Source organism: Lithobates pipiens, unplaced genomic scaffold (genome assembly GCF_037356315.1).
Source record: "Lithobates pipiens isolate NorthernLeopardFrog02 unplaced genomic scaffold, aLitPip1_a1.2 Scaffold_18, whole genome shotgun sequence".
In the NCBI taxonomy this organism is placed as follows: domain Eukaryota; kingdom Metazoa; phylum Chordata; class Amphibia; order Anura; family Ranidae; genus Lithobates; species Lithobates pipiens.
The window spans coordinates 86,641,833-86,766,983 of record NW_027507758.1 but is presented as its reverse complement, the minus strand read 5'-3'; the positions used below and the strand labels follow the sequence as shown (position 1 = coordinate 86,766,983).

The 125,151-nt window shown below is 46.5% G+C and overlaps 1 protein-coding gene across 2 annotated transcripts; it reads right to left on the bottom strand.

Moving 5' to 3' along the window:
- Positions 1–16,958: 16,958 nt before the first annotated feature.
- On the bottom strand, positions 16,959–104,434 carry LOC143987273 (17-beta-hydroxysteroid dehydrogenase type 6-like). Of its 2 annotated transcripts, XM_077485889.1 has the most exons (4): positions 103,976–104,431; positions 69,142–69,294; positions 31,665–31,795; positions 16,959–17,338 (listed from the first exon to the last, which is right to left on the bottom strand). In XM_077485889.1, exons 1-4 carry the CDS (start codon positions 104,295–104,297, stop codon positions 17,006–17,008), a joined length of 939 nt encoding a protein of 312 aa, XP_077342015.1. In that variant the 5' UTR covers positions 104,298–104,431; the 3' UTR covers positions 16,959–17,005. The 2 variants fall into 2 exon arrangements, with proteins under 2 accessions (XP_077342015.1, XP_077342016.1); XM_077485890.1 differs by lacking the exon at positions 69,142–69,294 and having other exon boundaries at positions 103,976–104,434.
- Between the last annotated feature and the right edge of the window lie 20,717 nt (positions 104,435–125,151).

The window sequence follows — 125,151 nt, the reverse complement described above, 5'->3', positions numbered from 1 at the left end:
CCCCCTACAATACAGAACTCCCCCTACATTACAGGCCCCCCCTACACTACAGAACCCCCTACAATACAGACCGGATCCACTCATGGGGACTCACAGGAGGGGACCCATACTCTGGGATATGCTGCATTGCATTATATAACGATTTGGCCCATCTGCTCCGCCTCAACTTCAAATTCAACTTCCACTTCATCCTCAACTTCCACCTCAATTTCAACTTCCACCTCAACTTCCACTTTCATTTCTACTTCCATGTTCACCTCAACTTCAAGTTCAACTTCCACTTCTTCCTCAACAGAACCCCCCTACAATACAGAACCCCTCTACATTACAGACCCCCCTACACTACAGAACCCCCTTACATTACAGACCCCCTACAATACAGAACCCCCCTACATTACAAACCCCCCTACATTACAGACCCCCTACACTACAGAACCCCCTTACATTACAGACCCCCCTACACTACAGAACCCCCCTACACTACAGACCCCCCTACACTACAGACCCCCCTACACTACAGAACCCCCCTACATTACAGACCCCCTACACTACAGAACCCCCCTACACTACAGACCCCCCTACACTACAGAACCCCCCCTACATTACAGACCCCCCTACACTACAGAACCCCCCTACATTACAAACCCCCCTACATTACAGACCCCCCTACACTACAGAACCCCCTTACATTACAGACCCCCCTACACTACAGAACCCATCTACACTACAGACCCCCTACACTACAGAACCCCCCTACATTACAGACCCCCCTACACTACAGAACCCCCCTACATTACAGAACCCCCCTACACTACAGACCCCCCTACACTACAGAACCCCCCCTACATTACAGACCCCCCTACACTACAGAACCCCCCTACATTACAGACCTCCCTATACTACAGAACACCCCCTACATTACAGAACCCCCCTACATTTCAGAACCCCCCTACATTTCAGAACCCCCTACACTACAGAACCCCCCCTACGTTACAGACCTCCCCTTCAGACCCATAATGTACCTGAGTCTCATGTCCTGAGATCAGCACAGGACTGCATGTCGAGTCCCCTCCCCCTGTGTAGACATAAAGGAGGAGGGGTAGGGGGAGGCGGCTTCACTCTGCTCGGCTGTGGGAGACAGCTGAACCGAGACTGATCAGAGCTGCTTCCACCGTGCTAGAGAGAAGGTGAATAGTTGCGGGTTCCGCCCCCTCAAACCCCTGTGCCTACGTGTGTCACTCGAGTGCGGCTCCGAGGCTAGAATGCACCCACCCCCACTGCAAACAGCAACTACAGCTCTCAAAGAGCCTGTCACTGGCGGCCCGCCCCCACTTATTACACCGCTGGCGGAACATCAGCGGCCGGCGTTAGAACCCGCGGCCGACTGCATGTCCCAGACATGATGCAGCCCAGCGGCCCGGCGGCCCCCTGGCCCACCGGGCAAATGCCCGGTCTGCCCTATGGCCAGTCCGGGCCTGTCCTCAGACTTCATTTTTTATTAGTTAAAAAAGTTTCAAAAATCCAATAGATTTCGTTCCACTTCACAATTGTGTCCCACTTGTTGGTGATTCTTCACGAAGAGTAAAAATTATGTTTTTAGCACTCCTCAGCCACTCCCCTTTGGCTGCAAGGGCATCGGCCCTGGGTGTATATAAGCCATGGCTAGTTGCTTTGATTTGCAGCCACGTCAGGAATTGTATCTTTTGTTCTGGACGGATGATACTGAAAACAAGCAGGACCCATTCAAGTGACGTGCTGTGTTTGCCTGCATGGGGATGTACATATGTACAGTGCCAGTGCAGGCAGTCCCATTGCTGTCGATTGGGACGTGGTAGTGGCTGTATAGGCACAGATGCTGCTCCCAATGTGACATCTGTGTGGGTGCATGGCCCCAAATTGACATCAATGGAACTGCCTGCACAGAGATTCAAGGAACACCTGTGCATCACCTGTAAACACGGATTCATATGTGTGGGAATGAGGCCTATGAAACAATTTGACAGGCATACACAGACTACATTTGGGGCCGCTCACCCACACACTGGTTAAAAGGCTGTCTCCGCACATCTGCTGAATCCCTATACATTTACATGGTCTGTCTACACCTGGTAGCTAAAGCTGCAAAAATAAACATCCCACTCACATAGAAAAAAAATATTCTTGAAAACTAATGCAATGCAATTTTCGTTAACAGTGCTCTGCAACACCCAATATTTTTTTGGGGGAGTTTTGTGTTTTTGTTCTGCATCACCTGAGCATTCATGACTTTATTCTTTATGACATCCATCTGAATTTCAACTTTATTTTGATAAGAAATAAAGCATCCAAAGGAGGTAACATTAGACACATCAGTTGTATGCTTTAATGCCTTTTATGGGTAATAAATCATAATAATCATAAAAGACATAAAAGATAAATTGTTATGTTGCAATGCCACCTAGTGTTCAGTACTGTGTGCTGCATATACTTAATGTGTCATTAAAGTGGTTGTAAACCCTAGCAAAAAAATAAAAATAAAAACCTGCAAGACATAGACATAATGAGCAAGTATGCTTTTTTTTTTTTTTGAAAGCCCATGGCGTGTGAAACACACTCAAAAACTTCACCCGGTGCCAAAAAAATGTGCACACACATAAAGAGTGAAACACAAAAAAGTGCAACAGGTACACAAGCCCTCTAAAATCAGAGGGTCTTGCCCTGAATCCCCCAGGGTGTTAGGCTCCTGACGGGGACAAGGGTACTTACACTCAGTCCATCTGGCCGAAACCAGACAGACCCCTTTCTCTGGAGGGTCTGCCGAAATAGACCCAGCCAAGTACTTGGTGGGGCTCCCCCAAAGGGAGACCCCATGAGAGAGGGTGAACTAAGCCAAAAGGCCATGTCCAACCCCTCCCAAGACTTTCAGGGCAGGCCCGAGGACCCGCAACCCTACTCATCACACTGTGCAAAAACGTGTACAACACAAAAATACAAAAAGTGACAAACAAAGGGAATAAATAAAAAGAAAGTGGGGGAGAAGGAAGAAGAGGAAAGTGAAAAGGTGGCCATTGTGCAATACAATGGCCAGGCCCTCCGGCCAGGAATAAAAAATTCCTCCGGTCCCAGCCAAAAGGCCCAGCCCAGGAGGCAGGTGCTAAAAAAGCATGTATATGGTACAGTGACCATGATGCCTCAAATCAAAGTTATCCTCACGCACAGTGATTTTTCGGCACCCCTGGACTGCCACTCCAGGGGGCACATACATTATAGGCTTTCAGGACCAACCCTAACCAACAGCCCAGACTACAGCAGCCCCCGCTCCAGACAGGAAGGCATGACGTTCTGAGAGCTTGGTGAGAGCCCTTTACAATCAGGCACCACCTTCACTCCCATCACTCCTTACTAATTATATTCGGGGATACTAAGCGCTCCTCCCCCCGAGTAAGAGAGGAGCAGGTGTTCTCTCTTGAAAAACTGTGCGGAGTTAGAGCTACCCCAGTCTAGGCCAGAAGGCCAGGGACCCGCTGTGATTGGCCTGAGCCGTGATGCGGTCACTCCCGCGCATGCGCACAGGAGCCACCGGTAACATCACAGTCTAACTGAAGCAGCAGCACGTACGTACCATTACTTCAGTTAGCGTCAGTGCGCATGTGCCAATGACGTCACATGACGGCACATGCAAATACAGGGGATATCGCCTAAACTGTGCAGGTTTAAGAAATATCCAGTGTAGCTACAGGGAAGCCTAATTATAGGCTAATTATAGGCTTACCTTTAAAAAAAGTGGTTGTAAAGGGTTTACAACCACTTTAACCACTTAAGGACCGCCGCATGGCAATGTACGTCAGCGCAATGGCACCGACAGGCACAAGCACGTACATGTACGTGCTCGCCTTCCAGCGGGTGGGGGGTCCGATCGGACCCCCTCCTGCTGGATGCGGCGGTCCGTTTCGCTTCAGGAGCGATCCGGGATGAGGGGATGGCCGTTGGTTTCTGGCCATCCCCTCTCGATCGCTCCTGGCGAATGAGAAGCTTCCCCCGCTGTGTAGAGTAAACACAGGCAGGGAGGAAGTGATGTCATTCTCCTCGGGCGGTCTTTTTGACCGGACTGCGAGGAGAACAGAGAAAGTAAGTGTGCACCAACACCACACTGACATGTAGGTACACATAGGCACACAAATCCCCCCCCCCCCAGTCACAGTGTCACTGATTGCAGTGATCATTTATTTACTGATCACTGCATTTAGTGTCAGTTGTGACAGTAAAAACTGTCAGGGCAGTTAGTGTTAGGTCCAGGGTAGCCCCCTACCCCCCCAATAAAGGTTTAACCCCCTGATTGCCCCTAGCGTTAACCCTTTCACCCCCTTTTGCCAGTGTCACTAAGCGATCGTTTTTCTGATCGCTGCATTAGTGTCACTGGTGCCCCTAAGTAGCTAGTTATTTTTTTAGGTTCACCTCCAGGTTTTTATAGCGCTAGGTACCCCGATATACTACCCAATAATGGTTTTAACCCCCTGATTGCCCCTAGCGTTAACCCTTTCACCCCCTTTTGCCAGTGTCACTAAGCGATCGTTTTTCTGATCGCTGCATTAGTGTCACTGGTGCCCCTAAGTAGCTAGTTATTTTTTTAGGTTCACCGCCAAGTTTTTATAGTGCTAGGTACCATGATATACTACCCAATAATGGTTTTAACCCCCTGATTGCCCCTAGTTAACCCTTTCACCCCCTTTTGCCAGTGTCACTAAGCGATCATTTTTCTGATCGCTGCATTAGTGTCACTAGTGTCGCTAGGTAGCTAGTTATTTTTTTAGGTTCACCGCCAGGTTTTTATAGCGCTAGGTACCCCCATATACTACCCAATAATGGTTTTAACCCCCTGATTGCCCCTAGTTAACCCTTTCACCAGCGATCACCGTATAAGTGCCACTGGTGACGCTGGTTAGTTAGTTTGCTTTTTATAGCATCAGGGCACCCACCATTTATTACCCAATAAAGGTTTAACCCCCTGATCACCCGGCGGGTGATATCAATTAGGTTTTAGGGTCAGGGTCTGTGTCGCCCCAGGCAGCGCTAAGTTAGTGCCAGTACCGCTAACACCCACGCGCAAAGCATAAACTTCCCGGAGTGGTATAGAATCTGAACAGATCAATATCTGATCTGATCAGATCTATACTAGCGTCCCCAGCAGTTTAGGGTTCCAAAAAAACGCATTGTTAGCAGGATCAGCCCAGATACCTGCTGGCACCTGCGTTTTGCCCCTCCGCCCAGCCCACCCAAGTGCAGTATCGATCGATCACTGTCACTTACAAAACACTAAACACATAACTGCAGCGTTCGCAGAGTCAGGCCTGATCCCTGCGATCGCTAACAGTTTTTTTTTGGTAGCGTTTTATATTTAAATCTGGAAGGCAGTACTTGGTTTTCGGGGTCCCGTACGTGGCTAGGCTCCCAAAAAGTCCCCCACATGTGGTATCCCCGTACTCGGGAGAAGCAGCAAAATTTATTTTGGGGTGTAATTTCACTTATGCCCATAGCATGTGTGAGCAATATATCATTTAGTGACAACTTTGTGCAAAAAAAAAAAATTGGAATATTCCTGCAACTTGTGGCAAAATATAAAATATTTCATGGACTCAACATGCCTCTCAGTAAATAGCTTGGGGTGTCTACTTTCCAAAATGGGGTCATGGGGGGGGGGTAGCTTTTATGGCCTTCGAAACTGTGATAGGAAGTGAGGAGTGAAATCAAAAATTTGCACCCTTAGAAATCCTGAAGGCAGTGATTGGTTTTCGAGGTCTCATACGCGGCTAGACTCCCAAAAAGTCCCACATATGTGGTATCCTCGTACTCAGGAGAAGCAGCAGAATATATTTTGGGGTGCAATTCCACATATAACTATGGCATGTGTGAGCAATATATCATTTAGTGACAACTTTTTGTAAACTTTTTTTTTTTTGTGTCATTATTCAATCACTTGGTACAAATAAAACATTCAACATGCCCCTCAGCAATTTCCTTGGGGTGTCTACTTTCCAAAATGGTGTCATTTGGGGGGGGTTTTGTGTTATTTTGGCATTTTATGGCCTTCGAAACTGTGATAGGTAGTGTGGAGTGAAATCAAAAATTTGCACCCTTATGCCCCGTACACACGAGCGGACTTTTCGACATCCAAACTCCGACGGACTGAGTCCGGCGGACTATCCGATCGTGTGTGGGCTGCAACGGACTTTAGCGAAGCTAAAGTCTGACGGACTTTAGAAATGAAGCATGCTTTAAATTTTCCCGACGGAACTCCGCCGGACCCGGTCCCCTTTGAAAAATCCGCTCGTGTGTGTGCTACTCCGACGGACTAAAACCGACGCTAGGGCAGCTATTGGCTACTGTCTAGGAACTTCCTACGTCGAATCCAGTCGTACGTCATCACGTTCGACTCCGTCGGAGTTTGGTGTGATGGTGTGTGGTCAAGTCCGTTCGGTCGAAAAGTCCGCCAGAACTCCGTCGGAACTCCGGCGGAACTCCGGCGGAACTCCTTTGGAGGTCTGTCAGACTTAATCCCTCTCGTGTGTACGGGGCATTAGAAATCCTGAAGGCAGTGATTGGTTTTCGGGGTGCCGTACGCAGCTAGACTCCCAAAAAGTCCCACATATGTGGTATCCTCGTACTCAGGAGATGTGTGAGCAATATATCATTTAGTGACAACTTTTTGTAAACTTTTTTTTTTGTGTAATTATTCAATCACTTGGGACAAAAAAAAAAAAATATTCAATGGGCTCAATATGCCCCTCAGCAATTTCCTTGGGGTGTCTACTTTCCAAAATGGGGTCATTTGAGGGGGGGGGGGTTGTACTGCCCTGCCATTTTAGCACCTCAAGAAATGAGATAGGCAGTCATAAACTAAAAGCTTTGTAAATTCCAGAACATGTACTCTAGTTTGTAGACGCTATAACTTTTGCGCAAACCAATAAATATACGCTTATTGAAATTTTTTTTTTTTACTAAAGACATGTGGCTGAATAAATTTTGCCCTAAATGTATGACTAAAATTTAGTTTTTTCGATTTTTCTTATAACAGAAAGTAGAAAATATGTTTTTTTCTCGAAATTTTTGGTCTTTTTCCATTTATATCGCAAAAAATAAAAATCGCAGAGGCAATCAAATACCATCAAAAGAAAGCTCTATTTGTGGGAAGAAAAGGACCCAAATTTCGTTTGGGTACAACATTGCATGACCGCGCAATTACCAGTTAAAGCAGTGCAGTGCGAAATTGTAAAAAGACCTCTGGTCCTTAGGCTGACAATTGGTCCGGGGCTGAAGTGGTTAAACAGTGAGTAATATGCGATTTGGGCTGGATAACAGTGGCTATAGTCTGATAATGACTTATTATAAAGGACTAAATGAAAAGAAGCATCAGAGTGGGAGAGTTCACTTCCTCTTTAACAGAACTTTACTTAGACATTGTGACAGAAAGTTCACAAACGTTCAAATCCCTAACCGTCTATTCTTCAGCTGCCCAGGCATATCTTTATGGGTAGAAGTTTATGTTGGCCAAATCCTTGATAGGTAGGCTCCTGTGGGATGATGTTGGTTGTAGGTATTCCAGGTTACATCTTCAGCTGGCCTGGACCCCCCTTTCTATTTCTCACGTGGCCCGCACTCTGAGCCCAGCCCTCCCTCTGATTTATAGGCTGACAGGGTGGAGGCCAGAACACAAAAAGGACAGAAAACCATCAGACTGAGGCCGCGTACACACGCGCGGACTGTTGGCCCAACCTTGTCCGCTGAACAGTGTTTGGGCGGACAGTCCGCTCGTGTGTGGGCTTTCAGCGGACAGTTTCAGCGGACAGTTGGACGGACAAGGTTTTACGGAAATTCCGAAAAACTGTCCGCTGAAACCTTGTTTCAACGAACAGTCCGCCCGTGTGTAGGCTTGTTCGTCAAACTAAGTTCCGCGCATGCTCAGAAAGGATTTTCACGCCGAAAGCTATAATGCAGTGTATAGGACGTCGTATTTTTCGTCCCGTCGTACGTGCCGTTCACGTCATCGCGCACGGTTTCAGCAAACTGTTCGTCCGTCGTGTGTGGCCATGTCCGTCCATGCTAAGTTTGAGCGGACTGTTTGCCGAAACTGTTGGACGGACAAAGTTGGGCGAACAGTCCGCGCGTGTGTACGCGGCCTTAGGCTTCATGCACACGAGACGCAAATGCAAACTCTGCTGGACACGTTTTTAAAAGCTGAAACCGGCATTTAGAAACGCACGTTCTGCCACGATTTTTACCGCAATTTAGCGGCGTTTTACCGCCTTTGCGTCTAGAAGTGTTTAGTTAACCACTTGCCTACTGGGCACTTAAACACCCTTCCTGCCCAGACCAATTTTCAGCTTTCGGTGCTCTCACACTTCGACTGACAATTACTCAGTCATGCAACACTGTACCCAAATGAATTTTTTGTCCTTTTTTTCCCACAAATAGAGCTTTCTTTTGGTGGTATTTGATCGCCTCGGGGGTTTTTATTTTTTGCGCTATAAATGAAAAAAGATCGAAAATTTTGGAAAAAAAACGCATATTTCTTTGTTTCTGTGACAAAATTATGCAAATGATTAATTTTTCTTCATAAATTTTGGCCACAATTTATACTGCTACATATCTTTGGTAAAAATAATCCAAATTAGTGGATATTATTTGGTCTTTGTGAAAGTTAGAGAGTCTACAAGCTGTGGTGCGAATCGCACAAAATTGATCACATCTGATGTACTGGTGGCCTATCTCACTTCTTGCGACCCGAACAAGTCAGGAAAGTACAAATACCCCCCAAATGACCCCTTTTTGGAAAGTAAACATTCCAAGTTATTTAGTAAGAGACATGGTGAGCTTTTTGATGTTGTCATTTTTTCCCACAATTCTTTGCAAAATTAAGATTTTTTTTCCACAAAATTGTCATTGTAATAGGTTATTTCTCTCACATGGCATGTGTATACCTCAAATGACACCCCAAAAAAAAATCTGCTACTCCTCCTGAGTATTACAATACCACATGTGTGGGACTTTTTCACAGCCTGGCCACATAGAGAGGCCCAAAATGCAGGGAGCGCCATCACGTGTTCTAGGAGCATAAATTACACATCTAACTTGTTGACTACCTATTACACTTTTGAAGGCCCTGGAGCACCAGGACAATGACACGTGACACTAATGACAGATGGCACCGATACGTGGCACTGATGACACGTGGCACTGATGACAGATGGCACTAATATGTGGCACTGATGACAGATGGCACTTATACGTGGCACTGATGACACATGGCACTAATACGTGGCACTGATGATGCGTGACACTGATGACAGATGGCACCGATAACTGGCATTGATGACACGTGACACTGACAGCAGATGGCACGTGACACTGACAGCAGATGGCACTGATGACAAATGGCACTGATACGTGGCACTGATGACAGATGGCACTATGTGGCACTGATGACACGTGGCACTGGGGACAAATGGCACTGACAACAGGTGGCACTGGGGACAGATAGCACTAACAGGTGGCACTGGGGACAGATAGCACTAACAGGTGGCACTGGGGAGGATGGCACTGGGCGAGGATGGCACTGGGCGAGGATGGCACTTTTTTTACTTTTTTTTTTTAAATTACGCCCGCTGCAGCCGTTCATCTCTCCCTTCTCACACGCTGTCTGTGTGAGGAGGGAGAGCGGCGCTAAGAGATGAGCTCATATGTTTACATATGAGATCATCTCTCATTGGACATGCCGATCGCGCTGTAAACGGCCGCTGTGATTGGCCGTTTACAGCGATCTGTGACTGGCTGTGTCCGGGCGACACGGCCAGCACAGAACTTCCCCGATGCACGCCCGCGGGGGCACGCAGAGGGGAAGTAAACAGGAGGACATCCAGGGATGGCCTCCAGGCAGTTAGCGTCCGCTCTGTAGCCATCTTTTGGCTATACGGCGGGCGCAAAGCGGTTAAGCTAACATCATAGACCCTCTCCAGCTCAAAAAACTGTATTATTAACTATTTCAGCAATTTTGTGAGACCAGAGTGAGTAGCAGCAGCTGTGAGAGGAGCAGTGTACTTGTATTTAGCGTGTCACGGCACCTGCCACAAGTTGTGGATTGTCCACTTGCAACATGACTTGCCACATCACCTGCCACGTCACTTGCCACGTCACCTGCCACAAGTTGTGGATTGTCCACTTGCCACAAGTTGTGGCTTGTCCACTTGCCACATCACTTGCCACATCACCTGCCACAAGTTGTGGATTGTCCACTTGCCACGTCACTTGCCACGTCACCTGCCATAAGTTGTGGATTGTCCACTTGCCACATCACTTGCCACGTCACTTGTCAGGTCACTTGCCACATCACCTGCCGCAAGTTGTGGATTGTCCACTTGCCACATCACCTGCCAAGTCACTTGCCACGTCACCTGCCACAAGTTGTGGATTGTCCACTTGCCACGTCACCTGCCATGCCACAAGTTGTGGATTGTCCACTTGCCACGTCACGAGCCACGTCACTTGCCACGAGTTGTGGATTGTTCACTTGCCACGTCACTTGCCACGTCACCTGCCACAAGTTGTGGATTGTCCACTTGCCATGTCACCTGCCACATCACCAGCCACAAGTTGTGGATTGTCCACTTGCCACGTCACCTGCCAGGTCACTTGCCACAAGTTGAGGATTGTCCACTTGCCACGTCACCTGCCAGGTCACTTACCACAAGTTGTGGATTTTCCACTTGCCACGTCACTTGCCATGTCACCTGCCACAAGTTGCGGATTGTTCACTTGCCATGTCACTTGCCACTTCACCTGCCACATCACTTGCCACAAGTTGTGGATTGTCCACTTGCCACGTCACTTGCCACCTGCCATGTCACTTGCCACAAGTTGTGGATTGTCCACTTGCCACGTCACCTGCCACATCACCAGCCACAAGTTGTGGATTGTCCACTTATCACGTCACTTGCCACGTCACCTGCCAGGTCACTTGCCACAAGTTGTGGATTTTCCACTTGCCACGTCACTTGCCATGTCACCTGCCACAAGTTGCGGATTGTTCACTTGCCATGTCACTTGCCACTTCACCTGCCACATCACTTGCCACAAGTTGTGGATTGTCCACTTGCCACGTCACTTGCCACCTGCCATGTCACTTGCCACAAGTTGTGGATTTTCCACTTGCCACGTCACCTGCCACAAGTTGTGGATTGTCCACTTGCCACGTCACCTGCCAGGTCACTTGCCACAAGTTGTGGATTTTCCACTTGCCACGTCACTTGCCATGTCACCTGCCACAAGTTGCGGATTGTTCACTTGCCATGTCACTTGCCACTTCACCTGCCACATCACTTGCCACAAGTTGTGGATTGTCCACTTGCCACGTCACTTGCCACCTGCCATGTCACTTGCCACAAGTTGTGGATTTTCCACTTGCCACGTCACCTGCCACAAGTTGTGGATTGTCCACTTGCCACGTCACCTGCCAGGTCACTTGCCACAAGTTGTGGATTTTCCACTTGCCACGTCACTTGCCATGTCACCTGCCACAAGTTGCGGATTGTTCACTTGCCATGTCACTTGCCACTTCACCTGCCACATCACTTGCCACAAGTTGTGGATTGTCCACTTGCCACGTCACTTGCCACCTGCCATGTCACTTGCCACAAGTTGTGGATTGTCCACTTGCCACGTCACTTGCCACGTCACCTGCCACATCACCTGTCATAAGTTGTGGATTGTCCACTTGCAACGTCACTTGTCACGTCACCTGCCACAAGTTGTGGATTGTCCACTTGCCACGTCACTTGCCACCTGTCACGTCACCTGCCACAAGTTGTGGATTGTCCACTTGCCACGTCACCTGCCACATCACCAGCCACAAGTTGTGGATTGTCCACTTATCACGTCACTTGCCACGTCACCTGCCAGGTCACTTGCCACAAGTTGTGGATTTTCCACTTGCCACGTCACTTGCCATGTCACCTGCCACAAGTTGCGGATTGTTCACTTGCCATGTCACTTGCCACTTCACCTGCCACATCACTTGCCACAAGTTGTGGATTGTCCACTTGCCACGTCACTTGCCACCTGCCATGTCACTTGCCACAAGTTGTGGATTGTCCACTTGCCACATCACTTGTCACGTCACCTGCCAGGTCACTTGCTATGTCCCCTGCCAGGTCACTTGACACGTCACCTGCCACAAGTTGTGGATTGTCCACTTGCCATGTCACTTGCCACCTGCCATGCCACTTGCCACAAGTTGTGGATTGTCCACTTGCCACGTCACCTGCCATGTCACTTGCCACAAGTTGTGGATTGTCCACTTGCAATTGCAATTGTTTAAAATATTTTTTTATGGTTTTTCATCATTTGCAATCATTTTTGAGATTTTTAATGTAAAAAAAAAGGTCACCTTCAAAAACGCTTATAAACGAAAACGCGGTAAAACGTGTTTTGCCACATTTAGCATCTGAAACGTGGAAACTTTTGCGTCTGAGCCCATTTTTTTGCTTCTGGAAAAACGAGGTTAAACACAACTGCATAAAAACGGTAAAAAACGAGACTGTGTACATGGACACATAGGATAACATTGAATGAGTTCAGGGGCAGTTGAAAAAAGTGTCCAACTGCCTCTGAACACGCGTTTAACAGCTAGGGTTGCCACCTTTTCATCAAGCCAAACCCGAACACTTTAGCGGTGCATGGCAAATTTTTTGTAGTATACATCGTAAATGTGCATTATAAAGACCTGGGACACCTTTGGGTGCACTAAGGAGAGCAAAAATGTGGCACGCTTTATTGGACAGTGTTACCTCCTATAAACCAGGGGTCATTGTCACCCCCTTCATAAAATACGGGTCAGTGTTACCCCCTCGAAAATGTAGGGGTCCCCCATAGAGGACCCCCCCATTAGGGAGGGTAGCTGACAGAGGGGCAGGGTAACTGACAGAGGGGGAATAGCTGATGGGGGGAGAGTAGCTGACAGAGGGGGGAGAGTAGCTGACTGGGGAGGGGAGCTGACAGGGGAGGGTAGCTGACAGGGGAGGGTAGCTGACAGAGGGGGGGGAGTATCTGCCAGGGGGGGGGGGGTGAGTAGCTGACAGAGGGGTGGGAATAGCTGACAGAGGGGTGAGAATAGCTGACAGAGGGGTGAGAATAGCTGAATGGGGGGAGTAGCTGACAGAGGGGTGGGGGGAGCTGACAGAGGGGGGTAGCTGACAGAAGGAGGAATAGCTGACAGAGGGGGAAATAGCTGATGGGGTTAGCTGAAAGGGGAGGGGAGCTGACAGGGGAGAGTAGCTGACAGAGGGGGGAGAGTAACTGACAGAGGGGGGAGAGTAGCTGACAGAGGGGGGAGAGTAGCTGACAGAGGGGGGAGAGTAGCTGAATGAGGGGGGGTAGTTGACTGGGGAGGGGAGCTGACAGGGGAGAGTAGCTGACAGAGGGGGGAGAGTAGCTGACAGAGGGGGGAGAGTAGCTGACAGAGGGGGGAGAGTAGCTGACAGAGGGGGGAGAGTAGCTGACTGAGGGGGGAGAGTAGCTGAATGAGGGGGGGGTAGTTGACTGGGGAGGGGAGCTGACAGGGTAGGGTAGCTGACAGAGGGGGGGAGTAGCTGACAGAGGGGGGGAGTAGCTGAAAGAGGGGGGAATAGCTGATGGGGGTAGCTGACAGGGGAGGGGAGCTGACAGGGGAGAGTAGCTGACAGGGGGGGGAGAATAGCTGAATGAGGGGAGAGAATAGCTGAATGAAGGGGGGATAGCTGACAGAGGGGGGTAGTTGACTGGGGAGGGGAGCTGACAGAGGGGGGTAACTGACAGGGGGGGTAGCTGACAGAGGGGGGGGAGTATCTGACAGGGGGGGTAGCTGACAGAGGGGGGAGAGTAGCTGACAGAGGGGGAAGAGTAGCTGACAGAGGGGGGAGAGTAGCTGACAGAGGGGGGAGAGTAGCTGAATGAGGGGGGAGAGTAGTTGACTGGGGAGGGGAGCTGACAGGGTAGGGTAGCTGACAGAGGGGGGGGAGTAGCTGACAGAGGGGGGGGGAGTAGCTGACAGAAGGGGGAATAGCTGACAGAAGGGGGAATAGCTGACAGAAGGGGGAGTAGCTGAAAGAGGGGGGAATAGCTGATGGGGGTAGCTGACAGGGGAGGGGAGCTGACAGGGGAGAGTAGCTGACAGGGGGGGGAATAGCTGAATGAGGGGAGAGAATAGCTGAATGAAGGGGGGATAGCTGACAGAGGGGGGTAGTTGACTGGGGAGGGGAGCTGACAGAGGGGGGTAACTGACAGGGGGGGGTAGCTGACAGGGGGGGGTAGCTGACAGAGGGGGGGGGGGGTAGCTGACAGAGGGGGGGTAGCTGACAGAGGGGGGGGGTAGCTGACAGAGGGGGGGGTAGCTGACAGATGGGGGGGGGGTAGCTGACAGAGGGGGGGTAGGTAACTGGGGAGGGGGGTAGCTGACAGGGGGAGGGGGTAGCTGACAGGGGGTAGCTGACAGAGAGGGGAGGAGTAGCTGACAGAGGGGGCAGAGTAGCTGACAGAGGGGGCAGAGTAGCTGACAGAGGGGGCAGAGTAGCTGACAGAGGGGGCAGAGTAGCTGGCAGAGTAGCTGACAGAGGGGGCAGAGTAGCTGGCAGAGGGGGCAGAGTAGCTGGCAGAGGGGGCAGAGTAGCTGGCAGAGTAGCTGACAGAGAGGTGAGAATAGCTGAATGAGGGGGGAGTAGTTGACAGAGGGGAGGTGAGCTGACAGGGGGGGATAACTGACAGAGAGGGGTAGCTGACAGGGGAGGGGAGCTGACAGAGGGGTGGTAACTGACAGAGGGGGTAGCTGACAGGGGAGGGGAGTAGCTGAAAGAGGGGGGAATAGCTGATGGGGGGTAGCTGACAGGGGAGGGGAGCTGACAGAGGGGGGAGAATAGCTGAATGAGGGGAGAGAATAGCTGAATGAAGAGGGGTAGCTGACAGAGGGGGGGTAGTTGACTAGGGAGGGGAGCTGACAGAGGGGGGGAGTATCTGACAGGGGGGGGAGTAGCTAACAGAGGGGGGAGTAGCTGACAGGGGGAGGGGGTAACTGACAGAGAGGGGGGAGGAGTAGCTGACAGAGAGGGGGGAGGGTAGCTGACAGAAGGAGGTAACTGACAGAGAGGTGAGGAGTAGCTGACAGAGAGGGGAGGGTAGCTGAATGGGGGAGAATAGCTGAATGGGGGGAGAGTAGCTGACAGGGGAGGGGAGCTGACGGGGGGAGTAGCTGACAGGGGAGCTGATGGGGGGGGGGGTAACTGACAGAGTTGGGGAGCTGACAGAGGGGGGAATAGCTGATGGGGTAGCTGACAGGGGAGGGGAGCTGACAGAGGGGGAGTGGCTTACAGGGGGGGTAGCTGACTGGGGAGGGTAGCTAACAGAGGGGGGTAACTGACAGAGGGGGGAGCTGACAGAGGGGGAGTGGCTTACAGGGGGGGTAGCTGACTGGGGAGGGTAGCTAACAGAGGGGGGTAACTGACAGAGGGGGGCTGACAGAGGGGAGTACCTGACAGGGGAGGGGAGCTGACAGGGGGGAGTGGCTTACTGGGGGGTAGCTGACTGGGGAGGGGAGCTGACAGAGGGGGGTAACTGATGGGGGGTAGCTGACAGGGGGAGTAGCTGACTGGGGAGGGGAGCTGACAGAGGGGGGTAACCGATAGGGGGGTAAGTGACAGAGGGGGGTAACTGATAGGGGGGTAACTGACAGGGGAGGGGAGCTGACAGGGGAGGGTAGCTGACAGAGGGGGGGTAACCGATATGGGGGGGTAACTGGGAGGGGAGCTGACAGATGGGGAGTGTTTTACAGAGGGGGAGTGGCTGACAGAGGGGGGTGAGAGGGCACATGAGAAAGATACCTGAGGTCTTGATGAGACACAGCCGAGCACACGCCAGGCAAGGAGGCGGGACTCCGGGCGGCCGCGATCACCCACAGTCCAGCTCCTCCTCCACGTGTGAGCAGGTTCCCCGAGCTAATCGGAGATCCTCGTGTCCGCCGCCCGCACCTGACCTAGTCAGCCAATCACAGGCTGAATAGGTACGCATGTCGCCTGCTGTTCATCGCTGAGCTTGGCTCGTTGTCGGAGCGCACAGGCAGTAATAAATGTGTAAAACTGATCGCGTGTGCGGGAATCGGGATGCGCCGCTCAAGTTTGAATTGCAGCTATATGTGCCCGGGTTTGAGGTGGCTTGAAAACCGGGCACATGAGTCCAAACCCGGACTGTCCGGGTCAAAACCGGACAGGTGGCAACCCTATTAACAGCGTCTCGTGTGCATGAAGCCTTAGTTTAACCTTTTAACACTAGAGAGGCAACCTGCTTTCTAACTCTAACAATCCTATATTGCAGAGGGGGGTGAGGTTTGAGGTTGGGCATGATCAGGGCCGGTGCTACCACTAGGCAAACTAGGCAGCCGCCTGGGGCACACTGCTGCTTAGGGGCGCCTGGCCACTGGTTTCCCTCCGCGTCTGCATGCTCTGCAGGCTGCAGCATGTAACTAACTCAGTCCCAGGCAGCTGTTCCATCCGACCAGTACTGTAATTAGAGGCGCATCGCAGCACTGGAGCCAGTGCTAGAGGAAGCAGAGCCGATGCTTCCTGAATATCACCGTCTCCTGTCACATGGGTAGGGCAAAGGGGGTGGAGTCAGGGGTGGAGCCAATGTGGGTGGCAAAATTAGGTTTTGGTTAGGGTGTCAAAAATCCTTGCACCAGCCCTGGGTATGATGCCTATGAAGCCATACCATCAGTGAACAACAGTAAGGGTGTGTGATATAGCATTTTCATGACTAAATAACAGTTTTGACCACCCAGAAGCAGAATACACTTATATAATATACATATGTTTAAGAATAAGTATATTTTTGCTGTAACATTTATTTACAAATCTTGCTTAGAACCATTGAGGTAATTTACAAATAATGACACCTACATTAGGACAGAATACTTTAAAAAGTATATTGGCCATGACACATTGCCTTTATTATTTCATCAAACAAAAGCTCGAGATAAGATTTTATCAAACAGAGAAGTTGGAAGCCAAAGGTAAAGATAAACTGATATTTTCTCTGCAATAGAGGCCACTAAATATCGAGGCTTTGGTGTAGGCGAGGTGAGAGCATCTACAATAGCATCCAGCACCTCATGGCTCTTACTGCTACCTTTGGACAGAGATAAATTAACCAAATGGTTGACTTTCTCCACATATTCCTTGCTATAGCTTTCCTTTGCATCTGCAGAAAGTGAATTCCAGATGTCATCAGTAGATTTTCGGGGCTGGATATTTGTAGCGTTCGCATAATTACCAGGCTCTATCAGACACACCTAAAATGAGAGAATATAAGCAAATTATTAGATTTTCAGCACTGGAGTTTATGTTCACTTTAAACCACAAACTCTATCTCCATGGAATTTTATTATTCAAAGTGTGCATGGAAAAAAGAAGAAGAAAAAAAAAACTATACTTATAATGTAAGAATGTATGAGGCCAGTAGAATACTGTATAAGCTCCTCTAAGCCCTTGTACACACGGTCGGAGAATCCGTCTGAATGTGTCCTATCGGACCGTGTTGTCGGTTAATCTGAGTGTGTGGTATGCATCGGACTGATTCCGTTGGAATATCCGTCGGACCCAATTTTCCAACTTGTTGGAAATATTTTCCGACCAACTGGTTTGATCGGACATACTCCGATCATGTGTAGATAATTTTGATTGGACCAAGTGCCACGCATGCTCAGATCAAATTCCTACATCAAAGCTATTGGCTACTAGCCTGAACGTAGTCCCATCGTAACAAAATTACGTCATCACGTTCTGAATGATCGGATTTTTCGACAACTTAGTCCGACCGCGTGTATGCAACAGTTTCGGACAAAATCTGACGGATTTGGTTGTCGAAATCTCCGACCGTGTGTACAGGGGCTTAGAGCGTATATGGATATGAATTGTTATCTGTAAAATATTACTGTCTCAAGAAATGTGAGCTATCAAAATATGAGGGCTGCACTTTCTGACCTCCTTCTAAAAATTCAAGTTTCCTGGCTGCCTTTGGTTTTATACTTTACCTGTATCAAGCAAGCAGATCAGAAAGTCAGACATTAGAAGTCCTTATCTTTATACTTGTTCCAGGTCAGTAACAGAAAATACTAAAGCCAGCAGGTCAGCATGATAGTTATCCATCATTTTCAAGCTATTGTTTAATTCAATTATGCAGTATATTCCTTAAAAGGATCATTAAGCCCGGGTTCACACTATAACACGCTGCGGAACACACAGGAGTGCTGTGCGTCCCTGTTCCCCATTTCAGGGACGAATCAAGGCCGATTCTATGCCTGAATTCGGTCCTGAAATTGAGCCAAAGACGCACACGTTTTTTCTGCAGTGCGCTCCGCAGCTGCCCCGGAGATATGTGAACTGGCTCTATAAGGAGCCAGTCACATTTTCCTACTATGCGAATTAGATGCGGGGAAACGCACATCTAATTCGCATAGTTGGGAATGGGGGCTAAATGTACAATCACATACAGCTAGATTAATGTCATTACAAAAGAACCAGACTGGGAAACTAGGAAAATGATTTGAAGCCAGTTAGTAGGGATCACATGGATTACCCCATTAGTGGGATTCTGATCCTTTATTACCCTAGGTTCACACTTTGGCGTTCTGTGTGGGCTGTATTTGTTTGGGCACGGCAGCTCATTCAAATGAATGGGCTGCTGTGCCTGCCTTTCTGCAAAAAAAAGTTTAGAAAAAGTTTTCAGAAACACGGCCGCAGGGAAATAGCATGATCTTTTTTACCCTGCAATTTCCCTGCGATTCCCGCACCTGCAAATGAGTTGCGTGCTGAAATGCATGAGGGTGCCATTCAGAATGAATGACAGCCCTGTGCGACTCCAAAGAGCAGCGCAATTTGGTTGGCAGGTGACTGTGGGTGCGGGAACAGATGTATTTCCCGCACCCGCAGCCACATGCATAGGTGCGAACCAAGCCAGATCATGTAACAAGCATGACTAGGGGATGTTCTTACTCGTGAGGCTCTTTCTATGACCACCTATACCCTCTATGACTTATCTAACAAATGACCAGGCGACACATTCTCTTTCTGGAGTCGAATGGCCATAGCAGTCCTTTTTTATTACAAACATATGAAATACAAAAATACTCTGAAACATAACTTAATGCATATAAATACATTTTCAACAAAGATTATAAACCAATATATACATCCAGCTTTGAAGGTAAATTCGAATTTTAACCAACCAGTTGTATCGGTAAACCATAAACAGGCCCCCCAGCGTGTATTACTCAAGCTCAGGGACAAACCAGCAACTTCCTTCCAGATACAACCTTCTCCATTCCATTATTAACATTTTAAGGGAAAGGACACCCATACCTCCATATGTGCCGAACCCCCTTAAACCTCCATTATTTTTCAGCACCACCTTCAAAGACCCCATAGACCTAACGCTGCTACGACAACAAATTCTTTGTAATCCACCCTGAATACCCAAAAATGATCAAAGAGCGGCCCAAAAACAAGAAATACCACTTCTCTCTGACCAAATGAAAAACTTCAATTAGGGAGGGAGGGTGGGAAAAACTCTCCTCCTGCTTTCCGATCACGGCCCGAACTGGGCTTCCGCACGACGACTCCGCCCCCTTTGCCGCGTCACGCTCACCGCCCTACAGCCCGCCTCCTCGCTTCCCCAGTGACGAAACAGCCAACCCTCACTGCCCCCCACCCTCGTCATGCCGGCCCTCCCCCTAGTGCCTTGTATATGGGCCGTTCCTGGACTGGGTCCTTGTATTGCTTAGCTCCAGTGAAATCTTCAAGAAGGACACAGACCAGGCTTTACTGTGACAGGTCACAAGACTGAACAAAATTACATATCTTCATATAGGTCACACCGTACATAAATGTGTATTTGTGTAAGCCAATGTAGCCGTTTGCTTGAAGTTCTTTTTTTTAAGTAGGGATGAGCTCAGTGTTCGACTCGAACGCATGTTGCTGGTTGCTCTCCTGCCCGCTATTCATAGCCGCAAAGAATTGCTGTGAGCCCTGGGTGAAATTACCATAGCTAAGTCATTTTGAATAACTCAAGCTGCATTCCAATGCTGTTGCTACCAACTGCATAAAGCCTCCCGTTGTCAGCTTTTACAGGCAAGGAAAGAGAGAAAGGATAAGCTGGTACTTTATATTCAGTCTGAGGCCCCTTCTGGACATATTTCTCTAAGGCAGGTAAATTTACCATTAATAGAGGAGAAGCAGAATTGTCAGATAAGAAACCAGAGGAGGGTCTGAATTTCCTCAGTCAGAGGAAGTAGCCTGCATGGCCTTCCAGGGACAGCATCTCCTTGAGACATCCAAGGACAGCAGCAACATGATGCTGCTGAGGTTGAACACCTGTCATTAGGGATGAGCCGAACACCCCCGTTTGGTTCGCATCCAGAACATGCAAACCTGCGAACACTGTTAAAGTCTATGGAACACAAACATGAAAAATCAATGTTAAAGGCTAATATGCAAGTTATTGTCCTAAAAAGGGTTTGGGGACCTGGGTCCTGCCCCAGGAGACATGTATCAATGCAAAAAAAAACTTTTAAAAACGTCAATTTTTTGGGGAGCAGTGATTTTAATAAGGCTTAAAGTGAAACAATAAAAGTGTAATGTTCCTTTAACCACTTGCTTACTGGGCACTTAAACCCCCCTCAGTCCCAGACCAATTTTCAGCTTTCAGCGCTGATGCACTTTGAATGACAATTGCGCGGGCATACAACACTGTACCCAAATGAAATTTTTATCATTTTTTTCCCACAAATAGAGCTTTCTTTTGGTGGTATTTAGTTACAGCTCGGAGTTTTATTTTTTGCTAAACAAACAAAAAAAGATGCAAAAAAAAATAATAAAATAAATCATGTTTTAATAGTTTGTTATAAAATTTTGCAAACGGGTCATTTTTCTCCTTCATTGAAGTGCGCTGATTAGGCGGCACTGATGGCTGCATTGGTGGGCACTGATGGGCTGCATTGGTGGGCACTGATGGGCTGCACTGGTGGGCACTGATAGGCATAGTTAAGGCGGCACTAATAGGCACAGATAAGGCGGAACCGATGGGCACAGATAAGGCGGCACTGATGGGCAAAGATGGGCACAGATAAGATGGCATGGATGGGTGGCACGGATAAGTGGCACGGATGGGTGGCACGGATGGGCACTGATAGGTACCACTGATAGATGGGACTGATGGGCACTGATAGGTGGCACTGATAGGTGGTTCTGATAGATGGCACTGCTGGGCACTGATGGGCGGCACTGCAGGGCACTGATGGGCGGCACTGCTGGGCACTGATGGGCGGCACTGGGTCGCAGCACCTTTGAGGCAGATTGTGGGCACTGTGGGTGGCACTGTTGGTGGCACTGCTGGATGGCACTGTGGGTGGCATTGTGGGTGGCACTGTAGGTGGCACTGTGGGCACTATGAGCACTGATGGGGGCACTGATGGGGGGCACTGATGGGGGGCACTTACTTTTATTCAGGATGGCACGGCGGTGGGCAGGTGGGCACTGGCAGGGGGCAGGTGGTCAGCTGTATTGCTGGCCGTGATCGGGACTGATGTCCCGATCACGGGCGCCGGTGATCGGCTTTTTTTTTCTCTGCTGACAGCGCGAGGAGGAATAATAGCCGATTACCGGCTCCGTTCTATCACATGATCAGCTGTCATTGGCTGACAGCTGATCACGTGATAAGGGGTCGGGATCGACCCCTTGCACGGATCGGTGATCAGGCGAGTCTCACGGACTCGCCGATCACAGAGCGCGCCGCGCGCGCCCCTCAGGGGGCGCGCAGGCCGCTCGTATCCGGGACGACGTCAATAGACGTAGTCCCGGAAATGTAGGTCCGCGCTGATGCCGTCATTTGGCAATAGCGCGGATCTGTAGTGGTTAAAATATGTACCTGAGGGGTTTCTATAGTATGCCTGTTAAGGGACACATGTTTCCCATGTTTAGCACAGTCTGACAGCAAAATTAAATTTCTAAAGGAAAAAAAAAGTAATTTAAAGCTACTCACGGCTATAATGAATTGTCGGTCCGCAATACACATAAAAGTTCATTGATTAAAACGGCATGGGATTTCCCCACAGGGGTACCCCGAACCAAATAAAAAAAATGCATGGGGGTCCCCCTAAATTCCATACCAGGCCCTTCAGGTCTAGGTCTAGTATGGATTTTAAGGAGAACCCGCACCAAAATAAAAAAAAAAAGGTGTGTGGTCCCCCCAAAAATCCATACCAGACCCTTATCCAAGCACTCAACCTGGCAGGCTGCAGGAAAAGAGAGGGGGATGAGAAAGGGCCCCCCCTGAACTGTACCAGGCCACATGCCCTCAACATTGGGAGGGTGCTTTGGGGTAGCCCCCCAAAGCACCTTGTCCCCATGTTGATGGGAAGAAGGGTCTCATCCCCACAACCCTTGTCCGGTGGTTGTGGTGGTCTGCGGATAGAGGGCCTATTGGAATCTGGAAGCCCCCTTTAACAAGGGGACCCCCAGATCCCATCCCCCCATGAATTGGTAATGGGGTACAAATGTACCCTACCATTTCACAAAAAAGTGTCAAAAAGGTTAAAAAAGACAAGAGACAGTTTTTGCCAAGTCCTTTATTAATTTCTTCTTCTTTCTTCTGGTCTTCCTTCGGTGTTCTTCTTCTTCCTCCATCTTCTTCTTCCTCCATCTTCTTCTTCCTCCGGCATCTTCCTCCGGCTTCTTCTCCCCGTGATCTACCTCAGTGGGAGTCTTCCTCCGTGTGATGCTTCTGTTCTTCTGACACTTCTTATATAACGGAAGGCGGGGCCACCCGGTGAGCCACCCCCCACTCTGACGCACAGGGACTTCCCTATGGCTTTCCCCGTGTTGTCAGAGGGGGCGGGGTCACCCATTTACGTAAACAGGGAAACCCCACCCTCCCTCTGACATTACGGGGAAAGCCATAGGGAAGTCCCTGTTAAGTCCTCGTGCGCCAGAGGAGGGTGGGGTCACCGGGTGGCCCCGTCCTCCATTATATAAGAATTGTCAGAAGAACAGAAGCATCACACGGAGGAAGACTCCCACTGAGGCACATAATGCGGAGAAGAAGCCGGAGGAAGATGCCGGAGGAAGAAGAAGATGGAGAAGAAGAAGATGGAGGAAGAAGAAGAACACTGAAGGAAGACCAGAAGAAAGAAGAAGAAATTAATGGTGGGGTCACTGGGTGGCCTCCGTTATATAAGAAGTGTCAGAACAGAAGCGTCACACGACGGAAGACTCCCACTGAGACGGATCGTGCGGAGGAAGAATTGGAGAAGAAGCCAGAGGAAGATGCCAGATGAGAAGAGCAGAGGAAGAAGAAGATGGAGAAGAAGAAGACAGAGGAAGAAGAAGAACACCGAAGGAAGACCAGAAGAAGGAAGATGGAAGAAGAAGCGGGGAAAGAAGAAGAAATTAATAAAGGACTTGTCAAAAACCATCTCTTTTTTAACCTTTTTGACACTTTTTTGTGAAATGGTAGGGGTACATTTGTACCTCATTACCAATTCATATGGGAGGTGGGATCTGGGGGTCCCCTTGTTAAAGGGGGCTTCCAGATTCCGAAAAGCCCCCACCCGCAGACCTCCACAACCACCGGGCAAGGGTTGTGGGGATGAGGCCCTTCACTCCATCAACTAGGGGACAAAGTGCTTTGGGGGGCTACCCCAAAGCATCCTCCCAATGTTAAGGACATGTGGCTTGGTATGGTTCAGGGCGGGAGCGCTCTCTCGTCCCCCCTCTTTTTCTGTGACCTGCCAGGTTGCGTGCTCGGGTAAGGGTCTGGTATGGATTTTCGGGGGGAGCCCACACCATTTTTTTTATAATTTGGGAGCGGGGTTCCCCTTAAAATCCATACCAGACCTGGAGGGTCTCGTATGGATTTTGAGGGGGACCCCCACGCCTTTTTTTAAAAAAAAATTGGCGCGGGGTTCCATACCAGACCTGAAGGGCCTGGTATGCAATTTAGGGTACCCCCACGCATTATTTTTTTAAATTTTTGTTCAGGGTTCCCCTGTGGGGAAATTCCATGCCATTTTTATCAATGAACTTTTATGTGTATTGTCAGCCTGACAATTCATTATAGCCACGAGTAGTTTTAAATGATTTTTTTTTTCCTTTAGAAATGTAATTTTGCTGTCAGACTGTTCTAAACACGGGAAACATGCGCCCCTTTACAGGCATACTATAGACACCCCCCAGGTACGAAATTTAAAGGAATATTACACTTTTATTGTTTCACTTTAAGCATTATTAAAATCACTGCTCCCGAAAAAACTCCAGTTTTTAAAACTTTTTTTGTTGCATTGTTACATGTCCCCTGGAGCAGGACCCAGGTCCCCAATCACTTTTTATGACAATAACTTGCACATAAGCCTTTAAAATTAGCACTTTTGATTTCTCCCATAGACTTTTAAAGAGTGTTCCACAGCTTTCGAATTTGCCGCGGACACTCTAAATTGTTCGCTATTTGGCAAACGGGCGAACAGCCAATGTTCGAGTCAAACTCATGTTCGACCCGAACATAAAGCCCATCCCTACCTGTCATTGTCAGAGGAAGAAGCCTAGAGTACAGATTGCAAGGTTTTTTCAGCCCGCTGTTGTTGTTAGGAAGAGTCTTTTCTCCACATGTATCCTCCACATATCCTCTGAAGGTTTCTGGGTCAAAGCAATCTACTGAGCTGGCCAGAACCACCTCTGTCTGGAGGGAGTCTATTCCCCATTTTCACAGCTCTTACTGTGAAGAAACCTTTCTGTATTTGGAGATTAAATATTTTTTCCTCTAGACGTAAAGAGTGCCCTCTTGTCCTCTGTGATGACCTTAAAGTGAAAAACACCAAATTTGCTATATATGGACCACCTATGTATTTGTACATGTTGATCATATCCCCCCCCCCCCCCCCAATCTCTGCTTCTCAAGAGGGAATATATTCAGTTCCTCTAATCTTTCCTCATACCTGACCTCCTCCATGCCTCTTATCAGTTTGGTTGCCCTTCTCTGCACTTTCTCCAGTTCCCCAATATCCTTTTTGTGAACTGGTGCCCAAAATTGAACTGCATATTCCAGGTGAGGTCTTACTAATGATTTTTACAGGGGCTAAATTATATCTCTCTCTCTGGAGTCCATACCTCTCTTAATACAAAAAAGGACTTTGCTCACTTTGGAAGGCTTGGCATTGCATTTTATTAAGCTTGTGACCTACCGCAAAACCCCAGATCCTTCTCCACTATGGATTCCCTCAGTTTTACTCCCTCTACTATGTATGATGCATGGTTACTCTTTGCCCCCAAGTGCATAACTTTACATGTATCAACATTTAGTTGCCCAATTAGGCAGTGCATTGAGGTCAGCTTGTAAATTGAAGACACCCTGTAAGGATGCCATTTCACTAAATAGCTTAGTGTCATCTGCAAAGACAAAAATTTTACTTTTAATCTGAGACCCTACATCATTTATAAAGATATGGCAAAGAACTCTCTGAGGATCTGAAAAAAAAGAATAGTTGCTCTATATAAAGATGGCCTAGGCTATAAGAAGACATGGTGGCTAAGACCATACAGCGGTTTAACAGGACAGGTTCCACTCAGAACAAGCCTCGCCATGGTCGACCAAAGCACGTACTCAGCGTCATATCCAGAGGTTCTCTTTGGGAAATAGACGTATGAGTGCTGCCAGCATTGCTGCAGAGGTTGAAGGGGGGAGGGGGTCAGCCTGTCAGTGTTCAGACCATATGCCGCACACCGCATAAAATTGCTCTGCATAGCTGTCTTCCTAGAAGGAAGCCTCTTCTAAAGATGATGCACAAGAAAGCCCGCAGTTTGCTGAAGACAAGACTAAGGACATGGATTACTGGAACCATGTCCTGTGGTCTGATGAGGAGACCAAGATAAACTAATTTGGTTCAGATTGTCTCAAGCATGTGTGGCGGCAACCAGATAAGGAGTACAAAGACAAGTGTGTCTTGCCTATGCATTGCATACTAGCACATTATGAAATACCTTAAAACAAAGCCCTTCCAGTGGCTGACATCTTCCCCCAGCGGCTGACATCTTCCCCCGGTGTTACTTCTGGGTTCATGGGCTCCAGCGCTGTGAGTGGCTGGAGCCGCAATGACATCATTCCCATGCATGTGCGCAAGAGCCACTGTTTCTGGCATGGGCTCTGAAGGTCCTGCATTGTTAGGAGATATTCACAGTACCTACAGGTAAACATTATTTATAGGCTTGCCTATAGGTACAAGTGGTTTAACAGAGTTTATAACCACTTTAAACACAAGTACAGCACTTACTTCAAAACATATAAACATAAACGTCAAAGAAATAAATGGAGTACAAACAATGATGCAATAGTGAGATAAGTTGTAGTTGAAAAATATCCACCACGAGCAGAAATGTCAGCGTGTGCTTGAACTCCAGTCTTACTATGCATTCACCAGAATAAGATATTTCACATGTATATCAACAATGGTAATCTTGAAAAGAAAATTGTGTTCCATCAAGTTTGAAGGAATCCAGTGATACCGCCACCAATTATGCTCTCACAAGACATATATGGTATAAGCGTCTCTGTGAAATCTCCATTACAGACAATTCACTCAGCTTCCTCTGATCTGGTATCTTTCCAGGGTGTGCCCCCTTGAGGGAGGGGGTGCACCCTCAAGGTCAGTTCTGTGGATTTGGATGCTAGTGCGGATGGGGAAGGTATCATAGATGGTACTCAATTTTATTTTTTAACAGGTGAACATTCAGTCTCACCTGAAGCCAGCTTCTAGTATAAGAATGCTTGGGCAGGCACTGTGAGCTGCAAGCAGTTGACAGCTTTTCTGTGTTGTTACATCAAAAACCTGTAGGCATTTGTTTGTCTATCCCATCGTGGGATTGCTTTGACCAATTTTAGGTTAAACACTCCTTCAATACATCTAGATCAAATCAAAGATAGCGAATTTGCGAAGAATCGTTTAGCTAGCCATAACAGCTATGAATGAATGAATGAATAACTTGTATAGCGCTACATATGCAAAACTAAATTGCCTCAAGGTGCTTTTGCCGTCAGTGTCTGTCTGGGTTTTCAGAAGAGATGGGTCTTGAGTAGGGATGAGCTTCGTGTTCGAGTCGAACATACGTTCGACTAGAACTTCGGCTGTTCGTCTGTTCGGCGAAGTCCGAACATTTTGGTCTGTTCGCACCAAATTTGTGTGGTGCTCACGGCCCACAATGCACTGCGATGGCGCAGTGCATTGCTGGCTCATGATTGGCCAAGCATGCACTGTGACCTTGCATGCTTGGCCAATCGCAGCGCCAGCAGCGAGGAGAGCCATGATTGGCCACAGGCAGGATGCCTGTGGCCAATCATAGCTCAGGCTGTGTAGTGCACGCCCCACACTATATAAGGCCGCCAGCGCGGCGGCCTTGTGTAGTGTGTTGGCGTCTGAAGCAGTGGGTGTTCTGTGTACCTTCAACACAGTACACACCGTTTTCGGACGATTTTCGATCTTGCTGTTGTGTAGTGGTTGTTGTCTGCGTGCCCTGACCGCAGTATACACCGCTATATTCACCTCACCTATATAGCTAGTGATCTATCTTTTATAATAGAGCTTGCAGTCAGTAGTGTTAGGAGCTTGTGCGTGCTGTCTGCATGCTCTGTACCCAGTACATACCGCTATATCCACCTACATAGCTGTTCTCTATTTGAGCCCACTTGCCATCTGCAGGAGTTATTGGAAGTTGTGTGTGCCTCCAGCACAGCACAGTATACATCTGTATATACCCCTTTATCTCTGCTGTTCTATAATAAAGGCATCTGCAGGAGTTAGTGGGTGTTCTGTGTACCTTCAACACAGTACACACCGATCGTTTTCGGACGATTTTCGATCTTGCTGTTGTGTAGTGGTTGTTGTCTGCGTGCCCTGACCGCAGTATACACCGCTATATACACCTCACCTATATAGCTAGTGTATTGCTCCATCGGAATTTAGCTGTCCGAATTTCCGCCAGCCAAAAATTGATAGTAGGCTCTCAATTTTCCCAATGTAATAACTTTCTATCGGTTATTCCGATCGTGTGTATGCAATTCCGACATGCCAAAAATCACGCATGCTCAGATTCAACTACGAGACAGAAGCTGTTGGCTACTGGCTATTGAACTTCCTTTTTCTAGTCACGTTGTACATGTTGTACGTTGCAGGTTGCAGTGTCGTGGCACCAGCACCAGTGCCTAAAGCCCAATTTTTCTGCCCCTGTTTCACAGGGGCATTTAATTACAATTTTTGATGCAATGCTTTGCAGCAGGGCTAATTCCTGCAATAAAACTAGAGTATATGGGAGAGGTTGCAGTGTGGTGGCACCAGCACCAGTGCCTAAGGCCCAATTTTTCTGCCCCTGTTTAAAAGGGACATGTAATTACAATTCTTGATATAATATTTCACAGGAGGGCCCGTTCCTGTGCCCACCCAGAGTAACTATGAGGACTTATAGTGTTGTGGCACCAGCACCACAACCACCAAAGGTCAATTTTTCTACCACTGTTCAACAATGGCATGTAATTACAATTCTTGATATAATCGTTCACAGCAGGGCGCTCCAGCGCCCACCAAGAGTCACTTTCAGGGCTTACAATGTTGTGGCAAAACCAACACCTTGTTCCGCCATTTCTGCAGAGCATATAGGGCAGGCCCCTACTTTCAAACATCCAACTTACAAACATCTCCTACTTGCAAACGGAAGGAGACAACAGCAAGTGAGATGAAAAAAGATGGACGACAAAACAAATTATACAGGGGTGATAACCCTTCCCTATATTTTCCAAAAAGCTTAAAAATAGTTTTTTTGACTGGAGCTACACTTTAAAAATGTACCAGTTGAAAATTACAAACAGATTCAACTTAACACAACAAACCTACACAGTCCCTGTCTTGTTTGCACCGCCTGTATACTGCTGTTCTGAGTATATAGGGCCTGGGGGCCACACGTATTTCCTTTTTTAATATGGGTACGGGGTTCCCCTTAATATGCGTACAAGACCCAAAGGGGCTGGTAATGGGCAGGGAGGGCTACCCATGCCATTTTTCTCAATGATTTTCAACCATATTGCAGGAACCAGATAGAACATTAAAACCGCAAGCAGCTTTAAATGACGTTATTTCCGTTAAATGTCATTTTGTGCAGGGACTGTTCTAAACACGGGAAACACGTGGCACTTCACAGGCATACTACAGACAACCCCCAGGCACCATATTTAAAGGAATATTTCACTTTTTTTTCCCACTTTAATCGTCATTAAAATCAGTGCTCCCGCCAAAACGGACGTTTTTAAAACTTTTTTTTGCATTGACCCATGTCCCCTGGGGCAGGAGCCAGGTCCCCAAACCCTTTTTAGGACAGTATCTTGCATATTAGCCGTTAAAATTAGCACTTTTAATTTTGAACGTTCGAGTCCCATAGACTTCAATGGGGTTCTAACGTTCGTACGAATTTGGGGTCCGTTCGAAAGTTCTGGTGCGAACCGAACCGGGGGGTGTTCGGCTCATCCCTAGTCTTGAGCTTCTTCCTGAAGGCCAGATAGTTTTCTTCCAAGCGGATGCCTGCAAGTAGAGCATTCCATAGTGGTGGTCCTTAGTTCCTTAGAAACCAACAATAGTAGAATGCTTAAGTGCACAATCGCCTTGCAGATCCCAAGGTTAATGCTAAGGGCTCACTATATGGCTGGGCTCCAGCCTCCAGAAGGACTTGCTGCACATTTGAACAGCAGTATCTGGGCAGCGAGAACATTGTGGGCATTTTACAAGGAGAGGTCAACCAACACGATAGGGAGTCAGTCAATCAGGTCCTCTTATAGCGCGTTCTTTCAGCACTACTTTTGGACTTAGTAGTCCTCACTACAGCTGACTTTGATGGGAAGGTGGTAACATACTCTCCTATAAGATAGAATTTTCCTAACCTTCCCAACCCAGGAAAATGGAAAATGTATCAAATACTTACTGTAATTTTCCATTCCTGGAGCCAATCCATGGCAGCATACTGAATCCACCCAGTTCTTTCCTATCAATGTACAGGGATTGAGCTGTTGTGTGGGCGTTAACTCTTTATGTCTTGGCAATGGCCATGTGGGCAAAAGGTGCGGGACTACTACCACATTTATGCTGCCATGGATTAACGCCAGGAAAGAAAATTACAGTATTTTATACAATTTTTTTTATTTTTTTTTTTTAACCATCTGTATTACATTGGGGAGATTTCCCTTTACTACCTGTCCTGCATACATAAGCGGAAGCGAGAAAAAATCTCTCCATAGTGGAAAAAAATTAGCAATGATTGAATCTGCCTAGGTTTGATCCACATAGGGTTAAGCAAACCTTTTTTAAAATTCAAAAATTCAAAGAATCTGATCTTAGTAGCAAATCCCATTTAAATTGAAGGAATTTTCTTAAGATTAACAGGCAAACTATTTTCAAAAAAAGGCATGAGAAGCCAGGCAATGCTATGAGAAAAATGTACCAATGCCAAAATGTATCTTAAAAAAATTATGGTACAGTGGAGAGTCGGTTTCATGCATCTTTGTGGTGCAGAAATGGCTATCATCCAAGTCATCATTGGATAGTTTGGATAACAGATAGTGTTTAGAGCCGATCAAGTGGCTCTGTACCTTGTGATTCCCTCCGATGACCAAACAGAGTGATCACAAATGTCAAGAGTGCACAGTTTGCATCTGAGAGCCCTCCCTGTGTGGCTGCATTTGTTATCTTTTGTAGGCTTTTTTCCCCTCGGTTTTCACCTGGTGATCTGGCCAGTAACACATCTTCTTTATTAGAGTGCCCCCATTTTTGATGAAGGAGCACAGGGGGCAATTTTGGACAGCAGCATTGTAATTCTGAAGGGATGTTAGTGTTAGATGGCCTAGCAGATTTAGATATACTAACATACTGAAGCTAAACCCCAGCTCACACTGCAGTTACACAAGTAGTTAGAGCAACAGTTTTACATAAAGTTTTTACATAAATAAATAAATACAATCATTGTAAGCATCCCTGATCACTGTAATCACCTCTGTCAGTGGTAAATAGTTTGTCTCATTCCTATAACTTTTACATCTACAGGACAGTATGTTCTTTTGAAACACACCAGGTGAGAATAGAAAAACTAAAGCATAAAAAGGAAACCCGTACAGCCATCACATCTAAGAATTGGTAAGCTGCAATATATTAAATGTTTGCTTTTGGGTTTAATACTACTTTAAATGTGGGATCTTTTTAACCCCTTTACCAGCCTTACATCTCATCTCCAGTCTGTCTCTACATTATCTGTATATTAACTCCTTTATTTCACTTATCCTTCACATTAACCACACATCTCCATCCTCCTACTGTACGTTAACCTCCTCCTTACCCCAACCAACATGTTTTTTTTTTTTGTTTACAGAGACAGGGTGGATCTTAAACAGGAAGGGGTGTGGCCTTCCCAGGAAGGGGTAGGTCATATTTAAATTAGGGGGTGCATGCTTTTAATTATATATTAAAAAAAAAATACATGCACACATACATAGTATATACTCTTGAAGCTTGTTGGCAGGTCTGAATACAAAAAAAATGATCTTACCTTCACTCCATTCCGCATCATATCTAGTCGCAGAGAATCACCAAATTTCTCCAGAGCAGCTTTTGACATGGCATATATGCCATTCATCACACTCAAATAACTGCTTATACTCGACATAAACACCATGCGTCCTGTAAATACAGACAAGTAAAACAAAAGAAATACAGTGGTAGTCTTATATTTTCCTTCTTGGCTGTCAGTTTTTACTTATTTTTAAATTGTCTACTTACAGAGTTTTCATTTTGAAGACACAACTAACAAATGCAAATCAAATATTAAAAAAAAGACACTTGTTCACACTTGTACAAACTTGTACACTTTATTTTTCAGAGAAAAAAATGCCTCCTAGCATTTCTAGCTGTGGCCATTTTGAGAAAGGGCAGATGATTCATGTAGCATTTACTTTCTGCAATCCCTCTGCCCTTAGCTCAGGCATGGAGGCAGGAGGACGTGCCTAGCTGAGAAAACCCCTCCTACCCACCTTCAGATGAAAAACAAGAGAATATATACCTTCTTATCTACTTACTACTACTAGAAACTTAAGGATTAGAAATAGTTAAAGGGTTAGTTCACCTTTACAGAAAAAAAGTGCTTACTGGATGGACCAGATGGATTCTGATTGGTCAGTGCTGTCACATTGACTACCACTAACATTTTAATGTTGATGAGACAGTTTAGTTCTTAGTGCTTTAGTTATCAATATGAAACCCTCTACTAGCTCATTAATATGAAGATTTTAATTATAAAAATATTAGTTACAAAAAATATTTCACAACATGTTGGTGTGAGCCTATTGGAAACAATAGATTATGACTTGTTATAGGGAAGTATGGGAAAGGCAAATCAGTACACATCACCTTCATTCTTCCATTATTTTTTACCTCAGTCCTTTAATGTGTGAGATACATGCATTTGAAGTGTCAGTAAGGAGCTAATAATGGCTGATTCTCTCTTTGAAAGTTTGGAGGGGGTGGATACTACTCCAGCAAAAGCCCCCTCTCTCAGCCCCTCCTTCCCTTGAGTATGTGGCTGTGCTTGGTGAAGAGTGCACAGCTAAACTGATAGCGAGAGCGTGCGCACTTTTAATGTGCCTCCGTTTCCATGGCAATGTGTACTTCTAAAACCAGGAAGCGGAGGTAGTGTGATAAGCCATTGTTTCATCAGATTGGCCAACCTGTCAGATTTTGGAACAGAAGTGACGTTCCTTCGCTGCCCTCTTGCTACACCCCTCTTGTTACACCCACCAGAGTTTTACATTTTACACTTATTTTACACTTATGTTTAACAGTAAAGTGAGTTTATATAGTGAAATATAGTACTTATAACTCCTTCTCCCTGGTTAGATGTTGGATTTTAAAAGCAGCGGCAAGCCTGCTCATCTCAAAAATTTGCTAATCTGACAGAAGTTTGCTGTTTTTAAAATACAACATCTAAACAGTCATTCGGAATTGTAAGTGCAGTATTTCAATATATAAACTCACTTTACTGTTAAAAATAAGTATAAAATGCAAAACAAAAATGTAACAAGATGTCCACTTTCCCCCTTCTCAGTGTATCCTATCCTTACTATGGAGGAGTACAGGGTGTAGCAAGATGTACACATTCTTACGGGTCGCCTAATCTGACGAAACACCTGTGTCAGTGTCCCTTGTGTAGAGCATACCTGTGTTCAATACATTGAAGGGGAGAGGGAACCTGCAAACTCCCTGTCCTCTAAATCAAAACTGAAATATCTGGAGTCTGCTGTAATGTAAATAATAAAGAATACATAAGTAAAAAATATGCCTACATATGACGCTTTGAGACCCCTTTCACAGTACACCACCCATAGCGTGGGCGGTAAAACGCCGCTATTTTTAGCGGCGTTTTAACACCGGATTTGCGGCACATTTCGGCCACTAGCGGGGTGCTTTTACCCCCCACTGGCAGCCGAGAAAGGGTTAAAACCGCAGGCAATATGCCGCAATAGCAGCGTTTTGCCGGCGGTATTACAGCGCTGCCCCATTGATTTCAATGGGCAGGAGCGGTAAACACACCGCTCCTTCACCACTCCAAAGAGTCCTGCCAGCGCACCGCTGTAGTGTGAAAGCCCTCAGGCTTTCACACTACAAACAATGGCGCAGCTTTTTTAGGGCGGATTGCAGGCACTATTTCTAACTCTATAGTGCCTGCAAAATGCCCTGGTGTGAAAGGGGTCTAAAAACCATGCTTGACACTTGGCACATTGAGAAGTGTAAAGTGCATTTGATTGTCCAAGATAATGTGCGAAACAATGAAGGACAGTGAACTTAAAAGCATACCTTGTAAGACATGTACGTAGCTGTAGTGCAACGTAAGCGTAGGACATACATGACAGGGTGCAAGGCTTACGCAGGGGAATGGTACGAGGGGTTAAGAATGTTACAAGGCTTACCTGATTGGAGGATGGTGTAAGAGGGGGTGGAGTAGAGTTGATGTGAAGGCACGTGAGTCTAGGAGGGTCAGCAGTCTGGAGCAGCAGGTCAGGAGGAACGTTCAGGATCAGCTACCTGGAAAAGATGAGTGGGTTAGAGCAGCTTTGGGCCCAGCTTCGATCAGCCGCAGAACAGCATGGCGCAGACTGGTTACAAAGCCAAATTGCGGCCACCCTTCAGGGGGTAGGGCAGGGACCTTCCGCAGATGGGGTACCCTCGACACGGGCAAGGAGGTCTCGGCCCCCTGTGCGCCTTAGCCCTGACATTGCCCCCCGTACTCAGCGTCGGCTTGGGAGCCCCAGTTGGGCCCCTTCAGGCCCCCCTGCTAAGCAGACACCCCGGTCGTCTAGTGGGGGGCCTGGGAGGAATCCCCGTCCACGGCTGAGTCCCAGAGGGAGGGGGGTCACTCACCGGATCCTGCCTCAGGCCACCTCCAGGACCGCGCGATCGTTGGTGGTTCCAGTGGTTCCCCCTGGCGATGCTCCGGTCGGGGGGGCCGCTCGACGGGGGAGAGTGGGGTCCTCGGGCGCCGGCCTTGTCCCGGAGGCGGCCGTTGGCCTGCCACGTGTGGGCGCCATCTTAGCTTCGGGGGGGGGCCCATTAGAAGATGCAGAGCGGCAGTCGGGTGGCCACGCCTCCGGGCATGTTTCTGTGCCTAGGAGGGAGGGCCAGCGGAGGAACAGCGCGCGCGCGCTCGGCGCGGCGCACGCCGATGACGTCGGCGGAAGTGAGGTCGGCGCGACCGGAAGTGATGTCCTAGTAAACAAAAAACATGGCGGCCGCCATGTACAACGACAGGAAACCGGTCGGGAGCGGCCTGGGCCGTCTGGCATGCCAGCGCAGAGGCCCCCGAGGGTCAGGACACTGACGGAGGACAGCAGCATGGAAGAGGGAGAGCTGCAGGAGGACGAGTGCGATCCGGCGGCGGCAGTAGGGGCAGCGGCTGGAGAGCCTTCCAGGCAACAGCAGCCCGGTAAGTCCTTGGGGTCTGTGGGGGGGTTTCTTGCGGGGGTGAGTGGGGGGGATGCAGGGGTGGGGGGGGCAAAGGGGGGGGGGGGAGTTGTTGGTGGTGTTGAAAGAGCTGCTGCGCAGCCTGCAGGGCGACTCGGGGCCGGTGCACGCCCCGAGTAGAGCTGGGGACGGCTGTCCCCTCCGGGTTGGGGTTGTCGGTGGGTGGGGTGGCAGCGGAGACGCAGACAGAGAGGGAGGTGCTGGCGCGGAAGGACGGCGAGGGACCAAGTGGGGCTGCGGTGGACAAAGACAAGGATGCTGAAAAGATTCGCTTGGCAGATGCGGCGAGGAGCGAAGTTTATGTGTGCTTCGAGGGACCGTTAGGGGCGCATTTGAAGAAGGAGGTGAGGGAGAAGATTTGGAAGGACGAGTTTGTGGAGATCTTCTCGTTGTTGCCGTTGGAGAAATTTAATTTGGACAGGGTCAAGCCTGATGAGAGCAAGAAAGAAGAGGAGGAGAAGAGGAGATATAGGCTTATTCCGCGCACGTTTGCGAATTGGCTGCAAGCGTTTGCGATTTTAGCTAGCGTGATTGGGGAAAAGGCGCCGGAGAATTGTTCGGCGTTGTTCTGTTACCTGGAGGCCATTAGTGAGGCGCACAGGGTTTATGGGGGCTTGGCCTGGTTACGTTATGACGAACAGTTTCGTCAACGCAAAGCGGTACGGACGTCCATTAGGTGGGACCACAAGGACATCAGCCTGTGGATGAAGTTGATGACTTCGGCCCGGGCCCCGGGACAGTTTTTTCCAGGGGGGGCCGGCGCCGCCGCCTCAGCGGGATCGCTGGCCCCAAAAAAGAAGGGGGTCTGCTGGCAATTTAACGACGGGACGTGCAAGTTTGGTAACGCCTGTCGTTACAAGCACGAGTGTTCGGGATGCAGTGGAGGGCACCCCTTCGCACGTTGTTTCAGACAGGGCAAAGGTCGTACTGGAGATTTCGCTGGAAAAAGGGATGACGCCGGTGAGGCTGGAAAGGATGCTTCCTTTCCTAAGTAGGTATCCTGATCGTGCGGCGGCGGGGTTGTTGGAGGCTGGTTTTCGGGATGGGTTTAGGATTCCGAGTGCGTTGAGGGAGGTTCCCCCGCTGGCCAAGAATTTAAGGTCGGCTTTGCTGCATGAACACGTGGTGTCAGCAAAATTGGCTAAGGAGGTGGCGTTGGGCCGGATGGCCGGCCCATTTCTTGCCCCTCCGATGGCGGATCTGGTGGTCTCGCCTTTGGGGGTTGTTCCGAAGAAGGAACCGGGGCAATTCAGGATGATTCACCACCTGTCTTACCCCAGGGGCGGATCGGTAAATGATGGTATTGACCCGCAAGCTTGTGCGGTTACTTATACATCATTTGATGCAGCGATAGCGTGGGTGAGAAAGTATGGCAGGGGGGCTCTTTTGGCTAAAACGGATGTAGAGGCGGCATTTCGTTTGTTGCCGGTACATCCAGGGAGTATGCGCTTGTTGGGTTGTTGCTGGCAGGGGTCGTATTTTGTCGATCGCTGCTTGCCCATGGGATGTTCTATCTCGTGTGCACTTTTTGAGCTGTTCAGTTCGTTTTTTGAATGGGCTGTACGGGAGACGGCGGGAGTCAACTCGGTCATACATTACCTGGATGACTTCCTGTGTGTAGGGCCGCCAGGATCCCGCGGCTGCGGGATACTGCTGGGGACGTTGCAACATTTGGCCGAACGGTTTGGGGTTCCCTTGGCGAGGGAGAAGACGGAGGGTCCCAGGTCGGAGATAGTGTTTTTGGGAATCACGATTGATTCCATGGCCATGGAATGTAGGTTGCCTGAGGAGAAGGTGGTGGCGCTGCGGCAGGAGGTGGTCGCAGCGCGGGGAAAACGAAAACTCAGGTTGAAGGAATTGCAATCGCTCCTGGGCAAATTGAATTTTGCTTGCAGGATTATGCCTATGGGGAGAATTTTTTGCAGGAGACTGGCGGCAGCCACAGCAGGGGTGAAGGTGCCCACTCATTTTGTGCGGTTGTCCAGAGACTTACGGGATGATCTGGGTGTATGGGGGGTGTTCCTGGTGGAGTTTAATGGGAGAGCGATTGTGCAGGAGGGACCGGTCAGCAACGCTGATTTGGTTTTGTTTACTGACGCAGCGGGTTCGGCAGGTTATGGAGCTTATTGCCAGGGGCAATGGAGTGCCGAACCATGGCCGGACTCTTGGAGGGAGGCGGGGTTTTTAACTAACCTGGCGTTACTGGAGCTTTTTCCCATAGTTCTGGCAGTGGAATTGTGGGGGGACAAGCTCCGGGATAAAAAAGTGCGCTTCCATTGTGATAACATGGGAGTGGTGGTGGCCATAAATAATGTTTCGGCCTCCTCCCCCCCGGTGGTTAGGTTGTTAAGGAGGTTGGTACTCAGTTGTTTACGGATTAATGCGTTTGTTTATGCGGTGCATATCCCTGGGATTGAGAATAAGTTGGCGGATGCTCTGTCTCGTTTCCAGTGGGAGGACTTTCGCAGAATGGCTCCGGACGCGAACAGACGCGGGGACCCGTGCCCTCCAGAGATGTGGGGGATTGCGTTGGAATCATCGGAGGACTGATTCAGCAGTCGTTGAGTGCAGGTACTCGAGCGGCTTATAATGCAGTGTGGAGGGAATGGTCGAACTGGTTGGGTGAGGTTGGGGGGTCGGAGGGCCCGGCTGAGCTGCTGCGGTGGGTATTGGGTTTTATCTGTTACAATTATGTGTCTGGGGTGTCGGGCTCGGCAGTCAGCAAGAAAATGTCGGCTTTGGCCTTTTTGTTTCAATGTAAGGGGTTGGCGGATGTGACTAAGAATTTTTTAGTTAAAAAGGCGTTGAGGGGTTTTAGAAAAGGGGCGGCAAAACGGGATTTGCGGCGCCCGATTTCTTTTGAAGTTTTGGGTATTTTGTTGAGCCACGTCCGGGAAGTGTGTTCTCTGGTTTTTGAACAACTACTTTTCCGAGCTGCTTTCCTGGTGGCATTTTTTGGGGCGTTTCGGATAGGAGAATTGGTGTCGCCATCTAAAACAGCTCCGGGGGGTTTGGGGAGGGGTGACGTTTCATGGGCCCCTTCTTCGGTGGTGATTTTGGTCAGGAAGTCCAAAACGGACCAGTTGGGTAGAGGGGTGCGGGTAACATTGTTTCGGGGGACGGACCCTAGTTTTTGTCCGGTGGAGGCTTTAAGGGTTTATTTGGAGGTTCGCCCGGACCGGGACGGGGTGTTATTCATGCATGCGGATGGTTCGTGCCTTTCGCGGTTTCAATTTACGGCAGTGTTGAGGAAGTGTTTGCGGAGCGGGGGTTTGTCTCCGGGAGAGTATGCTGCTCATTCCTTCCGGATAGGGGCAGCCACGGAGGCAGCTAGATGGGGATTGCCGGAAGAGGTTATTAAGCAAATTGGGAGGTGGGAGTCTCGGAGGTATCGGCTTTATGTGCGACCGCACCTCGTGTAAAAGGGGTGGACGTATGGTCATTGGAGTGGTCGACTATATGTTTTTGGTTGTTTTGGGTTGGGTTGGTTAATTTTTGGTTATGTCATTTCAGAGCCGGGATGTCTCATTTGGATTTTGGGACATTCTTTTGTGTTCTGGGGGGCTAGACGGGCGGATGTACGGCCGGACGGCAGGCAACTCAGACTGTCCAGGGATGAAGGCCGGGTTCGATGGATTGGCATCCCGGGACTGATGTGGCACAGGGTGGTGTCAGAGGTTCATCGCTATGCGGGCCTGGATCGGGCACCGGACGTACTGGTCCTACATGTGGGAGGTAATGACTTGGTTGTCAGGCCGATGCGCAACATCATTAAAGACATACGGTGGGACTTCCTCAGGCTTCGTACTGCCTTCCCGGACATGATTATTGTGTGGTCCGATATTGTGGCCCGCATGTCTTGGAGGGGGGCCCGGTCTTGTGAGAAGATTAATAGGGCCCGGATTAAGGTGAACAAAGAGGTGGGGAGGTTTGTTGCCCGGAATGGTGGTATTGTGGTGAGGCATTGGGAGTTGGAAGTGGAGACGTGGAGGTATTTACGGGGGGATGGTGTCCACCTTAACCCAATCGGGATTGACCTGTGGGCTTTGGGTTTGGAAGATGGCATTGGCAGGGCTCTGCAGGTGTGGCGGCAGGCACAAGGGTGAGGTGTCACTCTTGTGCTGCTGTGGCGGTAGGGTCCTTGACGGCTGGTATGCAATCTATCTGTTCCAAATTAGGTTTTGGTAAAGTTAGGACCCATCATGGGTATGGAGTCCTCCCGGGTGGTCTGGCGGCTGGCCAGACTGACGGGCTAATAAGTTGGGGGTCTGTGGTCAATTGGTAAGTCCCCGAGGCAAGTTGGCGGCTGGGGACGAATGCCATAAAAAGTTGGGATTACAGGCTCAAGTTGAAATGGGGTCGTCAGGGATCAACAACTGTTTATCTGATGAGCTGGTTTTGGTTACAAGAAAATATATGGTAAAATAAAATGGTTACAGAAGTTTTAAAGAAAAAGTTTTAGTTTGGTTTATTGTTTAAATAAAGGCCTGGAAAGGCCATTTACATCCAGCAGGTGTCTGTGTCATTTTTTATAAGAAAAGGTATAAAAGGGGTGTACATGTATGGATTGGCGTAGTAAGGTATCTGGCTACCTGGTCATGGCACACACGTTACAATTGGCTGTGAATGAAGGATTGCTGAGTCAGCGCACCATATCTGATATCGTATCAAAAGGAAGAAAAATTGTGGGTCACTTTAAGCATTCTCAGCTTGCTTATTCCAGATTACAAGCTTTGCGGATACAGTTTGGAATGCCACTGAAACGACTACAGCAAGATGTAGCCACTTGTTGGAACAGTACCTACTATATGCTGCAAAGTCTTTTCGAACAAAAGCATGTTTTAGCTGCATACATTGCAGATTACGAGCTGCCAGCAACACTGAGTGCACATCAGTGGATGTTATTTGAAAATAGTTTGTCTCTTCTATCTCCATTTGAACAGTTAACAAAAGAAATAAGCTCAATTAATGCTTCCATTGCCAAAGTTATTCCCTTGATTGCTACACTGAAGCATCTGCTAGGAAAAGAGGTAGAAACAAACCATGGCGTAAAAACTGCTAAAACCACTCTACTAGAGGCCGTTAACAACCAGTTTCAAGACACTGAGTCCAACCCTCTGTACTGCATTGCAACAGTTCTAGATCCTCGATTTAAAAAGCATAATTTTAATGTGGAGAAAAAGCAGCATGCACAGGATATGATACAGGCACAAATAGAGGTAATGGAAGCATCTGGGGAAGGAGTTTAGAAGTGTAGCACAGAGGAAAGTATGTGGAAAAAATTATCCGCACTCCGGTTGTTGTTCTTAAAATTTCTTAAATTTTATTGAATAGCCACAGTGAACAAATGCAGATTAAGTCAGTTGGCGCATTTCAGACTATAAGGCCTTAGTCATAACCACATTACAGACATAAAACTTTGAAATAAATAGTAGCCCTAAAGATCACAAGCTCCACCCATTGATTGTCTTAACCACTTTCAGACCGGACCATTTTGCTGGTAAATGACCAGAGGTCTTTTTACACTTTGGCACTGCGCTGCTTTAACTGGTAATTGCGCGGTCATGCAATGTTGTACCCAAACAAAATTTGCGTCCTTTTCTTCCCACAAATAGAGCTTTCTTTTGATGGTATTTGATTGCCTCTGCGATTTTTATTTTTTGCGATATAAACGTAAAAAGACCGCAAATTTTGAAAAAAATGATATTTTCTACTTTTTGTTATTAGAAAAATCCAATAAACTCAATTTTAGTCATACATTTAGGCCAAAATGTATTCAGCCACATGTCTTTGGTAAAAAAAAGTCAATAATTGTATATTTATTGGTTTGCGCAAAAGTTGTCACATCTACAAACTAAGGTACGTTTTCTGGAATTTACGCAGCTTTTAGTTTACGACTGCCTATCTCATTTCTTGAGGTGCTAAATTGGCAGGGCAGTACAAAACCCCCCCAAATGACCCCATTTTGGAAAGTAGACCCCCTAAGGAAATTGATAAGAGGCATGTTGAGCCCATTGAATATTTTATTTTTTTGCCTCAAGCGATTGAATAATGACAAAAAAAATATATATTTTTTTTTTTTACACAAAGTTGTCACTAAATGATATATTGCTCACACATGCTATGGGCATATGTGAAATGACACCCCAAAATAAATTCTGCTGCTTCTCCTGAGTACGGGGATACCACATATGTGGGACTTTTTGGGAGCCTAGCCGCGTACGGGGCCCCGAAAACCAAGCACCGCCTTCAGGCTTTCTAAGGGCGTAAATTTTTGAGTTCACTTCTCACTACCTATTACAGTTTTGAAGGCCATAAAATGCCAAGATGGCACAAAACCCCCACAAATCACCCCATTTTAGAAAGTAGACACCCCAAGCTATTTGCTGAGAGGCATGTTGAGTTCATGGAATATTTTATATTTTGCCACAAGTTGCGGGAAAATTACAAACTTTTTTTTTTTTTTTTTTTTTTCACAAAGTTGTCACTAAATGATATATTGCTCATGCATGTCATGGGCATATGTGAAATGACACCCCAAAATAAATTCTGCTGCTTCTCCTGAGTACGGGGATACCACATATGTGGGACTTTTTGGGAGCCTAGCCGCGTACGGGGCCCCGAAAACCAAGCACCGCCTTCAGGCTTTCTAAGGGCGTAAATTTTTGAGTTCACTTCTCACTACCTATTACAGTTTTGAAGGCCATAAAATGCCAAGATGGCACAAAACCCCCACAAATCACCCCATTTTAGAAAGTAGACACCCCAAGCTATTTGCTGAGAGGCATGTTGAGTCCATGGAATATTTTATATTTTGCCACAAGTTGCGGGCAAATTACAAACTTTTTTTTTTTTTTTTTTTTCACAAAGTTGTCACTAAATGATATATTGCTCACGCATGCCATGGGCATATGTGAAATAACACCCCAAAATAAATTCTGCTGCTTCTCCTGAGTACGGGGATACCACATATGTGGGACTTTTTGGGAGCCTAGCCGCGTACGGGGCCCCGAAAACCAAGCACCGCCTTCAGGCTTTCTAAGGGCGTTACAGTTTTGAAGGCCATAAAATGCCAAGATGGCACAAACCCCCCCCAAATGACTCAATTTTGGAAAGTAGACACCCCTAAATTTAGGGGTACACTAGTGAGACTAGGTAATAAATGGCGGGTGCCCTGAAACTATAAAAAAATAACTAACCAACCAGCGTCACCTGTAACAGTTATATGGTGATCACTGGTGAAAGGGTTAACTAGGGGGCAATCAGGGGGCTTTATGCGGTAGTATATGGGGGTCCCTGGCGCTATAAAAAGCTGCGGCGAACCTAAATACCTACCTGCCTAACTAGCGTCACCTGTGACACTAATACAGCGATCAGAAAAACGATCGCTTATTAGGCTGGGTTCACACTGGAGCGATGCGGGAACGCCACGAATGCGCGGCGGGTTCCCGCATTGCATGCCTCCCGGCGGCAGTTCACACTGCCCTATGCGAACTGCTGGGAGTGTCAGTGAAATGTTAATGACACCCCCAGATCAGTTCGCATATCGCAGTGCGATCTGCAAACTTGGATCGCATGGTGTGAACACCCATGCGATCCAATTCTGCTGCGGACCAAAAAAAGGGTCCCGTGCGAGTTTGCGGCGGGGGCGGCGGGTGCGACACGAATTCAGCCATACTATCTGTATAGCTGAACTCGAATCGCACAGAGATCGGATGTGATTTGCACTGCAGTGCGGTGCGAATCACATCCGTTCTCATAAACCGCTGCAATGTGAACCCAGCCTTAGTGACACTGGCGACGGGGGGTGATCACGGGGTTAAACCTTTATTGGGGGGGTTAGGGGGTACCTTAGAACTAAAGGGGGCTAACCCTAACTGCCCTAACAGTTATTAGTCACAAATGACACCCGCCGGGTGATCAGGGGGTTAAACCTTTATTAGGTAATAAATGGCGGGTGCCCTGAAACTATAAAAAAATAACTAACCAACCAGCGTCACCTGTAACAGTTATATGGTGATCACTGGTGAAAGGGTTAACTAGGGGGCAATCAGGGGGCTTTATGCGGTAGTATATGGGGGTCCCTGGCGCTATAAAAAGCTGCGGCGAACCTAAATACCTACCTGCCTAACTAGCGTCACCTGTGACACTAATACAGCGATCAGAAAAACGATCGCTTATTAGGCTGGGTTCACACTGGAGCGATGCGGAAACGCCACGAATCCGCGGCGGGTTCCCGCATCGCATGCCTCCCGGCGGCAGTTCACACTGCCCTATGCGAACTGCTGGGAGTGTCAGTGAAATGTTACTGACACCCCCAGATCAGTTCGCATATCACAGTGCGATCTGCAAACTCGGATCGCATGGTGTGAACACCCATGCGATCCGATTCTGCTGCGGGCCAAAAAAAGGGTCCCGTGCGAATTTGCGGCGGGTGCGGCGGGTGTGGCGGGTGCGGCGAATGGCTGAACTCGAATCGCACAGAGATCGGATGTGATTTGCACTGCAGTGCGGTGCGAATCACATTCGTTCTCATAAACCGCTGCAATGTGAACCCAGCCTTAGTGACACTGGCGACGGGGGGTGATCACGGGGTTAAACCTTTATTGGGGGGGTTAGGGGGGTACATTAGAACTAAAGGGGGCTAACCCTAACTGCCCTAACAGTTATTACAGTCACAAATGACACCAATGCAAAAAAAAAAAAAAAAATGACATTGGTGTCACTGTGACTGGGGGGCAGGGGTAATTGGGGGGGTGATCGGGGGGGTGTGAGTGTGCCTGGCATGTTCTACTGTGTATGTAGAGTGTTGGTGCAACTCACCGATCCGCTCTCCTCCGTGTCGGAACGAAAAATACCGACACGGAGGAGAGAATACATCACTTCCTCTCCTGTGTTTACATTACAGGAGAGGAAGTGATGTCACGGGGGATTTCTATTCGTCGGGAGCGATCGCGAGGGGGTGGCCATGAATGAATGGCCGCCCCCTCGTCCCGGATCGCTCCCGGACGAAAACCGACCGCCGCAGGCACCGGGCAGGGGGCCCGATCGGGCCCCCGACCCGCGGGAAGGCAGGGACGTACAGGTACGCCCATATGCCTGCCCGTGCCATGCTGTCGACGTACATCGTCGTGCGGCGGTCGGCAACTGGTTAATTGACCGCAGGCAATTATCCAAAAAAAAGAGAATCAGCTGCAATGCATATAGGATGATCCATGTGTATGCCACTCATTTTCACACACCTTGTAGTGATAATATGCGCATGTACACACGCGTGCATACATTCATACACGTATAGACATATGCTAAGAAATCACACCATAAAATTAAAAAAAACATTAAATAAAAAAGATGAAAATAATAATTCATGTATGTGAAAAAAAAAAACAGAAGAGAGAAAGGAAAAAGGGAGAGAGGAGGCTCTGGGAGAGGCATTCTTAATCTAAGTGCAAGTCCAGATCCCACCTCAGGTTTAACCCCTTTTACCTGTTACCTTTAACTCCGTTTTTAATCTAAAAATCCACCATGCTTCTCTCCCCAGTAGCCTTCTCTCCCTGTCACCTCATCTGGGCGAGTGAGACAACCATTCTATTCCTCTGAAGGGAAATGAGGAAAGATCACCCTGATGACATTCCCTAAAGTGACATGTTGCATTCAAAATATTTCTAGCATTTGAGTTATTTGTGTCACAGTAATGTTCTGCTATACGGGCTCTCAAAGGACGTGTGGTACAACCTACATATTGGAGGCTGCATGAAATACAGGTGATCAGGTAAATTACTTAGTTTGTGTACTGCTGTACAATGAACTCTTCATCTGTGGTTGTGGCAACACACACTATACCCAAAAGACACAAATTACAGTACCTACAGGTTTTTGTGTTACAAGGGAAATTTCCAGGATAGGAGAGCCAGATGGGTTGGCATTGTTTAGATGACAAAAGACTAGGTAATAGTGCATTCCCTAGTGTGGGCTGACGTTGGCTAGAAAAATGGCAGTCTTATGGATGGGTCGAACACCCCCCCCCCCCCCCCCCCCCCATTCGGTTCACATCCAGAACATGCGAACAGGCAAAAGCTTTGTTCGAACACCGTTAAAATCTATGGGACACGAACTTTAAAAATCAAAAGTACTAATTTTAAAGTATGCATGGCATTGTCATAAAAAATGTTTGGGGGGGGCGGAGCCGGCAGCCGGCAGCCGAAGGAGATGGCCGCGTGAGAGGAGAGCTCCTGAGACTCACGGCGGTTCCCGGTCATAAGCAGCATCTACACTGGCACAATCGTATTCTCCGAACGCCAGAGCAACCAGGATACTCTACCGAACAACATGGGGAAGCGCAAACCCTCCTCTGGTCCACGGAAACTTACTACCTATTTCCGAAGTGCGGAGGCCTGCTCCTCTAAAGATGGCGCCGGGCGGGAGCAGACGCGCTCTCCGTCCAGACACAGCACACCGCTCAGTTTGCACAGCGGAGGGGAGAGCCGCGCTTCACCCAGGGAATCCCCGAGCGGTAGCCCCCTCAAGATGAACCCCAAGACATCTCCTCGTCATCACTATACAGGTGAGAAGGGCCAAGGGGACTTGTCAGAGGACTCCACCAGGGAGTTAATTGAATGCATAGATGATTACCCCACTGTGGGGCAGCCCCTGTCTGACAAAACAATGAAGGACATGTTGGTGTCCCTAAGAGGGTCTTTGCATAAAGACATGATGTCAGTGATCACTCATATCAAGAGAGATATAGATGGCTTGGGGGAAAGAGTGCAGCACGTGGAACAAAAAATGGGGGACTTTGCAGTGGCACATAATGAACTAGTAGACGCACATAACGAGGCTGAGGATGAAATGCTTACTATCAAATCCAAGCTCGTGGACTTGGAAGACCGTTTCAGGAGGAACAATATTAAGTTTAGAGGAGTGGATGAGAAGGCCCCTCTCGCTGAGCTACGTGGTTTCATTCAACAAATGATTGCCTCACTCCTACCTGAAGTGCCTAAAGCAGAAATAGTGGTGGACAGAGCACCTAGACTATCCAGGCCATCCTTTCTTCCAGAGAAAGTACCCAGGGATGTAATTGCCCGTATACATTTTTTCCATGTAAAGGAGGAACTTATGTTGAGAGTCAGAAAGGATCCCAATCTACCAGAACCCTACATGGGCATTAAACTGTTTGCTGACCTCTCAAAATACACCATGCACGCCCGTAGCAAGCTGGTCCCACTCACAAGCTGTACAGAAACAACGGGGTGGTCTACCGTTGGGGCTTCCCTGCTAAATTGCTGGTTACTTGGAAGGGCAAGACCCACACTGTATTTAAGGTGGAATCAGGTTTGCAAATGGCGGAAACATGGGGACTACTACCAGCAGACCAATCAACCCCAAAAAGCTCCTCACCACCAAAAATTGCCCCGCTCTGGAATACAAATCCTGACTGATCATGACACCCACTGTGAAGGGACAGTGCACTAGTATTGAATCCAGGAACCCCGTGGCTCAGTTGAGCAGTTACCCCCCAGTTGCATTAGCAGTTACCACTGCTACTACTGTTCTTTTTATACCTTTTGTCACATTTTGTTTTTTTTGCTGTTTTTTATTCTTTTTATTTTTAAGTTCTTATGCTGACACTTTCATCTTCATCCGTGTTCTCGGGAACCACCCAAAGCCCACGCTGCACATCCTAAACATCTGTTGTTGGCGGAAGAATGAAAAATTCCTAGCTACTAGGTACTCAATTTCTTGCCTTCTACCCAATGTCTCTTAACCTTATTTCATTGAATGCCCATGGCCTCAATAGTCCATTCAAAGGAAAAGCAATGTGGCAGGAGGCAAAAGCACTAAAAGGCGATGCTCTGTGTATACAGGAGACCTAAACCTCCCAAGTGCACACATAAATTGTTCCCGTACATATTTACTTCTAATGCATCTGTTAAGAAAAGGGGAACTTTGATTGCGGTAAAGAATTCAGTAGCCTTTACTTTGCACCTTTGTATCCCAGACCAAAATGGGAGGTATCTTATTTTGGTGTGCGACATCAATATGCCACTTACACACTAGTGAACGTATAAATCTCCCAATACGCATCAAATTGCATTCGTGCATGAATTACTAAAGAGTATTCGACAGGTGTGCAAAGGGACACTTCTCATCTGTGGAGACTTCAATGCAATAGTTGATGCTTGGATGGACACCACCGCTACCTCACATAAACACACCACCCTACAGCAACTGTTACATAAGGAAGATCTTTATGATATATGGCGATGTCTCAACCCTTCTGAAAGATGATTGCGGATGATGTGGTGCTGACCCTTACCAATCTGGAGTCATCTCTTCCTGCGGTCCAATCCACCCTCACTAAATTTAGCAAGATCTCTTATTATAAGCTCAATACAACCAAATCCACTATATTACCAATTAACATTACAGCCCCAAAATTTGTTAGTCTTCAAAAACAAATTCCCTATGTGTGGGAACGTAACAAATTACCCTGTTTAGGTATAATCCTGACAACTCCTTCTACCAATACATATAAGGTCAACTTCCAACCGCTCATACAAATCATTTCCCTAGACACCCAGCGTATTGCAAAATATGAACTCAACTGGTTAGGGCGCATAGCGGCTTTTAAGACGCTAACATTCCCCAAAATACTTTACCTCTTTAGGACAGTCCCTATCACGCTTCCACCTGGCTTTTTCAAACAAATCAACATTTTACTAAAAAAATTTATCTGGCAAGGAAAGATCCCCAAAATTCAATTTTCAACATTACAGAAACCAAAACAAGACAGGGGGATAGGTCTCCCAGTTCTAAAACATTACGATACCGCAGTACTAATGGAGCAGCTCCACTCATGGTTTGATCGGCCTTCGGATAGACTGTGGGTGGATCTTGAAGCAGCTTTCACGACGTCGAGAGATCTTCCTTCCCTGTTACTGGCTAATAGAATGGGCCTCCAAACTTATATGCCAAATCTACCAACCATTAGGGCTTCAGTACAGGCCTGGGATGTAGCCCACCAATTACAGAGTACAAAACACGATTACCTTGCGGTTATGACCCTGATTTCAGTTTTAGAATACCTAATCCCGTCACTTAAAGTTCTCCCTTGGTTGAAGAAGGGAGTTAGGTTTGTTAAAGACCTAAACACTACACTACCGACTTACAACCACTATGAAACTCTTCAAGTCAAACACTTGATTAAAAACAAACCCATGGACTATATAGAAGTGAACGCAGGGTTGTGGCAGGAGCTTAATAATAGCCCATACAGAAGGGGAGGCATCTCCAGATACTATGCATATTTACAGTCTAAAGAGGTCAGCGTTAAATCGACTCACATGTTAACGTGGGAAAAAGATCTTAAATCTCCCTTTAGTATTGGGGTTTGGAGGAAGGCCAGGCAAGCAACATTTGGAGCCACAAGATGTGTCAACCATTGGGACAACTTTCTGAAAATTACTAATAGAAGTTATCTAGTTCCCTCTAGGCTGTCCAGGATTTTTCCTTCTGTAGAGTCCAACTGTTGGAGAGAGTGTGGGGAGTTTGGGTCGATGTACCATATGTTTTGGTCTTGCAAATGTTTATGTAGCTTCTGGAACAGCATATTCTCCCTCATACCAAAATTTACAGGTTTTTTTATCTCTCCAAGAGCGGACTTAGCCCTCCTTCATCTAAATATAGCAACTTTCCCTAAACAATTCCGTACTGTGGTCATCCAAATTCTCACTGCTGCCCGTATGAATACTGCATACTTGTGGAAGTCAAATAAAGCCCCTAACGTGTCAGATACTATTAAAAGAATACAGAACTCCGCACAATGCAAAAAGATCCTGGCTCTTAATCAGGACTCTACCCAAAAATGTAATGAAAACTGGAAATATTGATTGAATGAATTTTCATTATTAGATCTGTAAACTGAAACTATATGCCTATCAGTATAAGAGACTTAAGAAAGGTGATGTGCTGAAGAGGTGATTGGTAGTCAGCACTAGTTATTGTTTATTCAGTTTTGTTATTTATGTTACCCTTTATAATTTATCCCTTATTACTCTATTTTCCAATGAAAACTACTAAATGGGAAGTGAACAGAATTATTGTAATAAACAGTGTTGTGTGGTATATCTGAATTTCTGGGCACTGTCTAAACAGAGTGACCCATGGTACCTGCAGGTTTGCTGGGGGTGGGATGTCCCCCTGGGGAGGATGTCTCATTGGGGTCGGATCACGTGGGGGGGGGGGGGGTCGCTGCTTTCCGCACCAGGGCACAGTTATCTCCCATTGGGGTGCTGGGTGTGGGAGGAGCGCCGCCCCCCGAATGGTGACCACTGTAGGAGGCAAACAAACTTATATATGAATGTACCCAATAAACACAAATTTGATTGTCTGTATCGTTATGCTTGATAATAACACTCAAATGTCTATTATACAAATGTTTTGTAACTTCCTGTTTGATCTTGAAAACTCAATAAAAACGAATTGAAATATAAAAAATGTTTGGGGACCTGAGTCCTGCCCCATGGGACATGTATCAATGCAAAAAAAGTTTTAAAAACTGGAGTTTTTTCGGGAGCAGTGATTTTAATAATGCTTAAAGTGAAACAATAAAAGTGCCTTTAAATTTAAATTTAAATTTTGTACCTGGGGGGTGTCTAATATGCCTGTAAAGGGATGCATGTTTCCCCACAGGGGAACCCCAAACCAAAATTAAAAAAAAAAATGCATGGGGGTCCGCCTAAATTACATACCAGGCCCCTGGTATGGATATTAAGGGGAACGTTTAAAAAAATGGTGGGGGACCCCCCCTCAAAATCCATACCAGACGCTTATCCAAGCACGCACCCTGGCAGGCCGCAGGAAAAGAGGGGGGACAAGAGAGCGCCCCGCCCCTCCTGAACTGTACCAGGCCACATGCTCTCAACATTGGGAGGGTGCTTTGGGGTAGCCCCCCAAAGCACCTTGTCCCCATGTTGATGGGGAGAAGGGCCTCCTCCCCACAACCCTTGCCCGGTGGTTGTGGGGGTGTGCGGACGGGGGTCTTATCAGAATCTGGAAGCCCCCTTTAACAAGGGGACCCCCAGATCCCACCCCCCATGTGAATTGGTAATGGGGTACAAATGTATCCCTACCATTTCACAAAAAAAGTGTCAAAAAAGTAAAAAAAGACAAGAGACGTTTTTTGACAAGTCCTTTATTAATTTCTTCTTCTTTCTCAGCTTCTTCTTCCATCTTCCTTCTTCTGGTCTTCCTTCGGTGTTCATCTTCTTCCTCCGTCTTCTTCTCCATCTTCTTCTTCCTCCGCTCTTCTCATCTGGCATCTTCCTTCAGCCTTCCACCCCTCTGATGCACGGGGACTTTCCTATTGCTTTCTCCTTGTTGTCAGAGGGGGGTAGGGTCACCCCGTTTCCATAACCTCTAGATTCCGATAAGCCCTCCAGATTCCGATAGGCCCCTGCCCGCAGACCTTCACAACCTGATATGGATTTTTGGGGGGACCCCATGCCATTTTTTTTTAATTTTGGCACGGGGTTCAGGTCTGGTATGGATTTTGAGGGGGACCCCCCCACACCATTTTTTTTTTAAATGGCACGGGGTTCCCCTTAATATCCATACCAGATCCGAAATTTTAAGTAATATTACACTTTTATTGTTTCACTTTAGGTACTCTTTATGGAGGGATCGGGGGTCTAAAAGACCTCCAATCCCTCCTTTGCACTTCAAAGTATTCAGATCACTGAAAACGTGGTACCTGAATACTGTATATTTTTTAACCAGTTGCCGACCGCCGCACGACGATGTATGTCGACAGAATGGCACGGGCAGGCATATGGGCGTACATGTACGTCCCTGCCTTCCCGCGGGTGGTCGGAATCCCCCCCCGGTGCCAGCGGCGGTCGGAATCCGTTCAGGAGCGATCCGGGATGAGGGGGCGGCCATTCATTCATGGCCACCCCCTCGCGATCGCTCCTGACGAATGGAAGTGCAGCATGACATCACTTCCTCTCCTGTAATGTAAACACAGGCAGAGGAAGTGATGTAATCTCTCCTCGTGTCGGTCTTTTTTGTTCCGGCACCGAGGAGAGAGGATCAGTGAGTTGCACCAACACACTACACGTACAGTAGAACACGCCAGGCACACTTTCACCCCCCTTCACCCCCCCATCACCCCCCCATCACCCCTGCACCCCCAGTCACAGTGACACCAATTGCATTTTTTTTTTTTTTTTTATTATTGCATTGGTGTCATTTGTGACTGTAATAACTGTTAGGGCAGTTAGGGTTAGCCCCCTTTGGCTCTAGGATACCCCCCTAACCCCCCCAATAAAGGTTTAACCCCGTGATCACCCCCGTCGCCAGTATCACTAATAAGCGATCGTTTTTTTGATCGCTGTATTAGTGTCACAGGTGACGCTAGTTAGGCAGGTAAGTATTTAGGTTCGCCGCAGCTTTTTATAGCATCAGGGACCCCCATATACTACCGCATAAAGCCCCCTGATTGCCCCCTAGTTAACCCTTTCACCAGTGATCACCATATAACTGTTACAGGTGACACTGGTTGGTTAGTTATTTTTTTATAGTTTCAGGGCACCCTCCATTTATTACCTAATAAAGGTTTAACCCCCTGATCACCCGGCGGGTGATATAAGTTTGAGGGTCAGATAAGGTCTGCGTCGCCCCAGGCAGCGTCAGGTTAGTGCCAGTACCGCTAACACCCACGCGCAAAGCATACACCTCCCTTAGTAATATAGTATCTGATCAGATCTATATTAGCGTTGCCAGCATTTTAGGTTTCCCAAAACGCATTGTTAGCGGGATCAGCCCAGATACCTGCTAGCACCTGCATTTAGCCCCTCCGCCAAGCCCAGCCCAGCCCACCCAAGTGCAGTATCGATCGATCACTGTCACTTACAAAACACAACACACATAACTGCAGCGTTCGCAGAGTCAGGCTTGATCCCTGCGATCGCTAACAGTTTTTTTTGTAGCGTTTTGATACAGTCGCTGACAGCCTAGGTGCTTTTTTTACCTGTGAGTCTCACTAGTGTACCCCTAAATTTAGAGCCCAAAATGGCAAAGCGAAGGTACACTAGTGAAGAGGCCTACACGTTTCTGAGCATGACAGATAGTGAAGAGGACGTCACTCATCTGTCAGATTCAGGCTCAGAATATGATCCTGTAGAGGACAGCGGCTCCATGACAGATAGCTCTGGCGACGGAGATGAGGTCCCTGTTAAGGGCAGGTGTACCCGATCCCGAATGTTTTCTGTTGTTCAGGTGGAGGAACCGCAGGTCACTCGTATGGAGCAGAGACGTACTAGAGCCGCTCATCCTTCTGGTGAACTGGCAAGCACCAGCGGCCTAGTACACCCTGGACGTACATCCAGCACTGCAGTAGCACGTGGGGACGTGGCGAGTCCCATAAGTGCAGTTCAAGCTGGCGAGGTGGCAAGCACAATTAGTGTCCCGCTGCCACCAAGACGAAGACAAAGACATGCCCGTCGTACCCATAGTGCCCTTCCTGCAGAATTCGCCAATCCTGATTGGGTGCCCACCACTTCTGCAGAACCCGTACTTCCCCCATTCACTGGCCAACCTGGCATTAACGTGGAAACAGTTGATTTTACGACACTTGATTTTTACTCACTGTTTTTCACCGAAGATCTCTATAAATCTATTGTGGACCAAACCAATTTGTACGCTGGTCAACACATCGCCACTGTTCCCCAGTCCGCCCTTGCCAGACAATGGAAACCAGTTACGGTTTCCGAATTTAAGATCTTTCTGGGCCTCTCCCTCAACATGGGCATAACCAAAAAGAGTGAGTTGCGGTCATATTGGTCCACTGACCCAATTCACCATATGCGCGTGTTCTCTGCTTCCATGTCCAGGGCACGATACGAGCAGATTTTGCGGTTCATGCACTTCAGCGACAATGAACTCTGTCGTCCTCGTGGAGACCCTGAATACGATCGGCTCTACAAAATTCGGCCCCTCATAAACCACTTCAACCAACGTTTTGCAGACTTGTTTACTCCCCATCAAGTTGTCTGCGTTGATGAGTCCCTGATTAAGTTTTCTGGTCGCTTGTCATTCAAACAATACGTTCCCAACAAGCGTTCCAGATACGGGGTCAAGATGTATAAGCTCTGTGACAGGGCCACAGGCTATACACGTAGTTTTATGGTTTATGAGGGTAAAGATAGTCACGTAGAGCCGGAGAACTGCCCTGACTACATAGGAAGCGCTGGCAAGATAGTGTGGGACATGGTGTCACCCTTATTCGGAAAGGGGTACCACTTGTACGTGGACAATTATTACACAAGCGTGCCACTGTTTAGTCACTTGTTTGATCAGCAGATTGGAGCATGTGGCACCGTGCGACCTAATCGCCGGGGCTTTCCCCAGCGGCTTGTAGAGTCCCGTCTTAGGCTGGGGGAGAGAGCCTGCTTGCGCAGTAATAATTTGCTCGCTATGAAATGGAGGGATAATAAGAATGTTTTCGTTCTTACCTCCCTTCATGCAGACACGACGGTCCAAATTCCTACGGCGACTGGTATTGTGGAGAAACCCCTCTGTGTCCACAAATATAACCTTAATATGGGAGGGGTGGACCTCAATGACCAGTTGTTGGCGCCGTATCTAGTTGCCCGTAAGGCCAGACGCTGGTACAAAAAAGTGTCTGTTTATTTATTCCAATTGGCTATGCTGAATGCTTATGTGCTACACAAAGCTTCAGGACGGACTGGATCCTTCCTTAAATTCCAGGAGGATATCATCAGAGCCCTTCTGTATCCAGGCGGTGCTCCACCTCACCTTCCCCAACCAGATGCAGTAAGCCGGCTGCATGAGAGGCATTATCTTTATGTCCTCCCGAGTACCCCTACCCAACGAGCCCCCCAAAGAAAATGTCGTGTCTGCAGAAAGCGCGGATATAGGCGTGACACCCGTCATTATTGTCCCCGCTGTCCTGACAATCCTGGTCTTTGCATTGGTGAATGTTTTGAACGCTACCATGAACTAGTTGAGTTTTAGAGTAGGGTACAGCATTGCACAGGCTAGGCACACGTTCACAGGGTCTCCCAAGATGCCATCGCATTTTGAGAGACCCAAACCACTGGAAACGTTACAACAGAAGTGTTAAAGTTACATAAAAAAGTGTTAAAAAAAAAAAAAGTAAAAAAAAAAAATATATATATATAAAATAAAAAAAACAAAAATAGTTGTCATTTTATTGTTCTCTCTCTCTCTATTCTCTCTCTATTGTTCTGCTCCTTTGTACTGTATTCTATTCTGCAATGTTTTATTGTTAACCATTTTTTGTTTTCAGGTACACCATTCAGCTGTAGCGTGGATTTATTTATCTTGACAGCAACAGCGTTTGCTCCCACGATACGCAAAGCCGCGACTCCAGCACTGTCGGAGGTGATTTTACCACCACAGTTAAAAAAGAGCATATATGCCGAAGCATGGGGGGCATAAGGGGTGGAGGAGCGATCTGCTCCTACCTTTTGCAGGAGGATGCCCCCATGCTTCGGCATATATATATTTTAGGCACAGATTGTGTTAAATGTGTTATTTTTTGCTATTTTTTTTTTTTGTATTTGCTTTGCAGGTATGGTAAGTCCTACTGTTATACTGTAATGTTACTTTGTTTTATTGTTAACCATCATTTGTTTAGCAGGTAAGCCATTCTGCTGCAGCGCAGATTTATTTATCTTGACAGCAACAGCGTTTTGCTCCCACGATACATAAAGCCGCGACTCCAGCACTGTCGGAGGTGGTTTCACCACCACAGTTAAAAAAGAGCGTATATGCCGAAGCATGGGGGCATAAGGGGTGGAGGAGCGATCTGCTCCTACCTTTTGCGGGAGGATGCCCCCATGCTTCGGCATATATAAATGGTGCATGTATGCCCACCATTAGAAGTGGGTGGATGAAGGGAGGTATTCTAATGGTAGGCATACCCACGATCAATATTTTTTTTTCGTTCAGCCCACAGGCTGCATGAAAAAAAAAATACAATATATGCCCAACCAGTTCCAGCAACATACTGGTATGTTGCTGGACTTTGAGTGCTTATACCAGAATGATGCCTGCAGGTTTAGGCATCATCTTGGTATCATTCTTTTCAGCCAGCGGTCGGCTTTTATGTAAAAGCAATCCTAGTGGCTAATTAGCCTCTAGACTACTTTTACAAGCAGTGGGAGGGAATGTCCCCCCCCCCCCCCGCACCATCTTCCATGGTTTTCTCAGGCTCTCCTGTCCCAACAGGGAACCTGAGAATGCAGCCGGTGGTTCCGCCAGCTGACCATAGAGCTGATCAGAGACCAGAATGGCTCCAATCATCTCTATGGCCTAAGAAACCAGAAGCTACGAGCATTTCATGACTTAGATTTTGCGGGATGTAAACTTCGCCATTGGGAAATTGGGAAAGCATTTTATCACACCGATCTAGGTGTGGTCAGATGCTTTGAGGACAGAGGAGAGATCTAGGGTCTGATAGACCCTAATTTTTTCAAAAAAAGAGTACCTGTCACTATCTATTGCAATCATAGGGGATATTTACATTCCCTGAGATAACAATAAAAATCATAAAAAAAATATATATAAATGAAAGGAACAGTTTAAAAATAAAATAAAAAAGCAAAATAAATAATAATAAAAAAAACAAAAAAAACAAAACACCCCTGTCCCCCCCTGCTAAGGTGCAACGTCGAATGCAAGCGTTGGTCTAGTGTCATATGTAAACAGCAATTGCACCATGCATGTGAGGTATCACCACAAAGGTCAGATCGAGGGTACTAATTTTAGCAGTAGACCTCCTCCGTAAATCTAAAGTGGTCACCTGTAAAGGCATTTAAAGGCTTTTAAAAATGTACGTAGTTTGTCGCCGCTGCACGTTTCTGCGCAATTTTAAAGCATGTCGTGTTTGGTATCCATGTACTCGGCCTAAGATCATATTTTTTATTTCATCAAACATTTGGGCAATATAGTGATTTTTAGTGCATTAAAATAAAAAAAAGTGTGTTTTTTCCCCAAAAAATGCGTTTGAAAAATCGCTGCGCAAATACCGTGTGAAAAAAAAAAATGAAACACCCACCATTTTAATCTGTAGGGCTTTTGCTTTAAAAAAAACACTTCATGTTTGGGGGTTCAAAGTAATTTTCTTGCAAAAAAAAATATTTTTTCATGTAAACAAAAAGTGTCAGAAAGGGCTTTTTCTTCAAGTGGTTAGAAGAGTGGGTGATGTGTGACATAAGCTTCTAAATGTTGTGCATAAAATGCCAGGACAGTTCAAAACCCCCCCAAATGACCCCATTTTAGAAAGTAGACACCCCAAGCTATTTGCTGACAGGCATGTCGAGTCCATGGAATATTTTATATTTTGACAAAAGTTGCGGAAAAAAGACATTATTATTATTATTTTTTTTTGCACAAAGTTGTCATTAAATGATATGTTGCTCAAACATGCCATGGTTATATGTGAAATTACACCCCAAAATACATTCTGTTGCTTCTCCTGAGTACGGGGATACCACAAGTGTGAGACCTTTTGGGAGCCTAACCGCGTACGGTACCCCAAAATCCAAGCACCACCTTCAGGCTTTCTAAGGGTGTAAATTTTTGATTTCATTCCTCACTGCCTATCACAGTTTCAGAGGCCATGGAATGCCCAGATAGCACAAAATCCCCCCAAGTGACCCCATTTTGGAAAGGAGACACCCCAAGCTATTTGCCAAGAGGTATGGTGAGTATTTTGCAGACCTTCATTTTTGTCACAAAGTTTTGAAAATTGAAAAAAAGAAAAAAAAATATACATTATTTTTTTTTTCTTCATTTTCAAAAACAAATGAGAGCTGCAAAATACTCACCATGCCTCTCGGCAAATAGCTTGGGGTGTCTACTTTCCAAAATGGGGTCATTTGTGGGGGTTTTGTGCCATCTTGGCATTTCATGGCCTTCAAAACTGTAATAGGTAGTGAGGAGTGAAATCTAAAATTTACACCCTTAGAAAGCCTGAAGGCGGTTCTTGGCTTTCGGGGCCCCGTATGCAGCTAGGCTCCCAAAAAATCCTACACATGTAGTATCCCCGTACTCAGGAGAAGCAGCAGAATTTATTTTGGGGTGTCATTTCACATATGCCCATGGCATGCGTGAGCAATATATCATTTAGTGACAACTTTGTGAAAAATTAATAAAGTTTGTAATTTTCCCGCAACTTGTGGCAAAATATAAAACATTCCATGGACTCAACATGCCTCTCAGTAAATAGCTTGGGGTGTCTACTTTCCAAAATGGGGTCATTTGTGGGGGTTTTGTGCCATCTTGGCATTTTATGGCCTTCAAAACTGTGATAGGTAGTGAGGAGTGAAATTACAAATGTATGCCCTTAGAAATCCTGAAGGCGGTGCTTGGCTTTCGGGGCCCCGTACACGGCTAGGCTTCCAAAAAGTCGACCACATGTGGTATCCCCGTACTCAGGAGAAGCTGCAGAATGTATTTTGGGGTACAATTCCACATATAACCATGGCATGTGTGAGCAATATATCATTTAGTGACAACTTTGTGTAAAAAAAAAAATAATATATATTTTTTGTCATTATTCAATCGCTTGAGGCAAAAAATAAAATATTCAATGGGCTCAACATGCCTCTTATCAATTTCCTTAGGGTGTCTACTTTCCAAAATGGGGTCATTTGGGGGGGTTTTGTACTGCCCTGCCATTTTAGCACCTCAAGAAATGAGATAGGCAGTCATAAACTAAAAGCTGCGTAAATTCCAGAAAATGTACCCTAGTTTGTAGATGTGACAACTTTTGCGCAAACCAATAAATATACAGTTATTGACTTTTTTTTTTACCAAAGACATGTGGCTGAATACATTTTGGCCTAAATGTATGACTAAAATTGAGTTTATTGGATTTTTCTAATAACAAAAAGTAGAAAATATCATTTTTTTTCAAAATTTACGGTCTTTTTATGTTTATATCGCAAAAAAATAAAAATCGCAGAGTCAGTCAAATACCTTTAAAAGAAAGCTCTATTTGTGGGAAAAAAAGGACGCAAATTTTGTTTGGGTACAACATTGCATGACCGCACAATTACCAGTTAAAGCAGCACAGTGCCAAATTGTAAAAAGACCTCTGGTCATTGACCAGCAAAATGGTCCGGTCTGAAAGTGGTTAAAATGCATTGACAGCCGATTAAACAGGAACTGACGTTGTGACGTTGCTTCCGTATTTACATCCAGGAGACTGGAACAAAGCAGTTTCTGGCTTCGTGCCAGTCTGTCCCCTCCCGCTCCTCCACGATAACAATCGAGCGGCTTTTAGTTATCCCTAGAAAGCTAATCGCCCACTCTAATAAACGGTGGACAATTGCTATGCAGCTGAGATTACATGTTTGTTGTTTTCTATTTTTGCATGCTTAGAAGGTGGTCCGGGTGAGGGTCAGGGCGCATATTGGGATTGTTGTTGTAGTGTGCCCAGGACATGCTAGACCATTTCAGTGTATATACTGTTTGAAGGGATGCTGGCATAGGCACTGTATTATATATGTATTGGTTCACATGTCATCTACCAGCCTCTGTGTTCTGGGGGGAGCCTTAAGGTTATATGTGGCCCACCCGATAACAACACTAATAACACACTCATTGGACATAGAGGGGATGTGTATTCAGAGTCTACAGGAACTCCACAGTGTTTGACACCTTAGATCGTGCCCTACATCACACTTCATGTATACCTCTGACCCCCATACTGAGATGGCCAAGCTACTTTCACAGCTTGCCTTTGCAGGATTCTCTGAGGGTGCCCAACAGGTCCTTAAGCAGACAGCCACCGGCCTTGGGCAACAGCATGTACATTTGTTGTGGAAGAACATACCATCCATGGATTCTGAATGATTCCAAGGGATGGTGTTACTTGGCCTCATTGGTTCCGATAGTGGTGATTCTCGGGGACAGTGAGGAACGTCACTTGCTCAAGGCTGGTGTTCATCCTGGATGCCCCCTCAAACACCGTTATGCTGGGTCATTGTTTATGGAAAAGAACATGACCTGGGCATGATTCCTCTCAGGAGCCTAAGGGGGTATTGACATGATGAAAAAGCAAAATAATTGCTTGGGAGCCCCCTGGGTAACATGGGGGGTTTGGTCTCAATGCTGAATCCTGGATTAATCCTGGATTAGGGATACATAGAGTTTGTTGAACTGATTTTGCTTATGGTATTACTTTTATATGCCTATATGCCTTATATGTTTCAAGTTTATGTGCATGATTTTCCAAGGTACTTGACCTTTCTGACCCAGCTGCAGCTAATAGAATATATCTTAACTTTTACCATGGTCACCGGGATGAGTATGGCACAATGAGAAGAAGTAAGTCATGTACATGATTTCATGGCTTAAAGAGGGGATTGTTGTGATATGGCTGAACCAGAGTGACTCCATCTTTATAAGTTCATATAATGCCGCGTACACACGAGCGGACTTTTCAACATCCAAAGTCCGAAGGACTGAGTCCATCAGACTATCCGATCGTGTGGGGGCTGCAACGGACTTTTGACTCGCCAAAGTCTGAAGGACTTTAGAATATGGAACATGCTTCAAATTTTTCCGAAGGAACTCCGCCGGACCCGGTCCCCTTCGAAAAATCCGCTCGTGTGTGTGCTAGTCTGACGGACTAAAACCGACGCTAGGGCAGCTATTGGCTACTGGCTATGAACTTCCTTATTCGAGCCGAGTCGTATGTCATCACGTTCGAATCCGTCGGAGTTTAGTGTGATCGTGTGTGGCCAAGTCCGCTCAGCCGAAAAGTCTGTCAGAACTCCGTCGGAATTCCAGCAGAACCCTGACGGAACTCCTTCGGAAGTCTGTCGGACATAAGTCCTCTCGTGTGTACGGGGCTTTAGATTAACTTGGGTTAACCTATTAGTTAGTTTAAACTCTGTATTTACAGACTTTAGCGGTTTTCCTATAAAGCATACATATAAGAAAATATAGCTTGCATAAGCAGTTTTATTTTGTACTGTCTAAATAAAGAAATTGTGTCACAATATGTCTGGGCCACAAGATTCATGACTGTGACTCATGAAAGCAGATGACAAAATTAATGATATGTAATGATATGTAATGTACACCTCTGTATTAACCACACCCATGTTCTATGCAATGATTGGCTGATAATGGTGCATATAAATTGTAGACCCGCCCAGAATAAACCAGACAACCCCTGAACAATAATCTTGACTCATGTCTTCTTGTGTTCAGCAAAATGCTGTCTCCTTAGTCTGCAGTGCTAAGGGTTTCGTAAGTGTGGTAATTGCCCTAATTATACCTATCTGGTCTTTGTCAGGTATATAGAAATACCATTTTAATCACAACAGGGATGACATAGGATGCATTAAGGTGAAGAAACATGAGGGTTTACAACCCCTTAGGGTAAAAAAAAACCTTGTGTGCAGCAGCCCCACTTAGCCCCCCCTATTATTTACCTGAGCCACATCTAGATCCAGTGATGTTGCAAGTGTGTCTCGGCTACCTGGGACTCCCCTGCTCATTGGCTGAGACAACAGCATAGTGCCATTAGCTCCCGCTGCTGTCAATCAAAGTCAGTTAGCCAATGAGGAGAAAAATGGGGTGGGTGGGCCATGTTTCCATGTCTGAATGGACACACAGAGCGGCGGCTCAGTTCGGCTGCCCCTATTGCAAGCTGCTTGCTATGGGGACACTCTGCATGAGGAAGGGGCCAGGAGAGCCATCGGGGGGGGGGGCACAAGAAGAGGAGGATCTTTGCTGCTCCGTGCAAAACCACTGCAGAGGGCAGGTAAGTATAACAGGCTTGTTATTTTTTTACTTAAAAAAAAATAGACTTTAAAATCACTTTAAGTGCGGAATAACAGGCTGCTCACCTTAAAGGGGTTGTAAAAGGCAGAAAGTTTTTTTTATCTTATTGCATTCTATGCATTAAGATAAAAAAAAAACTTCTGTGTGCAGCAGTGGCCCTCCAGCACCCCCTAATACTCATCTGAGCCCATCTCTCTCCAGCAATGTCCACGAGTGCCTTAGCCATCCAAAACATTCCTCCTGATTGGCTGAGACGCGGCGCCATTGGCTTCAGCTGCTGTCAAAGTCAGTCAAAAAATCAGGAGAGAGAGGGGACGGGGGCGGTGCTCTGTGTCAGAATGGACACAGGGAGCTATGGCTCGGCTCAGGTACCCCCATAGCAAGCCGCTTACTGTGGGGGCACTTGACAGGAGGGAGGGGCCAGGAGCACAGAAGAGAGTCCCTAGAAGGGGAGGATCGGCTGCTCTGTGCAAATCCACTGCAACAGAGTGGTAGTAAACCGCAGCTGTTTAAAAGGAAAAAAAAACACCTGTAAGGTAATTGTTTAATGTGCCTGTATGCAACGCATACTAGTACATTATGAATTACTTACCCTGTAACAAAGCCTACCATCAGCGGGCTGTCACCGCTGAGAGGGCTTGACATCTTTCCTCAGTCTTTCTTTTGGGTTTGTGCACTCTGGCTATTTGATTGGCTGGAGCCGCGGTGACGTCTCTCAGTTCCAACACAAAGCTCTGATGGTCCGGCAAGATGTGCCGAAACTTCAGAGAGCATGTGCCAGTAACGTAACTGGCTGCAACCAGAGTGAATATCTCCTAAACGGTCCATGTTTAGGGGATATTCATTTTACCTAGAGGTAAGCCTTTTTATAGGCCTACCTGTAGGTAGGGATGAGCTTGGTGTTCGAGTCGAACGCACGTTCGTCTCAAACACCGGCTGTTTGCCCGTTCGGGCGAAGCCAGAACTCTGTGGGCTGTTCACACCAAATTCGCGTGGTGCTCACAGCCCACAATGCACTGCGTCATCACAGTGCATTGCAGGCTCATGATTGGCCAAGCATGCACTGTGACCCCGCATGCTTGGCCAATCAAAGCACCGGTAGCGAGGAGAGCCATGATTGGCCACAGGCAGGATGATTGTGGCCAATTATAGCTCCGGCTGTGTAGTACACACCCCACACTATATAAGGCCACCGGCGTGTTCCGCCGTCTGCAGGAGTTAGTGGATGTTGTCTGTGTGCCTTCACCGCACAATACATCTGTATCTACCCAGCATTGCTGTTCTGAGTGTTCTCTAATTGAGCCATCTGCCATCTGCCGGAGTTAGTGGGTGACTGGGTGTTGTCTGTGTGCCTGCACTGCAGAATACACCTGTATCTACTCTTTGTTGCTGTTCTCTAATTGAGCCATCTGCCATCTGCAGGGGTTAGTGGGTGACTGGGTGTTGTCTGTGTGCCTGCACCGCAGAATACACCTGTATCTACCCTTCATTGTTGTTCTCTAATTGAGCCATCTGCAGGAGTTAGTGGGTAACTGGGTGTTGTCTGTGTGCCTGCACCGCAGAATACACCTGTATCTACTCTTTGTTGCTGTTCTCTAATTGAGCCATCTGCAGGAGTTAGTGGGCGACTGGGAGTTGTCTGTGTGCCTGTACCATAGAATACACCTGTATCTACCCTTTATTGCTGTTCTCTAATTGAGCCATCTTCCATCTGCCATCTGCAGGAGTTAGTGGGTGACTGGGTGGTGTCTGTGTGCCTGCACCGCAGAATACACCTTTATCTACCCTTTGCTGCGGTTTTCTAATTGAGCCATCTGCCATTTGCAGGAGTTAGTTGGTGTTGTGTGCCTCCAGCGCAGTATACACCTGTAGCTACCTATATTGCTCTTCTCTAATTGAGCCATCTGCAGGAGTTAGTGGGTGTTGTGTGCCTCCAGCGCAGTATACACCTGTAGCTACCTATATTGCTTTTCTCTAATTGAGCCATCTGCAGGAGTTAGTGGGTGTTGTGTGCCTCCAGCGCAGTATACACCTGTAGCTACCTATATTGCTTTTCTCTAATTGAGCCATCTGCAGGAGTTAGTTGGTGTTGTGTGCCTCCAGCACAGCACAGTATACACCTGTATCTGCCCTTTATTGCTGGTGTTCTATAATAAAGGCATCTGCAGGAGTTAGTGGGTGTTTTGTGCCTCCAGCACAATATACTGTACACTACCCAATTGCTGGTTTTCCCATCTCCCTGCAGGCCATTACCATGTCTGGAAGGCCAACAAGGAGAGGCAGACAGGCACGAGCCAATAAAAGAGGGCAAGCAGGCTCTGTGTCTAGAGACAACAGTGCTGGTCGTGGACGCGGTGCATCGTCATCAGCACGTGGCCATGGGACACGCTTGTCCTTATTTTCGGCAGCTGGACGTGTTGAGCCGCATCATGCCGAAGACTTGGTAGAGTATATGACCAACCCTCTTCATCCTCCTCATCCTCTCTCACCCAGGCCCAGGGTACTAGCAAAGCAGCTGCCAATGCATCCTCTTCCCTCATCTCAATGTCATCATCGGTGACTACTTCCCTAGACCCACCACGTCCTCCTGAGGACTCCCCCGAACTGTTTGAGCACAGTGTTGGGTACATGCTCCAGGAGGATGCCCAGTCTTTTGTAGGCTCTGATGATGATACTCAGCTAGAGGAAGGCAGTAGCGTGAGTGCAGAGAGAGGGGATGTTCAAGAAGGACAGCAATCTAGCAGTCATGTTCCACAAGCTGCAGCATACTGCCAGGTTTGTTCCAGCGATGAAGAGGAAGGGGATGATGAGGGCACTGACTCCACGTGGGTGCCTGGTAGGAGAGAGGAGGAGGAGGAGGCACATGTTCAATGAGGCAGGATGCCCTCCGGGGGCCAGCTTAGGGGCAGCACACCGACTGAATACCACCGCAAAGCTCCGCCTGTGCAGGGCGCTGCCTCTGCGCGTTATTCTAAACGTTTTTTGGTGTGGGCTTTTTTCAGACGAGTGCATCAGATCGCACCGCTGCTATTTGTAACATATGTCTCAAGCGTCTCGCGTGACCAAAACATCAGCCGCTTGGGCACCACATGCTTGACCAGACATATGTTGACCTGCCATGCAGCTCGTTGGCAAACTTACCTCAAAGACCCACACCAAAGAACAAAGTGGACCTCTCCTTGCTCATCAGCTGGGATCTCCAACCCCACTAGACCTTCAGTCCTCTCTGAAATCCGCTCTGAGAGGAATGAAGGTATAGAATTAGGTGTGTCACAGCCAAGTGCTTCCGGGCACTCTGCTAGCTGTACACCCACGTCCGATTACAGCAGGCAAATTTCCCTGCCCCAGCTGCTGGACCGTCGAAAGAAGTTCACTCCCAGCCATCCACATGCCCAGCGGTTGAATGCTAGCTTGGCTAAATTGCTAGCACTTCAACTGCTGCCTTTTCAGTTGGTAGACTCGACCCCCTTCCGTGAGTTTGTATAATGTGCGGTTCCTCAGTGGCAGGTCCCCAAACGCCACTTTTTCTCACGGAATGCGATTCCGGCTCTCTACCGGCATGTGGAAGGCAATGTTCTTGCCTCGCTGGACAGGGCGGGCAGTGGTAAGGTGCATATTACCGCTGACTCATGGTCCAGCAGGCGTGGACAGGGACTTGCCTGTCTTTCACGGCCCATTGGGTCACTCTTCTGGCAGCTGGGAAGGATGCAGGACAAGGTGCAGTAGTGTTGGAGGTTGTTCCGCCACCACTCCTCCAAAATGCTACTACTGGTTGTGACACACCTCTCTCCTCCACCCCCTCTTCTTCTTCCTCCATGGCCTCTTCCAGTGCTCTGTCCTCAGAACCAGCGTTGCTCCGTAGGCGTTCCAGGGGCTACGCAAGTACGCAGGCAAAACGATGCCATGCCGTGCTTGCGCTGGTTTGTTTGGGGGACAGGAGCCACACTGGGGCAGATATTTTGTCAGCTCTGCAGGGGCAGGCCGAGAGGTGGTTGACGCCATGCCAGCTTAAGCCAGGAATGGTGGTTTGCGACAATGGCACCAACCTCCGCTCCGCCCTCCGAAAGGGACAACTGACCCATGTGCCCTGTGTGGCTCACGTCCTTAACCTGGTGGTGCAGCGGTTCTTGGGAAGGTACCTGGGCTTACAGGATGTCCTGAAGCAGGCCAGGAAAGTCTGTGTGCATTTCTGCTGATCATTTAATGCCTGTGCTCGGCTGGCTGATCTCCAAAAGGAGTTGAACCTGCCCAAGAACCGCCTTATATGGGACATGCCCACCAGGTGGAACTCAACATTGGCCATGCTCCAGCGGCTACACACGCAGCAGAGGGCCATCAATGAGTACCTGTGCGACTACGGCACCAGGACAGGGTCAGGGGAGCTCGTTTTTTTTTCTCACCACGCCAGTGGGGCATGATCAGGGATGCATGCACTGTCCTGTCACCATTTGAGGAGGCCACAAGGATGCTGAGCAGTGACAGTGCATGCATCAGTGATACTGTACCTCTTGTCCACCTGTTGGAGCATACGCTGCGTGGAATAATGGATAGGGCACTTGAGGCAGAGCAGAGGCAGGAAGAGGAGGACTTCCTTGCCTCTCAAGGCCCCCTTTAGCCAGACAGTGTTCCTGCTGTCCCACCCATCACACAGGAAGAGGAGGAGGAGGAGGAGGAGGAGGAGGAGGAGGATGATTGTGTCAGCATGGAGGTGGAGGCTGGCACTCAGCATCAGCAGCAGCAGCAGTCTTGTAGGGATGATTTACAGTCCCAAGAAACCCATGGACTTGTACGTGGCTGGGAGGAGGTAGCTGCGGATCATGTTGTCCTTAGTGACCCAGAGGACTCCGGACTGAATGCCTCAGCTAACCTATGCTGCATGGCCTCCCTGATCCTGCAAAGCCTGTGGAAGGATCCTCGTATTCTTCAGATCAAGGAGAGGGACCATTACTGGCTGGCCACTCTCCTTGATCCACGGTACAAGGGTAAGGTTGCCGACCTTATCTTGCCATCGCAAAGAGGGAGCACAGGATGAGACATCTCCGGGAGGCCTTGCAGAAAGGTCTGTTCAACGCGTTCCCAGAGACTGGGAGGTTACAAACTCCTGGTCCTGGACAGCGTGTTACTGAGGCATCGGTCAGAAGGAGCAGTGGAGAAGGTGGCCGTCTGACCAATGCGTTCAGAAAATTTTTTAGTCCGCAGCCCCAAGGTATGATCGGTTCCAGCAACCATCGCCAACGTCTGATTTACATGGTGCAGGAAGACCTAGGGGCAAGGTCAGACGTGGACACCTTTCCCACTGAAAATCCTCTGGCTTACTGGGTCTTAAGGATGGATCACTGGCCAGAGCTTGCACAATATGCAATTGAGCTACTGGCCTGTCCTGCATCCAGCGTTCTTTCGGAACACACCTTCAGTGCTGCTGGTGGCTTTGTAACCAATCACAAGGTGCGCCTGTCCACCGACTCGTTTGATCGACTGACCTTCATAAAGATGAATCAGTCTTGGATCACCACCAGCTACCAAGCACCTGAAGCTGATGTAACCGAATCATTTTTTTTAAAATATCACATCCCTTCAAGACTGCCTACTCTGATGCGGAGTGACTGTCCTGTTATGTTGACTGTCTATCCTCTTCCTCCTCCGCTGATATCTTGGAAGAACATTTTTGGTTCTGGGTGATGCCACCAGCCCAATTTTTCAGCCCCTGTTTAACAAGGGCGTGCAATTACAATTTTTGATGCAATGCTTTGCAGCAGGGCTCATTCCTGCACTCCAACTAGAGTATCTGGGAGAAGTTGCAGTGTCGTGGCACCAGGACCAGTGCCTAAGGCCCAATTTTTCAGCCCCTGTTTAACAGGGGCATGTAATTACAATTTTTGATGCAATGCTTTGCATCAGGGCTCATTCCTGCACTCCAACTAGAGTATCTGGGAGAGGTTGCAGTGTTGTGGCACCAGCAAGCAGTGCCTAAGGCCCAATTTTTCAGAAACTGTTTAACAGGGGCATGTAATTACAATTCTTGATATAATATTTCGCAGCAGGGCCCCGTTCCTGCGCCCACCGAGAGTAACTGTGAGGACTTACAGTGTTGTGGCACCAGCACCACTACCACCACCACAACCACCAAAGGCCCTATTTTTCTACCACTGTTCAACAATGGCATGTAATTACAATTCTTGATATAATTGTTCACAGCAGGGCTCTCCAGCGCCTACCAAGAGTCACTTTGAGGGCTTACAGTGTTGTGGCAACACCAACACCTTAGGCCCCCATTTCTGCTGAGCATATAGGACAGGCCCCTACTTTCAAACATCCAACTTACAAACATATCCTACTTGCAAACGGAAGGAGACAACAGGAAGTGAGATGAAAAAAGACGGACGGCAAAACAAATTATACAGGGGTGATAACCCTTCTCTATGTTTTCCAAAAAGCTTAAAAGGAGAATTTTTGACTGGAGCTACACTTTAAAAATGTACCAGTTCAAAATTACAAACAGATTCTACTTAACACAACAAACCTACACAGTCCCTGTCTTGTTTACACTGCCTGTATACTGTTCTGAGTATATAGGGTCTGGGGGCCCCACGCCTTTCCTTTTTTTAATATGGGTACGGGGTTCCCCTTAATATCCACACAAGACCCAAAGGGGCTGGTAATGGGCAGGGGAGGCTACCTATGCCATTTTTCTCAATGATTTTCATCCATATTGCCGGAACCAGATATTACATTAAAACCGCAAGCAGTTTTAAATGACTTTTTTACTGTTAAATGTCATTTTGTGAGGGACTGTTCTAAACACGGGAAACACGTGCCACTTCACAGGCATTCTATAGACACCCCCCAGGCATGATATTTAAAGGAATATTTCACTTTTTTTTCACTTTAATCGTCATTAAAATCAGTGCTCCCGAAAAAACGGCCTGGGGCAGGAGCCAGGTCCCTAAACCCTTTTTAGGACAATATCTTGCATATTAGCCCTTTTTATTTCGAACGTTCGAGTCCCATAGACTTCAATGGGGTTCTAAAGTTCGCATGAATTTTCAGTCCGTTTCGAAAGTTCTGGTGCGTACCGAACCAGGGGGGTGTTCAGCTCATCCCTACCTGTAGGTAAAAAAAATCACAAAGCGGAGTTTACTACCGCTTAAAGTTGTTTTATTAATAGCAAACTTTTTATGAAGTAGTCTCTCTGTTAGCAAATAGGTCAAGGATTTTGCAGTCCCAAAACCTGGGTGTGACGGGAGTCACTTTGGATGGGAGGCTTGTGGACCCCAGCTTACCTTGGAGAGCACTGTGAGCTCCTGGTCCAGCTGCCATGGCCCCTCCTATGTGTCCATTCGGGGCACAGGGTGACTGAGAACCCCAGTCGGATCTGTACTAGTCAGACTCACTGTACAACCACACTGGAATGTTTTGTGTGTGTGAGATATAGATATATATAGATATATATATATATATAATATATTGTATATTGTCTCATACTGTTGTGGACTGTTTTCTGGGTCGTTTGGGGTGTGGCTGTATTACATTGTTCTATTGTTTGTGTCTGCCTTGTGAGCAAAGTATTATGGGATGTATGTGTCAGGGCTGGGCTCAACCCTTCATTCTCTGAGCTGGCCGCTCAGCTGTCGGCTAATTGCCAGCTCCTATCTCTCCACAGTGACTGGCCTGCTGATGATATCCTGCTCGTCAAGTCCTACTTAAGCCATCCAGCCCAGATGATCTCTGCCTTCGCCTTGGTCAACATCACAGAGACTATCTCCTGCTTTCCTGTTAAAGACTTGCTTGGCTGACATTCCTTTTGGCTCCAGATCCTGCTTGCTGTTCCACTACACTGTTCCCTGGCTTCCTGACTTTCTGGCTTGTCTGACTATCCATTCTGGTTACCGAACTTTGGCTATGTTTTGACTATGTTTGTTCTATTTAATTCTATTATTAAACAAGTGTGATTTAACTGTACTCCTGCCTTGGTCTGATTTATGGTTTCTCACAATATGTCTATGTGGATAAGCTGTAAAGGAAGGGGGGACTCCCGTCACCCTTGGCACTGGCCAAAATATGTGCCATATAAACCAAAGATACCTCTGAATGCTTGCCATTGTATGTGTGGTACAAGCCCCCAGATGCCTAGCCTAAAAACAGCAAGGAACACAACCATATCTCACCTTTACTTTTCTGTATCAGCGGTGAAAAAGCAAGTGTGATCCTAATGCTTCCAAGTAGGTTGATATCTAGAATTCGCCGATACTCTTCAATTGTGTGCCAGTCAAAATGTCCCCACTTGCTTATGCCAGCATTATTAACAATACCCCACAGTCCTAAAAGAAAATAAATTATTTTATTTCCATAAAATAAAACCAAATTCCAGTATATATAATTTCAAATCATTCAGCAAATTTAATAAAGGCAGACATGGAATAAATTTGATTACAACAGAGAAGGATGAGGCTCTACCTTTATTCGAGAGTCACGGGGCACTGCATGTAACAGAGGCATTTTGATGGCATGGATAATGGGAAATGGGTATATGTGCTGAAATGCAACTGTTGCTGGTGACATGGATACTGCAAAGAGAGCTGAGAGAGTATTACACTGATGTCATGGAAATTGTGAAGATATCTGCCCTCTGCAGCGCACATGCCTCTGGAGCAACGGATACCCAGGAATAAGCTGTGTGTGTACTACATAGCTAGAGAAGATACAGGGCTATAAATCTATATAATTTTATATATATATATATATATATATATATATATATTATAATAATTCTCAGAGATCTAAACCTTCAGTTGATTCTTCAAGAAAAAAAAGTGTTTATTCCTGAATCCTGATCTCATGGCAATTTGATGCCCAGGATCAACAGTCTACACATTTATTTAGTTATATTTTGAGCTGTTAGAAATACATACAGACATTTATTTTAAAATCCAATGGATCCATCTAGAACCAAATTATGCCACAGTTTTAAAGCAAGTATACTAAAAATAGCAGAGGTTGCTATGCAAAGGTTGAACTTTATTTCTTTCAGTAAAGAGTGAGCTTATCCCTGTCTTCTACAGTGACCTCAATTTGAAGAACTGTTTACTGAGACTGCTATATGGTGCTTTCAGAAAACGCACCAAAAATTATCCAATGCAATAGGGGTCTATGGCAAAGCACAGGTACCCCACGGGTGCAGCGCAGTGTATGTTTTGCATACATTTTGTCTCTTACTCATTTATAGTGTTATATATAACACATACATATAGATACAGTATCTCACAAAAGTGAGTACACCCCTCACACACATCATTGTAAATATTTTATTATATCTTTTCATGTGACAACACTGAAGAATTGACACTGCTACAATGTAAAGTAGGGAGTGTACAGCTTGTATAACAGTGTAAATTTGCTGTCCACTCAAAATAACTCTACACACAGCCATTAACCGCTTGCCACCCGTCTGCCGTCATATGACACCCAGGCGGCGTGGCTTCACGGAGACACTGCTCACCACCAAGGGGGGTGCACAGCCATTGGGCATGGCTGTTTACCACGTAATTGGCCATGATGAAGTCACGGTCGATCACAGGTGGTACTGCCCCACTTTGCACGGCGCATGCGCGCCATCTTGAGCTCGCTGCATGTGGACGTCGGTGGCAGCATGCTCCCGGGAACACTGCTCATCACCGACACTGGTAAACAGCCATTGGCCGGTGGCTGTTTACCAAGGGATCGGCTGTGATCCGTTCACAGACGATCAATAAATGTCACTGATTGCCCCCCCCCCACCAATAAAGAGGACCTGTCATCACCCAAAGTACCTGTCACAGTTCATCTGAGTACCGAAGTATCTGTCATAGTCCATCTGAGTACTTGTCACAGTCCATATGAGTACCTGAGAACCTGTCACAGTTCATCTGAGTACCCGAGTACCCGAGTACCTGTCACTGCCCTTCAGAATACCCGAATACCAGTCACCAGCCCATCAGAGTACCCGAGTACCCATCTGTAGCCCATTAGAGTACCTGATTACCTGTCACCAGGCCATCAGATTACCCGAGTACCTGTCACCAGCCCATCAGTGTACCAGAGTACCTGTCACCAGCCCATCAGAATAATCGAGTACATGTCACCAGCCCATCAGAGTACATGAGTACCTGTCTGCAGCTTATCAAGTTACCCGAGTACCTGTCTGCAGCTCATCAAGTTTCCTGAGTACCTGTCTGCAGCTTATCAAGTTACCTGAGTACCTGTCTCCAGCCCATCAGAGAACCTGAGTACCTATTTGCAGCCCATGCCTCACAGAATATATGTTGGGGTGTTTGTTTGCCAAAATGGGGTCATTTTGTGAGTAATTCTACTGGGCTGGTGCTCAAGGACCTTCAAAATTGTAATAGGTAGGAATGAAATGAGATGTGTAATTTATGCTCCTAGAATGCCTGAAGGTACTACTTCAATGTTGGGCCTCTGTATGTGGCCAGGCTGTGCAAAAGTCTCGCACATGTGGTATCGCCATACTCGGTAAGAGTAGCATAATGTATTTTGGGGTGTAATTTTTGCTATATACATGCTTTGTGTTAGAAATATCTTAGAAATTGACATCTTTGTGTAAAAAAAAAAAAAAGCGTTTTCCTTTTTTTTCCCATATTTTCCAAAAACTTCTGTAAAAAAAAATGAACTGTTCAAAAGACTCATTATGCCTCATAGATTATGCTTTGGAGTGTTTGCTTTGCAAAGTGGGGTCATTTTGTGTGCAATTCCATTGTCTTGGTGCTTCAGGACCTTCAAAATTGTAATAGGTGGTTGAGAAATGAGATGTGTCATTTGTGCTCGTAGAGCGCCTGAAGGTGCTACTTCAATGTTGGTCCTTTGTATGTGGCCATGCTGTGTAAAAATCTCACACATGTGGTATTGCCATTCTCGGGAGGAGTAGCAGAATGTATTTTGGGGTGTAATTTGTTTAATGCATATGCTGTGTGTGAGAAATAATCTGATATGACAATTTTGTAAAAAAAAAAAAAAAAAAAATCTTCATTTTGCAAAGAATTGTGGAAAGAATTACAACTTTAAAAAACTCACTATGCTACTTTCTTAATACCTTGGAATGTCTACTTTTTAAAAGGGGGTAATTTGGGGGGTAGTTGTACTTTGCTGACTTGTTAGTGTCTCAACTCAATAAATGAGATTCACCTGATGTACTGAAGGTCTGATCAGATGTGATCAATTTTCAGCGATTGGCACCATAGTTTTTAGACTCTATAACTTTCACAAAGACCAAATAATATACACTAATTTGAGTTATTTTTACCAAAGATATGTAGCAGTATAAAGTTTGGCCAAAATTTATGAAAATTTTATGACAGTGACAAAGAAAAATGCATTTTTTCCACAAAATTTACGTTTTTTTTTATAGCACAAAAAATAAAAAACCCACTAGTGATTAAATACCATCAAAGGAAAGCTCTATTTGTGCGAAAAAAAAGGAAGCGAGTTTCATATGGGTACAGTGTTGCATGAGTAATGAGTCACATGAGTAATTGTCAAACTGTGAGAGCTGAAAATTGGTCTGGGCAGGAAAGGGGTGTAAGTGCACTGTATTGAGGTGGTTAATGCCTAAACTGCTAGCAACAAAAGTGAGTACACCCCCGAAAGAAAATGTCCACATTGGGCCCAATTAGCCATTTCCCCTCTCATTATCATGTTGTTGCAGCAAAAAAGCTCTATCAATTCTGGGAAACTATTGGTAACTTATGGGCAATAGACTAAGAAAAACAAACTTTATATTTACCAGCAAAAAGACACCCAGCTCTCACTCATGCCAAGGAGCTGGGTGTGTCTTATGAACCATTACAGTGTTTGAACAATTACACAGACATTCCTAAAGAGTTGTGTAAACTTCTGAATTAACTGTTAGCGAGCTATCTGCCTAATTTATCAGCCACTAAATTTTTACATGAACATTGTAAGCAGAAACAGTCAGTGCGATGTCAGTCCCAACCATTGTTGCAGTAATACACCTACCATCAAAACATCCTCATGTGTTTTTAGACATGTTTAATTACATTTTCTGATTTTATATTTGCATTAGTATGTACAGTGCCTTGCGAAAGTATTCGGCCCCCTTGAACTTTTCAACCTTTTGCCACATTTCAGGCTTCAAACATAAAGATATAAACATTTTATTTTTTGTGAAGAATCACCAACAAGTGGGACACAATTGTGAAGTGGTACGAAATCTATTGGATTTTTGAAACTTTAACTAATAAAAAAATGAAAAGTGGGGCATGCAAAATTATTCGGCCCCCTTGCGTTAAATACTTTGTAGAGCCACCTTTTGCTGTGATTACAGCTGCAAGTCGCTTGGGGTATGTCTCTATTAGTTTTGCACATGGAGAGACTGAAATTCTTGCCCATTCTTCCTTGCAAAACAGCTCGAGCTCAGTGAGGTTGGATGGAGAGCGTTTGTGAACAGCAGTTTTCAGCTGTTTCCACAGATTCTCGATTGGATTCAGGTCTGGACTTTGACTTGGCCATTCTAACACCTGAATAATACGTTTATTTGTGAACCATTCCTTTGTAGATTTTGCTGTATGTTTGGGATCATTGTCTTGTTGGAAGATAAATCTCCATCCCAGTTTCAGGTCTTTTGCAGACTCCAACAAGTTTTCATCCAGAATGGTCCTGTATTTGGCTGCATCCACCTTCCCCTCAATTTTAACCATCTTCCCTGCTGAAGAAAAGCAGGCCCAAACCATGATGCTGCCACCACCATGTTTGACAGTGGGGATGGTATGTTGAGGGTGATGAGCTGTATTGCTTTTACGCCAAACATATCGTTTTGCATTGTGGGCAAAAAGTTCGATTTTGGTTTCATCTGACCAGAGCACTTTCTTCCACAAGTTTGGTGTGTCTCCCAGGTGGCTTGTGGCAAACTTTAGACAAGACTTTTTATGGATATCTTTGAGAAAAGGCTTTCTTCTTGCCACTCTTCCATAAAGGCCAGATTTGTGCAGTGTACGACTGATTGTTGTCCTATGGACAGACTCTCCCACCTCAGCTGTAGTTCTCTGCAGTTCATCCAGAGTGATCATGGGCCTCTTGGCTGCATCTCTGATCAGTCTTCTCCTTGTCTGAGCTGAAAGTTTAGAGGGACGGCCAGGTCTTGGTAGATTTGCAGTGGTCTGATACTCCTTCCATTTCAAAATGATCGCTTGCACAGTGCTCCTTGGGATGTTTAAAGCTTGGGAAATCTTTTTGTATCCAAATCCGGCTTTAAACTTCTCCACAACAGTATTACGGACCTGCCTGGTGTGTTCCTTGGTCTTCATGATGCTCTCTGCTCTTTCAACAGAACCCTGAGACTATCACAGAGCAGGTGCATTTATACAGAGACTTGACAGGTGGATTCTATTTATCACCATCAGTCATTTAGGACAACATTGGATCATTCAGAGATCCTCGCTGAACTTCTGGAGTGAGTTTGCTGCACTGAAAGTAAAGGGGCCGAATAATTTTGCACGCACCACTTTTCAGTTTTTTATTTGCTAAAAAAGTTTAAAATATCCAATAGATTTCGTTCCACTTCACAATTGTGTCCCACTTGTTGGTGATTCTTCACAAAAAATTTAAATTTCATATCTTTATGTTTGAAGCCTGAAATGTGGCAAAAGGTTGAAAAGTTCAAGGGGGCTGAATACTTTCGCAAGGCACTTTATATTTTTATATATATATATATATATATATATATATATATATATATATATATATATACAGTGGTGTGAAAAAGTGTTTGCCCCCTTCCTCATTTCCTGTTCCTTTGCATGTTTGTCACACTTAAGTGTTTCGGAACATCAAACCAATTTAAACAATAGTCAAGGAGAACACAAGTAAACACAAAATGCAATTTGTAAATGAAGGTGTTTATTATTAAAGGTGAAAAAAAATCCAAACCATCATGGCCCTGTGTGAAAAAGTGATTGCCCCCTAAACCTAATAACTGGTTGGGCCACCCTTAGCAGCAACAACTACAACCAAGCGTTTGCGATAATGTGCAATGAGGCTTTTACAGCGTCCTGGAGGAATTTTGGCCCACTCATCTTTGCAGAATTGTCCTAATTCAGTTACATTAGAGGGTTTTCGAGCATGAACGGCCTTTTTAAGGTCATACCACAACATCTCAATAGGATTCAGGTCAGGACTTTGGCTAGGCCACTCCAAAGTCTTCATTTTGTTTTTCTTCAGCCATTCGGTGGTGGACTTGCTGGTGTGTTTAGGATCATTGTCCTGCTGCAGAACCCAAGTTCGTTTCAGCTTGAGTACACGAACAGATGGTCGGACATTCTCCTTCAGGATCTCTTGGTAGACAGCAGAATTCATAGTTCCTTTTATCACGGCAAGTCTTCCAGGTCCTGAAGCAGCAGAACAGCCCAAGACCATCACACTACCACCACCATATTTTACTGTTGGTATAATGTTCTTTTTCTGAAATGCAGTGTTCCTTCTACGCCATATATACTTGGACACACACCTTCCAAAGAGTTCCACTTTTGTCTCATCGGTCCACAGAATGTTGTCCCAGAAGTCTTGGGGATCATCAAGATGTGTTGTGGAGAAATTGAGACGAGCTTTGATGTTCTTTTTGCTCAGCAGTGGTTTTCTCCTTGGAACTCTGCCATGCAGGCCATTTTTGCCCAGTCTTTTCCTGATGGTGGAGGCATGAACGCTGACCTTAACTGAGGCAATTGAGGCCTGCAGTTCCTTGGACGTTGTTGTGGGGTCTTTTGTGACCTCTTGGATGAGTCGTCGCTGCGCTCTTGGGGTAATTATGGGCGGCCGGCCACTCCTGGGAAGGTTCACCACTGTTCCATGTCTTCGCCATTTGTGGATAATGGCTCTCACTGTGGTTCGCTGGATTCCCAAAGCTTTGGAAATGGCTTTATAACCCTTTCCAGACTGATAGATCTCAATTACTTTCTTTCTCAATTGTTCCTGAATTTCTTTGGGTCTCGGCATGATGTGTAGCTTTTAAGGATCTTCTGGTGGACCTTACTGTGTCAAGCAGCTCCTATTTAAGTGATGCCTTGATTGTGAACAGGTGTGGCAATAATCAGGCCTGGGTGTGGCTAGAGAAATTGAACTCAGGTGTGGACAACCACAGTTATAGTATGTTTTAACAAGGGGGGCAATCACTTTTTCACACAGGGCTATGATGGTTTGGATTTTTTTTCACCTTTAATAATAAACACCTTCATTTACAAATTGCATTTTGTGTTTACTTGTGTTGTCCTTGACTATTGTTTAAATTGGTTTGATGTTCCGAAACACTTAAGTGTGACAAACATGCAAAGGAACAGGAAATGAGGAAGGGGGCAAACACTTTTTCACACCACTGTATATATATATATATATATATATATATATATATATATATATATATATATATATATATATTTAACTCTCTGACATCTTATTAATGAATTTAGGAATGTTATTGAGATCCATAATGAGTATTGAGATTGCTGCAATCAGGTAAACATGTTATATTAATTGTGATTTTTTAACTATAAATGTTGTTTTTATATATTAGCCAAGACAGGTTATAAGTTAAGATTGTATTGGTCTAGGACTTAATGTCGGTTGGTATCTGTTAGAGAAATTATACTTTAAATGTCAATCTATGAAAACGTCATTTGATATGAATATGGCCTTATTTTTATATAGCCTTAAAGTGGATGTAAACCCGAATTTTTTTTTTTTGTCATAATGTAGAGGATAAGATTTCCTATCATTTGAGCCCAGTCTTGCCACAAATTGGAGTTAATCCAGCTCTTTTATTGTTCAGTGAGATAAATCTTGACAAACAGAGAAAAACGTCAAATCCTCCCCCTTGCTGTGAGTGACAGGTGATTTACATATCTCGTGCACTAGCCTAAGAGACATGATTTATTTTTTAATTCCCTCCCATTCCTTTCTTGTGCTACTCTGCCAGAATTGGATGTTCAACACCTCAGCATGATTGGGCATGCTGAAGTCATGTGGTTACTTTCCTGTCTTTTCACTGGATGTTAGAGATCATTGAAGTTCAGTGTAAGAAATACACAGGGGAAAACACATATTGACAAGGGGAGTGTAGAGATGGGCGGGGAGTCTACTGACATCACGGCTCCACCCACCGAGCTCCAGACAACAGACCCACTCACAGAATATGCAGTTTTTCGGGTCTCATAACAGACAGAGGGGAGACATTTGACAGGTAAAGATACATGCAGGAGGCATGTATATCCTTATAGACAACCTCTATGGCAGTAGTTTAGAAAGCATGACCTTGGGTTTACATCCACTTTAACTATAATATGCTTAGACTTGCATTATTTGAAACATCCTGTTTGCAAATGGCTTAGGGAGTATTCCAAGTCAGTATCCTCTATAACAACTGTGAACGTAAAAGTCTGAGGGATACTTCCCTCTTTCCTGTTGTGTTCAGAATAAAGTTGAATACATGCGACTGGACATTTTTTCTAACAGGAAAGGGGGCTGTCCAGGGCCTATAAAAAAGACACGTACTACAATATTTTCCTCAGAAATGACCGATGACTGCATGAACATGTAATGAAATTAATTTCTCTTGCATATGCAATAAATGTTATCTTGATTCTCGAGGACGGTCTTAGACGTGATTTATTTCCGTAACAGTATCTGATTGAGATTATTACATTAACACATTACAGTGTTGTGTAACCGCCACTGCTGTGCACCGTATAAATTAGTGGTAGGAGGTACACAAGTGGTTAATCCCAATTACATACTCTATGGGTAAATACCGGGATGCTGCGCCGTAATACCACGCCCTTTGACAAAGTCATGATGACGAAACACGTTAGGGCATGATCTTACAGTGACCAGAAATTACGCCATTGACGCTGTGCGTTCCAGGACCTAGAGAGCCAAGTGGAAGGAGGAAGTGCCGAACGTCGAGCTCATTCCCATCTCCAGCAAACCACACTTGATTCTTTTGGCTTTTAGGAAGAGTGATCTACTCAAAGCTCATTTAATACCGACATAGAGCTATATGATCACTTCTGAACCTTCACAGTGTCATGGAAATTTGAACTATTATCGAGTTATTTAATAAATGGTTAAACGGAATTAGAGTATGTAGAGTCTCTTTTGCTATGTGCCTGGATTTCGGAGGTTTCTATAAAAATACCCGGATCTGCAGGATGCCGATTGAGGCACGATAACCATTTGGTTTTGGTGAATTTAAACCCCTGGTGTGTGTTGAGCATGCGGTGGAGGATTTTTGGTGAAATGTGCACTCATCATTTATCAGCTACAAATTCCATCTGTGTCCACTAGAGACTGTCATCTCACAACCATCTACTTGTCTATCTGTTATAACCTTTTTTTTCATATATGGTAGTGACCATATACTAGCCAGTCAGTTTTTTGTTAACTGATGGGAGCGCCGCTTTGATGTTTATTTGCTACTGACTAATAGTTTTGAATCATTCATTTATTGATTATATGTATGACTTTTTTTTAAGTGGCTGCCGATTGAGATATATCTTCATTTAGTTTCTGTACATAATATTACCTGTGCTGAAGCTACTCCATAGCACTGAGATAAGAAGAGTGGGGTAGGGCGAGGTTTTTTCTGCCTTTTTTTTTTTAACATCAATGGCTGTGTGTTGAGTTATTTTGAGGGGACAGCAAATTTACACTGTAATGCCACGTACACACGATCAAACAATCCGGTGGAAAAGTCCGGTGGACTCAAGTCCGCCGGACAATCCCCCCGTGTGTGGGCTCCGGCGGACTTTTTTTTACCCAAAAGTCCAGCAGACTAAGAAAGTAGTTTTGCACCAAAATATGTCCACCAGACTCGCAGTCCGGCGGACAATACAGCCGTATGTGTGCTAGTCCGCCGTCCTTTTGAAATGACCAGACTTTTCCCGCACAGAGAAAAGTCCGTTCATTTTGAGCGCGGCTCCAGGTAGCCGGGACCAGCGAATGAAGCGTCTCTGGACCTGGCACCTGGTATGGACTTAAAGGGGAAGCCCTACGCCGAAAAAACGACATGGGGTCCCCCCTAGGTCCATATCAGACCCTTATCCGAGCACGCAACCCGGCCGGTCAGGAAAGGGGATGGGGACGAGCGAGCGCCCCCCTCCTGAGCAGTACCAGGCCGCGTGCCCTCAACATTGGGGGGTGCTTTGGGGAAGGGGGGCCGTGCTCCCCCCCACCCCAAAGCACCTTTTCCCCGGGCCTCCGCGCCTTCTTCTAGCTCTTTTACAAGCGGTGGACCGGTCTTCTATCTGTCTTCACCACCTTCTGTTCTTCTCTTCTTGAGCTGTTGCCTCGTCGCCGTCTCTGGCCACAATGACAGGCACACAGCAACTTATATAGGGACATCGCCGGGTGATGTCCCCGGCCATTATGATGTCACAGTCCCAGCATCCTCTAGTCCGCCAGAAAAGTCCCCTGTGTGGGCAGGTCTGCTCGTTCAGACAGTCCGGCGGACTTTACGGCGGTTTGTCCACCAGACTAAGTCCGCCGGATAGTCTGATCGTGTGTACGCGGCATTATACAAGCTGCACACTCACTACTTTACATTGTAGCAAATTGTAATTTCTTCAGTGCTGTCACATGAAAAGATATAACAAAATATTTACAAAAATGTGAGGGGTATTCTCACTTTTGTGAGATACTGTATATACAGTGCCTTGCAAAAGTATTCACCCCCTTGGCTTTTTACCTATTTTGTTACATTACAGCCTTTAGTTCAATCTTTTTTTAATCTGAATTATATGTGATCGATCAGAACAAAATAGTCCAAGTTGGTGAAGTAAAATTAGAAAAATATATACATAAAACTATTTTTCAGAAATAAAAAACTGATAATTGGCATGTGCGTATGTATTCACCCCTTTTGTTATGAAGTCCATAAAAATCTCTGGTGCAACCAATTACCTTCAGAAGTCACATAATTAGTGAAATGATCTCCACCCGTGTGCAATCTAAGTGTCACATGATCTGTCATTACATATACACGCCTTTTTGAAAGGCCCGAGAGGCTGCAACACCTAAGCAAGAGGCACCACTAACCAAACACTGCCATGTAGACCAAGGAACTCTCCAAACAAGTAAAGGACAATGTTGTTGGAAATACAAGTCAGGATTAGGTTATAAAAAAAAAAATATCCAAATCTTAGATTTAATGGTACTCCTGGGGTTCATCAATCATAACCAAATGGAAAGAACATGGCACAACAGCAAACCTACCAAGAGACGGCCTGTCAGAAAAGGTTCCACCCGCTGATGATACTGTCTGACATTTGGCGTGCAGTACTGTGGTCCACCAGCAGGTGTCTCCTGGCAGTCTGGAACTGCATGGGGAGCCTTCCCCTGTTAACAGTATTATATGATCCTTGGACCGCAGTACTGGCGCCCAACAGCGGGTGGTTGCTGGAAGTGTGGGGCTGACTTAATCTCCTGCAATTAGGCGTCACCTGAGTAATTGCAGGAGGTGTTTATAAGTACCCGGCAGACACACTGATGCCTTGCCTTGGTATCTTCCTTGTGCCCTGACCCTGTTCCTGTTCCTGTCCGTTTCCTGAACCCTGAGCCTCGTACCTGATCCGTCCCTCCTGTGACCCATCCATCCTCTCCTTGTCCTATTTGTCTTCCTTCCCCAGCTGCTGATCCCTCATTGTCGACCCTGGCCTGGCCCTGTTTATGATTCTGGTATTCCCCTTTACTTGTATATGTCTGTTACTATTTGTGGGTTTCTGTTGGTGGTTGTTTGGTTGCACATTATAGTATATTGGCAGTTGTATTTATTCACTTATCTTAATAAATTATATATTTTCACCTTATCTGTGTTTTTTCCTCTGTTGCTGTCCACACAGCTCTGGTCACACCAGATACGTGACATGGCCGCACACCAAAATTCATGGACCGGGCAAGGAGAGAATTAATCAGAGTGTACCTGGCTGACGCGTTTCATCCAAAACGGACTTCTACTGGGGCATCCTGGGTTACTGGGGGAGATGCCCCAGTAGAAGTCCATTTTGGATGAAACGCATCAAGAGAGGTACTCTACTCCCCATATTGCTTTTATCACATGTGATTGTTTTTATATACGTTTTTACACATTTTTTGTACATTGATTTTTACCTATTAAAATCCGTCTTTTGACCTGCACTATCGAAGCCCACCCTTTTTTTCCTTTTTATGTGTAACAATGTAAGTGCTGTTGAGCTTCGCCATCTGATTCCAATACCCTCCCTTACTGGAGTTCCTGTCCTGGTACCGCCTGCAGTATTCATTATATCCATGGTTGATACCATGTGAAGTTGGAGTAAGACCAATCCTGGAATTTCCTGACATCGGACATACAGTCTTCACTGACCGGTCCCGTGGGTACATGCATGCTCGATTGACTCATTGTCTTATGATAGTCGAGTCCAACATCTCTGGTAAGCGTATATGAACCTTGATGTTTACTTTGAAGACGCCCACAGTCTGATGACTCCCGGGGCTGTGTGACACCCTGTGTATTCATCTACATGTCTAGTTGGACATTTGATGTTTCATTTAACTCTATGTGGACTTTTTTCACTTATTTTTTGGTTTGATTAATTTCACTCACAAGTTTGCACTTTTTATATGTTTGGTTCAGCGCTGCATATTCACTATTACGTTCTATAAATTAAAAAATGCAAATCCTCAAACAATCCATGTTGATTCCAGGTTGTGAGGCAACAAAACACGAAAAATGCCAAGGGGGGTGAATGCTTTATGGAGGCCCGGAATAAAATACACAAGGACATAGATGGAGGGCCGGGCATGACTAATAGTGAGAGTGATGGCAACGAAAGGGTTAAGGGATGACGCTGGGAGAAGAGAGGAAGGAGACTTGGGGGAAAATAACTGAAGGGGGAGGAAGGATATAAAAAGGCATGGGCGGGGGCTAGCGGCAAGCGTGGAGCAGAACGGAGAGGAAGTTTTCTTTTTTTTTCAATTTCTTTATTTTTTCCCCTTTTTTCCTTCATATAAACAAGAATGGAATTTTACATAAACAGTCTGAATATCATACATCGAATTTCCATATTTATACATAGTAAAAAGAAAAACATAACAATTCGTTCTATTTCCTTTACCTCTTGCTTCCCTTATAGTGTAATATATAAATCCAAGGAAAAAAAAAGCTAAAGTTGATGGTAATGTATGGGGACGACGTCGAGGAAACTCCTCCCTCTGAATTCGGTCCCACATACCCTATGTCTGGTCCTGGGTTGGTACTATTCCCAGCCAGGCCAAAGTTTTATTGTTATCTTCTTATTTCTTATCTCCCCCCCCCCCCCTTTATTTCCATCCTTGTTTCCCCCCCAAAATAAATAAATAAATAAAAAAACAAAAAAAAAAAAAATCCCACCCCAAACCACCCCCCTCAACACCCTCACAGACCAAGAAGGGGAGGGGGAGAGGGGAAGTTCTCATCTCCTTCCCCTATATCTCCCCCTCCTCCCCCTTAGATCGCATCAATCTGTCTCTTTCCCTCCTTCGAAGAGATATAAAGATTCCATGGTGTCCATATTTCTAAGTAGTTTTTTCTTCTTTTCCTAGCTGTCCATATTAGGTCTTCCATCCTGTTCACCTCCTCAACTTTCTTCAGCCACATGCTCACACTAGGGGGTTGTGTTTGTTTCCACCTAAGTGTTATACATGCCTTGGCTGTGTTTACCAAGTGACACAGGATGGAATTCCTATATATATTCCCTGGGATCTCTGACAAATGCAAGAGAAATACTGCTGGGTCCTCCCGTATTTCTACTTCACTGAATTTTTGAATAATCTCTCGTACGTCCTTCCAATATTTCTCAATTTTTGGGCATGACCAAAATATATGTAGAAAATTTCCCACTTCTTTCTGACACCTCCAACACTTACTTGATGTATGAAGGAAATATTTTTGAAGTTTTTCTGGTGTTCTGTACCACTGTGAAATGATTTTATAATTAGTTTCTTGTAGTTTTGTACATGTTGCTGTTTTAAAGATAGATTGTATCATATTTTTCTTCTGCTCCTCGGAAAAAGTCCTTCCTAGGTCTATTTCCCACTTCCGAAAGAAGGGTAGCTGAAAATTTTCTACTGGTTTAATCAATAACGTGTACATTTTCGAAATTACATGCGTAATTGGCTCCTTTTCCATACAGAGTTTCTCAAATGGCGTATAGCCACGGTCTAATAACTCTGGCGCTATCTCTGTACTTAAAAAATGTCCTAGTTGTGCTGCCTGCCAGAAATCTAATTGAAAGGGGCCTTTTCTATCCATCATCTCCTGCGTTGTTGGCCATTTGCCTATTTTTATGAAATGCGAGGCTTGATATATTCCTTTTTTAATCAGCTTGTCAAAAGGTCCTTTCTGTATACCTGATATGAACCGGGGATTACCTAATATAGGGACTAGAGGGGAATTCTGTGTCGATATCTTATTCTTAACTAAGAGGTTGTAACATATCTGTAGTGTGGGTTCTATTGTAGGATGTAACTTCGTATCCGAGGTCAGGTTTCTATAGCACCAAGGTGCCCTATGTAATAGCTCCCTACATTGTGCTTGCTCTAAATTTACCCATATTTTCTGGTCTCCATGTCGACACCAGTCCAACAGTCGGCCTAGATGTATTGCCTGATAATATTTATATATGTCCGGTGTTGCCAGTCCCCCGTATTGCTTCGGTAATGTTAATAGTGTCCTCCGTATCCTTGGTTGTTTATCTACCCATATAAATTTCATGAATAATGTTTGTATAGTTCTAAAAAATTTCCTTGGCATTAGAATTGGAATTGCCTGGAGGAGGTACAGGAGTTTTGGCAGAATATTCATTTTGATTATATTATTTCTTCCAAACCAAGAATGTATTCCCCTATGCCATCTCTCCAGGCATCCACGTACCATCTTCAATACCGGCGCAAAATTTAATTCATATATTTTATTGGGGTCTGTTGCAATCATTATTCCTAAATATTTCAGGCCTTGATCCGTCCAATTAAATTTGTAATTTAGTTTTATTAATCTCGTCATTTTCTCTGGGACTGCTATCATCAAGGCTTCTGACTTGGAACAGTTTATTTTAAAGTAGGATAGTATACTGTATGCCTCAATTTCCTTAAATAGATTTGGGAGCGAAATTGTCGGATTCGTCACTGTAAAAAGCATATCATCTGCATATGCTGCCACTTTATTATGAGTTCCTCCTATGGTTATTCCTTGGATATCCCTGTTAAGCCTTACTCTACATAGCAGTGGTTCGAGGGTCAACGCGAATAACCAAGGGGACAGTGGACATCCCTGTCTGGTCCCATTTGTTATCGGAAAAGATGAAGATACCACTCCGTTTACTCTTACTTGAGCTGTAGGTTTTTCATACAAACTTGCTATCCAGCCTATCATTTTCCCCCCTAACTTTATATGTCTGAGTACCGAGAACATGAACCCCCACCCTACCCGGTCAAAAAGCCTTTTCTGCATCTGTTCCTAAAAATATGCAGGGGGTCTCGGCGGAGTTGGCTGTATGCATTAAGTTTAAGGCCTTGATAGTATTGTCTCTTGATTCTCTTGTTGGGACAAATCCCACTTGGTCTTGATGAATCAAAGAGGGCAAATACTGTTGTATCCTCAAGGCTAATATTTTACTGAATATTTTCAGATCCGTGTTCAGCAATTGGCCTATAACTTCCACATTGTTTCGGGTTTTTACCTTCTTTCTGTATCACTGTAATTGTAGCTTTAGCTGTTTCTGAGTGGAAAGTCGATATGTCTCCTATTTCATTGAACAATTTAACCATACATGGGCATAATTCCGGCATAAGCGTCTTATAATACTGGGCTGAGAATCCATCTGGGCCAGGTGCTTTCTCACTTTTTATCTGTTTTATCGTGTTTTGTACCTCATCTAGTGTGATTGGCGATTCCATCTCCTCCCGTGCAGTGCTTGTCAGAGACGGCATTTCACTTGAGCTTATATAGTCGTTTATCTTAGCCTGATCTGATGCCCTCAGGTTCAGATTATACAGTGAGGAGTAAAAATCGCCAAACACACCAGCAATCTGTTCTGGTATCCACTCTTCCTCCCCATCTTTTTTCCTAATTGTAGGTATGTATGTCTTTGTTTGTATTTCCCATAATGCTCTCGCCAATTGTTTTCCGCATTTATTGCCGGATTCATAACTACTATTACGTCCTATCTGAATTGCCATTTTAGCTCTGTACTGTAACAGATCTGTCGCTTGCCTACGTGTACTTATTAATTCTTGTTCAACTTCTAAATTCTGGGCATGTTTATGTTGGGCTTCTAAATGTTGCATTTTTGCTAAAAGTTCTGTTAACTTAGTTTCTCTTTCCTTCTTAATCCTTGCTCCATGCTTAATCAGTACTCCTCTAATTACTGCCTTGTGCATTTCCCAGATTGTTCCCGAGGAACTTTCTGGACCTTCATTCTCCTGAAAAAAGAATTTTATCTCCTTTCGGACATCCTCAAGCACTAAGGGGTCTTGAAGGAGGCTCTCATTGAGTTTCCACATCCTGGGGGTTAAATGTTTTTTTCCCGTTAGATTATATTTTAAAAAGATTGGGGCATGATCTGACCAGGTAATTAGACCAATAGTGGCTTCCTTAACTGAGGATAGTTGTTTATGCGGAATAAAGAATATATCTATCCGTAAATACACTCTATGCGGATTAGAAAAAAAAGAGTAGTCTCTTTCCTTGGGGTGTAATAATCGCCATATATCTACCAGTTTTGTTTCTATTATTGCCTGAGATATCCTCTTTCTTATTTTAGGTGTCACTGACGATGTCCCCGATGAGGTGTCTTCACTAGGGATTAATGGGATATTAAGGTCTCCCCCCATAATCAACTGTCCTTCTACAAATTCCATAAGTTTATCAAATGTCTCTAACAAAAGAGTCTTGTTGTATATTGGGGGCATAATATGTTGCTAATGTTACTCCTACCCCTCCTATAGTCCCCTTTACGAACAAATACCTTCCCTTTGCATCCATCAAGGAATCTCTGTGATTCCATGCTACTGTATTTGATATCATAATGGTTACTCCCTTGGTTTTGGAATCCGGATTGAATGCATGGTAGACCATTGGATAACCCGTATTCCTTAACAGAGGGAGATTGTTTTCTCTGAAATGCGTTTCTTGAATAAACGCTACATCTATCTTCAGTCTCTTTAAATCATGGAATAACATTCGTCTTTTTTCAGGGACATTCAATCCCTTTACGATCAAGGACATTATTTTTAAAGTTTCCATATCTCTTCGGAAAGAGGCAAAAAAAATAAAATAAATAAAAAACCCCTTTAAGTCTACCCCCTCCCACCCCCCTCCCGTCCGATTTACTACTCCCTCCCTCCCTCACTACCAATCCCTGGGTTGGCCGTTTACCAACGGCCTCCCCACGAATCTCAAAGCTCTACTGCTTTTAACCACTCAATTTCCGGACCCTCCGGATTATGAGTGTTGACCTAATGGGGTTTTGTGGTTGTGCATGGCTGCTCCAGGCCGAGCTTTCCCCGTGCACTCCGCCAGTCTTTTATAATAACGCGTTTTCTAATGTCACCTGTTACTTCACTACACATTGTGTCTACTCCAACATGGCTCTTGCAAAAGAAAGGAGTGATCGCAGAAGAGAAAAAAAAAAAAGAGAGACCAAATTAAATATGTCCGTCCATATCCGTTTATATATATATATATATATATATATATTACACACATACATACATACATACATACACACATACATACATATACACATGTATGGACACACACACTCCACCACTTAAGCCTCCCCTATGTTTATATTGATCACAACCCCCTCATTCCCATTTTCCATATCTCCTCTCTGTTTCTCTCTCCCCTCCTCCAAGAGCCATATTGTGTATCAACCTTATTCCAACAATACAATACATTAGTACACTAATACAGCAATACAATAACACCATACATTCCTCATCCTTTTTCAACTAAGAGGAAAAAAAAAAGGGGGGGGGGGGAGGAAAAGAGAGGAAAAGGAGGGAAGGGGGGGGGGGGGTAAAACCGAAGGGTACATCTCATGGAAGTATTTTATTCATCTTTAGGTTCAGATAGGGGGGTCCAATCCCATGGGCCTTCCGTTTCCCCCAGGTCCCTGACTATGTGCTTTTATTTTATTAATGATGATATTAGTGATTAGTGATATTAGTGATTAACAATGTTTGTTATTTAACTCCTTTAAAAAAAAAAAAAAAAAAAAAAAAAAAAACCAAGAACAAACAATTCCTTGTGTTATTATTAAATATACTCTCCTTCTCTAACCCTCCCTCACCTGCTCATTATCTCTCCCATTATCCCTCCCAAAGTCCAAGCCCACTCTTGTGCCACCATTATATGTATTCACTAACCCACCTCTCCTTTACCCCCTCCCTCTCTCAAAAAAAATAAAATAAAAAAAATCAATCCCAAAAAAAGGACACGGCAAACCCCTATCCTCACATTTTCTCCCAACCATCTCTTTACCCCCTCATGAAATATAATATTCTCTTAAGTGACCACCTCTTCTAGGAACCTAGGTTATGCAAGTCCCCCAAGGGACCTGATCCCCCCCTCTCCCCCTTCCCTCCTTCTCTCCCTCCATATTTATATATATATATATATAATCATATGATCATATTTATGTATTTATCTTGAACTCTCCGTCTATATCTCCTATCCTATTCCCCCTCCATCCCACCCCCCTCCCTCCTCCTCCCACCTGCTACCCCCACCTCATCCCTCATTATCTCCATTCATACCAATCCAAAAAAAAAAATGGGAACAGATCTCACTCCACTCATACTTCTCAAATCATCATGGGAGGAAGTAATTAAACAAGTTAGGAACCTGGGCGATGGGGAAGAGAAAAAAAAAAAAAAAAAAAAAAAAGAAAACGCAGAAAAACTAATTCTGAGGTATGGCTTAATTTGGCTTAATTTCCAGCGTGTGTCCCAGTATACTGTAACATATTTCTCTCTTCCTTCTCACTCCCTCTCCTCCCTCTCCTTCCCTCCTATATTTCTGGCTTTTTTCCCTGTAGTAGAGAGAGTGGGAGTCTCCAATTCGGCACCATAAACGGCTCAACACCTATGAAGGCAAATAGCTTTGAAAGATCACTGTAAAGTCGCAATGTGCATGTAGATGTAGATGTTCCTTTTCTTAATTAATACCACAGCAAGCGGGTATTTCCATCTGTATGTGTATCCCTCCCGTCGTACACAGTCCAAGACAGTTCGCAACTGTGCTCTGCGCTGTAATGTGGCCCGCGAAAGGTCAGGTAAGAGCTTCACTACTGACCCCTCTATCTCAATAGTGCCGGCCTCCCATGCCTTCCTCAGCAGAGTCTCCTTATGCGCATACCTATGGAGGCGGCAAATTATATCCCTGGGTCTTTGGGGGTATATCGATTTAGGTCCTAGAGCCCTGTGTACTCTGTCCAAGTCCATGTTAGCCGGGACATTATCCTCTAAAACTTTGTGAAAGACGCTCATTACCTTCCCCTGCAAGTCCTCCTGTTCAGCGACTTCTGGGACGCCTCGGAGCCTCAGGTTACAGTGACGGCTGCGATCCTCGAGCTCCTCGATCTGAAGCTGCCATCATCTTGCCATGCTCCTTACTCTCCCTCTCCACTCTCTCTATTTTTCCTCCAAATGAGGACACTCTTACCTCCCCCGCTGTCAGGCGGTCGGAAATGAGTTGGATCTCAGTATGCACCTGCTGGATCTCCGCACGGTGAGTCTCCTCCACTCTCTTAATGAGAGCCTCTATATCGGCTTTCGTTGGTAAAGCCTGTATTAGACTCTTCAGATCCTCTGCTTCTGATCGTATACGGCGGGGGGCAGCCTCCTCGTCTTCCACTCCGCTGTTCCCTGCATCAATTGAGCTCTTCATCTCTCCTCTATTCAGCTGCACACTCACCGCCTCACGGGGCTTGGCTGTGTCCGTGATCTCAGCGATATGCCCGGCAGCGGAGTGGAGAGGAAGAAGCTTTCACAGAGAGGAAGCTTAGCAGCGAGGTAGTGTGTCGGGGACATCGGTGGTTGTGTGGGTTAGGCAGTGTTGGAGTCTCTCTGAGGTACTCGTGGACTGTACTGGACACATGGTGGACGTGGATGCCCTGCTAGAGTGCCTGCGAGAGGCTGCTGCATCTAAGGGGACTGAATGGCTGCAAAGCCAGGTGGCGGCCATTACACGGGACACGACGGGCGGGGGGGGGGGGTCACCAGCGGGGGCGATGAGACACCACACTCTTCGAGATCCAGGCCTCCCGGAGCGCTTTTCTCCTGGCCCCTCCACCAGAGCTCAGCGCCCCCCTAGGAGTCCAGTAACGGACCCGCCACCCCCCCCAGCAAAAAGGGCAGCTTCTTCAGCAGCTGGGGCGACTGGGCAGAATCCTCCACATCGGCGGAGCTCGGGGGTGGGGCTACAGGACATGATGGCGCCCCCTCCCCACCTGCGGGGTCAAACCAGAGAGGGAGACTGGTTCCCCCTTCCACTACAGCGGCTGCAGCACAGGGGAAGACCCGGCGAAGGAGATGCAGCGTCACACCTGCAAGGCAGCCACCAAATGCTGCGGGCAGGTCCACTGCAGGAAGTGGGGGAAGTGCGGCAGGGGATGACAGAGGAAGACCGGCGGGGACCATGCAGAGCCAGAACGCAGCCTCCACGCGGGAACAGGGCCAGGGGTGGTCAGGCCACTGGGAGAGGGAGAGTCACGCCGTCAAGAGAAGCTATGGCCTCTAGGCGCGAGTCACCTGGGGGGCCGATTATGCCTATGCTACCAACGGCAGATGTGCGGTCAGAGGGCGAGCTGTCGGGATCGGATGAGGAGGTCCACAGAGGCACCGAGTCGGTGGGAGCATCCGGAGTTGCGGCTGAGGGGAGCAGGCCCAAGCAGCCAGGTAAGACGTTGAATTTATCTCCTACTGCTTTGAATGTGGCTTTGTGCCGAATACTTGATGTTGATGTGGGGGGAACACGGGGGGGGTAGAGCGGAACGGGGACGGAGGCGTTTGACCCACGGGGGGAGACAGTCAGCCTGCCACCCTGGGGACACGGGAGCCTTTGCAGGCATTGCTGGGGGGATTGAAAGATTTGCAGGCTGTGCCGTGGTTCGGTGGCCAGGGGGACAAGACCGGATCAGGCACGCAGCCGGTACACAGCAGGTGGCAAGTACACAGCAGGTGGCAGGTGCACTGCAGGTGACAGGTACACTGCCGGTTGTGGCAGTGGAACCTCCAGCTTCGGCATCGAGGGCTGGCTTGGTAATTATGATGGAGGGGGGGGGGGGAGACTGCGGAGACTACGTCGATGGTGAGGGTCGATGTGGCCTGGCTGGTGGATGTAGCGAAGTGAAAAGTATACGTGTGCTACGAGGGTCCGTTGGGCTCGCGTCTGAAACAGGAGGTGAGGGACAAGATTGGAAAGGGTGAGTATGTGGAGATATTTTCCCTACTGCCCCTCAAGAAGTTTAACCTGGATAGGGTCAAGCCCGATGACTCAAAGAAGGATGACGAGGAGAAGAGGAGGTATCGGCTGATACCCCGGACGTTCACAAATTGGTTGCAGGCTTTCGCCATAATGGCCAGCGTGATAGGTGAGAAGTCCCCGGAACACTGCTCAGCGCTTTTCTTTTATATGGACGCCATTGGGGAGGCTCATAGGGTGTATGGGGAAACGGAGTGGTTGCATTATGATGAGCAGTTTAGGCAGCAGAGAGCAGTTCATCCAGATATCAGGTGGGACCACAAGGATATCAGCCTGTGGATGCGCTTGATGTCGTCAGCTGGGGCCCTTAATCAGTTTTTTCAGGGGGGCGGGGGGAACTCCCGCCTCTAGACTTCCGGCCGGAAAGAAATGGGAGGTATGCTGGCAATTTAATGAAGGGTCCTGCAAATTTGGGGGGTCCTGTAGTTTCAGACATGAGTGCTCCGGTTGCAGGGGTAATCACACCCTGTTCCGTTGCTTCAAAAAAGGCAAGCATGCCGGCGAGCCTGCTTACAAGAGGGATAACCCCAGTGAAGGTGGGAAGGATGTGGCCTTTCCTAAGTAGATACCCAGAGAAGGAGGCTGCGCGGGTGTTGGGGGAGGTGTTTTCGGTAGGTTTTAACATACCCTGTTCATTGGCGGTTGTTCCGCCAATGGCACGGAGCTTGGAGGTATGTGCTGCAGAATCCGGAGGTGCCATTACTGCTGCCAGTACACCCGGAGAGATTTTCGCCTTTTGGGGTGCTGTTGGCAGGAGTGTTTTTATGTAGACCAATGTTTGCCCATGGGCTGTTCCATCTCATGCGCCTTGTTTGAACTATTCAGTTCATTCCTGGAATGGGTGATGAGGGATGTGTCTGGCCGGGTATCTGTCATCAATTATTTGGACGACTTTCTTGTGGTGGGCCCCCCTTCCTCAAATGTGTGTGCGATCCGGACGGAAGGTCGAGCAACAGTACTTAGTTTCTTGGGCATCAAAATAGACACTGTCGCCATGGAATCCCGGTTGCCAATTGACAAGGTGGAAGGGCTCAAGGTGGAGATTAGGGAGATGGTAGGTGCAACTTCGGAAGTTGCAGTCGGTTTTGGACAAGTTGAACTTCGCTTGCTGCATTATTCCGATGTGGAGGGTTTTCTGCCGACGGCTGTCGGCGGGCACAGCAGGGGTGCAGGTTCCGACCTATTTCGTTAGATTAACCAGGGAGCATAAGGAGGACTTAAGGGTTTGGCATATGTTCCTGGAGTCATACAATGGCAGATCGGTTTGGATGGATGGGCCAGTAAGTAACTTCAATCTGGAGTAGGTAACAGATGCGGCAGGGTCGACTGGTGGCGGGGCCTTCTTCCAGGGCCAGTGGAGTGCGGAGGCTTGGCCACGGTTGTGGGTGGAGGCAGGATTCACGCGGAACTTGGTGCTGCTGCAGTTATTTTCGGTGGTGCTGGCGGGGAGCGGAATGTCGGAATTTAAAGATCAGGTTGAACTGTGATAACATGGAGGTGGTGCAAGTAATTAATCGGGTCTCAGCTTCTTCTCTGGTGATCCGGCTGCTGCACCACCTAGTGTTACTGTGTTTACAGCTGAACATTTTTATGTATGCTGTCCATATTCCGGCGTGGACAATAACTTGGCCGATCCCTTGTCTCGATTTCAGTGCCAGAGATTCATGGTCTTGGCTCCGGCCGTGTAGAAGGAAGGGCTCCCCTGTCCGGGGTGGCTTTGGGAGATTGCATTGGAGTCACCACAGGATGGATCAGGAGGTTGGTGAGCGGAGCTACTTGGTCGGCATACAATAGTGTGGAGGGAGTGGTTAGCTTTTAGATGGCTGGCGGGTGCCGAGCTGGGGGAGGGGGGAATCAGGGTCTATTGGTACTGTACTTCGTATCTAGACAGATGGAAAGGTTGGGGTCGATGTCGTCCATCGAGCGCAAGTTGTCAGCCTTGGTGTTTTGGTTTAAACTTCAGGGCGAGCAGGACTTTACGAGGGATTTTGGGTAAAACAAGCCCTGAAGGGGTACCGGAAAGGTCATCCACAGAAGGATATGAGAAGACCTGTGTCCTTTTCTATTCTTCAGGTCATTTGTGACAAATTGGGTGGGCTATGCGAGTCAGGTTACGAAGTACGGTTGTTCCGTGCGGCTTTTTCACTCGCGTTTTTTGGAGCTTTTCGTGTGGGGGAATTAGTCAGTCCGGCGAAGAAGGTTGGGGGGGCCTGTTGTGGCAAGATGTGGATTTGCTGGAAGATAGGGTTCTGTTGAAGCTACGTAGGTCAAAAATGGAACAAATGGGTAGGGGTGTGGATATTTGGTTGTATGCCTTACTGGGGTCAGCGGTTTGTCCGGTGCGGGTGGTAACATAATTTATGCAGATTACACCCGGGGGGGGTGGCCCATTGCTGGTACACGGTGATGGGACATTTTTATCCAGGTTTCAATTTGTGGCAGTGTTTCAAAGGTGTCTGCAGGCAAGGGGGTTCGCAATTTGCCTCACACTCCTTCCGCACTGGGAATGGCACGGAGGCTGCCAGATGTGGGTTGGATGAGGCTGCGGTTAAGAGGATTGGGAGGTGGGAATCAAGACGGTTCAGGTCTTACGTACACCCACACTTGTTGTCAGATGGTTTTTCATATAAAAAAAATAAGAAAAATTTCATGGATGAGATGTGGGGCTTGAGGCCGGAAAATCGGGTGGTAAGTTGTGGGTATTGGTGACTGTTGTATAGATTATTTTGTTCTGTCATTTCAGATGGAGGTCACACATGCCTTGTCTGGATACTAGGGCATTCTTATGGTTTTTTTTGGGGAGCCAGGAGAGAGGATGTCAGGCCAGAGGGCAGACAGCTTGGGATCTCTCACAGAGAGGCATGCATCAGGTGGTTGTTGAACCCGGGGATGAAATGGAGCAGAGCGGTGCCGGAAGTACAACGGTACGCTAGCCTTGATAGGCCACCAGTAAGGATGAGCCGAACACCCCCCTGTTCAGTTCGCACCAGAACCTGCGAACAGACCTAAACTTCGTGTGAACTTTAGAACCCTATTAAAGTCTATGGGACTCGAACGTTCAAAATCGAAAGTGCTAATTTTAAAGGCTAATATGCAAGTTACTGTCCTAAAAAGTGTTTGGAGCAGTGGCGGCTGGTGAAGTTTTAAGATGGGGGGGCGCTAGACCACGCCCACCCTTTTGACCCATCCCACTTCTCATAAGCCCCACCCATTATAGAATCCACCAACTCCGTTACCTGTAGTACATCATATACAAGGCTCTACATTATACACAGGGCTCTATACTTCATATACCAGGCTCTACATTATAGACAGGGCTCTGTACATCATATACCAGGCTCTACATTATACACAGGGCTCTGTACATCATATACCAGGCTCTACATTATACACAGGGCTCTGTACATCATATACCAGGCTCTACATTATACACCAGGTTCTAATGACACATCAATATGTCTGACAGCCCAGCCACACTCCTCGTTCACCAGAGAAAAAAAAACAGGAAACACAAAAAAGGTGCTCGGGAAACAGCAATAGGCAGAGGTCACCGCAGACAATGAAGTACAAGAAAGCCTAATAAAATAAAACAAATACAGTCATCACATTTAGTGACTGCAATAATGCAATATCTTACATGTTTGCCTTTGGTGGTGGGATCAGAGGGATGGTGATGATCAGAGACAGAAGGATGGAGGTGGGGTGGGGAGTTGGATCAGTGGTGGGTGGGATGGGATCAGGGACAGAGGGATGGATCAGGGACAGAGAGATGGTGGGTGGGATAGATCAGGGACAGAGATATGGTTGGTGGGATGGATCAGGGACAGAGAGATGGTGGATGGGATGGACCAGGGACAGAGAGATGGTAGGTGGGATGGATCAGGGACAGAGAGATGGTGGGTGGGATGGACCAGGGACAGAGAGATGATAGGTGGGATGGATCAGGGACAGAAGGACGGTGGGATGGATCAGGGACAGAGAGATGGTGGGTGGGATGGATCAGGGACAGAAGGACGGTGGGATGGATCAGGGACAGAGAGATGGTGGGTGGGATGGACCAGGGACAGAGAGATGATAGGTGGGATGGATCAGGGAGAGAAGGACGGTGGGATGGATCAGGGACAGAGAGATGGTGGGTGGGATGGATCAGGGAGAGAAGGACGGTGGGATGGATCAGGGACAGAGAGATGGTGGGTGGGATGGATCAGGGAGAGAAGGACGTTGGGATGGATTAGGGACAGAGAGATGGTGGGTGGGATGGATCAGGGAGAGAAGGACGATGGGATGGATCAGGGACAGAGAGATGGTGGGTGGGATGGATCAGGGAGAGAAGGACGGTGGGATGGATCAGGGACAGAGAGATGGTGGGTGGGAGGGATCAGGGACAGAGATATGGTTGGTGGGATGGATCAGGGACAGAGAGATGGTGGGTGGGATGGATCAGGGAGAGAAGGACGGTGGGATGGATCAGGGACAGAGAGATGGTGGGTGGGATGGATCAGGGAGAGAAGGACGGTGGGATGGATCAGGGACAGAGAGATGGTGGGTGGGATGGATCAGGGAGAGAAGGACGGTGGGATGGATCAGGGACAGAGAGATGGTGGGTGGGAGGGATCAGGGACAGAGAGATGGTGGGTGGGAGGGATCAGGGACAGAGATATGGTTGGTGGGATGGATCAGGGACAGAGAGATGGTGGGTGGGATGGACCAGGGACAGAGAGATGGTAGGTGGGATGGATCAGGGACAGAAGGATGGTGGGTGGGTGGGATGGATCAGGGATCAGGGACAGAGAGCTGGGGGGTGGGATGGATCAGGGATCAGGGACAGAGAGATGGTGGTTGGGATGAATCAGGGACAGAGGGATGGGTGGGTGGGGAGAGGCTTCATATGGGCTGTGTGTTTCACAAGAGCCTCCACTGACACTGCCAAACCGAGACACAGCAACACCAGTGGAGATAAACAGAAGCACTGACGATCAGCACTTGACAAAACACACAGCCCGTGTGAAGCCTCCCCCTCCATCCATCCTGTAGCTCTGCCCCCCTCCTGTGGATTTCCAGCAATGCATCCAGGGTCTACCTTGTTTCATAGTGCACTGCAGTTCACTCCTCTGCTCCTCCGCTCGGCGCACTGATCTGACGAAGACCGGAAGTGACAGACTAGTCTGTCACTCAAGCCCATAGCAGGCGCCGGGCGGATGCAGATCGGCATTTTTAGTTGCGCCGCGTCTGCAATCTTGTGATTGCGTTGACGTGGCGCTTCGCATAGTGCACTGTGTCCAGCGCTGCACTGTGTCCGGCGCTCGTACACAGTGCACTTAAGGACTTTTTTTCATTTTTTTTTTTTTTAAAGGGCCATTTAAAAAAAAAAAAAAATTTTTTTCTTCAATTTTTTTTTTTTTTTTGTGACTGCCTGGAGGGGGGGGGGGGGGGGCGGCGCCCGGGCGCCCCCTATGGACGGGCCGCCACTGGTTTGGAGACTTGGGTCCTGCCCCAGGGAACATGGATCAATGCAAAAAAAAAGTTTTAAAAATGGCCATTTTTTTGGGAGCAGTGATTTTAATAATGATTAAAGTGAAACAATAAAAGTGTAATATTCCTTTAAATTTCGTACCTGGGGGGTGTCTATAGTATGCCTGTGAAGGGGCGCATGTTTCCTGTGCTTAGAACTGTCCCTGCACAAAGTGTCATTTCTGCAGAAAAAAAAAGTCCTTTAAAATCACTCGTGGCTATAATGAATTGTCGGCTCCCGTAATACAGAGAACAATCATTGAAAGTCATTGATAAAAAAAAAAAAAAAAATAAAGCGTGGGGTTCCCCCAAATTCAATTACCAGGCCCTTCAGGTCCGGTATGGATATTAAGGGGAACCCCGCTTCAAATTCAATTTTTTTTTTATGTGGGGTTCCCCCTAAATATCCATACCAGACCCTTTATCCGAGCACGCAACCTGGCAGGCCGCAGGAAAAGAGGGGGGGGGATGAGAGAGCGCCCCCCCTCCCTCCTGAACCGTACCAGGCCACATACCCTCAACATTGGGAGGATGCTTTGGGGGTCTGTGACCCCTCAAAGCACCATGTCCCCATGTTGATGGGGACAAGGGCCTCATCCCCACAACCCTGGCCAGTGGTTGTGGGGGTCTGCGGGTGGGGGCTTATCAGAATCTGGAAGTACAAAAGTACCCCTACCATTTCACAAAGAAAGTGTAAAAAATAGTTAAATAAGACAAACACACTTTTGAAAAATTCCTTTATTTAGACACTGCGGGATGCCGGCGCCTGACGTTTCTTATATTAGGAGGGCGAGCCACCCGTCACCTGACCCTGCCCTCTCTGATGCTAGTGAGGGAAGCCGGGCTTCCCCAATGATGTATGGGTGACCCCGCCCCCTCTGATGTAACGGAAACCTGCGTTACATCAGAGGGGGGCGGGGTCACCCATACGTCATTGGGGAAGCCCAGTTTCCCTCACTAGCGTCAGAGGGGGCAGGGTCAGGTGACGGGTGGCCCCACCCTCCTAATATAAGAAACGTCAGGCGCCGGCATCCCGCAGTGTCTCCGACAGTGGAGATAGAAGATAGATGCATGGATGGACTGCGCTGGACTGATATCACCCGTCGCTGGATCAGATCAGCCATCGCTGGACCCTGGAGAGATGATCATCCATCGCTGGATAGCAAGATTGGATTACCACCGCTGGAATCTTTTTTTTATTTATTTTTTATTTTTAATAAAGGGATTTTTCAAAAGTGTGTTTGTCTTATTCAACAATTTTTTTACACTTTCTTTGAGAAATGGTAGGGGTACTTTTTTACCCCCTTACCATTTCAAACAGAGGGCCAGGATCTGGGGGTCCCCTTGTTAAAGGGGGATTCCAGATTCTGATAAGCCCCCCGCCCGCAGACCCCCACAACCACCGGCCAGGGTTGTGGGGATGAGTCCCTTGTTCCCATCAACATGTCGCAGACCCCCAAAGCATCCTCCCAATGTTGAGGGCATGTGGCCTGGTACGGTTCAGGAGGGGGGCGCTCTCTCATCCCCCCCTCTTTTCCTGTGGCCTGCCAGGTTGTGTGTTCGGATAAAGGGTCTGGTATGGATTTTTAGGGGGACCCCACGTCAATTTTTTTTTTATTTGAAGCGGGGTTCCCCTTAATATCCATACCAGACCTGAAGGGCCTGGTAATTGAATTTGGGGGAACCCCACGCTTTTTTTTTTTTTATCAATGACTTTCAATGAGTGTTCTCTGTATTACGGGAGCCGACAATTCATTATAGCCGCGAGTGATTTTAAAAGGCTTTTTTTCCTGCAGAAATTACACTGTGCAGGCCTGCAGGGACAGTTCTAAGCACGGGAAACATGCACCCCTTCACAGGCATACTATACACACCCCCCAGGTACGAAATTTAAAGGAATATTACACTTTTATTGTTTCACTTTAATCATTATTAAAATCACTGCTCCCGAAAAAATTGCCATTTTTAAAACTTTTTTTTGCATTGATCCATGTCCCCTGGGGCAGGACCCAAGTCCCCAAACACTTTTTAGGACAATAACTTGCATATTAGCCTTTAAAATTAGCACTTTAGATTTCTCCCATAGACTTATACAGGATGTTCCCGGCTTTTCGAATTTGCCGCGAGCACCCCAAATTGTTCACTGTTCGCCGAACAGGCAATGTTTGAGTCGGACAGGAGTTCGACTCGAACTCGAAGCTCATCCCTAGCCACCACAGACATGTTGGTGCTGCATGTGGGTGGAAATGACTTGGGGGGTTAATTCTACCAGGGATCTCATCGCCGATGTCAAGTGCGATTTTTTTGATGCTTCGCAGGGCTTTTCCAGGGATGGTGCTGGTTTGGTCTGACATAATCATGCGCACTGCGCTGCGGATGGCCAGATCGGTAGTAAGGCTCAATAAAGCTTGTATAAAAGTGAACAAGGCCCTGGGCAGATTTGTGACTAGAAATGGGGGTTTGGTGATTCGGCACACGGAGTTGGAGGTTAATGTGAGCATGTACCTACGGGGGGATGGGGTACACCTATCGGCGGTGGGGATTGATCTTTTGGCTTTGGGACTGCAAGACGGGATTGAACAGGCCCTGCGGGTGTGGAGGGGCCCTTAAGGCTAGGGGTGGTCATCCTTGCAGGCTGTGGCGGTGTCTTTGATGGTGGCAAGAAAACAGAGGTGATGGAAGTGTGGGGGGAAGGGGCTCATAGGTGGCATGTGCCAGCGGAACAGGGGGCTGGAATACAGGATTGGTTGCACTGCGGGAAAGGGGGTCGTCTCCGGGCTGATAAACGGCCGGAGGCCTGGTATGGTAAAATTTGGTCCCGCAGTGTACTGGTGGAAAGTTTTACGTGGAAAAGGTGAAGTCGGGGTATGGTCAAAGACCAACGGACTGGAAGTTTGAAATTGCCGTTACAAAATGGTGTTATATATATTTAATAAAAGTTATTTAAGTTTTGGTTTGAATATTTGTTAATAAAGGCTGCTATGGCCATTTACACTCCAAACTCCTGTGTGGTCTATTCATTGGTGATAAGAGGGGAAGGTAGGGGGGGGGGGGTATAGGTAAAAGGAAGGTTGGAGGAGGTAAGGTGGTTACGGGAGAGTTGGTGATATCTTGAATACATTGGTCATGCAAGGCACTGTATTATCGTCAGATTCTTGTGCCTTTTGGCTCTTATGTTTCAAAATGAAGAGGGCCAGTTACCTTGGGGTCCCCATCAGACTTAATGGTCTGGGAGACAAGATGCTTGCCCAAGGTATTATTTTATATTTTTCATTCCTCCATCACTCATTTATCAATGGTTACATTTAGCTTTACATTTGACACTTTTTTCACATACAGTATATACATATTTGCCATCAGGACTCTGTAGGCCCCTGGTATCCTTTCTGTCATCCCTTGTGCTTTTCTAGACACACAGAATACCATGTGCTGCTGCTGCCCCTCCCCTGCAGACATCCAGCATATGTAGAATTTATGGTTTTCTGTCTACTGTATTTTGGAGCATAGGTTTGTCATATAAGCCATATTATCTATTTGGTTGATTACAACACTATAATACCATATTTTGATCTTGGTTGTTATACTGACATATATATGTATTGCAGAGATCCTTTGAAATTATTAGCAGATGTCATCTCCCTGAGGAATACCTAAATAGTCGAAACATGCTGGGACTCTGTTTCACTGTGCATCAGTGATTAGCATTCTTATTGGTGCTCCGGCCATAAATTTGTACTGTATAGAGCTTGAGCTTTTTAACTTTGTATGTAATTATTTTTTGCTGCATTATATTGTCCCCATTTATATCAGGGGCTATTTCAATGTTATCTCAATAAAATGTCATGCTTTTAGTTAAATGCATTTCTCTAGATAGTCTAGTAAAGTCCAAATTTTTCCCCCTTTTTCACTTGAGAGGTCCTTGCAAGAGTATTGCTCTTTATTTCATGACAGTGGATCTATGCAAAATATTGCTTTACACCTCACTGACCAGATGCACATCCAGAACCACTGGTGTACAGTGAAAACATAGCCTAACGTTATAGTGCTATTTTTCCAAACTGAATACAGCTGTCTCACACGATTTAGCCATCATTAGTGTAGTGTATAGAAATCATGGCTTCTATGGAGTAGGACATTGGACCCAACAGGACATTATATGGTGAGTAGGGATGGGCTTCGAGTTTGAGTCAAACTCATGTTCGACTCGAACATTGCCTGTTCGGCGAACAGTGAACAATTTTGGGTGTTCGCGGCAAATTCGAAAAGCCGGAACACCCTGTACAAGTCTATGGGAGAAAACTAAAATGCTAATTTTCAAGACTAATATGCAAGTTATTGTCCTAAAAAGTGTTTGGGGACCTGGGTCCTGCCCCAGGGGACATGTATCAATGCAAAAAAAGTTTTACAAAAAGCCGTTTTTTTCGGGAGCAGTGATTTTAATAATGCTTAAAGTGAAACAATTAAAGTGTAATATTCCTTTAAATTTCATACCTGGGGGTGTCTATAGTATGCCTGTAAAGGGACGCATGTTTCCCGCGCCTAGAACTGTCCCTGCACAAAGTGTAATTTCCGCAGGAAAAAAGTCATTTAAAATCATTTGCGGCTATAATGAATTGTCAGCTCCCCGTAATACAGAGACCAGTCATTGAAAGTCATTGATAAAACATTTTTTTTTAAAAGCGTGGGGTTCCCCCAAATTCAATTACCAGGCTCTTCAGGTAAATGTAAAAAAAAAAAAAAAATTACGTGGGGTTCCCCCTAAATATCCATACCAGACCTCTTCAGGTCTGGTATGGATTTTAAGGGGAACTCCATGCCAAATAAAAAAAAACGTTTTCCGTTACATCAGAGGGGGGGGGGGGGTCACACACAGCCAGGCTTCCCCCCCTGCGTCAGAGGGGGGCGGGGCAGGTGACGGGTGGCCCTGGCCTCCTCATATAAGAAATGTCAGGCTGCCAGGATCCCCGCAGTGTCTCCGCCAGTGGAGACAGAGGATGGATGGACTGTGCTGCGCTGGACTGGAGGAAGAGATTACCCGTCGCTGGATCAGATCAGCCATCGCTGGACCCCGGAGAGATGATCATCCGTCACTGGATAGCAAGAGTGGATTACCACCGCTGGAATCTTTTAAAAAATATTTTTAATAAAGGACTTTTTCAAAAGTGTGTTTGTCTTTTTTAACATTCTTTTTACACTTTTTGTGAAATGGTAGGGGTACTTTTGTACCTCCTTACCATTTCAAATGGGGGGGGCAGGATCTGGGGGTTCCCTTGTTAAAGGGGGCTTCCAGATTCTGATAAGGGTTGTGGGGATGAGGCCCTTGTCCTCATCAACATGGGGACAAGGTGCTTTGAGGGGTCACAGACCCTCAAAGCATCATCCCAATGTTGAAGGCATGTGGCCTGGTACGGTTCAGGAGGGGGGGGCGCTCTCTCTTCCCCCCTCTTTTCCTGCGGCCTGTCAGATTGCGTGCTCGGATAAAGGGTCTGGTATGGATTTTTAGGGGGAGCTCACGCCATTTTTTTAAAATTTGGCTTGGAGTTCCCCTTAAAATCCATACCAGACCCTCAGGTCTGGTATGGATATTTAGGGGGAACCCCACGTAATTTTTTTTTTTTTTATTTGACACGGGCATCCCCTTAACCACTTAAATACCAGGCACTTAAACACCTTCCTGCCCAGACCAGATTTGAGCTTTCAGCGCTGTTGCACTTTGAATGACAATTGCGCGGTCATGCTACACTGTACCCAAATTAAATTTTTATCATTTTTTTTTCACAAATAGTGCTTTCTTTTGGTGGTATTTGATCACCTCTACGGTTTTTATTTTTTGCTAAACAAATAAAAAAATACCGAAAATTTTGAAAAAAAATGTTTTTTTTATTCAGTTTCAAAACTTTGTAAATAAGTAAGTTTTCTCCTTCACTGATGGGCACTGATGGGGCTACACTGATGGGCACTGATGGGGCTACACTGATGGGCACCAATGAAGTGGCACTGATAAGGTGGCATTGATGGACACTGATATGTGGCACTGATGGGTGGCACTGATGGGCAACACGGATGGGCACTGATAGGTGGCACAAATTGGCACTGATAGCTGGCATGGATTGGCATGGATGGGCAGTATGGATGGGTATGGATAGACGGCACAGATGGGCATTGATAGGTGGCACAGATGGGCACGGGTGGGCACTGATAGGCGGCACAGGTGGGCACTGATAGGTGGCACAGGTGGGCACTGATAGGCGGCATTGTATTATGTTATACTGTACTAATGGATGCCAATCAGTGCCAAACAATAATGCATGCCAATCAGTGATGCCCATTGTGGGCACTGATTGGCATCCAATATGGGCACTGATTGGCATCCATTGTGGGCACTGACTGGCATCCATTGTGGTCTAAGGAGGATTACCTTGTGCTGGGCATCCCTGGTGGTCTGGTGGCATCCCTGGTGGTCCAGTGTGGGTATCCTCGGGGGAGCTGCGCTGATAATCGATCAGCACAGACCCCCCCTGTCAGAGGAGCAGCCGAGCGGCTCTCCTCTACTCGCGTCTGACAGACGCGAGTGAGGAAAAGCTGATCACCGGCTTTTCCTATTTACACTGTGATCAGCCGTGATTGGACGTGGTAAAGAGTCTCCGTCGGGATCACACTGACACACCGCAACGATCGCCGCGATGCGCGCCCCCGGGGGCGTGCAGCGGCTCAAAATCCTGATCACGTCATATGACGTCCGGTCAGGATTTTGAAACCACTATGCCGCCGTGTATCTGCTATAGGGCGGGTGGCAAGTGGTTAATATCCATACCAGACCTGAAGGGCCTGGTAATAGAATTTGGGGGAACCCCACGCTTTTTTTTATTTTTTATCAATGACTTCTCTGTATTATGGGGAGCCAACAATTCCTTATAGCCGCGAGGGATTTTAAAAGACTTTTTTTTCTGCAGAAATGGCACTTTGTGCAGGGACAGTTCTAAGCACAGGAAACATGCATCTCTTTACAGGCATACTATACACACACCCCAGGTATGAAATTTAAAGGAATATTACACTTTTATTGTTTCACTTTAAGCATTATTAAAATCAGTGCTCCCGAAAAAATGACAGTTTTTAAAACTTTTTTTTGCATTGATCCATGTCCTCTGGGGCAGGACCCAGGTCCCCAAACACTTTTTAGGACAATAACTTGCATATTAGCCTTTAAAATTATCACTTTAGATTTTGAACGTTCGAGTCCCATAGACTTTAATAGGGTTCTAAAGTTCACAGGAAGTTTAGGTCTGTTCGCAGGTTCTGGTGCAATGGTGAGAAAAGACTAAAGCAGTCAAAAAGCCCTCCCGTTAATTGCACCATAGTTATGTTTTCCTAAGACAGAAGATATTCAAGTGGTTGTAAACCTTTACAGACCACTTTGACCTACAGGTAAGCCTAGATTAAGGCTTACCTGCAGGTTCAAGAAATATCTCCTAAACCTGCACGGTTTAGGAGATATTTGAAAATGACAAGCAGCGCTGTCTGCGCCGCCTGCGTCATAGACAGCGGCGCGCAGGCACACTAAGCATTCCGCTGCTAATGGCAATCATGCGCGGGGGTGACGTCATCGCGGCTCTGGCCAGTCACAGCGCTGGAGCCACGATACCCATAAGTCACTCATGGTGGCGTTGGAGGACGATGAGGGTCACTTCAGGGGCTTCCATCTCAGGTAAGTTATTCATAATGAGCTAGTATGCTATGCATACTAGCTCATTATGCCTTTGCCTTGCAGGGTCTATTTTTATTTTTATTAAGGCTTTACTTCCTCTTTCATGTCTCATTCTATCATATATCCTAAAAATAAGAGAATTATTCAGTTTCAGGACCGTGGCTCTTGAAGACAGCAATGGTGATCACAGCACTAAAATGAAAACAAACAAATACTATTATACCTTGAGCAGGAAGGTTATCTTGTACGTACTGCTTCACCTCGGCAACCTCCTTGTCACTGGTGACATCCAGCCTGATCACCCTCATCTTCCCAGAGGAGGAATAATTTAATAGAGACTGAGCCCCTTCTCCTTCCGGGAAGAGGCAGGTAGCAAAGACGGTGAAGCCCATATCAAGTAACCTACGAGCGAGTTGATTCCCAAAGCCTGAATCACAGCCAGTGATGAGAACTGCTCGTTCTTCAGGGTCCAAGAAAACGCGATTCCGTCTTCGTCTTGCAAAGATTACAATGCTCAGCAGAAGTATCAATATAGTAATGTACATTGTTGTCCAAGCAGCCGAACAGCTAGGGTTTGGGAATGTATCTGCTGGCTTAAGAAATGTGCCTAACAAAGCTAAGCTTTGCTGATTGCAGAAGGGTATTGTAACACAATACTGAACACATCCCTCTTTAATTAGAGGGATACACCCAGCTCACTCCTCCTATGGGAGGACAAGACAGAGAAACATTACTTGTCACCATAGCTCCCAACTGTCCCTGGTTTTGAGGGACTGTCCCAGATTTGGAACAAAGTCCCTCTTTCCTCCTCATTTGTCCCTCATTTTAGTATGATATATATAGTTGTATATAAAATGCACATTTTATCTTTCAAAAGTGTTTCCCAGTGATTATTATTATGTTATTATTACTAAACAGGATTTATATACCGTCAACAGTTTACACAGCGCTTTACAACATTAGGGCAGACAGTACAATTACAATACAATTCAATACAGGAGGAATCAGAGAGCCCTGCTCGTTGGAGCTTACAATATAGGATTATTAGTGGGGGATGGGGCATGAAGCATGAAATGTCCCCGTCCCCACCACGTATGGGATCATTAAATGACAAACAAATTGGTTGTAAAGTTTTATTATATATAATAAAAAAATAATAATAATTTTATACTTACCTGAGATTGGTCAATATTCTGTACAGTTACAGTAACGGTCCTATACTCGAGCAGGGCAGCCTATAAATGAAAGGGGATACGTCAGTTTAACTGACAGAAGACATCTAAGCAGCTTGTCCCACCCTACCCTCCCTGTCGTGGCCCCACTTATGAGGTGCTGTTGTTTTATGTATTTGATTTAATTTCTTAAATGGTTGAAAATGACTTTGTTCTTGAAGCTTCCTGTTGCATTATGCAAAGGGGGATATGTTTATTAAAGTGGGGTACCCCCTAAAAAAAAAAAATTAAAAGTCAGCAGCTACAAATACTGCAGCTGCTGGCTTTTAATAATCGGACACTTACCTGCCCCAGGGTCCAGCGATGCGGGGGAACGAAGCCCCCCTCTCTCTCCCCGCTCCGCTCGCGGTGCCGTCATGCATACTGCGGGCACCCGGCTGTGGCTTCACAGCCGGGCACCCACTGCGCATGCGCGAGCGGCGCAGGGTGCCGTGATACGCCGTACAGTCACCTGGGACACATGACAGGTCCCAGGTGAATGTGCGGCGCGAGGGGAAGTGATGTCACCAGCCCGGGCAATGAAGAAGGCAGATTACGAGGGACCCCCTAGCAACCGGTATTTAGAGGTGAGTAAAAAAAATTTTTTTTGCCAATTTTTTTTTTTTTTTTTTACGAATTTTAAGCAGCTTTTAATTTTTTGGTGGCAACACCACTTTAACTGGAGTTAAAAGGTCGAGCTTTTATATCTGAGTTATAAAATATATAAACATAATTTGTGAAAAAAAAACTACATATATTTGGTAGTATTGTTTTGAATAGTAAATTATATATTTATTTAGTCTATTTTATTAAATTCAATGTTCTGTGATCCCAAAACATTTCATCCACTTTCTAAATGGTTGCATTTGTAAATTTCAAAAGCCAATATAAAGGAATGGTAGTGGTAAAAAAAATGCATTAATAAAAACAAACATTTGTGTGCAGCAGCAGCCCCCCATCCTCCCTAATACTTACCTGAGCCCCTCTCTCAATCCAGGGGTGTCCCCAAGAGCCTTGCCTCTCCAGGGACTCACACCCCTGATTGACTCTTGGCAGCAGTGGGAGCCATTGGGTGGGAGCCACTGCTGTCAATCACAGTCAATGAGCCAATCAGGAGGGGGAGGAGGCAGGGTTGAGCCGCAGGTCCGTGTGTGAATAGGCACAGAGAACCATGCGGTCGGGAGTGCGTCTGCTTGGATGCCCCCAGTGCAAGTCGCTTGCTGTGGGGGCAACCGTCAGGAAGGAGGAGCCAGGAGCACTGGCGTGGGACCCGAGAAGAGGAGGATCTGGGCTGCTCTGTGCAAAACCCCAAAACAGAGCAGGTAAGTATGACATGTTTGTTACTTAAAAAAACAAAAAAAAAAGGTTTTAAAGTGTTACTAAAACCAGGACCCTACATTCACTATATCTGGTCTCCCACAGTATACAGAACATGGAAATGAAATTATTTTAGTAAATATAAACTGCTAAATACCTTTTCTCATCAGTAGTATATAGCAGTCTTGTGACTTCTGTCAGTGCCTGGTTAAAGTTTATAGGAGGAGTTTTCATTCTCGATTGACTGTCCTATTAGAATGAATGAGCCCTGACACTCTGTCTGGACAGTGTTGATTGGTCCTGTGCTGATCACATGCACTCTCCCAAGAAAAAAAACGCCTCTAGCAATACACACCAAACTGAGTGTGTGCAGCCTGACTCCAGTAACTCTGTCTTGTCTGAATAGGTTTTGGGGGCAAAACAAAAAGAGGAGGATCTGTGCATACAGGATCAAACAGCCTTTTTACACAATGCAGAGGATTAGGTTCCACAGTGAGTATAACAAGCATGATTTAGAGCTCTTTTACACTGACAGCAAAGCCACATTAAAAAAAGAAAGAAAAGGAAGAAAAAAAGAAAAAGGGGGGTTGGTGTTTAGGTGTGATAAGGAAAGAGATGGATGGGAGTCAGCTGCAGTAGCGAAAGCATTGGGGGAAGGCACTGTGGTTGGAATGACCTCAGGCGTGTTTAAGTTTAGTCCAAATCCTCGTTAGTGAGCCAGCCAAGAAGCCATGAAGCTGGAACCTATACGCGGCCAATCATCTTCAACCCGGCAATTTCCCACCCCACAGCTGCATGCAATCAAGGGCAGCGCATACGTGCTGCTGGAGGTCAGGGAGTGCTTTGGTTACTTATGATTGGCCCAGTACAGTGACGGCTTCCTGGCAGGCTCACTGAGGTGGGTTCTGACTGGGATCCAAACACGACCGAGCTCATCCCTAGTGGGGATGTTTCAGGCATGGTGGTGAAAAGGGGAGTGCAAACATATTGATTGGGGGGGGGGGGGTAGGTAAGCTTGCTGGTGCAGCGGTGGTGAGGACAGTGGTTGTGGGCATGGTGGCATGTAGTGCCTCTGCAAAAATCTGTCAGCTGTAACTCCGGATGCAGTCCTCCAAGCCAGCAACAGATGTAAGGTTAGGTTAGGTTGAGCTGAGCGTAGGGTTGCCACCTCATCCCTTTAAACAAAAACGCATATGAATTACACAGGTTCTGAGGCCAATTTAATGATTAGCCACAGAACCTGTATAATTACCGTATTTATCGGCGTATAACACGCACTTTTTCCCCCTTAAAGTCAGGGGGAAATCGTGGGTGCGTGTTATGCGCCGATCCCTAGAGGCGATTCAGTTCGCATTGTGCGCTATACAAATATTTCATTCATTCATTCATTGCGAGCTCTTCTGCCTGTCTCGCCAGCTCTCGGCTATTTTCGGGCACTCGGTGGCTTTCGGAAGCCACCGAAAACGACCGAGAGCTACTGAGCGCCGCCGAGATACACAGGACATCCGCTGTGTATCTCGGCGGCGCCATTTTTAAATGGAAAGCCTGCAAAAGAAACTGACAAGGCTGCAATGGAAGGCTGCAAATGACTGGAAAGGCTGCAAATGACATGTAAGGCTGCAATGGAAGGCTGCTAATGACATGCAAGGCTGCAAATGACTGACAAGGCTGCAATGATTGGCATTTAAATGTAATTTTTTTTTTCCTTAAACTTCCCTTCATAAAGTTTTTTTTCTTTAAAATTTCCTCCTAAACTTGGAGTGCGTGTTATACGCCGATAAATATGGTAATATGTGTTTGGGTTTAAAGGGATCAGATGGCAACCCTAGCTGAGGGGGGTTTGGTTGTTGGTGTGAGCTGCCAGGCCAGAGATTATATTACCTTTGTAAGCCCCAGCAGAACCCAGGAGGTATGAGGGTGATGTGAGACGACGGGGCAAGAAATTAGAAGATCATGTTCCACTGCCACACAGATCCACGTGCTGAAGGGACCAGTCTGGATGTGCTGATTGTACAGATCTACCATCAATGACGTAGTGCAAGAGCCTGCCTGGTTTGATAAGAATAAAATTGATTGTTTAGGCTTCTACTCCTATTACATAGTTATGGTAAATCAAAAGGTGGCTGTATAGGGATTGTACAAGCGGGTTATGTAGTATATGGTCAGCTTTAGGCTGTTGTGGATGGTGCTGGTCACAACACAAAGTTATTACCTTCCAGCCACTACTGTGCGTGCACCAGGTGATGGCACCATATTGGCTTAACCCAAGAACTCTATACTGACTCAGAGTGGACTGGCTGTCAGAATACAATAGCAAGCAGGGGAGACAGCTGCAGGTGCCAGCTGTCAGAATATAATAGCCTGCAGGGGAGATTTGCCCATTCATGCTGTTTAGAGTGGATGGAGGAATGCAAGTTTAAATCTATGCATGTATGCCCAGCTTAACTCAGACATCCCAAGCCTCCTGTGAGCTGCGGGAGTCTCCGCATTTGGCTGCAGGCTCCTGGACACCCGTGAGCGCAGGGCGATCTCCTGGCTGACTCGGCCACAGACAGACAGGAGCATCCCAAGCAACCAAATGGAGTACGGCTTTGTCTGTGGCTAAGTGGCAGGTGGCTATACGGCGCTGTGAGCTGGGGATGGGGGGGGGGGGCTGCTGCATTATTACTTTTATTGAGGGTCGGCGGCCCGAAGCGTCACCTCCATGAAATTAGTTTCAAACCTCCCTGAAATGAGTCTGTGTAGACTGGGATGTCTGGTAACTGGGAAACTAAAGCTCCATGTTACTTCTTTAAGCCTTCCTTACCATAAGGAGAGGTCAGGACGCAGTCATCTATTGTTTACATTGTTCTGCAAATATGAAATGTCTGATATACTGATGCAAATTCCTCATACTGACTTATGCGTAATAGGTATGTAGGAACAACTAGTCTACATACTTCTTCTGGGTCACTGGATCATTAATATTTAAACACAAAAAAAGGAAAGAACAGGATAATAAACACCAAACAGCTACCACTAAAAAATATCATTTATTCTGTATTCATCAAAAGAAAGTAGCATCGCAATTCCGGCACCCCACACATATGAGGGCTACCCATATACCCCAGAGTACCCCCCCACACCCGACCCCTGAAGATGGGCTGTTCCCTAGAGGGAGCTGGGGCACCCCCCACCCCCATTGTGGTTTGATTGACTGAAGGAGTGGAAACTGTTTCCTTTGCAAACACTGAATACCCGATCAAGTGTAAAATGCAGGTATAAACACGTGATTTTTATACTTGCATGTAAAGTGAACACAGCTTCTCTTTATTTACTAAGCTTTTTTTTTTTTCAGTGTAGCACGGCACCCTAAGGGACTGCTTGGATTTACCCGCTCATCTGCATTGCCATGACATGATGAACATTCCAACCCACCTGACACAATGGGTTCAGAGAGCGCCTACTCAGCAAAGGAATTCCTCTAAATAACACAAGCCAAGATATTTGTAGGTAAACAGTCATTTATATACACACACACATACAGTGGAATGCTGCTTGCACCTGAAAGGATAAATCAAGATTAAGTGGTATACTGACAGATTTCTAAAAGTGAACCCTCGGCCAGCCTATAAATCTTTAACCCTAATGGGGGGTCGGACTCAATGGAAATGGTATAAGGACCCTTGTAGCAATAATGACAGCAATGTCCCCGTTGCAGATCTGATGGTCTTCACTGGCAGTAGGAGCTCATTATCTTTATCCACTAAGGGGTAGTAGCAAGCAATAAGGTTTATTAGAATGGTAGAAGCTAAATGTGTCAATGCACAGTGTTCTGTAAATTATTCCCAGGTTAAAGATGTCTGTGCAAAGGGTCCCAGTGAAACCGTAAGAAAAGGATTTGTAAAGGTGGGCGATTGCCCTCTCCCCAATGACCAGGCCGATTTGATGCCTTCCGTTAAAAGCAGGAGTTTAGTTAGCACACATTTGCAAACGCATGTGAAAGCTGCAAGGCCTCATCACCACACCCTCTGTTGCTTGCAGTCCTGAAGGCCAGTTATAGGTGTGGGCAATGGCCAGTTTTTACCCCCGACGATCGTTCTGTACACAGACAGAATGGTTGGTCAGTCTATGTAAACAAGGCAGATCGCTGTTCTGTCTGTGGAAGACATTGATCCTTTGTTCCTGCAAAGCGGAGACAGGGATCTATGCCTTCCCTTAGTAAATGCACATCCCCCACAGTGAGAAAACACTTGAGGGAGCTGATCTGTTCGGTCACTGCTGGGAGGGGAAGCTGATCTGTTCGGTCACTGCTCGGAGGGGGGGGGGGGCTGATCTGTTCGGACACTGCTCCGAGGGAGGAGCTGATCTGTTCGGACACTGCTCCGAGGGGGGAGCTGATCTGTTCAGACACTGCTCCGAGGGGGGAGCTGATCTGTTCAGACACTGCTCCGAGGGGGGAGCTGATCTGTTCAGACACTGCTCCGAGGGGGGAGCTGATCTGTTCAGACACTGCTCCGAGGGGGGAGCTGATCTGTTCAGACACTGCTCCGAGGGGGGAGCTGATCTGTTCGGACACTGCTCCGAGGGGGGAGCTGATCTGTTCGGACACTGCTCCGAGGGGGGAGCTGATCTGTTCGGGCACTGCTCCGAGGGGGGAGCTGATCTGTTTGGACACTGCTCCAAGGGGAGGTGGGGGCAGATCTATTCAGTCACTGCTGGGAGGGGAAGCTGATCTGTCCAGACACTGCTGGGAAAGAGGAGCTAAGCTGTCCAGACACTGCTGGGAAAGAGGAGCTAAGCTGTTCAGTCACTGCTGGAAGGGGGCGCTGTTCTGTTAAGTCACTGCTGGGAGGGGAGCTGTCCTGGTGGAGCTGATCTATTCAATCACCGCTGGGTGGGAGAGCTGAGCTGTTGAGTCACTGTTGGGAGGAGGAGCTGAACTACTGAGTTAATGCTGGGAGGGGCTAGGGGCTTGGAAATCAATGCTGGGAGAAGGAGCTGAGCTGCTATTTCAATGTTTGGAGGGGGCTCTGAGTAGTCACTGTTGGGAGGGGGGAGCTGATCTGTTCAGTCACTACTAGGAGTGGGAGCTGTTCTGTTCAGACACTGCTGGGAGGGGGAGCTGATCTGTTCAGACACTACTGGGAGGGAGGAACTGATCTGTTCAGTCAATGCTCGGAGAGATGAACTGATCTGTTAAGTCAATGCTGGGAGGGGGAGCTAAGCTGTTTAGACACTGCTGGGAGGGAGGGAGCTGAGCTGTTAAGTCACTGCCAAGAGGGGGAGCTGTCCTGGTGGAGTGGATCTGCTGGGTGAGAGAACTGAGCTGTTGAGTCACTATTGGGAGCAGGAGCTGAACTATTGAGTTAATGTTGGGAGGGGCTTGGAGGTCACTCCTGGGAGGAGGAGCTGAGCTGCTATTTCACTGTTTGGAGGGGGCTCTGAGTAGTCACTGCTGGGAGAAGGAGCTAATGCACTAGTCACTGCAGATGATGGGAAGCAGAAGGTCCTGAGCTTCTCTGCTGCTTCTGGGAAAGTGGAGCTGAGTTGCTGATTATTGCAGGGAAGCGGTGCAGGGTGAGCTGAGGTGTCACTGCTGGGAGGAGGAGCTGAGCTGCTAAATCATTGCAGAAAGGTGGGAACTGAGTTTCTATGATGGAAAGACAGAACGGGGAAAACCCAGCAGCTAGATCACTGCTGGGAGAGGGGAGCAGAGCTTCTGAATCGCTGCTGGGAAAGGGGAACTAAGCTCTTGGGTCACTACAGGGAGGACCTGCAGTGTGAGCTTAGGAGTTACTACTGAGCTGATTGAGAGGGGGATGTGAGAGCTGATATTCTCAGTCACTGCTGGGAGGGGAAGCAGAAGGTTCTGAGCTGCTGTATGACTTCTAGGAAACTGGAGCTGAGCTGCTAAATCACTGCAGGGAGGAGATGCAGTGCAGGGTGGTCTCAGGAGTCACTGTTGAGAGGGGGGAGCTGAGTTGCTAAGTCACTGCTTGAAAGGAGGAGCAGGTAGGTCAGTGCTGAGATGGTGGAGCTGAGCTACTGATCTCTGGGGAGCAAAGCTGTGGAATCACTGCAGGGAGGTAGAGCAGGGTGAGCTGAGGAGTCACTGCTGGGAGGGGGAGTTGAGCTGCCGAATAGCTGCTGGAAAGGAGGAACTGCTGGAACGCAGGCCCCAGTGGAACACAAAACCTGGAAAAGCACCGACGCGTAAAATATAGTTATTGTGTAAATTTATCAAATAAAATAAAAGTTCTTAAAAAATATTTGCAAATACATAACAATTTTATCAATAATAATAATAAAGTTTCCTTGTGCTTTCTTCTTGTTGCTTAATCACATCATCCATAAAACATGAAAGTTCCTTTGATTCTTCAGAAGGCTCCTTCAGGGATGACGCATTGTACTTCCAGGTTATTTAACCCCTTCAGCTCCGGAAGACTTACCCCCCCCCCCCTTCATGACCAGGCCATTTTTTTTAATATGCCACTTTAACTGACAATTACGCAGTCGTGCGACATTGTACCCAAATAGAACTTTACATCCTTTTTTTCCCACAAATAGAGCTTTCTTTCGGTGGTATTTGATGAACTCTGCGTTTTTTTTATTTTTTGGTCTGTAAACAAAAAAATAGACAATTTTGAAAATATATATATATATATATATATATATATATATATATATATATATATATATATATATATATATACTTTCTTCATCAATTTAGGCCAATATGTATTCTGCTACATAGTTTTGGTAAAAAAAAAAAGTCCTGTATATTCATTGGTTTGTGCAAAAGTTATATTGTCTACAAAAAAGGGGATATTTTTGTAGCTAAGTCTTGGCCTCTCCAGGCCTAATGGTGACCTCCAGAGTTAGGGACAGCTGATATCCTTCTATGTAGAGTGGGTTATGAAGCATGGTGGGTGTGATGTAAGGTAGATTAATGGGTGCCAGACACTTCTTGGATTTAATGAGATTTATTGTTTCTTGAACAGAACTTTGGGAGAGAGGTTTGGGGCCAGGACACCCTTAGGTAGTTACAATGTTAATTGTCAGACTCCAAGACTTCTATAGGAAGACAGCCATGCAGGGAAAGGCATCCAGCCGGACACCACATCTGCATGTGTAGGAATCCTATGACAACAATCTTGAACAGTTTCTAAGAAAGGTTGTAATGAACGTCTTTGCTTCTTCTACAATCGCCTATTGTAGATCTTCACTCAACTGAGCTCCCAGTCTATCACTTATGCCGCATACACGCGACCAGTCTTTTCGACAGCAAGGGTCTGGCGGAACAAATCCGCTGGATAATTTGATTGTGTGTGGGCTTCATCGGACCTTTGCTGTCTAAAGATTTGATGGACTTTAGAAATAGAGAGTTTCAAATTTTTCCGCCGGAACCAGTTCCAATCGAGAAATCCGTTCGTGTGTATGCTAGTCTGACGGACAAAAACCGACGCTAGGGCAGCTATTGGCTACTGGCTATGAACTTCCTTATTCTAGTCCGGTCGTACGTCATCACGTTAGAATCCATCGGACTTTGGTGTGATTGTGTGTGTGTGGCCAAGTCCGTTCATTCGGAAAGTCCATCGGAACTCCGCCGAAAGTCCGTCGGAGCTAGTCTGCCGGAAAGTCCGGTCGTGTGCATGCAGCATTAGAATTACTGATCCACTGCCACTGGATCTCCTGAGCTCTTCCAATCCTTTTTTTTTTTTTTTCATAAAGAATTTTATTGACGTTACATATGACAGTGCAAACATTAAGTTTCCAACAGCAAATTCCAAAACATATGAACATAACATAAGTACCAACTGATTTAGTAGTCCTGCAGGTGTTTCAGTCCCATACTCTGGGACTGAGGGGTCGTAGCGTTAGAACTGTAAAAATGAAGTGCTCTTACAAAGCGGAAAATAGTAGAAAGTATAGATGGGGGGGGGGGGGGGAGGAACAGAGAAGAACAAGGGGTAGGGAAAATCGGGGAGTGGAAAGTTGGGGGGGGGGGGGCCTAGGAGATGTCATTGTCTGTATTCATTCTCCAGCGTAGCCGCATCGCTTAAATTTATTTTCTATTACTACGTGCAACTAAGAGTATTAGTTTTAGTTTAAGCGTTATAGGATCGAAAGCGCTGGGTTGATTTAAAGTGAGTCCAACATGCCCATGTGGTTGTAAATTTTCGAATACGCTCTTGAGAGATGTGAACTAGCTCTTCCATTTCTTCTATTCTGGAGATCCTCAAGAACCACTCCCGAATCGTCTGAGCGTGCGCCGATTGCCAGTGTACCGGAATGCACAGTCCTGCCACGTTTACCATATGCATGGCCAGGGACTTATAGTATTCAAGTTTAGTCAAGAGTGTTTGGTCTAGGAGGTACTGTGCCAGAGAGTAGTCTAAGGCCGCGTACACACGGGCGGATTGTCTGTCCAACTTAGTCCGCTGAACAGTGTTTCAGCGGACAATCCGCTCGTGTGTGGGCTTCAGCGGACTTTTTCAGCGGACAGTCTGACGAACAAAGTCTTACGGAATTTCCGTAAGACAGTCCGTTCAAACTTGGTTTTGTCCGTCCAAACTTGGTTTCAGCGGACAGTCCGCTCGTGAGTAGGCAAGTTGGACGGACTAAGTATGGCGCATGCTCAGAAAGGGTTTACACGGCCGAAGGTTGCATTGCAGTGTATAGGACGTCGTTTTTCTAGTCCCTTCGTACGTACTGTACACGTCATCACGCATGCTTTCAGTGGACTGTCTGCTCATCGTGTGTGGTCAAGTCCGTTCATGCAAATTTTGAACGGACTGTCTGTCGGATTGTCTGCCGAACTTAGTTGGGCAGACAATCCGCCCGTGTGTACGCGGCCTAAGGTGTATGTGGTGATATGCGCAATGAGCTCATGTACCTCCCTCCAAAATGGTTGAAGGAATTCACAGTCCCACTAGATGTGGAGCATAGTTCCCTTTGCTCTTCCACACCTCCAGCATGTATCTGGAATGGAAGGGGAGAACTTGTGCAGTAGCGAGGGGGTCCTGTACCAACGAGTTTCAATTTTGTAGCAATTTTCCTGTATAGCAACATTAAGGGAGGCCTTGTGGGTGTATTCATCTATAAGGACCCAGTCCTCATCAGTGAGGGAAATCTGAAGATCAGACTCCCAGGCTACACATGCTGAATCTGGGGTGCCAGAGGGGTCATCTAAGAGTATGTTGTATATACAAGAAATCAAGTGTCTTTGAGGGGGAGATTGCATGCATAATGATTCAAAGGGCGTCAGTTGTCTTATCTATGTCTCTGTCTTCGCCTGTGAAGCAAGGAAGTATCTTATCTGCCTTTATGACCAGAAAGAAAATGAGTCAGAGAGGGACGTAGCTATTAAGTCTTCATAAGTGAGTGGGCTTAAAAAGGACATTGAGACTCCTGGTATAAAACTGGGATTTCCTCTTAGTGTAGTCAGGAGTCCCGGGATCGAGGAGAATGTCAGGTTTTTTGTCACCCGCCCAAAGGCCCAGAGAGAAGGGTGAATGAGAGGGTGTGTTACATTCTCTGGTGGCCAATGTTGGGGTAGTATCCAAGGTAAAGATCCGAGAGGGAGTCGCGTGAAAGATTTTTCTAAGATCACCCAAACTTTCCCGGCCTCATGAATATTCCAGTCCACAAGTCACATAAGATGGCATGCCAGATAGTATTTATAGAGAGGCAGACCTATACCACCCCCTCTCTTTGAACGTGTGAGTCGAGAATACTTGACGCGAGGAGGCGAGTTTTTCCATATAAACAGTGAAAAAACTCTTAAAATATTGCAGTGTTAACCCATCTGGGCCTGGGCTCTTTCCTGGTTTGTTTTAGTGTGGCCTGGAGCTCTTCTATAGAAAAATGCTGTTCAATTTCCTCAGCCTGTGCTTGGGAAAGTGGGTTTGGCCAGTATTGGGCTAGGAAGTCCCTAACTGCCTCTAATATCCTCTCGTCCTGGCCAGGGTGTTGATTTGCAGACTTTAAATTGTATGGTTTTGTGTAGTAGCATTCAAAACATTTTGCAATGTCCTCGTTACTAGCGAAGGATGTGCCATGTTGATCCCTAATCTGGTGGATTGTATTGGAGGGTCTCGAAGCTCGCACTACCCATGCCAAGAGTCTCCCAGATTTGCTGCCCTGCTCATAGAAGACTCTCTGTAGTACATAGTGCCTTCTCGTGCGCTTCCCAAGTTTGTCCAGAAGTAGGGATCGCATATGTGTGAGTTCTTGTAGGGACTGTTGTGATTGTGAGGACTTATGTGCAACTTCTAACCATTTAATTTTATCAATTAAGCTCACTATAGTCTCCTGGTGTTGCTTTTTGATTTTTGCTGCCTGAGTTATTAGTTTCCCCCGAATCACACACTTGTGAGCTTCCCACAGGGTGGTTGGTGAGATATCTGGGGAGGCATTCTCCAAGAAATATTTGCTGATTCGGGATTCTAGGCGTGTGGTAAATTCCCCATCCTTAAGTAAAGATGAATTTAGTCGCCAAGGTTTTGTCCTGGAGGCCGAGTACAGGAAAGTCAGGGTGACCGAAATGGGATGGTGGTCCGACAGAAACATTGGGTCTATTGTCATGTGAGTAAGATAGGTTAGGTCAGGTTGGGACAGAAAAAAATAGTCTATGTGGGAGTACTTTTGAAATGGAATGGAGTAAAAAGTATAGTCCTTGACCGACGGAAATAGCGTACACCAAGTACCGTGTAATGCCAGTCCCTGAAGCTGTAGTTTGATTTGGCGAAGGGCTTGATATGATAACATGGAGGTGCCTGTGGAAGTGTAAATCTCTGGGTTTAGTGGAACATTAAAGTCCCCCCCTAAAAGGACCATACCCTCCTTGAAGGAGAGTAAGAGGTTCGCTGATTTTCCTAAAAAAAAAAAAAAAAAAAAAAAAAAAAAAAGGAGACCTGATGTTCATTTGGAGAATAAATGTTTGCCAGTGTCAATGGTTTAGAAGCATATAGGCCTTTAATGAAGACAAACCTGCCTTCTGGGTCAACTAAGGAATCCGGCAGTTGGAAGGGAGCGTGCTTAGATATCAATATAGAGGCCCCATTAGTCTTTGAGGAGGGGTTTGTAGAATGCATAGCTATTTGATAGAGATTATTAGTTTAGGAATGGACTCTGAACGTAAATGGGTTTCCTGGAGCAGAATAAATTGGGCCTTCTGCTTAGTAAGGGCGGACAGGACTTGTGACCGCTTTTCCGGTACGTTTTAGGCCTTTCACGTTGAGCGACACACACTTCAATGACAGGGGACTATGGGACTCCGGATCTTTTGGCATGGCTAGATTGAGAACTAGGTATGAGCTTTTCAAAATACGTTCACTATCCCACGGCTCAGAGTGTAATGTCAAGTATTGATGCGGCTAAGCCGCCGGACGAGGGATGGGGAGAAGTGGGGGGATGGGGACTGGAGAGAGGGAGAGAAGGGGAAAAGATAGTCAGGGAAAGGGGGGGAGGGAAAATGAAAAGAAAGAGGGGAGAAGAAAAGAAAAGAGGGGGGAAGGAGGATAGAGAGAAAAGCCCCGGGGGAGAGAAACCTGTAGAGTAGAAAGAGAGAGAAGAAGACTTGTGAAAAACACAAGCTATAGGAGGAAGAAAGTTCCAGAGGTGGGGATAGCAACACTATTCCACCTTAGAGACAGTAGGCTGGATAGTGCCAAACAGTCCTAACCAATAAATTTATTGTGCATAACATTATACATAACATTGTCAGTCCTGATTATAGGATAATAACATGCTGTTGAAATCAATCAAAGAAAAAAAAAGAATATATACCAACAGAGAATATCAACACAGAACGCCAGCAACATCAGTGTGAGGCACCGTTGATGAAGGTGCCACATAGTTGTGTTAAACAGAGAGCATCGCATGACTTCTCTACCCCGGAGGATCCGCCAAAAACGGAGGCATGGCTCCAGGGAGAGGAGTAGTGACGCTAGCACTCCAGAGATCCTGGGTGACATAGAGCTAGGAGCTAAAGCCTAGCTGAAAAAAACAAAGGGGGGGGGGGGGGGGGAAGAAGGGAACCATAAAGTTTCAAGTGTTGACACGGTGGAGAGATCAGTTAAGCACCTTTGGTAATCGTTTCAGGATCCGCTGTGGGTGATTGAGGTATGACAGTTAATAGTATTCGAGGGGCACATTAGGTCCCTGGTGTGGTGTGCAGTTCTCATCTAAGGGAGGGCAAGGGTACAATAGTCGCAGGCTCGGCTCTAATTGAGCTAGTGATAGACCTGGTTAGTCACCCAGGCCTATTTGTAAGTGCATTTGAGCCAAGTTTGTGCTGTTGTCATCCTATTTGTGTTATGTTCAAATGGATTGTGGCACGCTGCCTTTTGACATAAACGCTAGCCAGCCTTCTTAATAGTCCCATTAAGAAGGCTGGCTAGCGTTTATGTCAAAAGGCAGCGTGCCACAATCCATTTGAACATAACACAAATAGGATGACAACAGCACAAACTTGGCTCAAATGCACTTACAAATAGGCAGACACGTGGAAGCTGGAAGGTGGAGGGACATCAGGCTTCAAGGCGATCCCTGCGAGGAGTTGCAGGGGGACCAGGGTTGTATTGGTCCAGGTCGTGGCGGGATGCATGAGCCCCGGGTGAAGAGGGATCAGATCTCTGACGTCTGGAGCGTTGCCTTTGTGCTTTTGGTGAGGGGTGATGAGACACTGGGCGCCATGGCTCTGTGGAAGTGGAAGGCATACCAATCCGAAAGCTCTATCAGGAGTAGATCACAAAAGACCTGAAGGTCGCCTGGTGACCGTAGGAGGGTGGTGTGGCCTCTAGCAGAGGCGGACAGGCAGAACGAAAACTTCCAACAACATTGGATGTTGCGGGATCTCAGTATATCCAACAGGGGGTGCAAGGCTCATCTGCTCTGTAAGGTAGTTTGGGAAAGATCCTAAAAATGTTTTCTCAGTGCCATTGTGTATCACCTGGCTTCTTTCCCTAGCCTTTCGCAGTATTTCTTCTTTCAGTGTAAAGTTCACTATGCAGCAAATCACGTATTGGGGGGGGGGGTTCATTGTCTCAGGGTGGAGGTCTAAGGAGCCTCTCCATCTCGATGGGGGAGTCTGCCAGGTGGCCTAGCAAGTCCTTGAACATACTGTTTGCAGCAAAGTCCCAGCCTCTATCCCCTCAGGTATTCCTCTGACTCTGACAATGTGTCTGCGGCCACGATTGTCAAGGTCCTTGACTTGACGGTGTAAATCAAAGAGATAGGAAAGTTGTGAGTCATAGGAGCGTTGCACTTGCCTTATAGCTGCAGTATGGAGCTGTGTGGTTTTCTCCACGTCCGAAAGGCGGGTAGCCACTGCCTGGATATTCATCTTAAAGGTCCAGGATAGCCGCCAACAGAGTGGTCGTGATGTTGGATGCCACTTTCTGCAGATCGGAGAGGCTTACCGAGGGACTCGCATTCCTGCCAGTCGTGTCTCTCTCCTCCGGTAGTGAGCCCGATGCGGTACTCAGGGACTGGGGTTCTGAGGCCTGTGATGCCTCTTGATTGTCGGAGTTGAGGGTTCGGAACAGTTCAGGGATGTTCCGACTTAGCTGAGTCCCGGTCTCTTTAGGTGCCCGTGATGCTGAGGCACTTCTATTCAGCTTGCGGATGGCGAAAAGGTCAAATGGTTCCCCGAAAAAGCAAATTGGGATCTTCGACGTGCAGGAGCTCTTTGCCTAAGCGGCCATCTACAGACCCAGCCAAGCCACGCTCCCTCTTCCAATCTTCTTACTCAGTATTGAGCTGGACATTTTATAGATAGGCAACTCCTATCCTCATATTGATTAGTGGTTCCAAATTAATAATACCTACTGCAGTAGGGAACAGACACAAAGGATACGCTCAGCATCTTTCCAAATAACTGTTCTGCTTTATTATGACGCAATTGAAGGTTTTTATACACATGATTACGTAGGTATCACATTAATATTACAATTGTACCTTTATGGTAACAAGGGGTGTAACATAGGCAGGCTAATTCTAATCAGGACTCGAAAGAATGCAAACATGTACTGAAATCATTATTAGTGCCATGTGCACAGTGAGGGCAGTGTGCAATACATACAAAATAGAATACAATTATATATTGTATCAATATTTTGATCACTAACCATACCTGCTATCTCACCTTTAACCTGGAACCTCTACATGCTTAGGTGGAGGTAGTCCTGGCCAAAGAGGCAAAAACTCCATTATGGAGAAAATAATAGCTGAGCAGCTTTTTTAATTACAAGATGACTTTTTATTGTGAAAAACAAATGATTTATACGACATATTTACAGAGTACTGGCTGTACACTCCTACGGCCAGAATGGCCTTCTAGCTGAATTGTTGGCTTCTGACTTAGCACATGTAAACACAAACAATTCTACATACAATGGAAGACGTACAAAAGACAAATACGACTTCAACATGGCTAAACTACTTTTCAAATCACATTATATATCTATATATATCCAGTACAATTAAAGTAATTGAATCAAAAAGTACCATAGACTGTGATTGCAAGAGGAAAACAAATCAAACACAGAGATTTCTTTAACAACCTTCAGACCGGACCATTTTGCTGGTAAATGACCAGAGGTCTTTTTACAATTTGGCACTGCGCTGCTTTAACTGGTAATTGCGCGGTCATGCAATGTTGTACCCAAACAAAATTTGCGTCCTTTTCTTCCCACAAATAGAGCTTTCTTTTGATGGTATTTGATTGCCTCTGCGATTTTTATTTTTTGCGATATAAACGTAAAAAGACCGCAAATTTTGAAAAAAAATGATATTTTCTACTTTTTGTTATTAGAAAAATCCAATAAACTCAATTTTAGTCATACATTTAGGCCAAAATGTATTCAGCCACATGTCTTTGGTAAAAAAAAAGTCAATAGTTGTATATTTATTGGTTTGCGCAAAAGTTGTCACATCTACAAACTAAGGTACGTTTTCTGGAATTTACGCAGCTTTTAGTTTACGACTGCCTATCTCATTTCTTGAGGTGCTAAAATGGCAGGGCAGTACAACCCCCCCCCCAAATGACCCCATTTTGGAAAGTAGACACCCTAAGGAAATTGATAAGTGGCATGTTGAGCCCATTGAATATTTTATTTTTTTGCCTCAAGCGATTGAATAATGACAAAAAAAAAATTTTATTTTTTTTTTTACACAAAGTTGTCACTAAATGATATATTGCTCACACATGCTATGGGCATATGTGAAATGACACCCCAAAATAAATTCTGCTGCTTCTCCTGAGTACGGGGATACCACATATGTGGGACTTTTTGGGAGCCTAGCCGCGTACGGGGCCCCGAAAACCAAGCACCGCCTTCAGGCTTTCTAAGGGCGTTACAGTTTTGAAGGCCATAAAATGCCAAGATGGCACAAACCCCCCCCAAATGACCCTATTTTGGAAAGTAGACACCCCTAAATTTAGGGGTACACTAGTGAGACTAGGTAATAAATGGCGGGTGCCCTGAAACTATAAAAAAAATAACTAACCAACCAGCGTCACCTGTAACAGTTATATGGTGATCACTGGTGAAAGGGTTAACTAGGGGGCAATCAGGGGGCTTTATGCGGTAGTATATGGGGGTCCCTGGCGCTATAAAAAGCTGCGGCGAACCTAAATACCTACCTGCCTAACAAGCGTCACCTGTGACACTAATACAGTGATCAGAAAAACGATCGCTTATTAGGCTGGGTTCACACAGGAGCGATGCGGGAACGCCACGAATCCGCAGCGGGTTCCCGCATCACATGCCTCCTGGCGGCAGTTCACACTGCCCTATGCGAACTGCTGGGAGTGTCAGTGAAATGTTAATGACACCCCCAGATCAGTTCGCATATCGCAGTGCGATCTGCAAACTCGGATCGCATGGTGTGAACACCCATGCGATCCGATTCTGCTGCGGACCAAAAAAAGGGTCCCGTGCGAGTTTGCGGCGGGTGCGGCGGGTGCGGCGGGTGCGACACGAATTCAGCCATACTATCTGTATGGCTGAACTCGAATCGCACAGAGATCGGATGTGATTTGCACTGCAGTGCGGTGCGAATCACATCCATTCTCAAACCGCTGCAATGTGAACCCAGCCTTAGTGACACTGGCGACGGGGGGTGATCACGGGGTTAAACCTTTATTGGGGGGGTTAGGGGGGTACCTTAGAACTAAAGGGGGCTAACCCTAACTGCCCTAACAGTTATTACAGTCACAAATGACACCCGCCGGGTGATCAGGGGGTTAAACCTTTATTAGGTAATAAATGGCGGGTGCCCTGAAACTATAAAAAAATAACTAACCAACCAGCGTCACCTGTAACAGTTATATGGTGATCACTGGTGAAAGGGTTAACTAGGGGGCAATCAGGGGGCTTTATGCGGTAGTATATGGGGGTCCCTGGCGTTATAAAAAGCTGCGGCGAACCTAAATACCTACTTGCCTAACTAGCCTCACCTGTGACACTAATACAGCGATCAGAAAAACTATCGCTTATTAGGCTGGGTTCACACTGGAGCGATGCGGGAACGCCACGAATCCGCGGCGGGTTCCCGCATCACATGGCCTCCCGGCGGCAGTTCACACTGCCCTATGCGAACTGCTGGGAGTGTCAGTGAAATGTTAATGACACCCCCAGATCAGTTCGCATATCGCAGTGCGATCTGCAAACTCGGATCGCATGGTGTGAACAAAAAAAAAGGGTCCCGTGCGAATTTGCGGCGGGTGCGGCGGGTGCGACACGAATTCAGCCATACTATCTGTATGGCTGAACTCGAATCGCACAGAGATCGGATGTGATTTGCACTGCAGTGCGGTGCGAATCACATTCGTTCTCATAAACCGCTGCAATGTGAACCCAGCCTTAGTGACACTGGCGACGGGGGGTGATCACGGGGTTAAACCTTTATTGGGGGGGTTAGGGGGGCACATTAGAACTAAAGGGGGCTAACCCTAACTGCCCTAACAGTTACTACAGTCACAAATGACACCAATGCAAAAAAAAAAAAAAAAAAAGCAATTGGTGTCACTGTGACTGGGGGGGCAGGGGTAATTGGGGGGTGATCGGGGGTAAATGGGGGGGTGTGAGTGTGCCTGGCATGTTCTACTGTATGTGGGGTGTGTTGGTGCAACTCACCGAACCTCTCTCCTCGGTGCCGGAACGAAAACTACCGACACGGAGGAGAGAATACATCACTTCCTCTCCTGTGTTTACATTACAGGAGAGGAAGTGATGTCACCGGACATTTTCATTCGCCGGGAGCGATCGAGAGGGGGTGGCCATGAATGAATGGCCGTCCCCTCGTCCGGGATCGCTCCCGAACGAATACCGACCGCCGCAGGCACCGGGCGGGGGCCCCCGACCGGCGGGCAGGCAAGGACGTACATGTAAGCCCTTATGCCTGCCCGTGCCATTCTGCCGACGTACATCGGCGTGCGGCGGTCGGCAAGTGGTTAATTTAGTAATTTTTGCATTGTCTGGTGTGGGTCCAGGTGACTTTTCCTTCAAGTTTTGCACAACTTGTACATGAAATAGACGCTGTATTGAATCTCCAAACATTTCCTTATATATGAATGTCTCTTAACAATCCACAAGTCACCTGGGTTTAGTTTTAGATCCTTCCAAACTTTTAGGATCTGGAATTAGGGAGAGAACACATAGATGAGTTTGTCAAAAACCTTAAAAGATCAGCAATGTTCTCTGTGAGATCCGAATAGAGGACTTCAGCTGCTGAGACAAAATATATGCAAGTGAGCAACACACTCAAAAACGAAATCCCATAGGGAGAGAGTCCAACATCCCATTAGGGGCTTGATAAAGTATAAGAAAACATTCAGGCAAAAGTTTTCTAGTTTGTTACTTTTTCCGCTACATTGTAGACAGTGGGGAGGTGGGGGAGAGGTGGGTAAAAATAAAACCTCAAAACTTCTAGTAAGGACTTTCCTATAAAAATGATTTCCTCTGTTACTCTCTGTAGATTCTGCACTATGTACTTACAAACTACTTCTGATAACACTTTTTACTGTGGCCTTTGCAGTAGCATTTGCCACTAGACATCCAGAAAACATGTCTATACAGACAAAATGCACACTCATAAGATCCTGACTTGGGCATCTGGATATATCTTTTTGTAATCTCTGGAAGGAATGAAATAGGAGGGCTTAAGGCTTTGAGCCCGACAGCATGGGAATGCGGTCGCCCCTCCCTTTTTTAATAAGAGAATAGAAGCAATAGTGTAAATATTTAGGGCTATATACAGGTTAATGTATTTGGGTTAATGTCCCTTTAAGAGAATGGCAAATTGGGCTGGGGGCAGGGTTAAGGGTTGCAAGGCTATTGGTGACATCCCAAATGGTCATGTGACCCATGGGGAATGTTCTGGAAAGGGGCTTATTATATATAGGACTCTATCACAGGTGCACTCACACCTGTTCCCAGCCAGGCAGTGAAGGTGCAACAAGCTTCCCACCCCCCCTTCCCTTGTCACTAAGCACGTTTATGTGGTCTGTCACCCTACAAGATGTAGGGGGGACTTTGGTTAAAAGATTTATGTATGCTCGAGTCCTTTAAGACTGAGCTGTTTTGAAGTTGATCGTTTGAAATATAAGAATTTTATGATGCAATAAAATTATCAGAATATGGTTATTATTTATTTATTGATTTGAATATACCAATAAATGTGCAGCGGCCAATTCTTTGCCAATAAGTGTGCTGAGTTATTATTTAAATAGGCTATATAAGTTTTGGTATTCGGGGAGGGGAGGTGCGGCCTGCATTCCCATGTTCAGCTTTTGGTAACACCTTTGGTAACAGGTAAAACAAGAAGTGGTATGTTATAAAATCAACAGTGGAAAACCTTGGCTCTATCCCACGCTCATTTA

Bases quoted from the DNA above. Each gene is read 5' to 3' on its own strand.
- LOC143987273 (XM_077485889.1), bottom strand. From the start codon at position 104,297: ATGTACATTACTATATTGATACTTCTGCTGAGCATTGTAATCTTTGCA. The intron at 69,295-103,975 runs GTATAATAGTAT...ATTTTCTTTTAG, and splicing joins AGATAACCTTCCTGCTCAAG to GACTGTGGGGTATTGTTAAT. The intron at 31,796-69,141 runs GTGAGATATGGT...CTGTATTTACAG, and splicing joins GCTGATACAGAAAAGTAAAG to GACGCATGGTGTTTATGTCG.